The sequence below is a fragment of the Mustela putorius genome, unplaced genomic scaffold, assembly GCF_011764305.1.
Source record: "Mustela putorius furo isolate JIRA1106 unplaced genomic scaffold, ASM1176430v1.1 tig00000145_pilon_pilon_pilon, whole genome shotgun sequence".
NCBI classification, from domain to species: Eukaryota; Metazoa; Chordata; class Mammalia; order Carnivora; family Mustelidae; genus Mustela; species Mustela putorius.
In genome coordinates this window covers 489,052-610,947 of record NW_025421294.1, presented here as the reverse complement: position 1 = coordinate 610,947, position 121,896 = coordinate 489,052, and the positions used below count along the sequence as shown (strand labels likewise).

Sequence of the window (121,896 nt, the reverse complement as noted above, 5' to 3'; positions counted from 1 at the left end):
ATTTAAATGTGTTAATCTAAAAATTAAGATCACAATGAGATACCACTTCAGACCCATTAGCATGGCGGTTACGCGAAAAATGGAAAATTTCACGTCTTGAAGAGGATGTAGAGAAATTGGAACCATTGTGCATTGCTGGTGGGAATGTAAAATGATACAGCTACCAGGGAAAACAGCCCGGTGGTTCCTCAAAAAGTTGCACATAGAGTTACCACATGACCCAGCGATTCCACTTTTAGGTATATACTCCAAAGAACTAAAAATAGGGACTCAAACAGATCTTTCTCCACTACTATTCCCGACAGCCTTGTTCACAATAGCCAAAAGGTAGAAGCAATATGACTGACTGTTCATGATAGAACAGGTGAATGGATAAATGGAAATGTGCTCTATGCATTCCATGGAATATTATGCAGGCTTAAAAAGGAAAGCAATTTTGACATCGAGTAAACTAAGCCAGACACAAAGGAGAACTATTATATAATTCCACTTAGATTATTTACAAGGAAAGAACTCCCGTTTCATCCTTTATTTTCTTTTTATATTCATGAAAAAACACAAGATTTTAAAACAAAATATGGATCTCAGCATTAACAGCTGAGCAGATGAAGGAATATAGAGTAGCCACATTCATAGGGCCAGAAAGGAAAATACAGGTTACCAGGGGATGGGGGAGGGAGAGCAAGGAGTAGTAGGTCCAGAGTTTCTGTTTGGGACAATGCAACAGCTCTGGAAATGGAGAGTGGTGACAGTTATATGACATTATAAATGTATCTAAGGCCACTGCAGGGCACACATTTAAAATGGTTTAAATGGTCATGTTTATGTTATGTATATTTTATCACAATAAAAAAGAATATATTATAAAACCTGTGAATATACTAATTACATTGTAATATATAATTATTACATTAGATACATTAATTACATTAATTATGGTGTTGTAAAAACATACCACCATCTGCCACTACCTCCCTAAGAAGAGGGGTTACATAGCCCAGGGGCAGGGTTGTCTTGAATAGCCTTCCTCCACAGGAATGGGAGGAGATGGGAGCTGCTACTGCGTTTCCAAGTCTCCTCAGTAGCTCTTCCACAACACAGGGAGGTGGGGGAAGGAGTTTCTGCATTCACCAGCTGCCCCACTCAGCTCCTCCTTATGGAGCAGGGGTCTGGGGTGGGGAAACCGGCACCCCAGCCTGGCCCCTCATCCAGAGGTCTGCACAGAGCTAAGGACATGGGACTTGCCATTTGGCTTTCAACCTCACTGAGCTGATCTCCCACCACACTGGAGCTGGGTAGATGGGATGGGTGCAGCCATGTCTTTTACTCTCCCTATTGAGTTTCCTTAGGTGTGGTTGAATAAATAATACTTAAATTATTGTAAGCCCTTTCTGGCCCCTCTCCGGAGATTTTTGTATGATTGTCTCTGCTACTTTTAATAGTTTAATAGATGTCTCTCTGGGGTTGAGGTTTCAGTGAGATCCTCACAGGACCATTCTGGAAGCTCCTCCTTCTCTGTAGAGTTTAACCTTCATGGAAAGATGTATATTTCTGAACAGCATCATTTTGTGTAGGTCCCTTTGCAGGATCTTTCTTGTCACCTCATGTATCGATCTCATACCCTTCTTATAGTATCCCAAGAAGAAGCAGAGATAGCAGTCACATCCAATCTCTGGTTGGCCTAAAAACTTGGAGAGGATGTGGTGGTGGGCAAGCCCTTTGCTCAGGGAGTTAACAGTCCAAATAAGGCAAATGATTTGATTAGATAAACCTGAGATCAAAAGTGAAGCGTCGCCTCTGGAAGGTAAGGGGATTAGCATCCTGGAGGCCTGCAGAGCTTTCAGAAAGAAGTAAGATGAGCCCTTTGAGATCCACAAAATCATCTGTGTCTCCATAGGGGCTTAGAGTGACTTCTGAGGGGATTAGACCCTTTCGGTGGTGCCTACTTCCTAGAGATGCAGCATTATTCTCAATGATGTTTATGAAAAGTCCCCTGACAGGCTGGCATTGTAATGATCTCTTTCTAAGTCTCTGCCTAACCTTGCTTTGATTTTTGCTTTTTCTTCCTTTAAAGACTCTACTATCACTGGGGATTTCATATTCCTTTTATTTTCAGCTGGTTTTTCAGAAGAGGCAGTTGACTCAATGCTCTGGGTCTATAGTCTTGCAAAACCATGGCTGAGGATTTTAAACATTAGCCTGATTTGAGAAGCAAAGCTATTTTCTTCACTCGGCTTGCGACAGGTTGGAGGGGAAGCTGTCCTTCAACAAAGGCGAATGACACAGCTATCATTGCAAGTCCAGAATGATTAATAGATTTTACCTCAGCCATCCCCTCTTCTGACAGAAGTTGGAGAACAGTTTTGTTATTACTACTTTCTGGAAGAAGAAACAAAATTATTTGCCAGTTTGCTTGAAATGATGAATTGCTGAATTTAGAGAAGTATCTTTATAATCCTTTTAGATGTCTCTTAATGCATCTCTTCAGTTTCCTTCCAAAGATCAGTTGTTTATTAAGATGTACCCAGTTTGCAATTCCTATTGCAAACATCGGTTTAAAATGATTCTTCAGGTGGGATGCCAGAAACTTTAATGACCCCCTTCGCAATGCTTCTCTGTATTCTCAGGCTTGTCCTTCCAAGCTCCCTCCTGTCCCCCCTTCTCTACCCAAGGGCATTCTGAATAACAAAGATTTCTGGCTGGACAATGTTTGGGTCAAGTTCAGAGAGTGTTCTTGTGTTTCTTTCATCATCTAATGAGGATGGGGGGCAGGGTGTGCTGTGGTCAGGAGAAGCACGTCATAGGGAGGAAGGGCAAACTGAGATCTTTGGATTCAAAGACTGGGGCTCCTTCACTTTCTCTTACATAAAAATTGTATTCATCCCACACTTCCTACTGCAAATCACTCTGGTACGACGTGACAATGTGGCAGATACACAAGGACTTTTCCCACATCGCACTACAAACGCAGCCCCCCTCTCTGGGGAGCCTAAGAGAAACTTTTGGGCTTCCACTTCCCTTCCATTTGTTTGAAGGATCAAGAGAACACAGTTCCATTTTCAACAAAAATTAAAAAGGAAAATCATGAAAAGAACCAGCCTCCTCTTTTTTTTTTCTCTCTTAATATATTGTTGCATCCAGGGAAGAGGAAGCAGTGAGCACCACTGATACTGGGTCCCCTGGGACCCTATAAGGGTCACTCCCCAGCTCTCAAATGAACGTGTCTTCCTCCACTTGCACAGCAAGTTTGTAATGGGCTTGGAAGTTACTTTTGGCTCAGCTCTGCTGTGCAAAACTATGAAATGCCGCAGCATTTCATGATTCAGGCTGTGTTCACACCTGGGTTTTCACAAGGAAGACAGTTTTCAGTTTGAAGGCTTTGTGGAGATTTGAAAAAACCATTAGCCATGCTCCTGCCAACCTCCATAGTCCTTGCTAGGAACTGTGCATTCCTTAAGGATAGGAACCAATTCCTTCCACATGTTTTTATGTTTTACTTTTTCTTCAGGTGTTGACTGTGGTGCTGTGGGCCAATTCAGTTGGGGACTTAAAATATGACAACATCTCATTTGTCCTGCATTGTTGCTGAAGACTATGTGCGCTGGATAAAAATTTCCTGATGACGGTACTCTTGCCCTTTGAAGAGCTTCAAAGGAAAATGTTATTTGGAGGGCATCTAGTTAATAAACAGGCAAGTTCATTGTTATTAACATGCCTTATTTTACTGGCTGCATCAGAGATGTCCTCAGGGCCTACAGAGACCAAAAGGACTTTTTGCAGCCTCACTTACCGTCTTGGAGTTCTAGCGTCTTTCCTTAGTTCTCGGATTTCTGACCGTGTGCTCATTTGTCCTCACTTCCACCATTCCTTCCCAGGCTCTGCGTCTGAAAAGCTTCACTGATTTCTTTGGTCCTGACTATTTATTTCATCAGAACTGTAACCCAGAGCAAACCCCAAGAAACCAGATGGGCTTAATTCTACCTACATTACTTGGTAAGTATGCTGTCCTGCCAACTGAGTGAAGAGAATGGGTTTTAGGATAGCTCTGAGACTCTGATTCATCCTTTCTATCATTATGTGAGGAGATGGACTTTGTAGTAAGTGGCATTTTATTTTGTATTTAGAAAAATATACATTTTTGTTATTATGACAATTAGTCTTCAATAGAACAAATCAATTCGACCCCCAAAAGAGCTTTTGAACCATTCACTTATAACTCTTCCTTGCTACCTCCTTAATCAAGGCCGATGTTACCTCTCACAGGCTATTAAAACTGCTTCTTAGTCGTCTCCCAACATCATCCTGGCTTCCTTCTAATCTGTCCTCCACACTACAGCCAGAATGAGCTTTAGAACATGTGAATCTCATCATTTCAGCCCCCTTGCTCAGTGCCTTTGCATGCCAGCCTCTCCTTACATCACTCTCTTGTTCCTGCTGTGTGCAACCACAGTGTCTTCTCTCCTTGGCCATGTTCCCTATACCATTGCCCTTTGCACATGCTGTCTGCTCTGTCTGGAATGCCCTTCCCCTGGCTTTCCCCATGGATGGCTCCTTATATTCTTTTTATTTTTTTTTCAAATATTTTATTTATTTGACAGAGAGACAGAGATCACAAGTAGGCAGAGAGGCAGGCAGAGAGAGAGGGAGAAGTAGGCTCCCCGCTGAGCAGAGAGCCCCATGTGGGACTTGATCCCAGGACCCTGAGATCATGACCTGAGCCAAAGGCAGGGGCTTAACCCACTGAGCCACCCAGGCACCCCAGCCTCCTTATATTCTAAAGTTCCCAAATTAAATGTCACTTTTTCAGACCACTCTAATTAAAGTAGGTATTCACTATTATTTAGGGTAGATGGACATAAGCAAATGAACAGAAGAATGAAAATCTGCATCACATGTTAACATTCACCAGGTAGCATGCACTATGGAGGAGACATTAAAAAACCAGACAGACAATGACATTGCTAGTTGAATTCAACCCTTATCAACAACCACCCCAGTGCTAAAATAAACAACCCCCCCCCACCACATATGAATGAAGTAGCCACAGTGATAGATATGGAGGCTACACATGCACCTAACAACATAAAGTACATTTACCAAGTCTGATCTAACCCTTATCACTACTGAATATCCAACATGCCAGCCACAAAAACTGATGCTGATCTTCCAATATGGCACCATTGTTCAGGAAGATCAATTAATCAATTAGTGAGACATTAACTGTATTGAGGCCTTTCCATCTTGAAGAGTCAGTGTTTTTTTTCATCATAGGAACAGACCCATACTTCCAAAGGTAGAGACAGGAATCTGCCCCCCACCACCACCCCGGTCAATACTGATAGTAACACACTATTAGATTTCTCATTCCTGTAACTCTGGGTTCTGCAGGGTTAGAAATTCTCATCCTCAAAAAGGAATACCCTTTCACCTGTGGATTTAGCAAGGGTACCTTTGCATTAGAAGCTACAGCTGCCGTCTAGGCATTTTTTGTTCCTTGTTTCCGGGGACCAGCAAACAAGGAATGGAGTCACCATTCTGGCAGAGGTAATCAACCCAATCATCAGGAGGGAGAAGGCTGTGATTACAAAATGCGTCATGGAGGAATACATATGGAACCCAGGTCACCCAATTGGGTTTCTTTTGGTACTTCCTTTCCTACTTGTGACTACAAATGAACAAGAACAGCAACCTCATTCTGAAAAGGCCGTATGTCTTCATCCAATTGGACTGCTATAACACAATATCACAGACTAGGTAGTTTAAGCAATAAACACTTATTTCTCAGAGTTCTGGAGGTTGGGAATTGTAAGATCAAAGTGTTGACAGGTTCTGTATCTGGTTAAGGATCAGCTTTGTGGTTTGTCTTCATGCCATGTCTTCAAGTGGTAGAGAAAGAGAGAACTCTTGGTTTCCTCCTCTTCTTGTAAGGGCACTAATCCCATCAGGAGCAGCTTCCAAGTTTATGACTTCTTCTAAATCTAATGATTTCCCAAAGGCTTACCTCCAAATACCATCATACCAGCGATCAGGGCTTCAACATATAAATTGGGGGTGGGAGGACACAAACTTGTAATCTATAGCAACTTGGTGGTCAAGGCTCAGACCCCTTGGGAATGAGACTCTGGGTCACACTAATTAAAAAGCCACTGAAACTAGTGGAGGTGGTATCTGATGGTGACAATGATCCAGACAGGTAATGGAGGAAGAAGGAGTATCAGCTGTGTCTCCTAGACTAATGACAACAGTGAGGGCTAAAGTTTATCCTACTCATCTTCCTCTTCTAAGTTTTCCTTCAGAAAGAGAGGCCCACTCGTATCCCTGAGGAGATATTCCATGAATGCACATGGATGAGTGTACTGGAGTAATGCCAGGGGTAGACTGTAGTAGACACAGGGATGGGGCAAGCAGTGTGTCTCCAAGGAAGGGCTTGTATGGAGCTGTCAGTCAGTAGATAGCCTCTAGCCACTGGCTCCTTCAGGGTCTGTCCCTGCTACAGAGTCACACTGTCTGAGGCTGTGCCCTTTCCAGGGTAGCCCATACCTCATAACTGAGCAAGAAGGCTGTGCAAAGCCCTGAGCATCTCTACCCAACATGGCACAACTCTGATGGCCAATCATGGCTGTGAGCCATCTGCTCTGTTGAGTGAGCCTTTGTCAGGCCTGTATCACAGCTCGTCCTCTCTCTTTACTCAGCCTTCTCTCCTCCCCTTTGTTTTCACCAGGGCTAATCCCTGGTAAACATCTTGCACCCAGATTTGTCTCATCATCTACTTCCAAAGAAACCAACCCGGTACATGCTTTGGAGGCAATTTGTTTGAAGCAACTTATTTCACTCTGCTGAACCTCCATTTCTTCATCAGTAAAATGGAAATAACAACATTTGTCTCTTAGGGTTGTGTGAGGTTTGAATAAAATCAAGTGTGTGATCACCTGGCACCATGCATGGCATAGAACAGTGTATGATGTTTAAAAGTGAAGCACTCTCAGAATTGGGGACTTTCCTTGCCAACACAGCTTTGTGGGCTGAGAAGAAGAGCTGAGTGTTCTGTCTTCTGGCCACTTTGCTGGAGACAGTTAATGGTGAATTCTTACACAGCATGCACCATGAGCCAGGCACTTTTCAGGTGTCTTGCACAATTGACTCAGTTAACCTACAAACAACTTGGTGAGTAAGGTTCCTAATCCCATTTTACAGGTGAAGAAACAGGCACAGAGAGGTTCACAAACTGGTCAAAGATTGCAAGTAGGAGAGCTGGACTTTGGACCCAGGAAGCTGACACCAGAATTGGTGCTCATGTCCAGTATGGTACATGGCCTCTTGGTTCAACTTTATCCTACAAAGAACTTAACACAGAGGAAGGCCATCTTGTTGCTCACTTCCTACTTCCTCATAACACCCTTCCAGAACTAGTTTTTCTGAATGGGAAAGAAAAAGAGGATGAAGAAGGTGTCATCCCTCCTGCGGATTATCTGAGGCTCATGAATCCTTTCTGAAGCCTTGAGACAGGGAGACTCCAAAATCTGTATATCCCTGGGGTTGAAGCTCCAAAAGGAACCACCCTGGCAAAAGGGATAAGGGCAGGAGTGAGACACTGATAATCGTAGCTTCCTTGCAAAATTTCAGGTATGTGCAAATAATTGACTCAGCCTTTTCAACATGTCTTTATTTGCTTAAATTAACAAAATATAGGTTACATGCTATTTTCAGGTAAACTGCTTTTTCACTGAAGCAGAAAGCGATATTCACAACTTGGGGTACTACATACTTGGAATTTTAGTATTTAAATAGCAAGCCAGAGTTCTGTACAAAATCAACATTTGGTGTAATGTTGTCCAAATATGTGAAGGATTTTTAAATGTTAGCTCTGTTACATTTTGTTCTAGCAAAGCAAAGATCAAGATTCAAAATGCAATGTTAATATTTTATTAAATGCCTTTCGGGCTTAATAAATACAGTATGCACATTGGACTTTCTCACGCAGCTACTCATATACAAATATTCCAGTTCCCCTTGTGGGGTTATGAATGATCAGCCTCAGTCTAATGGCCAATGGGGAGTCAAAAATTTTTTTTTTAAAGAAAGAATGGAAGGAATTAGAAGGCAAAAACAGGGAGGTAATCATAGGCCTGAAGAAAAAGGATAAAAGAAAAATACGCCACTTGGCTAGTCAGTTGGCTGTTTCAGAGTGACAGCGGTCAAAATCCTGGAGAGTGTTCGGTAGTGACCTATTTTCAGAGTGTCACAAGAAGGTGAATGTTATGCTGCTCTAGCCCTTAGAGAGCTGATAGCCTTGGATGGTTTTACCCTGAATTCTCTCGGGGTGATCCCCATGTGCTGTCCTTCAGGTTTGCATTATTATTCATTAGCCCAGTAGGCAAGGTTGGCCAACCCTTCCCTTCGCTCTGCACTTGTGCATGGGTGTTCATAGAATTCAGCACCCCAACTGGGATACTTTTGAGAGCTGAGGTGATGCTCTTAGTAATTATCCTGGGGCAGAGTTATAAACCAGGGTCGGTCCAGGCAAATCAGGATTTTGGCCACTCAATATTATACAAAACCAAGATTTAGCCTTAATTCTTACAAAGTCAGTGTATATTTACCATCGGGCTAGATCTAATTAAGTCTCTCATACCCAGAGTCAAGAACTAAAAACAGGCTTTATAATATACTTCCTCACACTTTTTAAATTACTTTTCTTAGACATCTTTTTTCTCCCTCAAAATGAAATTTTACTTGGAAGGCTAACATGAGAAACAGATGAAATGTGAGCCACTTTGAGTGCAATGGGTATGGGCGCTGAGAGTTTCTCCTTCTCCCCTAGCAGCTTTGGAGGGGCCTAAGAGAGACCTCTGGCTCCTCGATCCACAGTTTGGAAACCACCATTCTAGACCATACTCTCTCCATCTCAACATAAACTTGATCCTCGAACATTCTCACATGATTCATTTGGTTGGAGAAGACTAGAGTTTGGTAATCTAGATTTCCTGGTTCTGGCAAGGCATACCCAGAGCACCATGGAAGTCTGTCTTCAATTACTATAGGCTACTGAGAGAATGAACTTGTGACAGGACCCTGAGAGTTGGAGGCCTCACAGATGTTGCCAGCCTCCTGCATGATTTTACCAGAGGCACTAATGAGCTATATTAATAATGAACAGAAGGCAAGCCATGCCTCTGAGGACTTGGTACATTTTCCCGGCACAGAATTAGGTTTGTACCCACAGAAACCCACACTATTCCCTTCAGCATCCCTTTGTGGGAGCCTGATCTCAGGAGATGAGTGGGTAGGAAACCCAAACAGCTTTGGCACTTTGCGGTGGTGGTGAGGTTGAAAAGAAAGAGTTTTAGGCAAGGGGGCAAGGGAAATGTGTCAGGGATTGACAAAGCGCTCAGTGAGGGCAGGGGTGGGGGGTGGGGATGATTAGAAGTGGATGAGGCTCAGGGGGAACCTTGGCCAAGAGAAAAAGCTGGCATCCAGCCATCAGAGATGGGCCGGGTCTTCTCAAGGAATGTACTGGAACTTTAGGAGGAGAGAAAGCAACACAAGAAACAGTACCTAGCTCTATCAGTAAGAGTTGAAACTACTAACCAAGAGGCAGTTTTTACTTAGACACAGTACCAGAGGGTTACTGCTTATGGTCAGTCTGCGATGTCCCTTGACCCCTGCTTTACTTGGCAGCCGTGCCTAAGGAAAGCCTACAGCTGGGTTCGACCCACCCAGGACAGTCATCGCCACCTACTAGAATCATGATTCAAGCATCTAGGGAGAGATACCGAGTCACTGTAGGCTGGCTATGTATTTTTAAACATATTAGGTGACCATAAACATCACAGGCATCATCTTCTAATAAAAAGAGTGTGTGTTTCTACAGAGTGTGTATGTGTGTGTGTGTGTGCGCGCGCACGTGCACGTACGCGCATGCACACATACGTGTGTCTGTGTCCTTGTGAGGCTCTTCCAGATCAGGTAAGAAGCCCTAAGCTAGCAGTATGATTTCAAGGTCTCCTGCTCTGTATTTTAATGAGTCTGAAGCCAGAAATACATATTTATGGAGTCCAAAGGAGGGGTCTTGGGAACCACCCTATTAGCCCAGTCAGTCTTTCTCCATCTTCCTGCACAGAAGAATCATTTGGGGAAGACTTTTAGAAAAGACCATAGCTGGGGATCCAGTCTAGGCCAAACTAAATCAGAATCTCAGAGGTTGAGGCCTCAGCATTGATATATATATTTGAAGTTCCCCTAGATGATTCTAACGTGCTGGCAGCATTGAGAACACAATCCAGCATCTCCCTTAGCAGTAATGAGCTGATGGCTATTCTGACAGTCTAAATAAGCAGCAGTTAGATGGCCAGGCTTCCTCCCCACACCCCTAGTTCAGTGCTGAGGAGAAATCCACTGCTCCTAAGGCGACAACTTCTGCAGTTACTTTATGGGGCCTAGGGCCTCAGAGCAAGATCTCCAGGAGGGAGCTCTACTCAGGACACAAGAGGTTAGCCTGCAGGTGCTGACCACTTTGGGGGCCCCTGAAAATATGCTCCAAATGCCACATCTAATGAGCTGATGCCAAATGAGGCAGACCCAGGCAGGAATCTAAGTACTGCTGGTTTTCCATTAGCTAAAGTTTGTATTTTCTTGAACTTTCTCTCTTATATCTGCACCAATTACTTGAGAATATCCTCTTCAATACCTCACTCTCCTTGTCGTCTCTGGTATGTTGGCTTATTTAATAAAGGTGATTTTCATATATACAACTACTAACATTTTTATCTATCTAGAAAAAGATTATTACTTCCACACATTCAACTAAATCATCATTAATAAGGTAACATATCAAGCACCATATTTTTGCAACTAAAAGGAAATTTACCATGTATTGCATATTAGTCAAAGGAAAAGAGAATTTCTGAAAAGCACCTCAGCATCAGCTTGCAATTAGGTATCTAGAATATGGACAGTCTATTATAGAGGAGTTGTATAAAATAGCACTGAAGAGGACCCTGCATGGCTGTTAGAAACCAAGGGCCCAGGGAAAGACCTGAGAAGCATTTACATGACTGAGGATAAACCCCCAGTCATGTAGTCTTGAGCCATTTGTAAAGATTTGCACCATTCGCTGGTCTCCAGCAAATGACAGCTCATGCAGAAAGTTATATTTGAGCTGCCTAGTTCTCATTTTCCAAATGCAATTTTAAAACTGTCCACTTAGATACCTAAAAGCACTGCTTGTTTTTCCATTTTCCTCTCCAGTAATTCTTTTAAACTCTCATCTCGGTGTTTGAAGTACAAGTAATCAGAAAAGGAGGGCCCCCGCCGGGCACTCTGCAGAGCCCTGAGGCGGAGACACTCTTCTCTCCCAGCCAATTCTCTCTCCTGGCTGCCCTCTGCCCCGAGGCTGTCCTTGCTCCTCTCCTGGTGCTCTCCTTTTGGCTTGTCCTCCTCAGCCTCGGCCTCCTCCTCTTCCTCCTCCTCCTCGCAGGTGTCCTTGAGTGCCCTGGGAGCCTGCTCGGGCTGCACGGGTAGATTGTGGGGAGTGCAGGGCTGCCTGCTCTGGGGGGCCAGACCTGGGCTGTTTCCTCCCACCTCACAGCTGGTGTCCTCCTCCTCTTCCTCATGGCAGGAGCTGCCCCGGGCGCTCTCCCCATCTGACTGGAACACTGGCCCCTTCAGCCCACGCTTCTGGGAAAGGTCAAAGGGCTCCTCCTGCTCCAGACTCCTGAGTACTCCTGCCGTCTGGGCCAGGGCAATTCTCCCCCTTCCAAAACCTGTAATAAAAAGTAATATTCAGGCCCCAGGAAAAGCTGTGAAAATAGGTCATTGGATGGTACCCAGGGCCATTTAGTATAGTTTGATTTTACATTTTAAAAACAAATTCCCAGGGGCGCCTGGGAGGCTCTGTCGGTTAAGCATCCCATTCTTGATTTCAGCTCAGGTCATGAGTTCAAGCCGCACACTGGGCTCCATACTGGGTGTGGAGCCTACTTAAAAAAATTAAACTAGATTAAAATAAAATAAAAATAAATAAAAGTAAATTCCCAGTAAGACTGTGGACAGATGGGCCTTGTTACAGATGTAGTTTACATCAGTATAACTCCTTTAAGGTAAATTGGGCGACACGTGCCAAAAGCTTAAAATAAGCATAGCTTGACTTAGCAATTATACCATTGAGGACTGAAACTATGAAAATAGTCAGACAGGTGCACAAAATGCATAAGGATGTTCATCACCACATTTGCTGGAAGGATTTATGTCAAAATCTCAAACATTAGGTGATTCTGACATATTTTTCTTTTCACTTCTAATACATTTCTCATTATTTTCCATGAGCATATATTTTGCCATGAGAAAAAGATAAAATTGTAAGAAAGATATTATCATCTTGAAAAATATATATATACCATTTGGGGCCAAGGAGGCCACTCCATAACCAGGCCCCTGAGCAGAAATAGGATAGAGAGGGCACAGAGAGATCCAAAGCCCCTGTGTCCAACCACGAGTATCCCTGCTGTTGGGCACAGCCCTGTGAAAGGCTCTCACTCTGAGTTTCATTTTGAGGGCCCTGCAGGGAGGGATTTTTCAGGAGCCAACAAACACATGGTAAGGCTCCGCCTGGTTTGATCTTGAAGGTCTCTGCTCCTGATAAGCCAGCAGCCAGGCCCTGAGGAGGAGGTGGGGACAATCAGGCGTCCAGGGTGGGGGCACAGAAAGGAGACAGAAGTCCAACTCAGCCTGCCTTATGATATTGTCAGGCAATGGAGATGTCTATAGCTTTGATCATATAAGGGGCACAGGGAGGATCTTTTTAATCTGACTCATGATTTTTGAGCCATTTCAAACACTAGAGTGAAAAAGTGCTAACACCTTTTGTAGATGAAAACATTAAAATTGTTGAAAGTCTGTTAACTTTCAAAGCATCTCTCTGATATATAGTGATGCTCTTTATTTTTCCAAAAGAATGACAGAGTCGTTAGGTGCCTTTTAGGATTTAAGACCCCAATTGGGGTAAGATACAGTGACCAGGTTAGGCTCTCAAATGGAGGACTGTCTCCTGATTGCTTTCTGTCCCCAGCCCCAGTGATTGAACAAACTTCACCTTCTGGAAAAATCCAGGCCTATGTTGGAAATTGGCTCAGACAGCTAGAGATGCAAAGAATAATTCAGGAGAAAACCAGTTTGGAGAAAGAAAACGGCTTTTGTTTTTTAACCAGAATTTTTTCAGGGTTTTTTGCATAAACTCTAGCCTTTGTTTTGCGATGGCCACAGCTCCCTGTCAGCCAGGAGCAGTGTGAGCTCAGTGGGTGCCATGAAAACCAGAAAAACTATAATCGTTCTGTTTCATGCTGTGGGTATATATGAATATCATATTTATGAATACGTGTGCCTATTTGACCACCTCTGAGAAGGGGAAGGAGAAACAGCTAACATGAATGGATCACCCCACGTGTTCACCTAGTGTAGGGAGCACCGGCTTCATTCAGAAATTTGGCAGTTGGAATCCCAGTTCTGCCTTCAGACTTTGGTGTTGGACATCGAACGCTTTATAGTGCCTCTTGGTCTTGGTCTCTTCATATAAAACGGGACTAACACAGGCTAGTCTGTGAAATTGTGGGCACAAACAGTCTGTGCTGTCATCACAGCTGTATCAGAAAACAGCAGGTCATAGGATTTCATAGGTTACATCACTGTGTGTCTGCTCTCCCGTACATGGACCTTCCAGGGAGCAAAGATGGTCTCACTTCCCCAGTCTCTTCATCAGCACGTAGTGTGCTGTTTGGAATAGAAGTGCATTTCTTGCCTGTCTGTTGAAGGACCTGTTGATTAAGGAACTAGAGAGCAACCTGCTGAATTTAGCAGATCGGGAACATAGACTCTTCAAGGCTAAAGGCCTGGGAGTGAGAAAATGAAAGAGGTAAGACTGTTTTATCAGTTCAGTGAGGCCTCAGTGTGGGAGGCGGTGGTGCTTGCTCTGCATATGGGCCAGTTAGCCCCACCAAGCAGGAAAACTGTCCCTGGGTGCCTCTGGTTGTGAACGCAGGAGACCTAGCCTGCTACACACACATTTCTGCCAACGAGGAGCTTACAGACCTGTTTCTTAGAAAGGAAAGAAAAATCACATGTTCTTTAACTGCAGAGTGATGAAAAGGACCCACTAAAGGCTTTAGGGTTGTAAAGGTCTGTGTTCAAATGTTGACTCTGCCCCTTTTGAGTTGAGCAGCTTTGCGAAAATCATGAAGCCTCCCAACTGTAAAATGGGGGTAATAGAAGTTCCTCTCACCCTGAGTTGTTGAAAGATTGAAGGAGCCAAGACACCTGATGTGGTGTCAAGAGCCAAAACTAATAACAGTACTGACTGGCATCATTCTGATATTCCAATCTCTCCTCTATAATTCACTTCTACATATTACCTTCAGATAGTGGCACTGTATTTGTTATAGTCATATTGTAAGCCTCTTCCTTCTCTGCTGTGTCTTGAAAATTATGATCCCTTTTCAACAATAGGAATAGCCCCCCAAAATAAAGCCCCCCTAAAACCAAATTCAGCTCCCTTTTGTTATCCAATGGTCTCAGCAGCCTTGGGTGCTTCCTGGAGGAGAGATTACCTTGAGAATGGAGGCCCCGCTCCATGACCCCATGCTTGACTTTCATGTGGCGTGTCAGGTTCCCCTTTAGGGTGAATTTGCTCGGACAGTAAAGACACTTGAAGGGTTTGCTGTCGGAATGCAGGTGCATGTGACCCATGAGGTTGTGCATCCGGTTGAATTCCTTTCCACACAGCTGTCAGAAACAATGATGAGGGGAAGACAGGTCAGTTGTGGCAGTGGACCCTGCCAGATAATCCCATACCCGGGCCTGAGTAAGGATGAACGTGCTTTGACTTTGTGGGGGATCCTGGCATTTGAAGTGACCTCCAAGTGAAAGGTCCCCAGTGACATCAGGGAGGGCGTGGATGGTGCCTAGGCTCAGAGGGGAAGCCGGTAGGGACGGACTCCTGAGATTGTGTCCCTATTACATTAAACATAAGGCAAAACTCGCAAACCTATTATAGCTTCATTTTGATGTAAGCTGTAGAAAAGTAGAAGGCCTGATCTGAAAAGCAAATCTCCAAGTATGCTTCACTTTAAGAGTAAGTATATGATTGCTTGTTTAATGCTTATGGAGCATTATAGCATGGAAGATACTGTCCCAAGTCCACTGTAGAGTATCACATCTAATTCCCACATCAGTCCCCTGAGTTGGGTACTGTTATCACTCCCATTTTGCAGACAGACAAACTGAGGGATGAAGGCACTTTGGCCAAGGCACACAGCTAATGGGTGCTGGAGCTGGGGACATGAACTAAGGCCACTAGCCACCAGAGGCCATATGGTCAAACACCACACCGTCCTGTGTCCCCTCAACATAACTTTTTTGTTAGACTGTATCGTGCAATGTCTTTCTAATTTTTTAATTGGCTTCTTGTGGGGACGGGTGTCAAAATTAGAAGAAACAAATAGAGACCTAAAGGAAGGAATGCGTCTTGTCTGTGCGGAGAGATTTGAAATACTGAAAATATTATCTCAGCTATACAAAAAGTAAATGTGTTTTATTTGTTCCTTTCTTTTTGTCCTTTTGTCATTTCTTTTTCCAGCAAAGTGCAGATATGTGTTGGGTTAGAACGGTGGTTCTCCAACTTCTTTTGTAAGAAGGGTTTGGAGAATCCGGCCCTTCCTTGGCTGTGCTGAGAAAAAGAGAAAGAAGGTTTTCTGTCTGTGCTAAGGCCAGAGTTAAGGGAGCAATGTTTCCCTTCCCTCTCCAACCTCGGAGGCCCATGTTGTGAGGGCACTGAGATGAGGGGAGAGATGGCTTGGAGAGAGGTCTTGGGGTACAGTGTCCCCTGAGCTGACCCCAGTTTTCCTTTCTCATGGAGAGATATTTTCAGGGACAGTGTTGTGGATTCTGAATGGCCTAGGAAGTAAGAGTTAAGCTGGCCCTGCAAAATGGGTAGACCTAACAGTGACCTTGGGAGGCCAACCGAAAAGAATGCTGGGTGGTAAGAGACAGCCAGCTGGGATGACAACTCTGTCGCAGACAATCCTCGCATAGATAATAACTAATTGGTTCTGTATTTGTAAATGATTCATATTTGGGGGTTTTAAGTACTTTTTTCCCTTTTAACATCCTTACTGGCAAGAATGAATTTGACATACTGGTGTCCCACGCTCGGTATTCAGTGCATCTGCACACCACATTCATGGGGAAAAGGTGACCCAAGAGGGAAACAGCTGGGAGTGTTGGTCTCATTTTAATGTCCCGGGGAGAAGCCCTACATGTGGGATGGACACTTGCTTTCTTTTATTCTTAGTAGAGACGATCTGGTAAGATGAATCAATCTGTGACTCAGCTTGGCACGTGTGTGGAAGTTCTGGTACAGTACTGTTTATTAGCTTAGCTTAGTTTATCTAGTTCTCCCTCCTGGCTAGGGAGGAAAGCAAGCTTTAAGTCTAGAGATTCTGTATTAGGAATTTCCACTCATGAATCTTTTTAGAAAAAAGTTTATCTCCTTTGGTTTGTGGGATGGTTCCTGATTATTTGGGGTGAGGTTGCAGCAAAAGATCTGAAAACAGCACAAGCCCTGGGTGGTTAAGCATAAGACACATAGGAGGAAATGAGCAGGAGGCTGCAAGATTAGACTACTCTACTAGTCCAAGCTTGAATGGGTCTCATGCTAGTTTAATCCAGACAAAATTGAAGAGATGGGTGCCTTCTGGACTTGGCTCCTATAAAGGGGAGATTCTGCCTTTAGTTACTATCTCTAGTTGCTAAGGTATTAGAAGCTGGACTTGTCTGAAAGGGTTTTTATAAAGGAGATGGAATTTTAGCCTAACCTTGAGGAATGTATAGGGTGCTGTTTGTTTTTGTGTTCATACAGAATAAAATCTCTTCATTATTTTCAGGGACTTTATTCAGCCTTAAACTACAGGCAACACAGTGATCACCGTTGTGATAATGACCAACTATTTGTTGTTGCCACAGCTACTGTGACTTGAAGGTCAGAGGAATAATGCAGTTCATCTACTCTGAGGTCCCACTTCCCTTCCCATTCCCCAACCCAACCCACTCCCACCCCAACACACAGAGGTATGCACACACCAGAATGGCTACTGATAAGTAATTTCCACATTCTTTCTTAGCTTTAAACAAGCCATGTTTTATGATCCTTTAACATAGCACAATGTGTTTCTACCATAATGCTTTTCTGACTCAATTCATTCACTCCTAAACATCGTGGGACATTTTTAGTGGTACAACAGTATATCAGGACATTAAAGTGATATTGTCCCCTGAACTCAAAGCATATGGTTTTGGGGAAGATCCACAGTGGGGGATGGGATGACTGGTCAGCTTTATTATCTGAGAGTGACTGGTAGAGGAGACTTATTTCTGTGCTGTTGGTAAAGTTAACCATTTACATACAGAGTTACCCTTCATGGTTTATGGTAGTCTTTCAGGCCCACCAATGGAAAGCTTTTGCAGGGTTGAAGGAGGGTGTCTCAACTCATAAAGATGTCTGGGACACTAAAGGAGCTCTAGGCTATTTTCTGAAATGCAAGGGGTACCTTCCTTTTCTTTGTGGTCAGCCTCAGGATCAAGCACAGAGTTATCCACACAATAACACTTAATAAATACCTAAGTATTTAGTTGCAGGAAGAAGCAAACAAGTCAGGAAAGTATCACTACCCCATGCAAAAATTCCAAAAAGCAGCCATCACCAAATCTCTTCCTTTCTCCCACTAAAATGCGTATAAGCCCTATACACACTAGTTCACAAACCAGAATCCCTAGTGGGAGAAGGATAGATAGGGATGAGTACTCAGGACCTGAGATACTAGACACTATTCACACCTCTGTGGTAGAAACCCTTAGCTTCTTCCTTTCAACTTCTGACCCTTCCACAAAACCCTTTGGTCCTTGTCCAGAATATCTGGCCTCTTTTTCTTTCTCAGAAGACCATCCTCACATGACAATAGATGATTGTAGAAGGTACTTTATGTCTGTGAAATTCAGAGTCCCCTTATTCCCTGTTAGTGAAAAGAGGCCAGAGAAAATGAACTGGGTGAATTGAAGATGGCACCCTTGGGTGGGGTTTGAGATGTGAGCTCCAAGAAGAGTCATTACAGTAGAGAAGGGGAAGTAGACGGGAAGAAAGAAGAAGAGTCGGGGAGGATCACCAAAATGCTAGTTTCTTCTCCTGGGAAATGCAGTCAGTCTATGTCTAGGCCCCTTATAATCATGAGATATGTGGCTAAGAGCTTACCCACGTCAAGACTTGCTGAATCATCTCCTGCCAAGGTCTGTGGGGGATTAAATTAGGGCGGCTGTCAGGAAGCTCCTGGAATGGTGAAGTCTCAGATTTCATGGTGCAGGTGGTCATTTCAATGGGTCTGTCCCTCCTGAACCCTCAGTTGCTCTAATGAAGGGTATTCATGTGCCTCTGATCTCAAATCTCAGCTTTTTCATCAAAGACCCACTTTTATGCTTACTTTTTAAATGGAGGGGGACCTCAACATTTAATAGAAAATTGGAACAAATGTTTTGAACTGTCCTTTAAAAGTGGGTTGCATGAATCATTAGGTTCGGAAATAGCAGAGCAGAGAGGTGATAGTGAGACCACAGAAGGAGAGAGAACTTGCTCCATTTTCTCTTCTGTAAAATGTCAATGACCATAATGGTTTCTTATGAAGATTGTTGTAAGGATCAAATGAGATAATTCATGTAAAGGGCTTGCTAAACAGTAAATATTAGCATCATTAACATGTACATAGTAGCCTCTCACATTCTGGAAATCGAGAGATCTTTAGAGAGAAGAGTGTTTTTTGTTGGTTGTTTTTTTTTTTTTTAAGATTTTACTTATTTGACAGACAGAGATTACAAGTGGGCAGAGAGGCAGGCAGAGAGAGGAGGAAGCAGGCTCCCCACTGAGCAGAGAGCCTGATGTGGGGCTCGATCCCAGGACCCTGGGATCATGACCTGAGCGGAAGGCGGAGGCTTTAGCCACCCAGGTGCCCCAAGAAGAGTGTTTTTTAAACTAATTATTTGGAGGAAATATTAACAGGAGGATGAAGTAAGGAGTCCTTTGAGTAAATAGTCGCCAGGTCACTTGAGGCATACAGAAATGGAAGGAGCTATGTCTGACACTGCACTGAGAAATGTGGTTGGAAAGAGAAGATTCATCCTGAATTGCAGCCTTTGGGAGAGCCCTTTCTGTGGCTCCCCAATCCTCAGCCCTTTTAATAACTGGCTGATGCCCAGCTCACTTATTCAGATTTTGGCCTCCTCATACCCCTTCCCTCCCTGTCCAGGGCCTGGAGGCACCTCAGGCCACTTCCCGTGAGCTGCAGTGACAATGTAGACAGCCAGCGACACCAAGAAGCCGGCTGCGTGCAGAGACGAGGTGATGGCAGCAGGCTGCCCTGGGCCAGAGGCCCACAGAGCCAAGAAGAGGCACACCACTTCGTGCCAACCAGCTACTCTGAGCCTGAGGACTGAGATGCACCAGGAAGCCTGTGTTTTCCTATTCTAAGAGAAAAGGTCAAAGAGCCGAAGCCTGCAGCCGAGGAGAATGGCCTCTGCTCAGCTGCCCTTCCCTTACATTCTTCTCTCTCTCTCTCTCTTTTAATAAGAAGGGTGTTCCTTTCCTCAAAGGGAGAGAGAGGGAGGGAGGGAGAGAGAGACTGTAAACTGTCCAAAAGGACCGTGAGAAAACAGGAAGCTTTGAAAAGTACAAGAGAAAGCAAGATGAAATCTATTTGCAGGCGGGCCCCTGGGGACATGTGAGGCATTGTGAAGCAGGCAGTTCATACAGCTATATCCTTCCTTCTGCTGAGGAGGGCTGTGCTGCCAAAAGGCTGCTATCTGGTCACTGCCTTAACCCTCTCCATGCCAGTCTGAGAGCCCTGACCCAAAGTTCTGGGCCCCTAAATGCCCCCCACTGGTTTGTCCCCCACAGGGCCTCCAAGAGCTGGAACGGGAAGCAGAGCCATGGTGGCAAAGGCAGTGGGGACCCTTTCCAAGGAGACCTCCTCCTCTTCTATCAACTCTGCCCTCCACCTTCAGGCCTCTGCCTCAGATGAGGCTGCAGATGACCTGGTGACTCATAACTTAGGCAGCTCCCGGCTTCACCCATCTCAGAGGAGAATTTGTCCCGGAAACTCTGGATGGCTGCTTTTCCTGGACAGGTTTCCCAAAGACGGCAGCTGGTTCTTTGCTATTATGGAGTGTGGCTGCTACAAGGATAGCATCCCGATCAACCCCTGCGTGCTTACGCAGAATCTGGGAAGCATATTTGTGAAACATGGCTCAAGTCTACAGGCGCAGGTCTTTGGAACTACTCCAGCTGGCTCCAAGAAGCAGGGAGTCCAAAAGTGAAGCCAATAGCAAAAGAGCCCAGAAGGGCAGTAATTTTTTTTTTTTTAAGGAAAAAAAAAAAGAAATATAGAATGGAAAATCTTTCCTCTCCTCTGATTTTCCATCCCATTGTTAATGCTTAATCCCACAGTGAGCGAATGTTTCGCTTGCTGTGGACAGCTGTGTCCACTGAGCATGGGGCCAGAGAGAGCCAGGCCAGGTTACAACAGGGGCTGGACTTCTAGGTTAGCCAGGATTTTTAGTGGTGAGAAACCCAAGAGAGTAGAATCTGTTACTTAAACAATCTCCCCTTTTTACAAGGTTTTGGGTCAAAGAGACAAAGCTAATTCTTGGAGCATGAGTGGAGCAAGGTCTGCCTCTTTTTCCAGCCATGCCAATCATGAAAAGGGACTATCTCCTCCTTGTTACCCATGAGAAACGTTGGGTTTCGTTTTCTGGGTCTCTTCTCCAACATCACTATGCAGTCAGCCAGCCACCCATCTCTGACTGGCTGTGAATTTTGTAGTGATGAGCACATGGCCCTCCAGCACGTGGCAGACACCATCTTGAGATGACCCAGTCCTCCAGTGGGATCTGGAGCTAGTTTACAAACACACAGAGCCCTGTCACATACTCTAGAAACTCAGACATGTGCTGAAATTCCTTTGAAATGAAGAAAGGTGATGACACAAAGAGGATACCAACCAGGGGAGCACTTGGCAGGAACATGGGACAGGGAGATGGGGAAAGGGAGATGCTTCTGACACTTTCCTGGAGGTAGAAGGCTCTTCAGTGAGGTGACTGACACCTGTTCTTGTTTCAGAGATGTCTAAGAATGGAGAAGAGCCAACTGATTGACAAAATACCCTTCAACAACAACTTATTTTTTCTACAGATAGATACACTCTCCTAGGCAGCCTCCTGACCCATAGTTTGGTCTCCTGGGAAAACCAGGATGGTTTCTGCAGATGACTCATCTCATTCCCACAACAGGCCCATCTGCCACTGAAGAATATAAACTGTACATCATCTCAGAGCTGGTATTTCATCCTGCAGGACTCTTTTGTGGAAGCTGGTGGTATAAGTATGCATCCAGAGCCTAATGCACGCTCAAGGAGAGGTCACACTGAGTTTCTAAACCATGGAGTGGAACTTCAGGTGCCTGTTGAGCCCTGTATGGTGCACCATCACTGGGGTGGATGGAGGATGAGGGGAGGCATAAAGCATTGAGCAGGACTAGCTCACTGATCATTGGGCCCAGTTTGCACTACCATGTGCAATCTTCTGTACACTGGTACCAGAGAGAACCTTCTAAACCCTCAGATACCACCTGGTTCAAGAAATCCTCCAGGCCCCTCTGAGGCCCTTGAGGTAGGCACACAGAACTGCCTCTGCATCCGCAGGTCAAACCCAGCCTGTAAGCCCTTTTCCTGTTGCTGCTGTGCTCCCTGACATATCCCTGGTCTCAGAGAGATTTTTCCACCTGGTTTAACCACTACTGCTGGACCTGAATTGATGAGGTAGAAGTGGGAGTTGGTTGGACTAAACACGTATGGAAGGGACAGCAAGCATGACTCCCTTCATGTTTTAACAAGGTACATGTTTGGCCACCGGTTGATAAGATAGAAAACCCAGTTCGTGCTTAAAACCCAAGAGTAAACTCAGTGTAACGCATGCGGAGTGACCGACAGCCTGTTTGCACCCCCACTGTAGGAGACAGCAAACCCCTAGCAGGCAGGAACAGCTCCGTTAAAAGCAAGGGCTCAAGTGGGAAGTGGGAGGGAAATCAAGGTATCTAATGAGAGCGCAAAGAGGTGGGTGGAATCCCCAGGCTCATGCTGTCAGGGCTGGCTCCATGGACATGTGACCAATGCAGTCACACAGGCCCCAACTCAGAAGAGTCCTGAGTTTACCACCTTGAAATTCTTCATAATGTTTGAACAAGGGCCCTCACATTTTCATTTTGCCCCAGGCACTATGAATTATGTAGCCCCGTCTGCAGGCAGCTTCCTCCCCCTTGAGCTCAGATCACTCAAGATGGACATAAATTGACTTTCAAACCACTGGGAACTTGAAGGAAAAGAGGGGAAACACAAGTGGGTGGCAGGAAAGGGCTGGAGGGAGAAACCTCCCTCCCCCACCTCCAGAGAATGCTCATACAGGTCTAGGGAAGCTCTGGTTCCTGACCCCTCTCACCCTGTCCAGGAGCGGCCAACACAGGAAAGCCGTTTGCTTCGCAGGGGGTTCCTTCAAGGGGGGGGGGCAGGGGACATGCTACAGAGGGATTAAAGCAGGAACAGCCCTTTGGATGGATGGAGCATATCATGGGGACCCCATCAGACATACAGTGACTAAGAAGAAAAACTTCATTTCAAACAGAGAGGCTCCAACTGAAGTTGTGATTCCCCTTTCCTTCCCCCTCCGCTCTCTCTTCACCATGGGGATGACACGTGTCTGTACATTCCTTGAATTAAACTACCCAATCCTCAGCAAAATTCCTTCTCACTCTGGAGGTGGAGAAGGGGAAGAGTGAGGGGATGGGAAGAGTGGGGAAGAGTCTGGAAAACCCAAGCATTTCTAAGTAATACCAGTCATTGTCTTGAGTTTTACAAATCTCCAGCTCCCATGTGATAAAATAAAAATCCAACAAGTTAACGTGATACAGACATTTTAATGAAGGTGCTCAGTCCTTGCCCTCCATGGTCTTAGGAACAAATGGGAAACACTTTAGATGACTACTCTCACCTTGACCCAAACAAGTATTTCTAAGGTCATCAGAGGGGCTAACCTCAGAATCTCATTCATCTTGCCTGGGAGACCTGCCCTCAAATTACACGGCTCAGTCCAAGTGACAGGAGGGCAAGAGAGGAGCTATGAGAAGGGAGGGGCAGTGCTAGAAGCCTCTCTGACTCCTTTCTCTATTCTACTCATTGGCTTGTAAGAAGAGGACTATACCCAACTGTTCCTTTCTGGAATGGGAACTCTCTGCATCACCTTCGCCCTCTAACAACCTCATTCCCCAAATGGGCCTTCCGTCCTCAGATCTCCCTTACTAGCTCCCTCCTCCCCCTGCACAGTCTGATTCCACAGTGAGACAAACAGGGCAGGCTTCTCAGGGACCAGCTAAGGCCTGGTGTGAGCATAGGTGGTGCAAGGAGGAGCAGAGCAGCAGATGGGCCTGGGGCTGGCCACAGACCTACTCTGAGCCTGGGTGACCCCACTGATGAAGCAAGTAGAACGTTTCCCAGAGATTCTCCCCCCAAGGCATTAGCATAACCTTCTGAGTCCTCCCCCTCCCGTATCCCTCCTGGGGCCCACTGCCCACCTTGCATTTGAAAGGCTTTACATCAGAGTGGACGATCATGTGTGCCTTGAGGGTCTGTTTCTGCACAAAACTCTTGTAGCAGAGGTGACACTGGTAGGCGCGAATGTTGGTGTGGATCAGCACGTGTCTCTTCATGTTGGCCAACAGAGTGAACTCCCGCCCGCAAATTCCGCATTTGTGCTCCTTCACGCCCTGGAGGGAAGCAAGATTCCAAACATGCTGTGGTTAGCAGGTAACTCGCTTTCTTTCGTCACAATCTTTGCCTTCATTTTTCTCTTTGCCACACAAGTCCATGAAAAGCTTGGTGACAGATGCAGAGTCCCAAATGGTGTGGCATTAGCCTTGTGAATTGCTGTTTTCTTGAAAAGTGTTGCTTACGTACTCTTTTTTTGTTTTCTGAAAACCAGGAACTAAGCCAGAACTTTAGAGGAAAAGAAAGCTACAACTCTTGTTCCTGCTGGGACAGGGGTTAATTCTACAGTAACAGTTCTGGGCATTCATAGGATTTTGGTAAGAGCACTATGGAATGATATGTGAAATGAGTCTATAATCCATCTTTCCTGATAATGGAAAAATAAAATCTCCTCAAGTGATAACGTCATTTCTCATATGAAAACCGTTTCCTTGCCTTCTCATTAATGGACTTGAAAACCCCAGAAGAACAATTCATATGCACACTTGAATAAATTACAATTGGATAATCACCTCTTGAAATAGTCTCCTGGGCTCCTACAGGTCATAGTGACCTCTACGTGATTTGGCTATGGAGCCTCAGCTCAGCTAGCTTCTGTCCTATAGAGAAATTTAGCAGAGGACAGCTTTCTGAATTAGAAAACAGGACAGAAGGAGACTTTCTACTTTCCTTGCTGTTTATGGAGAAGTGTTTGAATACTTAAGCATCAATGCCCTCAGTTGAAAGCACTCCCAGGGACTCATAGCTTATATTATCTATTCCTGACTCACAGTGCTTTCCTGATAAGACATTTGCAAGCCATCTTAACACAAAAGGAAAACTTAGAGAATGATGGCGTTAAAACCAAGGTTGTTACAGGATTATAACAAGTTATTTAGCTAATAACTGTACCTTATAAAACACATATTATCTGGTAACCTTAGTGACCTGGGGAGAGAGGATTTCCAAGTTTAGCTCTGAGGCTCTTTGCCTATATGTCCATTTCTTTAATGTGGGCCATGATAAGAAAATAGCCCTCAGTTCTGGTGAGCCCATGGCATGCAATGGTGAGTCCAGGTCTCTGCCCAGTCATGTATTGGCTGTGTAACTTCAGACAAGTTTCGTGGCCTTTCCTGGTGATGGCTTTCCCTCATCTCAAGATGTGGTGGTGGGTCATGAGAATCAGGGACTCTTACCAGCTGGAATACTCTTGAGTCTAGATGAGTAGGTGATGAGTAGGTGAGTATGAATCTATGGTAAGGAAGAGACCTAAATTTTAATGGCCTCCTAAGAAGATGAATTTTAACAATGTGTTGCATATTCAAGCCATGAGTTTAAAATCTTAAAATTAATAAAAATTATGTTCTTGATGGGTTTTAAACATTTCTTCAGCATCTTTCTTCTCAAGATTCTATTATCCTGCAACCAAGGAGAAGAATCTACTTATCACTGGTTTTGGAATTCTCTAAAGAGAATTCAGTGTCCCAAGTAAAATTCACAGGTAGGCTGGCCTACAACTCCAGTGAATGGAAGGCTGGACACAACTTGGGGAACAAAGGAAGTGACTGTGTCACTAAGAGGATCAGTGATAGCACAGGAAGAGAGCCTGTGGGAGTTGTCAGAAGTGAGGGAGGGAAATGAGGAGAAGGGGGACACTTGACAGAGCGTTCAAGAGCTGGACTCCCGGATTCTGGGTGACTGTTCCATGCTTCAGTGCCTTCATCTGCAAGTCTGGAGCAAAGATACCCACAGGTAGGGGTGCCTGGGTGGCTCAGTGGGTTAAAGCCTCTGCCTTCCCCTCAGGTCATGATCCCAGGGTCCTGGAATCGAGCCCCACATCAGGCTCTCTGCTCAGCAGGGAACCTGCTTCCCCCCACCCTCTGCCTACCTCTCTGCCTACTTGTGATCTCTGTCAAATAAATAAAATAAAATCTTAAAAAAAAAAAAAAAAGATACCCACTGGTAGCTCTTAGAGTTGTTGACCAGGATCAAATGAGAAATAAAGCACCTGTGCCACAGCAAGTGTTCAATAAATACTACCTCTCATTGTTTGCTGACACTGTGGATTAAAATGTGTTTAGCTTCCTAATTCAAATGAGACATTTCAGATACCAGGCTGTTTTGTCCATTTTTACTTCATTTTCTACTATCTTACAGATTTTTTTTGTGTTCCAAAATGCATCTTTGGCTCCTTTTCATATATGTAGGAGCCCCTGAAATCAGCATATGGTCCTCTTTGTGGCTGAATCTCAGCACAGTTTCTTTGTTGATGGCTCCTGCATTAGGCAGGTGCCTCCTGTCCGGAAGGTGCCTTTGATAGGGCAGAAGCTGTTGGTATACTACCCACAAGGCAGCCACCCATTTCACTTCTGCTGCAGAGCCAAAACATGCCCATGTTGTGTCCTAGCCTAGCAAATGAAACTCATTATGGCAGAGTAGAGATACTATCTTGGCTGGGCAAAGTCCTCCACTGACCTTTCTGAATTAAAGAGTGCTTTAGAAACGCTGGCTTACTAGAAGTCTCTTCTGCCAATAAACCACTTGAGGTCAAAAGTGTGAGGGTAGAGGTCAGTGGGGCAAAGTTCCTCTCTGGGAAGCTCGAAGCCAACCCAAGTCAGCTTAGCAGGGTAAGATTTCTGGGATACAACTGGGGCCTGGCCTTAGTTCATCCTGCCTGACTCCAGAGCTCTGCTTGCAGTCTAGGCGGAGCTTAGATCCCTAGGCCTGTATTTCCCCCTTAAAGACCTGAGCCCAGGGACGATGAAACCAAAGCAAACAGAAGGATGCTATCTCATGTCTCCCACAAAAGACACCACAGGGCACTGCAGGCAACCAGCTGGGGACTCTGCTACGGGAAGCACAGGCCTTGCTGGACCCAGAGCCATATGCATATATGAAGCAGTTCTCACAGCGAAGGGAGAAACAACCCAAAATGCAGCCACTGCTCCAGCAGCAAAGGACCAAGAGAAGTATTTAGAAGAAGGCTCTGATGAGTATATCCCAGGCACAGAGCTGGTTTTGGGTAAATAAGCCTAAGAACACACTTGTGCTAGTGCCCTGGATGAGGTTTCCAGACACCTAATTTTAGGGTTTGGAGGAGGCTAAGAAGCAACAGCACAAGGACCTGTTCTTTCCTTCCGCCTTCCTCACCCTCCTTTCCAAACTGGCCACATTATTTATTTCGAGGCCCATCTTAGACTCTAGAAGGCTGGATGGGAAAGGACTTGCTTGCTGGTGTCTCAACCAAGGGGAGGAAAAGGTGAGGACTCAGGGAAGCAGCCCCTTGCCCCTCCAGTACTAAGCGGAGGGCAGCGAGGGGCCCCTGGCCCCCTCCACCCCTCCCCTACCCGGGGCTCTGAGCTGGCTCCCCAAGTGCCCGCCCCCGGGGCCCGCGGAGCCCACAGTACCTTGTGGGTGAGCGAGTGCTGCTTGAGGTGGTGGGGCTGCACGAACTCCATGCCGCACTCGGAGCAGATATAGGGCCGGATGTCCTTGTGCTTCATCATGTGGTTCTGCAGCTGGCTCGGGTACTGGAAGGTCTTGTCACACTCAGAGCAGCTGTACTGGATGGGGCCGCGGTGCGTGGTGAGGTGCCTCTTGAGCTGGGCCAACGTAGGGAAGTCGAGGCCGCACTCGACGCAGATGTTGTCGCGCCCGCTGGCGTGCTTGGCCTCGTGGGCCTTGAGCTCGCTGGGGTAGGCGAAGCCGCGGCCGCACACGCGGCAGTTGTGCGGCTTCACTTCGCTGTGCTGCATCATGTGGCGCTTCAGGTGGCTGGTCTGCGTGAAGGCCTTGTGGCACACCTGGCACTTGTGGGGCCGTGTGCCCTGGTGGGTGAGCATGTGGGTGTGCAGGTGGCTGAGCTGCTTGAAGAGCTTCCCGCAGCGCGTGCACGCGTGCGGCTTGATCCCGCTGTGGCCCAGGATGTGGGTGACCAGGTTGTACTTGGAGGTGTAGGACTTCTCGCAGGTGGGGCACTGCCAGCGCTTCTGCGCCCCGCCCACGTCCACGTAGTAGCTGTCGTCGATGCGCACGTTCACGTCCACTCGCTCCACTTTCTGCTTGGTCTCCTCGCTCTCCGGAGGTTCGGCTTTGCGCGGCAGCAGCGCTTCCGGGGGCTGCTTGGGCAGGAAGGTGTGCCGGCCGAAGGGGAAGGGGGAGGCCGAGGGCATGAAGAAGGGGAACATGAGCCCCGGGGGCACCTTGGGGTAGTAGGGGTAGGGTGTGGGCAGGAACGGGGCAGGGGCCGGCTGGGGCCACACGGCGCTGGGCTTCACGGGCTCCTGCTTGACGGGCTTGCCCCCCAAGTGTTCCAGGGTGCGGTAGAATTGGAAGCCCACGTTGCACAGGTCGATCATTTGCGAGTCATACTTGGGGCGCGGGGGTTGCGGAAAGAGCAGAGGGAGGCTCGGAGGGCCTTGGTTTTTGCTCTCCTCAGAGTGGAGGGAGAGAGGGGCTTCTTCCGCGGGGTGGTTGTACGGCATCTTAGTGGGCATGCTCTTCCGTTTCCGGGACCCTCCTCCTTCAAAGACCCCCGGGAATCCGTCTAGGTGTCCCGGAGGAGGCTCATACCGAAATTGGGAAAAAGGCCCCCGGAGAGCTTCTGGGAAGGGGTGCCTTTGGGGAGCTTTCCCTCGGGAAACCACTGGCTGCAGGCAGTGGGGAAAGGAGGGGGCTCTCTTCACACCCAAACTGAAGTGCACATCCTCATCTTTGATCATCTTCATTTCCTTCTGCATCCTTGGCAATTTTCCTTTAAAGAGAAAGAAACTTACTGTTTAAAAAAAGAGTCCCTTTTTTCCCCTGAAGGGTTCTGGCTATGTATCAGTACTAATTTATGAAGAGTGATGCTTGTTTACTACTGACCCTCACTTATCCTAGGGCTGTTTGAAGTATGATTTTTTTTCCCCCTTACAGACCCATTTCCTGGATAGCCCGGGCCCCCTGGATTGGGACCCTAGAGGTTCAGTCTAAATCCACAGCCACAGAATCCTAGCTGGGGTTTGGCGGGGAGGGTGTGAGAGTACACTGAACTGGGAAGAAACCTGAGAGTTCAACCAGCCATGGTGCCCACTTAAGATGAAGTTACACACACACACACACACACACACAAAATGAGGGTAGCAAGACCCAGACAGATGAAGTGGCATGCTGAAGCCCACAGCTGGTCAGGGCAGGAGTCGGAACTGGGACCCATTCTGATAGCCTGGATGGAACTGTCATCTGTTAGTGGTGACTTATATTTGTCTTTGGGGTTGTTTGTGTTCTGAAGGAACCAATTTCCCCTACCCCTCTCTGTCTTGGGGGTCTTGGCTTCTGGAGGGTGGGGAGTACTCAGGTCCACACAGGTGAAGAGATTTGCCTGCTTAACTGGGCTCTCAGATTTTCTGAGTTACCCACTCCAAGCAAGGTGTGCTGCCGGGGTATATCAAGTGGATGAGGTCAATGGGATCCAGAGAAGCCTATAAGCCCATGTCACAGAGTCCCCTTGGCAACTTTTGCATTTTCATCTTCCACCTGGAGCAACCTCAGGTGCAAATTTCCAAGATTGGGGCATCTCTAAAACTGTGCTTGCCTCTCCTCCTTTCACACAGGTGTCCGGGTAAAGGCTGACTTTCAGTGATTCCTGAGGTGCGTGACATTTCGTTGCTGAGCCGGTTACTGACTGCATCCTGGTGACTGCATCAGGTATGTGGGGGAGAGCCTGTGAGCTGGAGTGTAAACCAAGGACTCTGCTTCCTTTCACGTGTCTCCTTGCCATTTTTCTACACTCCGCATGTGGATAGTGGTAGAAAGAACCAAGTGGTCCTGACTCCACGTTTCCAGGGAGGCCCTTTGTACTGAAGTCCTCTGAGTTTGAATAGAATACCTAGGGCCCTGGCCCTGTGAGAATGGCTACATGCTGAGCAATGTAGGGTGAGGGTCCCAGGGGTGAGGGAACCAACAGCTTCTACTGATTTTCTTCAGTCCTTGATGGACCAAATGTAGATTAACAAGGACCTAGATAGTCCCCAAATTGCACATGTGTCTTCATGGGAGGATTGAAAACTGAAGCACAATTAAAACAAAATGGGTCTTTTTACATTGGATTACCAATTCCATATACAGATGAACCAACTGAGAGAAAAAATAGGTATTTGTATTATATGAATATTTGGGCATTACTTAAAACTGTTACATAAAATCATCAGAAAATGAAAAAATAATGGCATTAATCTTTGCTTTGTATTTATGTGGTGGTTTGTCTTCTTTCCATGGGTTTGGAAGTTAGTAATTAAGAGCAAGAGTTTGCTTATTTAGCACTGACCAGAATTTATTAGCTTTTTGTGTGTGTATTTTCTTGTTAAGCAGGTATTAGATAATGCATGGCTAATGAGGTCTGGTATCTCTATACCAGTGTTATATCTTCTACTAGAAAGCTACTTACATGGAAATGGATGTTACCCCTAATTTTGAAATAGAAGGTGTTTTGGTATATACATATTATTTTTGCCTTTGTTTAGTATCTTTGTTTTTAGTTGTGATATAGTCTACTAATTGAGTCACTTTACTGTATTAGAAGTGACATTTTTAATACAATACTAATTTCAAAAGCATACTTGTTTTCAGTGTTTGCATTTTATCACCATCACCCTAGTAAGGCAAAAAAACATTGTTGAACAGAGATATTGTGTTTTTAAACATCAACAGAGTTGTTGTCCCCAAAGGCAGAGATTTTCTGTATATGCATTTTAGTTTCCTCCCTATTTTAATATGATTACAATTTTCTCCTGTTTCTGACTTGTGTGTATACATAACCTATCCCTAAAACAGTAGTGTGCCTATTCTGGAATAAAATCATTAATTCAGGAGCTTTAAAAAGGCATTGAGATCCATCCACAGGCATTTTCCCAGAACTTTAAAACAGCAGTCCCCTCTGCATAAAGATCTTAAGGGATACTAGCAGTCCCTACAGAGGTCAAAGAGAACTGGATCTGCTTCCTCTCAGCCCTCTTGAGAGAGAAATCAGCCATAGCTGCTGCTAGTTATTAATATCCCTGTCTTCTGGGCACAGGGTGCTAAGGAGAAGCCCTAAGGGGTAAAAAGAAAACCACAAAAAGCAAACTCATTGGGGGTGGGGAATGTTGAAGGGAAGAACAGGGAAAGGATGTTTTCTCCAGGAGGTAATTTATCTTGAAATCAGTTGACTTACAACTCTGGCCTCTACAAAAATATTAACAAACTCCTAGAAATCCTCAGTGTGGACCACCCACAGACTCCCCTCTATTTCTAAAAATAAGTCCACAGGCATCCATGGCAGATAGGGATTCCCATTCAGGTGGCAAGAATGGATTCCCATTCAGGCGGCAAGAGAGATCTGAGTGACACAGTCATCTTGGTCAAAGGCAGACGACTGGGGAACTGCAGGCCCTCCCCTGGCCAGTAACCCATGGCTTCCCCCAGAAAACTGGCCTGTCGTAAGACCATTCCCCATTAGGATGAGCAAGACCATATGTAAAAAAGAAGAACTGAAATTGTAAAATAGCCACCTGTGGAATAGTTTGGAGCTTTGCTTTGGAGGCTGAGGATCTAGATTTGAATTCTTTGTGTTAGCAGCTATGAGGAACTGAGCAAGTTAACTTTGGGGCTTGGTTTCCTTGGGAGTTGGGATATCCCCACTAGGTTGTTGGAAACTTAAAATAGAGCATGTATGTGAAAGTGTGTTAAACACTAGATAGCATGGTACTCTCGAGGGGTAAGAAAGAGTAGACAGGAGGGGACGTTTGCTGTTGTGATCGGTAGACTGATGCTGACTGACAGCATCTCTCTTTTCCATGCTGAAGCTCTTGGTCAGCCTCTGGGTCTCTGCTTTGCAGGTCAGAACATAGACTGGACTCATTAACCCTGAGTTGATCTTGTCACAGCCGTAGATGTGAACCACACTACAACAGGCCAGTGGGTGAGGTCAGGACACGGGTATTCATTCAGTGTGGGGATTAAACTTCTGGTTTGAGACTACTCCCCCATCCCTTCTCTCTGACTGTCTTTCCTATTATGGTGATGGCAACTTACTGTTAAATGATTTGTTCAATAAATACTTATACATGTATACATTGTACATCTCTTAAGAGAAATGAAAGTCTCTTTCATTTGCAGATGTAATCTTGCAGTTTTCTGTAAATTGAACTTTTTTTCAAAATAAAAAGTGAAATTATGCATTGTACATCTCTTAAGGGATAAAAAAAAAAAAAGAGAGAACAGATGGGTTTGGTGAGTGGGGACCAAAGGGATATGGTGGCTTGTAAGGTCTTCAGCCAATCTGTGGGAAGCTGAAGGATTGCCCCTAGTCTAATATCAGAGGTCACCTTCCCAGAGACAGGAGGATCTGTTTGTCAAACCCCAAGTCTCAGATACTTAGGACAGTGCTGAGCCAACAGTGGCCAACTGACTCTCACAATTCCTGCTAGGAACTGGGTCTGTTTTGTTCACCCGGCAAGTGCCGGACGCCAAGGAAATGCTCAAGAAATTGCTGTGGGTTGAGAGAAGGGAGGAAAGCTCTTGTTTTTAGTCTCCATATGGAACTTTTCAATGTATAATTAATTTTATCTTTATTTAGCCTGCAGATGACTTTTTGAGCCATCCCTAATCAGAGCATGAACACACTCATAAGCTCTCAGATAATTATTGTGGGAGGAACTTGAAATATACATCTTGTGTGTGCTATTTCTTACCCTCCTCAGTTTCCAAGGGCTGCCTTCCCTGACCTGATCCTCAAATCAGGGTAAGCCCTACATCCTGGCTATTTCCAGGATGCAAAGTATATGGAAGCTAATGCTGGGGAGCCATCCTCAAAGTGCTTTATAAGGGTCTGCAACCCAGTTGGAAAACAGATGCCCAAAAAGGCCAACAGGCAAGAGTGACTAGAAAGACAGACCTTTGGGGGTGCCTGGGTGGCTCAGTCAGTTATGCATCTGCCTCTTAATCTCAGCTCAGGCCTTGATCTCAGGGGTGTGAGTCAAGCCCTGTAAGGAGCCTACTTTAAAAAGGTTGGGGGAGGCGTGGATCAAGAATGTGAAACCTAGACCAAGACTAAGTAGTCACCCTGTGCTCTTCCATCTAAAGAAGATATTTGGAAGGGTAGTAGCAGTCCACATTTTGTGCTGTGAAGTGAGTGTGGAGGTTTAGAATAATCACAAATTTTCATTGCTACTGTCCGAGAATGTCTCTGACTTTCTTCCTTGTATACTCAAATCACCAAGGCAAATGGACTATAAATCAGGAAGCGAATAATTTCAGGAGGAAAATACTGGGTTGATCTGTGTTAGAAGAATCTGGGACTTAAGATGTCTTTGTTCATGGGTATTATCCACAAGAGTTAGGGATGAGGAAATGGGGAATGAAAAGATTTTAAAAACAAAAATAAAATCTCCTTCTGAACCATAAGGACCAATTAGAAACGCAAGGCCTACGATGAAACCACATTTAGTTTGGGAAAAAAAAAATTCTTCTAATAATGCCCTTTAATCAGGAATTCACCTACTGCACTAAAATATAAATATTCCCCAGATAAAATTACTGGTATTTTGTGGTTCTCACTCGAATCTAAGGTCATTCCAGTAAATGGTATCAGAAGAGTCATGGTGAGTCAGCATGTCAGAGGCAGATCTGCTTACCTTAACTCCATAACACTGATTTTTGTTCATCTTGAAATTTATGGAAAAATATTCTCTCACATTCTTTACTCCTTGGAGCTTTCCACATTTCATTGGAAAATGTTACATCTTGCTTTTGGAGGCACTGGCTTCCTTTTTGATTTGAGAGAGTGGCACTTTCTTATGTGGTCTACTTGGAGCGCTGCTCTCAACAAAGATGGATGCAGGGAGGAGGTGGGCATTGAGGAGACATTTAAGATAAAGCACCAGTGCTAAGAGAAGCAAAGGGTAGGGTGTTGAGGGGGAAGGAATCAGGAAGGCAGGATGAGAGATATATGGATTCTGTTCATGCAAGAAAGTTTTGTAACATTCCTCCAAAGTGAGATGTTATTGGATCACCTGGTTCTTTGTGATTTTGATAACAAAAGAACTTCGAACCTTAGAATTAAACATTGTAATGATGGAACACTATTGTCTTAAGATATATGTAGTTGTATTGCTGAGTTCTTCATCTGTGTATATTTGGCAAATAAGAATTCAGTCTTGTATTCCTGTAATTGGCAGGAATAGAAGGGTCTCTATGCAGCTGGCAAATAAGGCAATATGTTCCAAAGAAAGGAATTGTCTGCCTTGTCATACCCTGGATTAGTGGTATACCTAAAAAGAGGTAACCAGCTACCTCTGCTAACTACCTGCTAGCAAGATCCCAGGTAGGGTCCTTCTGGATGGCCTTGTGGCCCTTATTTAATTTATAAACCCAAATTTATAAACCCAAAATTAATTTATAAACCCAATTAATAAATTAATTAAACCCAATTAATAAAACCTAATTAACTTATAAACCCAAAAGGAGGTAACCAGCTACCTACTTGCTAGCTACCTGCTAGCAAGATCCCAGGTAGGGCCCTTTTGGATGGCCTTGTGCCCCTTATTTAATTTATAAACCCAAATTCCTCCCATTTTGTTGTAAAGTAATCTGTCAGCCTACAGCCTGGTGGTCAGAAGATATTAATTGGTCATGAGACCTATTTACATGTAAAACAGTTAATTGAACTCACATAATTTATTTTCTTAGGTTTCTAGAAATCACCAGGACATTACATGGTTAAAGTCGTTTAGTTTTTCATTGTTTAGATTGTCCATGCTGAGTATGCATATATACCATATATATTGACATGTACACCAAAAAGGTCTTATTAAAACAGTGACAAATTTAGCTATTAACGTGCATAAATTAAGTAGATGTGGAAAAAAATAAATAAAGAGATGTGGGTCTCATTTAGGAAAGTGCTAATGCCTAGGTCAAGTTTCTGGAAAGCAGGAGTGAATATAACGACTTGGGCCCTGGAACAGCTGCTAGGGTGTTGGGGTTATCTCTGCCCTCGTGACCCATTTAAAGGAAGGAAATGAATTGGAGATGTGACTTAGCAGTTTTCTTTCCCAACCCTCAGAGCTAACATATTTCTTGTGGATGGAGCTGTAACTGGAATGTTAAAATTTTTTCCTCCTTTCTTTTGGGGGAATTATCCTTAGAATATATGTCAACGTTTTTTTGTTTGTTTTTTGGTTTTATGTTTGTAGATGAAGTACATTTGATACAGCCCCTTCTAGCTAAGCAAATATAAACATGCATATTATAAAGCTTAGTTTTGTCTATCTCTGGGAATGACAACATATTGTTAGGTAGGCCTTAGAATAGGTAGCTAATGCCAGAAAATATGACCCTCTGGCAAGCAAGGGTGGTAAGAATTAACCCATAATAAATGAGGCTAGCCATCTGTGGAAGGAACCTATCTTAACAGCATAACTCAAGGCTGTATTTTTGGGAGAGGGGTGTGAAGAACTGTTTTGTATCTTAATTCTGGTGGTGGTTACACAACTCTATTTGTCAGAGCTCCTAGAACTCAAATGAATTTTACAGTATGTAAATTAAAAGTAAGTTTAAAAATATAAAAGAAACATACCCCAAAATGCTACTCTGCACATTAGTATAAAAAAAGTAACGGAGGATATTTGGAAAATACTAGTCAGGGCTAGCAGACTTCACCCTCTAATCAAGTCTTATCTTTGGAATGTATCCAATAATATGCATATGATTTATGAAGAGGGGAACTCAGTTACAAGTATTTGGTGATCTTAAATATTGATCTTTCCAAAGAGGAGACTTTGAATGTGGCAGATATATCAGCTTGTTTGTTTGTTTGTTTTGTTCTGTATGTTTTCTGAACATACCAAAATGTATATGTTATGGAGGCAGGCATGGTGCTTTAAATTACACTTCAAGGTCTAATTTTTGGCCCCAATTGCATATTCAGTAAATAATTACTTCTCCAACATTTTTGAAATGTTTGTCTACCATCAGTGGACAGGATCATTCTGGTCATTAGGGAAGATATTTCTCCCCCTTGTAAATCAATAGATTGGTATTGACATGCAGGTCCAAAGATAACTCTTGTGAATGAATCATTTCCTCTAAGAGTGATTAATGGAGTGATTTTATGAAATGGAACACATGAATGTCCAAACCCACAGACCCAATCCTGAGTCATGGCAGCCCCATCAGATGCTGCTATCCCATAAAGTCTACCTGAGCAGTCATCTGCCATCTGTCTTTTATACCTTACACTGGATATGAGCCAGACTGTCCCAAGATTGTACAGGACAGGAGGCAGAGAGAACCTCACCTACTGGAGGCTTTATGGAGATGGACAGGTGAAACTCTCCTTTCTATCAAAGCTGGAAGAAAATGCATCACTTCTCTGACGTTTATCACATTTGTCTGTCTAACTCATTGAATACTAGTTCCTGTGTTGCTAGTCACCTTCCCTGTGGGTAGGTATCTTATATTTCTAACAATCTAGTTAGAAAGTCAGAAACTTGCCTGGTGTGTTAACTGTTGTTGGGATCCAGTAAATGTGTAGAAATTGATTTAATAAGTCCCACGTTTTAGCTTGTTCTTGTTCCCTGGTCCCTATTCTTACCTGAAAGAAAGAATAACTGGTTGACCTGCCCTGTCCCAGTTCATCCTAGGCCAACTTCACATCAATACACTGCCAAGAACAACTCTGGTGAGGAAGGTGGTTTAGCTAAGGTATAGCAATGGCTAGGGTTTTGCTTTTCAGAAAGCATGGCCCTCTTTGCTTGCTGTGGGTACAGGATCCTTAGCCAGCGTAGGCCGTATTCCTTTGACCCAAAAGGTGGAATTCCAGTCCTGTTATACTGAAATAATTTGAGTGAATGTGGGAAGGCTCTGGAAACGCCCAGTGATCAAATGCCACCGAGCCTCTAAGGGAATGTGTCACCCTAGAGCAGAACATGCCCACGTTCTAGCAAACAATATCCCAACAAGGCAGGCCACCACAATTTCTCTCAGTCACTCCATAATTGTGAGTTCCCCCATGATCTGCTGGGCAAATGTCCATTAGTTTTGTGGAAATGCCCACCCTAATGGATCTTCAGTCTAACACTCTCCCCGCTGCACTATCTCGGCTGCCTGCCCACCCTAATGGGCAAAAGGATCTGTGACCTCACCCTTTCTTTTTATTTTTATGTAGAGAAAAATTCCTGCTCTATTTCTATCTTCTGACACATGATCACTTTTTATCCTGGATACCAGTTTTCACCTCATACTTTTTAGTTTAAGGTCTTCTGTTTCCTGTTGATTTTTCTACTGATTCTGCTCACTAAAAGCATTCTTGGAAAATACATAAATGTATTTATTTCCTCATGTACTTGTACCCCCAGCCTGTCTCTGGAAGGAAATACAAGAATCTAGTAAGACTGGTTGCCTCTGAGGAGGTAGACTATATGGCTAGTGGAGGAAGGCTTGGGAGTCCAGCACTCAAGTTACCCATTCAGGATGGACTGTTGCCGTCATAGTCTATAGACATGGAAAAGTGCCCTGTGGGTGTCGAGTTCTCTGGGTGGAAAGGAAACTTTTAATTGTGTACCCTTTCAACTTATACTTTAGCAAACTGTGACTGACTTAGCTGCTCAAATACTTGCACTAAAAAAGAAAAATTCACATTGGCTTTCAAACAGCAAACATTTGAGTGGTTAAGAACTCTCTGGAAGCATTTCTTTGGACTTCTCAAGTTTTCTGCCCAAGGTCTTTTGATGCCCTTGGCAAAGTTAATCCTAGTTTAGACTTTGGGCTTGCAGCTTTGGGACCCAGGGAAGTTAAGTGTAAGCAACCGCAAAGAGTCAGACATGGAGAAACCTCCCCAAAGGCATTCACTCGGGAAATTTCTTCAAGTGCTTTTGCTGTGCCTGCACTGTGTGGGAGCCAGAGGATAATGTCTAATTTGCCAAAAGCTAACTTCAAGGAATTCATGGTCTGGGAGAAGAAACTGACAAACAGATGTGGAGAAAAAAATTCTAGGAGCTACAGTAGAGAATTCTTGAACTGGCAGGTTGATTTGCTGGATATGAGGGAACGAGAAGCAGAATGGCATTTCTTTGACATAAAATAATTTCTTTCAAGATATTCCTTTATTTTTTTATCATTAAAACTTCCATTAGAATAACAAAAAAACAGATGGAAGAGTATCTGTGAATGTGAGAGAAATGAAATTGCCCTTTCCCCCAACTAGTGCTCTAGTCTCCACTAACAACAGAGGAAGACTTTGGTGACTTGAAAATTGGGCTGACCTTTGATGAACTTCATTAAGAAAACCGGGAGTATATAAGACAAAAATACATTCAACCTTGGAAGTTCAGATTAAATGAGTTTGATATGAAGATTCACAGTAATTACAGAATCACACAAGGCAAATATGACTAATCCAGTTTCTTCAAGCTACCCATCCCTGAGTTTATCCTGGCTCCTTCCCCAGTGCTGAGAAGGAACTTTGGGATGCTAAGGATGAGACCCTTGGATTATCAGGTCCTCTTCCAGGGCACTAAGGTAATTAGGGTGCTTAAAATCTTCTTCCAGGGCAAAAGTCCAAGCCTATTTATGACACTGTACAATCATAAAATGGCAAAGCGCAAGCCTGCTCCAGCCCTCAGACAGAATTAGTCCCTCCTTCCTCTCAGCTCCCACAGTCGGTGCCCACACCCGTCACGCTGATTCCTCCCTGAGCACTGCAACAACCTGCTTGCCCACATCACTGGGATCCCCTTGAGGGCTGGACTGATGCCTAAACTTCTCTGAGTCTTCACGGCCTTGTAAAATGACTGGTACTTACCAACAGTTTTAAGTGAGACATTTTCAAATTGCAGTAACTTTCTCGTCATAAAATAATCTTACTCTGTTCATTAGCACTAACTAGTAGATAAAACTACAAAAAAAGTCTGTGGAGTTCTTTCCTTGTGCTCTTTTCTTTCTACTTCCCATCTAACAAATAGACAATGCTTTTCTGTTGTTGTTTAGGATTAGTCATCAAAAGGAACATAATTGGGGCGCCTGGGTGGCTCAGTGGGTTAAGCCGCTGCCTTCGGCTCAGGTCATGATCTCAGGGTCTTGGGATCGAGTCCCGAATCTGGCTCTCTGCTCAGCGGGGAGCCTGCTTCCCTCTCTCTCTCCCTGCCTGCCTCTCCATCTACTTGTGATTTCTCTCTGTTGAATAAATAAATAAAATCTTTAAAAAAAAAAAAAAAGGAACATAATTTATTTTCAGATGTGGTTCATCTTGCTAATTAAGTGTTGTGCTTAGAGAATTGCCCTGAAAAGCAATGCTCACATTCCCAAGAAGGAGCACATTCATATCGGAATCCATAACTTCGAATCTAACTGGTCTCTTTTCCATACCTCAAGTGCTTATGACATTAAAATGTGATAATACTCCAAGATTCATAATCACCTCCACGTGTCTCATTCTAGCATTCTTCTTTGACAGTTTCTCCCTTTAATATGTTCTCTCCCATAAATCCCCAATACTAACTTTATGTAAAAGATAAGGAAGAAAAGGAAGGAGGGAGGGCACCAAGAAGTCAGCTTGCCAACACCTTTCACATTGGCCATGCATTGTTGGGTGGTTGCTAGAAAATCTTGTTCACTGTTTCTTAGAAATGGCTGTTAGCCTCTCTCTTTGTTTCCATTCCCAGAGCAAGGACTGTAGTCTGGTTGCCCACTTCACTCCTAGGTTTCCTTCAACAGTTTCCATCCACTCTTCCAGACCATTTTTCTCCTTTTTTAAAGATTTTTTTTTAAAGATTTCTTGAATACCAGAGTCAAATTAATCTCCTAAAAATTTGGCCCTTTTTCTTTTTTTTTAAACTCTTAAATACAATTTGTATTTTTTTTTTTATTATGCTAGTCACCATACAGTACATCCTTAGTTTCTGATGCAGTGTCCCATGATTCATTGTTTGCGTATAACACCCAGTGCTCCATGCAGTACGTGCCCCCCTTAATACCCATCACTGGGCCAACCCATCCTCTATCCCCTTCCTCTCTAAGACCCTCAGTTTGTTTTCTGGAGTCTGTAATCTCTCATGGTTCATCTCCCGGTCTGACTTCCTTCCCTTCGTTTTTCCTTTCCTTCTCCTAATGTCCTCCATGCTGCCGGATACCCAACTTTGGCATCAACATGGACGGGACTGGACGAGATGATGCTGAGTGAAATAAGTCAAGCAGAGAAAGTCAGTTATCATATGGTTTCACTTACTTGTGGAACATAAGGAATAGCTTGAGGACATCAGGAAAACTCATCTCTTTTTCTAAGACAGCTCTCTGTTAAGGAACCAACAACAATAGTGTATAGATATTGCTATACATAGTTTGTAGAGCTTGCTAATTGCTGCTCCTATATCCATTCCTCCTTCTACCTTTAGGATTTGAACCTAGATTTTGCTTGTGGTGACTATGTGCCCAGCCGAAGTGCTAGCCTTTTCAGCATCCCTTGAGGTAGGGGTTGTCTGGTGCCACAGTTCTGGCCAATGAGATGTAAGCAGCGGGGGGCTAGGGATTTCTGAGAAAGCTCTTGCATTCCTAACACAGAAACCACCTGCTTTATCTTTTCCTTTTTTAATTCTTTCTTTCTGGAATGTGGATATGAGGTTGGAAGTGCAGCAGTCATATCACAACCATGAAACAAAGTTAATGACAACGTATAGTAGAGGGGAAGAGAGCAGTTGCCAGTATGAAACTTCAGTGATCCTCTTGGTGCTGGTCTTCTGGTTTTTTGGCAAAACAAATCCTTTACTTCATTAGGAAAATGTATGCAGTGTTCTGTGTCTACAACTAAACAAAATCCCTACCTGTTACACAGGGCAATGTAAACTTTACTCCCTGACATTCAAAGCAAATGTGAACTCCTCTCCCTGACTTTCAGGTCCTTTAAAACAGATCCAACTGATTTCTTCTTCTCACGAAAACCCTCTCAGCACCAAGGAGCAAACTGATTTCTATCTCCCGGCTTTTGTTTAGACTGGTCAGCCTCCCAGGAATATTCTTTCCATTGATCAATCCCATAGTTCCAGGCTTCCTCCCAGAAACTTTTCCACCCTAACCCTTATGCCCAGTTTTCTTTTCCTCCTTTCTTTCTCTTTCTTTCTTTTTTTTTTTTTTAAGTTTTTAAAATTAATTTGAGAGAGAGTGCCTGTGAGTGGAGGGGTGTGGGGCAAGGGGAGGAGAGAGAGAATCTCAGGCAGACTCCAGTGAGCGTGGAACCCACTCAGACTCTATCTCAGGACCCTGAGATCATAACCTGAGCCAAAAACAAGAATCATATGCTTAACCCTCTGAGCCACCCAGGTGGCCCTTCCTTCTTTCAAATCTTATTGTATCACCCCACTGAACCCTGGGTTAAATACAGTGTTTGTTTGGGATTTTGGGGGGGTGTTTTGTTTTTTGTTTTTTGTTTGTTTGTTTGTTTCTTTTTTTTCTTTACTTCACTCTGGTTCCTTCACACATAGGTTTTGTTTTCCCATAAGCTCCTTTCAGCCTGAGATTCATACCCGTCTGTCTCCCATTGTGCCTTGCATGGTACTAATTGCCATGAAGTTACTTGGTAGAGAACTGTTGCCTGGTTAAGATTCTTACTATGCACTGCTATAGCTGCTTTTTGAAATACATTTGTTTGTGGCTTTATGAGGACATGTGAATTTAGGTTGTATTTCCATCTAGGAAGAGATACCTGCATTCCCATGTTTACAGCAGCATTATTCACAATAGCCAAGAGGTGGAAACAACCCAAATGTCTGTCAATGGATGAATAAATCAAGAAAAGTATATGTACTGGAATAGTATTCAGCCTTAAAAAGGAAGGAATCCTGGCATTTGTGACAGTATGAATGGAGCTGGAGGGCATTCTACTAAGTGAAATAAACTAGACAGAGAAAGATAAATATTGCATGGCATCCCTTATATGTGGAATCTAAAAAAAAAAGTCGAATCCCCTAGAAACAGAATGTTGAGAAGTAGGTGCCAGAGGCATGGGTGTGGGGGAAATGGAGGCTGGTAAAAGGGTATATAATTTCAGTTATATGATGAAAAATCTGAGGATCAAATGTAAAACATGGTGACTCTAGTTGATAACACCATACTATATACTTGAAATTTGTTAAAAGGGTAGAACTTAAAAGTCCTCTCCCCTCCAACAAAAACATGGTAAATATGTGGGGTGATGCATGTGTTACTTAACTAGTTGGAGGGGATCCTTTCACAATGTATAGGCGTATCGAGTCATCACGTTGTTTAAAGATCTTACAATTTTATTTGCCAGTTATACCTCAGAAAAGCTGGGGGAAAAATGAGGAATTCTCTTCAAAGATACGTCCTCCAAATACCTTAAAACATCAGCGGAAGTGTGTCTTATTGAATAGCAATCTCTAGTCAAGAAATTGCAATGACTTTTTTATTTCATATATTAATCTTTTTAAAAAAATTTAATTAGCGAAACAAAAATGATGGGGAACATGAAATAATCATCTCTTTTGGGAAAGACCTTGGAGAAAATGCCCACAGGACCCATTTATAAGTGTCTGTGAGTTGCTTTGGGGCACTCTGAGGAGTCTCAGTGTTGCTTGGTAGAAACTCCACCAGGCAGTCTTGATAGAAAAGGACAGAGTCCAAGCTTATGAGCAGTGATGCCCAGGCTTGCAGGACTCAAAGGATACCTTGGGGACCTCAGGGGCTCAGGAGTTATTGCCAGGTTACCTCCACAAATTGACCTCTGATGTATATGTTGCCCACCTCAGGCAAGGCAACATGGGGGTGAGGAGAGAAGGGATTCTCCTGCAAAGAAGTATATGACACAGTGCCTTTCCTCCAGGAGCTTGCCACCTAGCTGAGGAAACGAGCTGGAGATTGTAGGATCACAGACTGTCTGAGTTGGGGGGTACCTAAAAGGTCTAAAATGTCAGCCACATTATAAGTCTCTTAACCGTTCATAAAGGTGTTTAGACAGAGCTGATACTGTCTAGCTTAGTAGTGAACTGAATGAGATAATATATCTTGTAGAGTGCCAGCACATAGTAAATGTCATTCAGTCTGTTTTTAATATTATCATTATTACAAGTCAGCAAATTATGTTCGGTAAGGATGCTGGTGATAAGATACCACCCAATTAATAGTGGGTGAAAGGGAAAGAGGGAGGGGGCATGCTGGCATACGGAGGAGAAGGCACACCCTGTGGGGCTGCTTCTGGTTACAGTGATTGATCTGGGCTGTCCAGTGAGGGTCTCGCATGGTGCATCAGTCTATGGAAACTTGCCTCAGGAGATACAGGGACACTAACTGTCACTTCCTGAACAAGAAGTAGGCGTCTAACCACAACCCTGTCACTACCCCGAGAGCTAACAGAGCTTACCACAAGCAAAGCAGCAGAGTAGGACCCCACAGGGATGATGCCCTGACCATTTTAAAGTTGCATCATCTCCCATCCTCCAACTCTTGCACGGTGCCATGCTTTATTTTCCTAGTGGCAGTCAGAAGAAGTCTTTGCCATTCATTTATTTGTTCTCTGTCTTACTCCACTAGACCATAGGCTCCGTGAGACCAGGTCTTTGCCTGTTCTATTCACAGTTGTACCCACCGAGAAGAGTACCCTGCACATAGTTGGTTAGTACATGGGAATCACTTGAGAACTTTTAAATGCACAGAACCCACCCACCCCCATGCCTGAACACAATGTCATGCCTAGACCCCTCTCCAGATCTAACTTATATCAGGATCTGGGGGTGGGAACCAGGCATTAGTCTATTTTAAGAGCTTTATAGGGGATTCTCACAGCTATCCAAGATTAAGAACTACTGCAGGGAGGCATGCCATAAAGCTGTGTTATCTATCAATGTCAGAAACTCTATGATAAGGGAAAGGTGATGGGGCCTAGGGTGGCAGAAGAAGGATTCTGATGGAAGAAGCTCTGTGACATGCAGTCATCCTTCCCTATCTTCCACACAATCAGGCTACTAGGGGTGGGATACAGGGGTGATGAGATTCTTCTCTGTGACAAGGCTGAATTGATGAGGCACAGCTCAGGCAATAGCCATTGTGGGGTCCAAGTAATCCACAAAGGGAAGCATCCTGGGCGGGTCATGCTGTACCTGGTGCTCGTGGGTTACCACCCATGGATCATTTGAGGGCATGTGAGTCTCAAACTAGAGAACATTCCCCACCTTTTTTCTCCTCCCAAGCCCCAACCTACCCCAACCTGCTTAGCCACCTGCTGGGAAGCTGGGCTGCAGATCTGGTCCCTCATAGGGATGGCTCGTCTTGGCTCTTCTAACCTGCAAAACTTGACAATGCGGAAGAGAGTACAAGAAGGTTTTCTCCCTGCATGACTGATACTTGTGAAAGGTTGAGCTGTGGGATTTTTTCTTTCTCACTTCTCTCTTGGAAATCACCTCCATATGCTCATTGGACTGTAGGATAAGACTTCTTCTTTACATTGAGAAAGCATTTCCCATTATATTTAGGAAGCAAAGTGAGTTGCTGTTTTTTCAGCTTCCTTAGTGGCTTTTAATGCCATTTGTCAAGCTTGATTGTCTTTGATAAAAGAAAATCTTTTCATTTTCAGTGAGTGACTAAAGGCAAGGTCTTCCCTGTACATTGGTTGATTATTCACATCTTTTAGAATATCTTGCTCGTGTTTGTAGAAAGAAATAGCTGATACTACTGACATTAAATTCCATCAAAAGGCCTCATCCAGGTCCCCCCTCCCCCATATAGGATATGCAGACTATCGGAAAATATTCAATGACACTAATCCAAATGTCTATATTAAGTGTGAAGGAAAGGTAGAGTGTGCATTTAATATCCCAGAAGCTGAGCTATTGGCACTGAAATGGCTGCTTTTAAGAAAGCTACTGCGGCAAGAAGAGGTGACTATTTTAGGTGCTGTTGATATATGCAGTGGGCCTAGGGGCTTTGCAACTGAAGTTGAACAAACAGGTTTTTGTCCCTGGGTCAGGATGCTTTACTCAAGGGACTTTGCTAACAATCAGTGGTATTATTAGTAAAATAGTAACTATCATTAACCAAGGACTCAGCACATGCAAGGCTTTGACATGGATTATCTCATTCAATCACTATTATTACTATCCCTATTTTATAGAAGAGGAATTTAAGGCACAATAAGTGTAAATTATTTGTTAAGGTCACATAGCCTGAAAGTAGCAGCTCTTAGCCAGGAATTGATAAACTTTTACTTCGAGGGTCAAAGAGCAAATAATCTTGGCTTTGTGAAGCCTACAGTCTCTGTTGCAACTATTCAGCCCTGTCCTTGTAATGAAAGCAGCCATCATAGCCACATCAACAAACGGGAGTGGGGCCAGTGTTCCAATAAGACTTTGTATACAAAAACAGGTGATGGGCTAAACTTGGCCTGGGGGCTGCAGTTTGCCAACTCCTACTCTTAACCATGACATTGAGCTCTCTCTTGAGGGCTGTTGCTGAACTCTTGTTCTAACAACCCTCTTTCAAGATCCTTTACATTTACATATGCGCTATTGCAAACGCTAATCAAGCCAACTTATACAATGGCCTACTGGGCAAATAATTGAGCTTTTTGATGAACCATAATCCTCAATGCCAGAAGCAGTGAAAGTGTTAAGATAGGGGAGGACTTTTAGCTGAGCAGGGTTATAAACCACACGTGGACTCTTCAGAGGAAAGCCCCCAAGTGCATCTTAGCTCTCAGGAGACTGGAAGCTGGCACAGTAGAGGAGACGTTAGGTTCTTGTGGCACCCACTCTCTGCCAGGCACAGTGCAGGGGCTCTTCATGCTCTGCCTTTCCTGAGAGGGTCTTTATATATTACTCCTTCCATGCAAGTTTCAAGGTGGCCCTCAAAACCACACAGCCCCAACAAGACAGAAGACTGAAGGAGATGGAGCATTATGTAACTTCATCCTCACATCAATCCTGCCAGACCATTATTCTGTTCCAGAGATGAGAACTAGAAGCGCAGAGGGAAGCCACTTGCCTGAGGCCAAAGAGCAAATAACTGGCTGAGTTGGCATTTCCTCCTAGATGTGCCCCCTCTCTTTGCCTGTACACCCGCTGGCCACGCTGCTCATTTATAGCAGACCACATACCTCACCTTGCTTCAGAACTCAATCACACACTCACATAAGTTTGGAAAGTCAGTTATATTTGGTATTCTATTTACTTCTAGTCTGTAGAAGAGGAAGAGGAAACCTCGGCGTGCCCTACCTGCTTCACATACTTGTTGCCATAAGCCAATAAGGTCGAGCATCTAAAGGATACTTGCAAAGGGCGGAACGCTCGTTGGATGTGCAGCAGTGGCATCTGTCAGGGACCTGGTCATAGCCATGGTGAGGCCGGTCCCTTCACCTCCTCACCACATTGCTGGCCACTGAAAGTATTCCCCTGCACCCAGGGGACCCTGGCCACGGAATCATTCAGATTGCTCAAGTCTGGGAAGGAATTAGCCCCTAAAAAAATCCCCTGAAATCAACCCAAAGCTCAGGAACTAGGAAAAGGTTACAGAAGTAGTCATCCAGTTTCTGGTCACATAAGTGATTTTTTGGAGCACACATGACACATGAGTGTCATTGCTGTCCCTCCTCACCCTGCATTCACCCTACTTCTACTCCTTTATTTTCGCAATGACTTTTTTCTCCTCAGGATGAGGGTAAATCCAACCATATCTTCCAGACTGATCCCCTGCCCAGTTGTTTCAAGAACATGGTAGGGAAGGATTGTACCAGCTTCATTCAAAGCCTGAAGCTCCAGCTCACAGGGAAGAGGGCTTTCATGTGCCTTATAACTGTAACCTTTTAAAGCCCTTGGTAAAAAAAAAACAAAAAACAAAAACAAAAACAAAAAAACAAAAAACAAAAAACAAAACCAGACCAACCTAGAAAAGTTTGAATAGTTTAATTATATAAGGAAAAAAAAATCCAGTATGTCAAAAATCACATAAAATTGGCGCACCTGGATGACTCAGGTCATGATCCTAGAATCCTGGGATCAAGCCCTGCATCAGGCTCCCTGCTCAGCGGGGAGCCTGCTTCTCCCTCTCCCCACCCTACCACCCGTACTCTCTCTCAAATAAATAAAATCTTATTTAAAAAATTAAAAATGCAATAGCAGACTGGAAAAATAATTGCAGCATATGACAGAGAAACAGTATCATTTGATATCTAAGAGCCTCCACAGATCAGTCAGAAATATGACTACTTAAAGTAGAAAATTGGGCAAAAGCCATCAAAAGGGAATGCACATGAACAGTTCAAAAGACAGATCTAAAAAAAAAATTTTTTTTTGGCTACTTTCAAGTAAAACTAGACCTCCAATTCTCATGGAATTGCCAGTAATGGAATTGTTTTGACAAAACATACAGGATCATATCTGCCATTCATAAGTTGTGTGTATGTGTGCACAGGTGTGTAATCTCTGTGTAAGCCACACCTGCCTGAGGCAGTTGAGATGACAGAATAGAGAATAGTACCAGAGACAAGGATTGGACTGAGTTTCAGATTTAAAATTTATGAAAACACCATATATAAATACAACTAAGATTTCAAGACTGAGAATTTGGACAAAGGGAGAAAGAAAAAGGTGTATATTTAGGGAGGAAGATGGAAGCAGCCTCACAACTCCTGTTTTGCAACGATATCTGGAATGAAGTGTACAAGGCCCTAGTCTCATCTAAGGCTGCAGTCACACAGGAAGAAAATCCATTCATTAAACTGAGTCATCCTAATGTAAATGGCATTTCATGAGGAGTGACAACAACCAAAGTATGAAGGACATTTTCCAAATCACTGTAAAATTGTGAAGAAATAGCTGAATCTAAACTGAGCAAGAACTGTGCAACAAATTGATGAGGTGGTGAAGAAAAAGCCAGTTAAGATACTGACAGGCTTACTCTGAGAGTCTGAATGCTACAAGACTGAATCTGGAAGATTCTGGCTAAAGACTATTTCCTTGGAAGGGTTAGCCAAAGAAAGAATCCTTTGATGGGCTTTGCCATAGGTTGTTGTCTGGTTTTTTGGAGCTTTCTGACTTTGAGTGGTTAGGAGTAACTTTGGTTTTAGTTAATCAGTCTGTCTCTGTCTCTCTCCCCTTCTCCCTCACTCTCCATTACCAGCAACAGGCAGGCTGATTCTGTTAGATTATTAACCTTCTCTGGCTTTCTAATGAAAAGGGTACATTTGATAGATAGCATCATTTAATGGAGTATTTGGGAAATAATTCCTTCAAGTTTTCATCTCCATTCATGCTGATTGAAGAAATGCAAGAAATGCTGGAGCTAACTTAACATGGAACTCTTTGGCTGAGTGAATATGTAGTGAGTAAATAACAAAACAACTTTCTGCTTACCATCTGGTAAGAGATAACTCATGTGAATTCCATTTAATAACACAATAGGAGTAAATTCGATCTAGAGTTTAGGGAATTGCCTATAATTTCTGAAACCTTTGTTTTGTTTTGTTTTTTTTAGAATAAAAGACTATTTTGTAGGGATCGATGGAAAATTCAGTGTGACTGGAGACTGCCTCTGCCTGAGAACTTTTTTTTTCTTTTTCTTTTTCTTTTTTTTAAGAGAGGGAGGGGGAGAGAGAATATCTGAAGCTAGGGTCTATGCCCAGCACAGAGCCTGACAGGGGTGGTCCATGTCACTACCCTGAGATCATGATGAGCTAAAATCAAGAGCCAGATGCTCAAACAACTGAGCCACCCAGGTACCCCTCTGCCTGGGGGCTTTTGAGGGAGAATCAAGCAAGCCACCTTCAGGAGTGTTAGTTGGTAGGTCCTATTCTAAAGAAGAAGTATAGGAAATTTTTTATTTCCTACATCTCTCTCTTTTTTTTTTTAAGATTTTATTTATTTGACAGAGAGAGATCACAAGTGGGCAGAGAGGCAGAGAGAGAGAGAGAGAGAGAGAGAGAGAGGAAGCAGGCTCCCTGCAGAGCAGAGAGTCCGATGTGGGACTCGATCCCAGTACCCTGAGATCATGACCCGAGTCAAAGGCAGAGGCTCAACCCACTGAGCCACCCAGGTGCCCCGGTAGGTCCTATTCTAGAAGAAATGAGCCCTGGGCCAATTCACATCTTGTGAACTTCATGAGAAGAAAGAATATATGGGATATTCACATATGTGGACAGTCTCAGTCTGACAGGTGAGTCAGCTCTCTGGGTGCTGTCTCACTTGCGGGCAAATGACAGGCATAATTTAAGGCCCACAGAACATTGTTGATAGCAGAAGAATAAGAAGAAAGTCATGGGAGCAGTTGAGTTAAGCTCACTATTGACCAAGATGAATTAAGAGACAAAATGTGTTAACACCACAATTAGATGAAGGTGAGTAACTCTACACGATATATTTTTAATGATCTTTATATAATATGAATTCATTACCATCATAAAATTTAATACTGACATGCTTAAAGAAGAACAGGAAACTGTTACTATTTTGATTTGTTTCTTGAAAGTCTTTTATATGAATGAATGTTTTCTTTTCCAACACTATTTACTGTACATCTCTATGCAGTATACAAATAACACTGCAGTAGATAACTTTATACATAAATCTTGTTTGACTACCATTTCCTTAGATTAGCGTCTCTAGAAATAGAATTACCGAGTCAAAGGATATGAATTTTCAGGCTTCAGTACATATTGCTAAATTGATTTCCAGAAAGTTCACTTAAATTTATACAAAAACTACTCATTTCCTTCAAAGCATCTTTTCACCTGCTGTAGATCCTTTCATTTTCTACCTGAAATTAAATAAAATGCTAAACTTGACCCAACATTTTTATAATAGAAATGAAAAATAATTCCAGGTTTATTGAGAGAATTATTTTGTGATATTGTGGTAACTTATACCAAGATGGTTCTCAAGTTGCAAAAAAACAAAAACAACAAACAAAAACAACCTTTCATACCCGTTATTACATTTAGTTCCCACAAAAACCCCATGAGATGAAGAGAATTCATCTATGTAGAATGTTTCAATCATGGGAGAAGATTTCAGGCATCATCTTGTTCAGATTATATTAATGTTTCCATGTGATAGAGGCAAAGGGAGAATATGAGTCTTAAAGTTCTAGAGCCCAAGTGTCTATAATCTCAGTTCATATATGACTTCCTACTGGATGACCTTGACTCTCTACTGGCTCCTGTAAGCCTTTGTCATTCCCAACTTCCTCCCTTCCTGTACTTTTTTGTCAATCTGTTGGGAAGTATACCACTCAGTCTCTCCCTGTATTAGGGATTTGGGAGTAACCGGAAATCTAGACTCAGACTCCTAAGCAGAGAGAGAGAGCAATCTGGAAATGAGCATTTATCTGTGATGTGTATGATGACTTAAAAAAGAAGCGTATGGATGAAAATGAGCCAGTGGAGTTGAGGTAGTCAGGTCTGAACTTGGAGTAAACTTGATGAACCAAATTGGTCAAGGGAAGCTTCATAAAAACAAGTCTAGGGCTCCAGGCTTGACATATTTCACCACCAGATTGTTCTGACCGTGAGGACTGCAGAATGCCAGAGTGTGCTTACCCAGGGGGAATCAGGTCCATGAATAAGTCCTACCTGCTCATGTGACTTAGGCAGCAGTGAATTCTGTCAACAGATAGGACAAAGCTTCAGTGAAAACTGTCAAGTCTTCTTTTACCCCAAAGACTTGGATACTCTTTGCAGATTATCATCTGGTTAATGCACTACAGGACTGTAATAAATTGCTTAGAAGTTAAAACACCATTCTGCTGATGTTTGGCTCTCCAGCAGTCTACCATGGCCTCTGGTCAACAGTTGCCTTATTTTATTTAGAAACATCTCAGTAGTATTTCCATTTTGGGGGGTGTGAAATTTTAATTCAAAGAAACCATTTCTTAAAATGCTTGACATTTAAGAAAATCTGGCACAGTACTGCTCCACTGAAGCCAAGTATCCCATGTGTGGAGAGTAGCATGGCTGAGCATCTTACGGGTGCCAAATTTTCCTTAAAATTAACATTTGTGCCATATGTTGGTACCCTAAACTCAATACTCCTTTGGCTGATGAAAATGCAAAAGGAAAACATTCTCAGACTGAGTCCTGTTCTCTTCCTTTGTATATCATTTTATGTAGACATTAGCAGTGATATTCCTTTGGGCGTGAAAATGAGCACCTGCTCTGTGGTTCTTGATGAGAGGTCAAGCACCCAAAGGCTTGGAGGCAGGAAGATCCAAGCTTAGCAGTCAAGGGTGCCTGAAGGCAGCATATCTGCAAGGTAGTCCTATGTTCTCAGTTTATTATTCAGCTCCTCACACTGTCTTGGGCAAGAACTTGGAAGTAGACTCTAGCTTCCTCATCTCCCATCACGATGTTCAAGAGGGCTGAGTGGACAGGAGGTAGCCAGAAATCTTGGGTGTAATTTAGAGAGAGTGTTACACCAGAACTTTACAAAATGCCCAGGCATTTTTGTAACAAGTGACCCATACTCATACATCCCCCTTTGTGGGTCTTAGGTGTTATGTCTTCTGGCCTCTGAGGCTCCATGTCCTCTGAGTTCCTTCCTCTGCTCCTACCTATCCCTGTCACATGCAGCCTCCATGAAGCCAGGAAGAGGTGATAGTCTTTATGCCCATGGGCCAAGCATCTGTACCATTCCGGGTTTGCAATGTCCTTTGTCTATATGATTTATCACTATGCTCCCTGAGCCCCTATGTGGCTGAGGCAGAGTCTGGAGCTCTCCTTGACACAGAAGACACAGGCTTTGCTTATCAATGTTGATCCTAAATCTGTACCAAAGTGTAGGATGAACCGGTGAAGTCTTGTTACCACCAAAAATATCAGAGATTTAAACTACGATGAGGATTCGGGGCCCTTAAACATATGGCTTTATTCCATTGCAGTATTAAATAAGAATCATGTATTCTCGGTGCTTAGGTAAGCTTTTGCATCTGTACTATGAGGCATACACAGTATTTAAGGGGAATGTTTGAAAATCTTACCTCAAGTAGGACCTCAGAAAGTCTGGAAATTTTTAGGAAAAGAAAAAGTACACTATAAAAGTAGAGAGTATAGTACAATGAATCCCATGTGAATCTCACACCAAATTTCAGTTACAACAAATCTTATTTCATCTAAACCCCACCTTCTCCCCTGCCTCCTAATTAAGATGATTTTGAAGTAGATCCATGACAACATATTATTTCCTCTATAAATATATTTTAGGAGGTGTCTCTTAAACATAAGGATTTTTTCTTAAAATACAGCCACAGTGCTATATATAATATCTAAAACATCATAAGTTTCCTTAATCATTAAATATCCAGTTAGTATTCATATTTCCTAAGAAAATCCAACTTTTTTTGCCTTAGAATGAAAACTATTATTGGAGTTTTGTCTGCTTACTATTGAACTAGCTCATTTCCCACCTTCAGCTATCATAGAAGAATTTAGAAGTTTGGAAGGAAAGATTTCTGTGGGAAATGAGAATAAGAATAAAGAGGAGGAAAAACTATTTGGACTTCCTTCACAGGGAGTCAGTGATTGTTAAGACCAGAAAGGCTGATACATACTATCCAGTCCCACTGTGGTTCCTTTCTGTACACTGAGGCATGGAAAAGAAAACCAGCTTACTTGAATTCATATAGTTAGTTAATTGCAAATTATTTGATTTTGAAATTGAAGAAGCTCTACTTAAAATATTACTTGCCTTTAAAAAAAAGATTTTATTTATTTATATGACACACACACATGCACACACACATACACAACACCCAAGTAGGGAGAGAGGCAAGCAGACGGCAGAGGGAGAGTCAGGCTCCTCGCTGAGCAAGGAGCCCATCGTGGGGCTCGATCCCAGGACCCTGGGATTCTGACCAGAGCTGAAGGCAGACGCTTAACCGACTGAGCCACCCAGGTTCCCCTACTTGCCTTTTTAAATTACTGTAGAAGGACTTATATTTTCAGTGTTTTGTATGTGGTTTTAAGATCTGTGTGGCCTCTTCGGTGGTTTAGAGCTATGTGGTCCAGTTCAGTACTCACCAGCCATGTGTGATGTGGCTTTTGAGCACATGAAATATGGCTAATACAAATATAGACATGCTATATGTGTAGAAGCACACTGGATTTTAAAAATTTAGTTAAAAAAAAAAAAAGTACCTCACTAGTGATTATTCTGTTGGTTACCTGTCTCAGTATTTTTTTTTTTTTTAATTTACTGGGTTAAATAAAATAGGTTATTCAAATTAATTTCATCTGGGTTTTTTCTCTTTAAATATAGCTACTCATAAATACAAGATCACATTTGGGGCTTGTATCATATTATGTTTCTTTTGGACAATGCTGGCTTAGAGACCTTGTTGTTGGTGCAGGACTATATTAATTCATTATACAAGCAGGCCAGGACAGGGCTAGGGACAATCATCTGTCTCATCCTCTCTTTCTGGTAAGCCTAGACACTAAATCATCCTACGGTAAACACTTTTTAAAAAAATATTTAAAGAAAAATAGATTTTCCAGCTTGCCTTAGGGCTTGGTCTAATATAAGTAGGTGACTTCTACAAATAGGAGAGTCTTACCCCCACTGGTACAGGTATTTGAAACAAAGAACTGGGAACATGCCTCTTGGCCCAACCAAACCCTGGTCTACTTTCTAAATAGCTCTCGGATCTTGATCTTTCTTCTCATCAGGACCTCCCAGCTCTCTCCCAGGTCCACAGGAGCACCAAGCACCGACTCACCTGAGCTGCTGCATTTGTCTCGTACTTGGCCTTCCGCATCACTCTCACTGCACTCAGCAAGCACGTAGCACCATCATTCCCCTACTTGAAGGCTTCCAGCTATTTCCCATTGATTTCAGGCTGAGGATCAAAATCTGAACATGGCCCACAAGCCCAACAGTCTGACCCTGTCCATTTCTCCAGCTTCATTTTGCTCACGTTCCCCAAGCTCTCTGCATTTTACTCACTTTGACCTTCTCTCAGTTCCTCATCCATACTGTGCTCCCCCTCCCTCCAGAACCACTGTGCATTCCATTCCCATGGCCTGGGACACTCTTCCCCTCCCTCTGCCATCTTTGTCTGGTTGGCACGTGTCTATTCAGATCCCAGTAAAGCGTTCTTTCTTTAGCGCTTCCTGACCAGGGCAGATAAACCTTTTTTTTTTTTTTTTTAAGATGTTATTTATTCCTTTGACAGAGAGAGACAGCGGGAGAAGGAACACAAGCAGGGGGAGTGTGAGAGGGAGAAGCAGGTTGCCTGTGGAGCAGGCAGCCCAATGCAGGGCTTGATCAGAGGACCCCAGGATCATGTTCTGAGCGGAAGGCAGATGCCTAATAACTGAGCCACCCAGATGACCCCAGATAAACTAATTTTGACACCTAGTGTACATTAGAGTGGTCATTTTACATTTACGTGTGTGTGATTATTCACTTAACATCTGACCCTCTTTGTAAACTGTTTGCTCTGTAAGGGCAGTCACCCCGTTCACATTTACTGCTATATCCCAACACAATGCTTATAGCACATAAATAGGCCCTCAATTAACGTGAAGGAAAAAAAAACAAAAGGCAAGGGGGTTGAACCAAGAATCCTGCCTCTTCTTCGTTTACTGGAAGGGAAGAAGGCACACCATCCATAACCATTCCTTCCCAGCTCACTGACATAGTCCTGGACAGACCTCCTGAGTGCCCAAGTATATGGATTACCAAATACTGTGGGTTCTGTTTTCAATGTCCATGCAGATTCCAGCCGTTTCTCACCACCTGGACTGCCCCTACCATGGCCCTTGCCAAACAGCCTTCTTCCAGGAACTTTGGCTTAAATAGAATTTAAAGATTTAAAAATAAATCTTGGTTAAGATTTATTTATTTATTTTTAGAGAGAAAGGGCAGGGGAAGGGGCAGAAAGAGAGAGAAATCCCAGGGACCTGGGATTGAGTCCCACATCCAGCTCCCTGCTCAGCAGGGAATCTGCTTCTCTCCTTCCCCTCAGCCTCTCCCCCTTGCTACTGCTCTCCCTCTCTCTCTCAAATAAGTAAATAAAATCTTAAAAAAATAAAGAAAGAAAGAGGAAGAGGAGGGATGGGGATAAGGGAGAAGAGGACCTTGAAACAAACGGTCTCTGGGAACAAAGAGAAGCCAGCACAGGCAAGGCAGCAAGTTACAAATATGGCTTTTAAAAAAGCACATGGGGAGAACTGAAAACTAATTTATTAAGTCAGTTGCTAAAGAATAACATTTGTATGGATTATATTTCCTTATCCATTAAAAAAAAGCGAAGTGCCTTGTCTGAAGCACAGCTAGCGAGAGTCTTAGCAATTATTTAACCTTGCTGGTTTCTGAGCCATAAAACATGAACTCAAGTGCTGCTCAGCCTAACAGCATATGCAGTTTGCAGAACTCTTTGAAGACTGAAGTTGAAGTATTCCGTATTATTAAATAAAATGCCTATTTGGGAAGGGAACTCTCTATTAGCGTTGTGTGTGCCTAAACGAGTAGTCAACACCTGGTAGAGTTGGAAGTCAAAAGTTTTTTGACATAAGGGACCCTGGCACTGGTCACTTAAAATAGAAAATAAAAGAACAAAGAAGCAAGCCCAGGCGGTGACAAATGGCAGGCAGCAGTAAGGCATTGGCTTGGTTCAGAGAGAGATTCCTGAGCTAAAGAAGGCCTCATTTACTGGAATGGAAAAATATAGGGCCAGGAAATTGCTCAGAGGTCTTCTGTCTCTTCCTGTGCACCTGGAGACACACCGTGCTACTGTTTTGGATCCGAATCTCAGTTTTGGAAATAGCCTGAGTTGTGTCCTTGGAAAATGAGAGGGTTGTGTGGTGTATTTGTATGTGATGAAGGAGGGGGAGGAGCAGAGGATGTTGGGAGGAGACATTTAGATGCTCTCTGGAACCAGACTTTTTCCTTGGGCCTCACAGACAGTTACCAGAACGATGCTGGGAAAGTGGGCAGATGATCCTGCCTGAGGGAACCTCCAAGATTCCTGAACCAGCTCCCAAGGTAGGGCCAAGTCAGCCTGCTGACAACAAAGGCCCCTGCTGCACGTTCTCACTAGCTGGCTGATTTCAAGGCTGCCTATTTCTCAGCATGGGTGGGTTCTTGGTTTTTCATTCAGCAAACATGCATCAACCAATTCCAGCAGACAGTTTTAGGCACTGGGGGTATTTCAGGAAACAAAAGACGAACATCTCTGTGCTTATGGAGCTTGTGTTCTAGTGGATGGAAATGGACACTGAATAAAATCTGTAAGTTGTGTTAAAAGGTATGGAGAATTTCAAAGCAGGAAAAGAGAGTGAACGGGGAGTAGGAGGGCTGGGGGGTTAGGATAGCCTCAGTGAAAAGGTGGTACCGCACAAAAACTCGAAGGAAGCAAAAGAGAGATCCATGTAGATATCTGGGGAAGAGCTCTCCAGGCAGAAAGAGAAGCAAGTGCGAGGTCCGGAGGTGGGAGACTGCTTTCTGTGTGTGGGAAACAGCCAGACGCCAGGGGGCTTGGAGTAGAGTAAGCAATGGAGGGTGTGGTAGGGTATGTGGGGAGGGGGATAACTGCCTCATGGATAACCTTGGAAACCCCTGGCTTTTGCTCTTCTTCTTCTTTTTAAAAATTCATTTATTTATTTGAAAGAGAGAGAACCCAGAGGGGAGGGAGAAGGAGAAGCAGATTTTCCACTGAGCAGGGAGCCCGATATGGGACTCAATCTCAGGACTCTGGGATCCTGACCTGAACTGAAGGCAGACACTTAACCGACTGAGCTACCCAGGCAACCCCCTCCACTTCCTCTTTGTTTTCACCTTTATCCTCTCCTGGTTTTGGGGGGTACTCTAGTTGCCAAGGGAAACCCCGCATATCCTCAACCTAAGAGTAATCCTTATCCCTATGGGGGGGGCATTTTCAGGTGATAGGCATATTGTTATTTGTGGATAGGGAAGGCTTGAGGTCAGATTCCTAGGGAGTGGTGAAAGTCAAGAATAAGTATTTTTCTGGCATATCAATTTTATGCAGTGGTGAGTGATTTAAAACATTTTACATGCAGACAAATGTGGGTATGTTAGGGAGCAGAATGCAAACATACACGCACATACCCAGGACTGGTTAAAATCTGAAACTGCACCTGTGGCACACCACTTAGGATTTCTTTTCCCTTCCATTAGGGGTACTTAGATTAGAAAATTCTGAGAAGAACTAACATAGCCTTTCTGCTGGGCTCCAGGGAGTTGAAATATTGGGAATGATTTTCTAAGGGCTGGTAGAATTAGTCTTATTATTTTGTTTCTTTGAATAAGATTTTTTTTTTCTAGAGATTATCTTGAAAATAATAGAGGGAATCTGGGACATCCTTTCCCTTGGACCTTGAACATCCACCAGGCCAACAGCCTTACCAGACTAAGGGCACAGTGACCGTTTTCTCATATACAGCAAATAAAAGCAATAAGCAAGGAAAGCTGTTGTACTTGAAACTCTGATTAAAAACAAAAATCTGGCATGTGTTCAGAGATGAAACTTCTATTACATAATGATTTCATGCCAAGCGTGTTAAAGACTTTACAGAGAGTAGAAATTGGTACAATAAAGGAAATAAATGTGCTGAGTCACATTAACTTTGACTCTAACCTATTCATACCCAGGTGCCTGTGCACACCTCCTTCTTAAGCCCCAAGGACACTTTATTTGAAGAGAAGATATGATGCCACGTATGTGACAATGTGCTCACAGAACGTACCTGCCATAGGAGAGTAGAGAGCCCAGGAGACCAAGTCACAAGACCTGGCTTGGAGTTCCAACTCCACTACCCACTCACTCTCGTAAGCATCCATTTTCTCAGCTATAATAACACGTTATCCACCAAATGTTTCTAGCTTTCCTTCTGCACATATAGTTGGATTGCATTCCTCTGTTCCCTTTATAGGTAGGCATGGCCTTGAGACTTGCTTTCGCCAATAAAATGTGAGCATATGTGACATGTGTCATTTCCTTGTGGAATCTTTGCAAAGTAGTTCATGGTTTTGCATAATCTTCTATCCCCCTGCCATAGCAACCTGAAATATTTCCAATAATAGCTATTCTGTTAGCCTTAAGCCTAAAGTTAAGATGACCTGGAATGAAGCTACAGTTGGAGCCATGTAGCGGAAGCAAGATAAAAATCTTTCTTTTTCTTCTTTCCTTTTTCCTTCTTTCTTTCTTTCTTTCTTTCTTTTTTTATAGCCATGGAAATTTGAAAGTTGTTTGTCTTTAAAGTCTAAGTGAGTATACCCTGACTAATATACTCCTTCGTGGATCTGGAAAAAGATTCGAACGTGATACATGATAGGTAGTATGCTTGGCACAGAGCTGGTGCTAAGTAAACTCTAGTTCTTTCCGCCTTCACCACATTTCTCTGCTTTGTGATCCTTCTCAGCCCTTCCTTATCAGTCCTGAGCTATGCTACTCTGTAGAGTGATTTTCCATTAAGAAAGAACGAAAATGAACTTAAGACTAAACCATTCCCTAAAGTGAGAGAGACCAAGTGGATTAGAGTGGGGAATTCCCAGCATGGGAAGAGAACCTCCTGTCTGAAATGTATAAAGGAGAAGGGAGCTAAGGGTCTTACCAAAGAAATCAGCCAGAAAGTAGAAGCTGTGAACTCTGGAAATATCCAACCACAGATATGCTCTGCCCCTGCAGCACTGTGCTGTGATTCTGGAGCCAGAATCAGGGCACACACGTGTCCTGGGATTCCAGTTCTGACTCCCCTTTACCAGGTTATCTGTTCCGGAGTGAGGTAGAGTCCTTGAGCTACATGGTACCAGCTTTCTGGGCATGTCAGCGAGAATGATGAAACTGGTCAGACCTCAAGCTTTAGCGTTTTCCTCATTGGCCTCTTAAGGGGCCTCTCCCTCCCTGTAACCCATCCAGACTGTAGCTTCATGGGTCTGAGAAGGCAAGCCAGCCAGGACCACTGCTGCTGGCTGGGCCAAAGCCAGATCACTTTGAGTTAATCACGTCACAATGCGTTCATTGAGGCCATCGACCTAATACCTTTTTAGGGTGTTTAAATCCACTGGAAAAGAAAAAAGGTTTCTACCTAAAATTACTCTAGAAAACCATGTCCTTGACCTTTACTAAAATGGTAAATAGTAACTGATCAAGTTAGAAGGCATTTATAAGGGCTGTGTGCCTCCAAATAGTTGAAAGTAAGGGAATGAGAGAGGATTGGAATATAGATGAGACAGAGCTATAAAAGGCGTCCAGAAATTAGAATTAGAGTCAAGCTGGACAACTATCTTTCAGAGCCTCCAGTGGGAGAAGAGAGATGCAGAAAATAGGACAGGTGACAAAGGAAAACAAAGATTTGTATTAAGCATCTATGGAGGGACAGGTACTGAGCTGGGTATGGAGGGACAGTGGCAAGAAGACAGCCAAAGCCCTGACCTTCTCAAAGGGCATAGACATTATTGCTATTTTGGGTGGGTTCATTGCTGAACTTTACCATCCCGGCCCATCCCAAACACGAGAGGCCATGGGTGGTCCCTACTAGTTCTGATAACCAAAAGGTGTCCTATCTCCTTTCAAATGTCCCAATGGGGGGACTGGACTGCCTCCAGCTGAGAACTCCTGAACTTGAGTAATGGTTGTTGCTCCAGGGGACAGAACCAAGCACTCAAAGATGCATAAGGGATCCCAGTGAGGGTAGGAATGAGAGAGAAGTCCACCCTGAGACCCCCTTCTTCTCCCTGAGATGGCACTTGCTGTCTACATATTTCCCCAAGGAAGACAAAGGATGGTAGGTGAAAGGGAAACTGACTTAGCGAGCACCCAATGTGGCCAGGTAAAGGACTATGAATGTTCGAGTGTGTTATGTCACAGAGAGGCCAAGTGATATGGGACAAGCAGCATACACTTGGAAGTCAGGAAGTCCAGGGCTTGGATTCTAGGTCTTCCACTTAACTGTCTGTGACAAGGTACTTAATCGTTGAGTCCCAGTTTTCCTCAGTGGGAAAATGGCAATTAAAAAAAATATATATAACCCACCTCACAGGGCTATTAAGAGATTTCATAAAATAAGAAATACAAACCACTTGACATAGAAAAAGGCATTCAATAATTAGTAACTACCCTTTACCAGTATTTGGGCTTCTTAACAACACTGGTAAGAAGATATTCTCATCATTGTAAAGAGGAAGGAAGAAAACACAAGACAAGATAAGGGCTGGGAGCTAGAAAAATAATAAGACAAATAAGTAATTCTCAGTTCAAGTTCCTTGGTTTTTACTCTAGGCTCCTTCATCTGGACCCTCTGAGAGAGAATCCCAGCAGTTACTTTGGCCTAAAAATGGACCACCTGGAGCCCAGTCTATTGGCGATTGGCCAGACCCCTGGGATGGGGGAAGGGAACATTCTGGGTCAAACACGAGGGATGGGGACAAACTAGAGATTGCTGAAGTGTGCAGCCTGCTGCTGGGAGGTCCTGGAGCCACACCTTATTGAGGTGGCTGAAGAGTCCTGTGGGTTATGAAGGAGGTGCGCTGGAGGCCTGCGGCCGGGTAACATAGGTTTTCATACTTCAAACAGATGATACTTGGAAGACTGGATTTGTTCTGTGTGGTCCCAGTGAGCAGAAACAGGGCCAGTGGATGGAGGTGACAGGGAAGTCTTCATCTCCATTTCATAGAGCCGTTAGTTTACTGGCAACTTCTGAAAGACTCCAGCTGGCTCTCATTCACCTTAGTGTCCACAGCACCAGCGCAGATCCTCACCCACATGGGACTACCATGGAACGGTAACTGCTAGGATTATTGTTATTATTATTATTATTATTATTATCTCTTATTATTGGCTGGTCTTAAAAAAAAAAAAGGCAGCCAATTTTGAAAAGCTGGTAGTCTCTTCATTGGCCCATCTGCCTGAGACTTATGGTAAAAAGCACTATGGCGGGGATGGTGGATCAGTCAGTTAAGTTAAGTGTCCAACTCTTGATTTCAGCTCAGGACATGATTTCAGGGTTGTGAAATTGAGCCCACACTGTGGGCTCCGCACTGGGCTTACTGGGATTACTAGCTAAGATTCTCTCTCTTCCTCTGCCCCTCCCCACCCCCTCTAAAAAAAGAAAAGGAAAAAGAGAGAGAGAGAGAAAGCTATGTCAGCCAGCACTGAAACTCAGAGCAGCCCATCTTTTAAAGTCTAGCAACAGGTGTTTTACCTCTACCTTCGGTCAACACTTCCCTTTGCCAACACCAAAACAAAAACAAAAACCCTCTTTCTGTTAGGCTCCAAGATTATTTATGTAAAGAAGCATAGCTGTCCATGGGACAATCTGGAAGTGAAATTTTAAGCTAGATAAACACTGAGCCTGCTATGAAAGTTCATTCTAACTTCCTTTGACCCTCTTGTAACTGTGGTCCTCAGCATTTTGGTTTGTGGTAAGAAGGCATTGCTTCTCTCCTATCTAGAAGGTCTACTAGTCTTGTTTCCTCTTACAGTCTTTCAAGAGGAATATAGCCTGCACTTGGGTTCCAAGGTTGGCTCTTTCTGCCCAATCCCTTCCACACATGTCTTGGGGCATCTAAATTCGAGAGACTTGTGAAGTCTGAGGAACCAGGCTGACTGGCTGGAGCTCCCTGAAGCAAAAATCCCTCAATAGGTCATCTGCGCAAAAGCCGCTGTCCTGGGATGAAGGAAATGTAGATGAGGAATCACATATCTAGAATTGCCCTCTCTTCCAGTTTCACATTTTCAGTTACTCATTGTTCATTCCAAAAATGTCTAAGTCCCAACTATGTGTCAAAAACAGTGGCAAGTGGTGCCTAACACAACCATAATATTTGCTGAGTGTTTGCTGTGTGTCAAGAATGCATGAAAGACGTCACATGCGTTAGCTCATGTGACTCTCCCAGCATGGTGTGAGGCAGGTACTGTTCTTTTCTCCATTTTACCAATGAGGAAACTAGGACACAAACAGGTTAAGCAAATTGCCCAAGGTCACACAGATAGAAAGGAAAGGAACCAGGACTTTTTTTTTTTTAATATTATTTATTTATTTGTCAGAGAGAGAATGTGAGCGAGCACAAGCAGGGGTAGTGGCAGGCAGAGGAAGAAGCAGGCTCCCCACAGAGCAGGGAGCCCAATGCGGGACTCGATCCCAGGACCCTGGGATCATGACCTGAGCTGAAGGCAACTGCTTAACCGACTGAACCACCAGGCGTCCCAGGGTTTGATTTTGTTTTATTTTTAAGACAGCTGTTAGATGAAGAACTTAAACAGTAATGACACATACTTCCAAACACTTTCTAGACTTATTTCAAATACACGAATTGGTTCTAGGTAGTAGTTTAAGAATGGAAAACTCATTGCCACCAGAGACCTAAATTATTCCAAGTACCTCCTGCATTTTATTAGCGAATCCCGGTTTTGGTCTCCTGCAGTGATTCCGAGGCATCTCAGCATGAGGATTCTCATTGCAAATCATAAAAATAAACTCATTTTCCAAATCCCTAATAAGTTAGGGAAAAAATGAAATAACCCAAAGCTCTTTGAGTTCAGTAACCTCTTCAAATTAATTTATATTTTATTAATTATCCTAATATAATTAGATTGGAAAAGCAGAGTTATATACACACTCACAACATTGTTTAGTCTGCATGCAAATATTAAGCCTTGACATCTAATACAGATTCCTTGCCTCCTTCAGTCCCCAGACACCCTGGAGAGCCACAGAGCTGTAGCACTCCAGCCAGGTGTTCCTCTTCCCTGAGCCTCAGTTTTCCCATCTCTAAGTGGGAATAATAAGAGCATTCCCAGAGGATCTGAGAGAACTAATGTGAGGCCAGTAGGAATTTGGAGGGCTCTTGTTCTGGAAGAGACCAAAATGCTTAAAAACAGTCCCTAACCAATATGGTTCTGATGTTGTTAAGCAGAACAGATGCACATGAGCTGGGCAACCCCCTTAAGTAAATTATGCCTTCTGGAGCCTAGTTCTAGAATGTGACATGGTAATGTATGAGGCAGGGAGTGTACACAAAAGGGGTTCACGATCACCTTATAAACAGGAGACCTTTAGTTCACTTGAAAGCTATCAGTTTGTTGTGAGGTTCTGGCCACTATCTGTGGCTGAGACAAAGTTACAGGGACCCCACGTTGTCTGGGTTTAGATACCGCCCTTGCTGTGCGGCACTGAGACTGAAGTTGGGGACCATGAGCCTCTGTACATCACGGTGATGGAAGACGTTTGGTTTGATTTGCTTGGAAGCCGCAACTCACATTTACTGAATGGCTACCATGGCAAGGAGGTTATGTGATGGCCCTGATATTAATATTTGATGATCTTCTGGTCCAAGTGTAATTAAGGCACTTTTATCATGCATATGGAAACTTGCTCTCTAACTTATGAGGCTCGACCTCGCAGCCTGATGTCAGTCTCTTTGCAGCTTGCCTTTATCACATGGATATAATCGACTCCAGGGATGTAACCTTAGACGTTTCCCTCAGTGATACTGGCTTGGGGGCAGCAGAAATGGCTCCAGTATCTCCATTTGGGTTCTTGGATTTAAAAAAAACAAGCCATTCCATCACCCCTGGACTCCCAGCTCATGACATTAGTGAGTACATGCAGCTTGATTACCTTCCCTCCACTGCCAGGAAAGTGGGTCCCATGAGCAGGGGAATTCAGATTAATAATTAGAAGGGCTAATATTTATTGAATATTACCATTAGGCAGGCACTGTACTAAGCAATTACATGAATTATCACTCTTACTCTCCACAGTAAATCTTAAGAGGGGGGAGCTGTTTTGTATCTGCCATACAGATGAAGAAATTGGAACTATCCATGTGTTTATTACCACACTGCTGGCAAGCAAGAGGGCTGGGACTTGATTTCAAGCAGTCGCCCTCCAACATGAGTTGTGAGCATTCCTCTGTATTGACTTGTCACTTCTTCCCCACGTATGTGCTTGCTGGGATGCCTTGTCACCCTGGTTAATAACCATATTTTCCATGTTGCCAAGACTTTGGGGACCTGATACACTGAGACACACCTGAGCAAGAAAGAACAAAGCCTTGGGTCGTGGCTTTCTGTGTGATAGTCCGTGACATGCTGGCAGCGGGAAGACAGTGGGAATGTAGACAGATGTGAGATGATCATCCTTAAAGAAATTCTCCAAGTACAGAACTTGAAAAGTCAGAAGCATCCTCAGAGAGCAGCTGGTCCAATCCCTTCATCTTACAGATAAGGAACTAGAGGCTCAGACAGTTGCCTACAGTCACGGAGCTGGTGTGGGACTCACAGCTCCCCCCTCTCTCTCCCTCTTCCTCTCTCTTCTCATTTGTTTTGATTGATTACAAAAGGATATTCAGTGAAAATGTTTCCTTTACACTCCTTCCCCCACCCCAGCCATCACACTCGCCTGCCCAAAGGCAAATTCTTTTTTAAAAATTATAATTAATTAATTAGTTAACTGATTTATTTAAGGTTAATTAAGATATACTGTATCATTAGTTTCAGCGGTAAAGGTCAGTGATTCATCAGTTGCCTTTAACACCTAGTGCTCATTACTTCAAGTGCCCTCCTTCATGCCCATCCCCAGTTACCCCATTCTTCTACCCTGCCCCCCTCCCCTCCAGCAACCCTCAGTCTCTTTCCTAGAGTTCAGAGCCTCTCCCTCTCTGTTTTCCTCTTATTTTATTTTTCCTTCCCTTCCCCTATATTCATCTGTTTTGTTCCCAAGGGCAAATTGTATTAGCAGGAGGATTGTATCTTTTTAGAGATATTCTCTGCATACCAAAAATATACTTTTGTTTTTTTTTTTACATAAAAGTGGTAGCATTATGTACACTGGCAGGTGTACAGGTTAGAGGTTGCTCCATTATTACAATGTATAGAACTTCCTCACATTTTCTTTCGCAAATTTGACAGTTTTATTGAGGTATAATTTACATAATATAAAATGCATACATTTCTAAGTGTCAGTGTGATGAGTTTCAGAAAATTTATATAGTTGTACAATCATTACCAAACCCCACTTTTGGAATAATTTCATTACTTCCAGAAAGTTCCATGATGTTCATTTGCAGTCACTTCCAGCTTCCACTTCTAGCCCCTGTCAGCCACTCAGCTACTTTCTCCTCTTTCTAGATTTTTGGGTTTTTCAAAATTTCAAATAAATGAAATCATTCAATGTTTGTTCTACATCTGGCTCCTTAAATTCTATTGCGTCTGGTTTCTTTTCCTTAGCAAGCAGTTTTTGACATTCACCACGTCATTGCACAAAGCAGTAGTCCCTTTTCATGGCTGGGAGGTACCCCACTACATCTACCACCTTTTGTTTCTCTACTCACCAACTGATTGACCTTTGAATTGTTTCCAGTTTGGGTCAAATGAATAAGGATGCTGTGAACATTTGTGTGTGAGTCTTTTATATGGACATGTGATTTCTTTATTAGTGGGTAGTTGCCCAGAAGTAGAATTGCTGGGTTGCATGGTAAGTATAGATTTAACTATTTGAGAAACTGCCAAACTGTTTCCCCAACTAGCAGTACCCTGTCACATTCCCACCTGTCTTAACCCACAGTGGATAAGAGTCTACTTTCTGCACATCCTCAAGAACATTTGGTATTTTTAGTCTTTTTGGTTTGAGACATTTTACTGGATATGTAATTATAGCTCATTATGGTTCTAATTTGCATTTTCTTTATTGCTATTACATATCTTTTCATGTGTTTATTTGCTCTTTATATATCTTCTGGGGTTAAGTATCTATTCAAAATATTCACCCAGCTTTTAATTGGGTTGTTTGTCCTATTCTTGAGTTGTTAAGTGTTCTTTATATATTCTGGAAACAAGGGCTTTATCAGCTCTATTTTCTTCTCACTTGTTTTATTTTTCTAATGGTGTCTTTTTTAAAAAAAATAGCAAAAGTTTTTGATTTTGACAAAGTCCAATTTATCAATTTTTTCATGTATTGTTTGTGCATTTTATGTCATAACTAAGAAATCACTGACTAAAAATGGTTACAAAGATTTTCTCCTACATTTCCTTTAAAAATTTTTTATAATCTTAACTCTTACATTTAAGTCTATGATCTACTCTTAGTTAATGTATGTGTATGGTTTGAAGTAAGAGCCTAAAGTCAGGCTTTCTTTTGCATATAGATATGCAGTTTTTCCAGTGCCATTTGTTTCAAAGATTGTCTTTCCTTCATTGCATTACCTTTACACCTTTGTCACAGTTGAGTGTATACCTAGAATCCATTCCTGGACTTTATTCTATTCATTCTTTTTTAGGGCCGCATAATACTCCATTCTAGAGCCATACTGGACTTAATTTAATCAGTCCCTTATTAATGCACAGTTATGCTTCTTAAACTCCTTTCTCCCTATTTCAAATAATGCTGTGGCAAATATGTTGCATTGTAGGAATGTCTTTTTGCATCTTATATGTATATTGTAGAGTTAATTCCAAGAGAAGTCAGTTTTACATTTTGATAGACATTACCAAATTGCTCCCTACAGTAAGTTTTGCTAGCTCACTATTGCATCAGATGCATGACAATACTCTCCAAATCCCCAGAAACAAATATGCTGATAAATGTTTCATCTTTTGTTTCATCAAGCAGGTAAAAAATAGTATCTCCTAGTTTTAATTTATATATTCTTATTAGGAAGTAGGATAAGTATCTTTCGTAAATTTTAGAGCCAACTATATTTCATTTTCTGTGAAATGTAGTTCATGTCATTTGCCCCTTTCTTGTGATATTAAGTTCCTTGTGATACACATTGTAAGTTTCCCCCAGTTTTGTGTTTGTCTTTCGATCTTATTAACTGAGTTTTAGCCCTATAGAAGCCCTTTATTTTAAGTGATAAAATGTATAATAAATGTTAAAGCTTCTTGGTAAAACCAGATATTCCCTACTCTGAGATTCAAAAAATGAATCTCTCATTTTTTCTTATTTTTAATGTTCCAATTTTTGATTCAGCATTCCCCTCTGATAACATAATGCTGTTTTTGTCATATACTAAATTTCCATATGCATTCGGGCATACTGATCTGCCATCTATTCATGTGTTAATAAGCATACTCAGTCCTCTATTCTCTGACTACTTCTGTCCTGTGTTCCTTGTATCTTCAAAATGACAATTAGTGAATGAAAACTTAAGAATTGTTTGTATTAACACTTGGTCCTTTCTCAACTTCTCTCCTGCTGTTACTAGCTAACAAAATTCAAACTCTTTCTAATACTCCTATTAGGAAAATATAATTGGGATAGTAAGTCTGTTTGGAAGTCTAGGGGATTAATAATGAGATAACTACATTTTTGAGTCAAATAAATAAATTGGTACTAATCTATGGTTTCCTTCTAGAACAATGATTTGGGATAGGCTATGTGTCTCTCTGTGTGTATGTTTATACACATGTGTGTAATCCTCTGTGCCATAAGCAGAAGAAGTAGCACTTTGTTAAGTAAACCAAACCCCCCATCTCCCCACCCCAAAATCCATAGTGGTCGAGAAAACAAGTCTGTCACTTTATGTTCTAATCATTCTGCAATGGGATGTGCTCATGGTTCAAGGTCCTTCCCAGCTTCATGGATTAATATGTAATGCCAAAATTCCTCCCCTAGAAGGATCAGAAGGAACACAAAGGAGCCAATGTAAGCCATTGTAAAGAGTGGGGGGTCTGCGCCCTTAGAGGTTGTAAAGACGCACTAGATAGGATTTCCTTCTTCAAAATGACACAGTACTAGGCTATACCATGTCCCCAAACTGGGCTTTCCACTCCTCTCCAGCATGGCTACTCAAACCTGGGGCCTGGGCTATAGTCAGGAGATAAGAACTCTCCCCCCTGGGGACCTAGACAGAGCCAGAGATGGGTCATTGTGCTGAGTTTGGACTGGGTGGCAGGAACACTGCGGACGAAGTCGGAGGAAACACTGACTTGCTTACTGCATTACTAGATGTCTCCTGAGCGTCAGAAAAGATGGTGCTCCAAATAGTCCCTCCTTACCCACCTCTCTGAAAAAAACCCGGTAGAAGGAGAGATTCTGCACATACCTAGGAGTAACTGTGTGGAACTTTTTGAATGTTGCTCACCCTAAAAGTTCAAGGTCTAGTATTTCAGGAAGCCCGTCTTGATAGATTAAGTATTGTTCTCATTAACACCTTAAAATTGTTCTCATTAGCACCTGGATATATATATTTAGTATATCATATGTATTTCTATATTTTTATTATATGTATATATTTAGTAAAAAAAAAATATATATATATACACACACACATATATGATAATGCTGGAAGATCTCTTTCTTTCTTTCTTGACTGAAAAAATCCTCCAGTGGAGGGGGCATTTACTGGGGGTGGGAGGATCCACTGTGCTGTGGGGAAGAAAGCTGCCTGAACTAGAAAAACAGCCAGAAACAAAGTGCTGGTGTACTGCGGTGGGTGTTCCATAAAACAGAGCTGAAAACGTGAAGTTCTCCGTCTCCCTGCACTTCCTGTGGAAGAAGGCCAGAGGGCCTTGATTAAGGGGGAGAAGCCACCATCTCCATCCAGGCAGAGGCCTGGACGAAGCAAACCAGAGGCTATTCCGGTCCTCTCCCTCACTCTCTTCCGGCCCTGCTTCCTTTCCCCACCCCTCCAACAATACCCCCTCTTGATTTCTGTTCCAAGACAGAACGGTGAGTCCCCATGAAAAGGAAACTTGAAGGATTCTTTCCATGAAGTTTTCTAACTGGGCAGAGTGAGGTGTGTGTGTTGGCATCTGCTCCTTGGCAGGGATGCTGGAGACCCCAGAGGCCCCCATCCTTTTCCCTGAGGCAGACTCAAGGCAGGTAGCAGGGTTTCTTGTCCCCATTCTCCAGCAGTCAATGGAAGAAGCTGGTAGAACACCTCTTCTTCCTGGAAGCACTCTGAGCTTACTCTCTCTGGTATGGTTTCTTTAAAAAAAATTTTTTTCAAGCTGCTGAAAAGCTGCCTTTCTTTGGGGGCTGATGTCACCCCAACTACTCCTCATGGGACTTCCTTATCCTGAGCTAGTAGCTTATGGAATAGGCAGACCGTTGGCCCCCTTCCCAGCTTCATTAGATTTGGGGAAGGCCTAGAAATCTGTGCCAGGTGATTCTGATGTTTGGTGCTCAGAACCCACTTGAAAAACAATACCCCAGACCTATCTCTTTGAGATTATCAGGGTCCCTTGATGTGGAGCTGACCTGCTTGGTGTGACCATAAAAATCATGCCTAATGTAGCCGAGAGTTGCATAGACTCAAGACTTGTCCAATAACCACTGTAATCACTCTCCAGGAAGGAGTTCTGTTGTCTCAATAAAGTCAAGGTTAACAAATGGCTTTTGTAACTCTTTTGAACAGGGACCTACATTCTGAAATCACTCCATATACAATAGGCCAAACCCCTAATGTAGTGCTGCTCAAACTTGAATGTGTATCTTAATCCCATGGAGGTCATGTTAAGATACTGATTCAGATTCAAGAGGTCTGGGATGGAGCTGGGGGTTGTGCTTTAACAGACTCCCAGGCGATGCCATGCTATTGATGAGGAGCATGACCTTCAGGGAAACTTAATTTTTTAAAAATATTATTAGCTGCAGATAACTTTTTCTCCTTGATGAGAAACTCGACACAAGCAATGTCAATTTAGTGACCTTGAGTAAATCACTTACTTTCTCTAATTTATCTGTTAAACAAGGTGGTTGTCTTTCCTCATTTCTGAATTGAGAGCAACAAAGCACTAACTTCTTAGAATGGGAAGGTGAGGTGAAATGATGTATATACAGTTCTTAGCAGGCTCCAAACTTGGAAATGACTCCTCTCTAAATGTTGCCGTTGGTGGTAGGGGGTGACGGTGGTGCTCATTCTGCCATTTTAACCTGTGGCCATCATAGAATGAGGTCTAAGTGAGGCCGTAACATTACAGAAAAATAGCATGGGTCAAAATTGCCTTTGTGTGCTCTGGTCCTTGGCTTTATCAGTGTGAACAGAAAGAGATTTTTCAGTTTCTACTGCAAATGACAGAAACCTTAGACCCCATGAGCCCCTTGTTGTTGTTATACTTATATTTACACTTTAAATTGGCCAAAAAAGTACAGATCTGTCTCTATCCTGTGTTGGTCCATTTGATCATCTCTACTGCCTGCTTATATAAAGGAAAGGGTATTGTGCACCCCAAGGAGATCACATTTCCCTCCCTGAATTCACCCCTTCATGTTTGTGTAAACTCAGCCCGAGTGACATCCCTTTACTTGAATTTACAACCCTGCCTATAAAAAAAACAGAGAGCCCTGAGCACTTCCTACAAGGCTAATTCTGGCCCCCAGCTCTTCCAGCCAAGGAAAAACAAACCATCTCTCTCTCTCTTTCTTTCTCCAAAAACAATTTGCTAACCCATCATCTGCCCAGAAAACAAATGGAAAATAAAATGCGACCGACAGTCTTCTTTGTGGATCTGAGAAATGTTGATCTCCCACGAGCGAGTAGGTGGGGTCCTTGCTGAGATGACACCTTAATACACATAAGTATAGCAGCGCCACATACATAATGGTGGAACAAGCCATAATTGCAGTCAGTTGAGGCCGGGAAGAAATATGTCAGGCTGGCAGTTTGCCATCGCCTAGACCCTAAAAAAGTTTGGTGAACTTTTTTTACTTACTAGCTACTGCATTTGGCTTTATGTAAACATAGCATATTTCACTCTATAGCCCATTTAAGTATTAAGTTATCTATTCAACAAATATTTATTGTGCAGCTGTTAGATGCCGTGTGTTTTTCTAGGCCCTGAGCACATCGCAGTGAACAGGTGAGGTCCCTATACTCATGATGTCTATTTTCTGGTGAACTCCTATCTTACACGTATCTCCTGATGAAGACATGTTCTTATTCCTTTATCTGAATGTCTTTGTTTTTCCCCCAAAGTATTTGTTATTTGAATGGTCAAAAGTGAGCAGCCATTATTAGGCTAGCTGCTTCTAAGAGTGCTGTTGTGTCTCTCCTGTCTCTCTGTTCCTATCAGATGGAGACCTGCATCCCTTGCTACTCCACTTAATTAGGTATAAACTTAGAAAAAAATTGAGTGATGTAGGTAGAAACAAAATCAAGAAAATCAGAACAATTTCTTCTTTAAGTTGCAGGTTTTCCTTATAATTAAAGCAGATTTAACATGGCTTGCGTGTGCTGGTTTTTCAAACACCAGTATCATTCTTTTGCCTTTCCATGTCACCACTAACTTAGGGACGAGGATCTGATGTCTGAAATAAGCTCGGCAAGCACACACTTTCAAAACGCAAAAACAAATCAAAAAGTCTATGAGATTGAAACTAAGAATAATTTTTAAAACTTGAATAGAAAAATTTAGTGTCTGTTTTTCTTGACTAAATATACAATGCATGTTCACTGTAAGAGGAAAATATTATAGAAATGCATAAATCAAAAAATGCTATGCATGCAATATTATAGTATTTATACACCTAAGCAATTGCTCTCTTTGTGATTTATATATGGTTATAGAACTCTGATTAGTCTCAACAGATTGTTTGGCTAGCATATTTCTTACTTTATAAGACTAACAGCTTCTAGAATTACAATTGATCAATTGAAAACTAATTTCTGGAAAAAATATGTGATGCCAAATAGGAATCCCACTTAAAAGGAATTCCACTTAAAAGATACATTTTTATTTAATGTCAGTGCAATCCTGAAGAAAACAGAACAAGACACTTACCATTTGTTTAGAAAATCATAGGATGTCGGTATCATATCTCACAGATCACCCACTGCAGTGGTCAGGGAAGAAGAGTGTAAACAAGCACCCCGGTAAATTCTGATGCACACTGAACCCACACAGACCACCCTGAGAATCACTGATTTTGTTTGATTCCATCATTTTGGAGACAAGAAAACTGAGGTCCAAGCAAGTAAAGAAACCTTCCAGGTCCCACATACAGGGAATGGTGGAGGTCAGACGAGAACAGAACCCAAGTGCTGTGACTCCTAGTTTGCTCCTTGTTCCATTACACTGAAGTCACATTTGAAGGTACCTTTTGCGCAGTATGTAGAACACCCCAACCTCAGGTGGCTCTCCAAAGATTAAGTTGTTCAAACAAGTCTTTACTGTATCAGAAATCCAACAAAAGAATCTTAAAGTTTCGCGTTATAAGTGACAGATTTCTGGTCGTTGCTGTGGTTGTACGTTTTCTTTGGGAAAGTAGAGAGGGAGGTTTAACCAAGACCTAAGCTCAAGTATCTTTATTACTTGGCAAATTAATCAGCATGTATGTATTAAAGTTTAAAGTGAGAGAAAAACAGCAGTTGGATGAACCACACCCCCCACCCACCTCCAGCCACCGACGCACACTAGGGTGATAATGGTGTTCTTATTATCCACGTGAAGTTAAGTAGCTCTTTACGAAAATGTTTAGGGAGAGAGATCACCAAGGGTGCCGCCCTCAGTAGGGAGACAACATGTCATTTCAAGTCCTTTCTCTGTGGCTGAGTCATGGTACTGCCACGATGGTCTCCAAAAAAACGTGTCTCCAGCCCTCCATGGCCAGGGAAAAGGTCACCAACCACACAGAGATCAACGGTTTAGGGAAGTAGGTGAAAAGGAGAATGGAACATCTACAGTATAATTGCAGTCTCTTCTAACACTCATCTAAGCTGAAAACTTTTATTCCAGGGCAACCTTTCCCCTGCATCAAGCTCTGCTGAACAAAGCCGGCATTTTAATGGGGTTAAATCTGGTGTTTCTGCCATGAGCGGAAATGAACATCAAAACATTCAGCTCTGTCTTCCTTTATCTTACAAGAATTTGGGGTTCAAAATACCTTCACTAAATGTGGGCCCAACTCTAAAGCTGCGAAGAGGAATTTTGTTCTGATAGATCCTTGTCACAGTATTGACCAAAGATAATGACGACAGATTATGGAAGAAGTGTTCTATTCACCACATCTTCAAAAATACAGTACCCTTAAGTAATATATGAAAATTTAAAAAATTACAGGTGGTATTGATTGACCCGCTACTTGCCCGCTCCTTGCCATGCGTTGTCCATAATTGCCACGGTTGATTGCATTACATACATAATCTTATTTAATCCTCACAAGTCTATTACATGGATGCAAGTTTATACTTAAGGAAACTGAGGCTTAGGGGGGTGAACAACCTGTCCTAAGTCCGGTCCATAGTCAGCAAGTGACAAAGCTGGAATTCAAACCCAAATTTGTAGGACAACAAAGTCCGTGCTTTTGAGGCTCTAATTTGATTCACATTGCAGCACGAAAACCTACAGGACACATCCTAACATAATTTAACACTTATTTGACAAATTTGTAATTAGATGCACAGTTTTGACCCAAATAAATTAACAAAATCTTCTTTGCATCAAATTCTGAATCATTCTGAGCAGGAGTTCCCCTGATGATATCACAAAAGAGCCTCCGATGACCCCAAAGAAGAATCACACAGTGGAAGTTTCCATAAGCACCAACTCCCTGGAGTTGAGTGGAGACAGATTGGTAGCAACTAGACTAAATGGCTTTTCTCTTTATGTAGATGAAATTTTCCCCCAACATCAAACTAATATTCTCATTGCACTGGATTAACAACTTAAATGGAAATAATCCATATTTTTTCTTCTAAAGAAGAGAACATATCCCGAGCTCCTTAACCTCAGGCCACAGTGAAGATGCATGCTAGAAGTGTGGCTGTTTTCTGCGCCTTTGGCATCATACCCACATTTTACCTTGCTTGTCTTCAGACAGGGTGACCCTGCCGTCATTTTTTGTCATACTGTATTGCATCTGATGCTTTTATTCAATAACCAAACTGCAGAACATTCTATGTCGTTCTAATTAAGCACAAAATTAAGTATGTTATCAAGAAAAAATGAAACCGAAAGAAGCGAGTCGAGATCACAACACAGAGTCTTCTCCTGGGGTCACAGTTGCTGACAAAAGGTGCAAAATGCCCAAGTCGGTATGTCCTGGCTAGCCTTTGACCCCAAAGATCTATGAAATGGGGTGGCTGGAAGCCCCTTTCAAGTGTTATTAGAATAATTTTGCATCCCGAAGCAGGCAAACGCTAATCAAGCTTGTCTTACATTGCTCATTTTACAGTGCTCATAAGGAAAGCCTCTTGAAAAAAGGAGAAGAAAAAAGAAATCTCACTAATGGAACAAAACGTCCATTACAGCTTGGTGGCAGCACATTTTCTGAGTCTCATTAAGATGATGGCTCAGTTCTGAGTAAAGATTAATTACTGGGCTGTGGTTCATGTGCAGTCTGGCCAAATTAATCTGTAAATGAGAGACTGGTTGTTTTTAGTGTACTCTTCACTTTCTAGGTTCTTTCCCTAAGTTTTATAGAAATGAATATTCCAAAAACTGCATGATCTTTGTCTTTCATCCACTCAACACCTCTCTGAATTAAATGGCTAATATTAGTAATTATACAAAGTCTTTCCGAGTGACCTTGCTGGCCTATTTTTGACAGTGTGCTCTTGACTCCCTCATGGCTTGCCATGATGAGTTCTTGGTAACATTATCCTTTCTGACAAGTTTAAGTGAAGCAAGTTAGACTTTTCAAAACTAGCTGTCTGCATAAGCTTGACCAGTTTGCTCTGTTCTATCTGGTGCTTGGAAAACCAGGAGCTGGGTGAGTATTTTTCGATTGCGTCTGTAGCTTAGTTTTTTGCTCCTCCTGTCAGAAAAGATCAATCTTAATCCTATTCTAGCCACATGTTGTTTTCCAAAACTAAAGCTATATGCCCCCCAAATCTTTGCCTTCTTTCCTGTGGCAGGTGACATCTTCCATTGACAGGGGTAATACATTTACGCTCAGTCCACATGTGGGAACTGAACACATAAGCATGCGGTACAATTCAAAGTGACATTCGTTTCTTTTTCCTCCAGCCTCAGTGATGCAGAATAACAGTTATAACTTAACATTCTTTTGGGGGGAAGAGTGTTCTCGAATGGAAAGAAAAGAACAAGAGAAGGCCACCCTCAATCCAGACAACAAGTAACAAAAGCCCTAGCGCAAACCACAGCTTAGCAGACCCCCTCAAAAGTTTCCCAGGACATAGCACTGAGGAACACTGAACCCTCCAGTAAGACACATCACACACTCCAGTGGCTCCAAGCTAGCCCAGCCACGCTATCTGTACCCAAAATCAGGTCTAAAACACTGTCCTCCTTAGCCCCAGTGCAATTTTATTTCCAGTTCTGCCGGCCTCAGCTCTGCAAAGCATCAGTATCCTCTTAAAAAAAAAAAAAAGTATAAGCTTAAATTCTGGGCCATCCATCAGTCATACCTTTTGATTAAGGATTATACCCAGCAAGGCATTTTCTGTTGGAGGTGCCCACAGCAGTATCCATCCCAAGGACATTGAAATGGAAGTAGAAATGATTGCATGGGTAACTTACCAGCTCCTGAGTCTGAATGGCTGCAGCAGCCCCCGTGCTTTACCTGATCCCTTGCTCTCTCTGTCTCTCTCCCTCTCTCTCTCCCTCTTTCTCTTGTGTACAGATTGCAGGGAACTTAAAGAACTCGCAGGGACAATGTTTCAAATGACTTAAGAAAGAGAACAGGAACAATACTTCGTTCTCTTTTTCTCAGATGAGTACCTTCGGGAAGAAGGAAGGAAGGGAGGGGAGAGGGAGGAAGTCAACAACCCTTTGCTTTCCTGAAAAAAAATAAGGAAACAGAAGATAGACATCTCATTTTCTCTTAAACAAAATGTTGGAAGGGGCAAAAAAAAAAAAAAAAAAATCTTTGAAAAAAAGGAATTCCTCAAATATACCCCCCCCCACCTCACCCCGCCCCCTCAACCCCGAGAGGTTTAAAGAGATGAAAAGCCTTACTGGCCTGTCCTGTCCAAACAAATGGTGTTCCAGAAAGGCAGGCTCTCCTGAGCTTGTAGCCTCTGCTATCTGGTTTGCAGAACTGACACAGCCAAAAGGGAACAAATCATTTCACGTTGCCTCTGAGCAAAGGCACTGTTGGTCGGTTGTGTTACCCGAGGCGAATCTGCAGCCGGTGAGGCTGGGCAGGGTGCTGGTCAGTCAGGACATCTGGCTCTTCTTGGGCTCTTTAAAACACCACATTGCTACCATTTTGTAGCCCAACTGCAGATCCTTAGACATCTTCCAGGAACAGAGCAGATTCATGTACTAGTTCCTGAGAGCTCTCTGCAGCCAACACCAAGGCAAGCTTCCATGTTTGTTGATATGTTCAAAAAGAAAACAAAACAAAACCAAAAAGCCACCCACCCATACTGCCACTGGACATAGTTAGCTCATGTTGGACTTTGTCACCTCTGGAAAAACTGAAAGGCAATTTCTCATTTGTTTTCAAAACACAGTGAAGCAGCCTAGGTCTTGGATAAGCCGGCCAGTTGTTGAAAAGGGAAGGGGAGGCTGACTAGAAGGAGTGAGGACATGGAGGGAATATCCTTTAACAAGCGAGAGGTGCGTGGTAGTTCAGTGGGTTGGCGTGAGCTCCGGTTAGAGGAGGGGCGCTCTGATTGTGTTGTGTACCTTGTACCTTTCATTCATCTGGTTAAGACCATTTTCACCGCAAACGGGAACCGGCAGTTATGTGGACCTTCGTGGCAGCAGAAGAAAAACCAGCTTCAAAGAACTTCCTCATTTCACTCAGTTGTGGAAAAAATAGGGTGGAGAGTCACACCTGATCACAAGGACCAATTAAGGTGAATTCAGGGAAAGGGGGATTCTGATTCAGTGTCTCCGACTTTTATTGGGTTCAGTGGTGAATAGGGTTACTCTTTTACAGTTTTCTTCCCCCATTAATTTATCTGTGTATCTATCCATCCATCCTTCCATCTATCTGCATATGTGTGTTACTCAGTAGGTTTATTCGAACCAGAACAGTCTTCTTTTTTGTATTGCCCATGGCACCCCTCCTGGCACAACACAGGGATTTCTGGCCTGGGTCCCCCAGCCCCATCCGCACAGGAGAAAACTCATACCCAGAGAAGAGTCTGTCCCACTTGCCCGAGGTCACGCACATCAGGGGCAAAACCCAAAACGCTCCTCTGTCTCCTGAGTCAGCTCCAGGGCCCTGGGCCCCCTGCTGGCCTTCCTCTGCACCCTGCCTTTGCAGAAAGGGGAAAGAAAATCACAGAGAGAGTCTGACTGAGAAGGCAGAAGAGGAGCGTGAGAGCATGGAGCGGAGAAGGGATAGGTGCGAGGATTTTTTACAGGACTGGCAGCCTTGGGGGCAGACGCTGGAGCGCTTGTGAGCGTCAGGAAGCCCCGTGCTGGGATGTGCACGGAAGTAGGTGGGGGTGAGGTGAGGGTGAGTGGGGAGAAGTAGGCAGAGGCTGGGCTGGGTTTCTGTGGCATCGCTCAGCAGAGGCAGTGAGGGCACTTGGAGGAACAAGGAAGCTCAGGCTGCAGAGCCCTGGCGGGAGTGAAGATGTGTCTGATCACCTGAAGAGCCAGGGACAGCAACAGGCCCCTTTTCCTTATTGTTCTTCCTCCTGTGGTCTCAGGCAAGGCCAGGGCTGAGCCCCAGGAGCCCAGTCAGAGGCCAGAGGATTTCCCTTTCAAGTCTGCAGAATGTGGGAACTGTCACGTTGAGGCCTGTTGTTTTCTGCAGGCCAGCTGACCCGCCCAGAGACAGGCTGGCCTGGCCGGGGCCATGTGCCATCCCAGCCGCGTGGCCTTGCTGTAACGGAGCGGTGTCCGGTCCAGACCCGCCACATCACCTCTGGAAAACCTGGAAGGCCGTGTCTTGTGTTTTCAAAATGTCTGAATATGCCTGCCGCAGTTTCCGAAAAAGAATTCTCAGTCTTGCCCGTGCCAAGCCCATCCACGCACAGGCCTCGTTGTAACCCAGCCTGGGAGGCTCACAGGAAAGGCTTCTCCCTCCTTCCCTGCCCTGCCAGGCACATCAAGAGTCCTCCTGTGGTACTTGGAACATCTCCCACCATGTGTCTAGAAGCTGAAACTCCCGACTCTCCCCCATATCAGGTCTCACAGGAGAAATTTCTAACCAGGCAGCTCAAGCTGGTGAAGCTTCCTGCCCCGCTGTCTCACAGCCTCTTCGGGTTTTGACTGAAAGTGAAGGGAATGGATGCGCGAACCCCAGACAACTGAGGGAACACATGTGTAGAAATGGAATATGGCTCGGCCACACACCTCTCAGGTAAGCCCCACATGGCACTGGTTACTGTGGAGATTGTTTGAGTAGAAAGAGGACTGCAAGACCCTGTGACGGGATCAGAGGACAAGAAGAAAAACCAAGATGTAAAATTCAGTGAGGCCAAGGCAGTGACCCAGGACTCAGAACCAGCACAACAGAAACACGAGCTCTACGCAAAATGGCTTCACAATTGGCAAGCATCCTCTTTCCTACGTCTCCAAGCTTCTGGTTATCCGGAACTCTGAGGCTATCTATTGACCCCAGGACTAACTTGACCCCAATCATGGAAGGTGAGGAAATGAAGGGTGGACTGAAATATAGCATATGGTCAGAACAGTGCACAAAAAATAAGTACATGTTACTAAACTTTCACAGAATGAACATATCTGAGTAACAGAAATGGAAGGAAATCTCCCCCCCCCCCCACCCCTGCCCTTTGGTGTTCCAGCCACTACCTTCCTTCAGGGATCACATGGTCCTGACATCTCATGCTGGTATAGATGGGAATTACCTGGTTTTGAATTTGCATAACAGATGATATCAGATTGTAGTTCTGTTTTGGGTTCCCCTCCCCCAATATTTGTGACTTTCACCCCTATTTTAGAGTGCAGGTGTGGCTCATTCGTTCATATTTTTAGAGAGTATTTTATTTTGTGACAGTACCGCAGTTAATACATCCACTCTACTGCAGATGGACATTGGGTTGTTTCTAGTTTGGTACCATTACAAGTGGGCTGCCAGGAATTCCTGTCCTTGCCAGGTGTCTTTTAAAATGTCCGATACATGAATCACCTCCCTCTAGGACAATTGTCCATACGCGATTCACATCGTTTTTGCTTGATTTTGTTTTGTTTTCTTTTGTTGTTTGTTTGGTTTTGGTTTTTGGCATTTGCTCCCTCTCACATGAGATGCATGGCATAGTTTTTTTATGGGTTTTTTTTTTTTTTTTTTGGTTTTTGTTTTTAAATTCAAATGGATTCAGTTTAAGGAGTGATGCCCTTGGAGATAACTGGCAGAGTTCCTGAGCAGCTCTGGAAGGGCTTGTGGAGCTGGAGCTCTGACTTCCTCCTGCAGCCTGGAGATGCTGCTCTGAGTCAGGCTCCATTGACTCACCCTCTCCCTTCCACATTCCCCATCTCGGCTTTTTACGGACATGCTAAGTTTCATCATATCAGTGCATAGAAGAGAGGGCTTAGTCCTGGGCCTGAAACTGCCTTCACGCTTCCTTTTATCTTTGATTCATTCTCTTCATCTTGCCAAGCCCCAACATCCTCCAAATCTCAAGTCTCAAAACATGAGACCATTCATTCCTTTCGTTCATTTTAGTTTTTTTTTCTGCATATAAAAATGATACGAAGGATTTATTTAAACAAGTTATTGACGTTAAAGTCTTTTTTATGCTTCTAGTTTCTTCATTTGACAAAGCGGAGATAATAACACAATACCTAGTTTTCATATTATTAGGAGCAAAGAAGAGGAATAGTTAATATCTTTCACATACTCACCAAGCACCAGGCCCCGTTCTAATAAACACACTACATGCCATAACGCAGCTATCACATTGCCCTATGAAGTAGGTGCCCTTACTGTCTTTTCCCTTGTCTTTTTTGATAGATGAGGAAACAGGCATGGAGAAGTTCTCCCCCAACATCACATGATGAGTAAGATTTCAAACCCAGGGAATTCAGACCTTGAACCCCAATTCTAACTTGCCCTGCCCTCTAACCAAACACTTCTTATCACATCGTGAATGGCCCTTCAGACTGGAGAGTAACATGCTTTATGACATAAAAGGTAAAAATGCATGGCACAGAGGCTCTTTATGCAATCATTTGGTGAGTGTGTCTTATAGACCAGAAAACCCTGTGCTAGATGTGGTTCATGTGCTTCTGGATTTCACAGCCTGGCAGAGGAGAGACCCAGAAAAAAACTGAACAGGTTGTACCTGAATGTGTAAATAATTACAGTTGTGGTCAGTCCTCTGAAGAAGAAGTAGAGGAGTTAAGAGAGCTTGAAGTCTGGTACTAAATCTGGACAAATGGTCAGGGAAGGTCCTCATAAGAAAATGACATGTAGGGGTGCCTGGGTGGCTCAGTGGGTTAAGCCTCTGTTTTTGGCTCAGGTCATGATCCCAGGGTCCTGGGATCGAGCCCCACATCAGGCTCTCTGCTCAGCAGGGAGTCTGCTTCCCCCTCTCTTTCTGCTTGCCTTCGCCTACTTGTGGTATCTGTAATATAAATAAAATCTTAAAAAGAAAAGAAAAGAAAATGACATGTAAACTGAGACCTGAAGATTGAGCAGGTGTGTGCCAGACAGAGATGGGGCGGCAGCTTACACAGGGGGCAGCCCGATAGATCTGAGTTTGGATTTGGGACCTGATGCTAAGATGGATGAGAAATCATTGGCGATTTTACAGAGAGGAATGACATCATCAGACTTGTGTTTCAGAAAGCCTATTGTGGTCCCTGTGCAAGGGATGGATTTTAGAAGGGCAAGAGTGGGAGAAAATGATCAGTTGTGAAGTCTCGTCTAAATGTGACCGTGCCATCAAGAGCCTATCCAGAGATGTCGTTGGGCTTGGCAGTGCCCGGAGAGGTCATGGGATGATAAGATGTGAGAGCTATGCTGATATATTGTATGACAAGAGGATGTTGGAAAATGAATATTGACAGTACCTGGCACACAGACAGCTGACTTATGAAAGATTCATACTCCTGAATGGCAACACATTCTACCATGTCCCCACCCTTATCCTCAATTTCTGGGAACCTCCAAAGCTGAGTACCTACCTGCCTTGCTCCAGCCCAGCCTCCTGGTCTGCTTGTCTTGCTGTCACTGGCCTAAGAGGAATCCCCATGCCTCAATTTCTTAACATTCACCCAAAAAAGGTCCTTCTCCTCTAGCATATACCCAGTGCTGTCACTGAAAACTTGTGGCTTCAGACGGGGCCCAGAGGGAATGAGTTTGAGGGATGGAGTAGAAGAACTCAGTGTCCGAACTGCTAGGGTTGGGGAAAATGTGTTCTAGGTATTCCATGTTAGAATCCGGGCTGACATTTTCTAAGGAAGTCTGTTATAGGTGACAGATTGGTAGCATTAGGATTTATTTCCAGCGTATAATGGGTCTTATGGTCTGGCCTGTGGACTAAACACCAAGGAACATGTGCTGTCTATGGGAAAGTGCATTCTGAGCTCCAGAAGTCTGATGCAAGCAAATGGGCATTGTTAATTTAAGGAATGGCAGTAGTTGTGTTAAAAGAAACTGTGGGTTCATTATTTTGCTAGAGATAGGCATGCCTTCTCCTCCAGTATTCATTTCCACAATTCCGTAAAGCTCATCCTTTCAGCTTTCCTCCAGAGGGAACACAGAGGCCTTTTTCTCCACATACAGGTTCTCTCCAGGCATCCTAAAATTGTACGTGGCTGTGGCACTCAAGGGACAAGAAATAGCTCTCTTTATATTTATAAATTGAGTTAAATATGATAAAGCTGGCTTAACAATTCTATATCAATTTTCATGGCTCTCAGGCCCTTCTTTAGGTTGTAACTTCCACAGTCCTAGGAAAAGCACTGAAACTTGATATATGTTGGCTGATTCATGGTCCCCTCAGTGGTGGCTGATTGTGCTTGGGGCTCTAGGTCCTCAGGACCAAATTCTGTGCAGGAACAGCAACCAAATACTCCAAGACCGTATTGACTAATGCCCAGATCTCTGGTTACCCTTGTCATCTCTACAGCCCTACATTACCCTTGTCATCTCTACAGCCCTGCATAGGTAAGATCCAAGGGTTGCTGCTATTCTATGAAAACCTACACCCTGACTCATTTCCTGATCTTCTGGGACCCAGCTCATACTGGTGGTCAGGCTTTTCTCTCCCTCAATGCCATTGCCATACTTTTCAGCCTCCTTGGACCTAGACCAGTGATAAACCCAAATATTAAATGAACCACAGATCAGTGCCTCCTGCATAATACAAGAGGGTGTGGTAAGGAGCATGGCAAATTGAAGGGTCCATGTCCCATCTAAAGTGTTTTGTGACCATGTGAGAACATAGGCCTAATGGGACTGGATCATCTTATTTTAAAAAATAAAAAAATCTAAATTTTGATGTGGAATCTCTTAGTTTTAAGATTTTAGAACTGAAAACATTGTTTTTAAAAGATAGTAAGGGATTATTAATTTGAGGGGGTGATAATGTAATGGTGGTTTTGTTTTTAAAGTTTATAGGGAAGTATTAGCAGATGAAACTGCTGATTTGTTTTAAGATTCTACAAAAAAAATTTTTATATGAGAAAGGAACCTAAATTTGATGGTCTTTTTTTTTTTTTTTAAGATTTTATTTATTTATTTGACAGAGAGAGGTTACAAGTAGGCAGAGAGGCAGGCAGAGAGAGAGAGAGAGGAGGAAGCAGGCTCCCTGCTGAGCAGAGAGCCCGATGCAGGACTCGATCCCAGGACCCTGAGATCATGACCTGAGCTGAAGGCAGTGGCTTAACCCACTGAGCCACCCAGGCGCCCCTTGATGGTCTTAAAATACGTCTATGATATGCCTCTTTTTAAGAGAAGATGGAGCCCAATTTTCCACCCTTGGAGATCTAATCACTTGGACTTAGTGATTTGTTTCTAAAAACAGAATAAGGCAGATGTACTGGGGAAGGACTTAGAAGACCCATCATAAAAGGCATTAAGGTTTCCTCTCCATTCACTCTCTTAGAGTGCTCTCTCTGGGAAAAGCAGTCTAGCTGCTGTGTTGTAAGGACACTTAAGTAACCTGTGAAAAGGGGCACACAAAGAGAAACTGAGGCCTCCTCTAACAACCCCGTGCATGCCCCATTCTGACAGTGACTCATCCAGCCCAGTCAAGCCTTCTGATGTCCCATTCTGATGGCAGACTCGTGAGAGCTCCTGAGCCAAATCACCTGGCTAAGTTCTTCCTGATGCCCAGCCCATAGAATCTGTGAAATAATTAATATTTGTGCTTTTGAAGCCACTAGGTTTGGGGGAAATTTGTTACACCCTGAAAGGTAATAAATACATTAACACCGGAAAGGCCATTAGTTTACTTTTGGCCTTAAATTTTCAAACCCCAAATCCCAGGTGGGAATATTTGCTGATGGCAATCACGAAACTCAACAAGGCTATTAGCTGCCACATCCATGTCCACCCCATCACCAAACAAAGGGGGTTGGCTTTAAAGTATTCATACTTTTCTGCATTCTGCCTGGAATACTGGAGAGTGACCCCTGAGGTGGATATAACGGACTGTAAGTGTTCAGCTGGCTATCTGTACCATTGATTTGTTTCTTTATTTCTCTCCTACATTTGTCAGTGAGCGGAGATGATGCTGTCTGGGGAAAATCTTTTTTTAGGTGTGTTTCTTATTTTTTAAAATAGATTTCAAATTGCCAGGAGTTGGAAGATCAGCAGCTAATTTGTTAGGTAATGGCAAAATTTGCGCTTAAGGCTCTGAGTGTTTGATGAATATCAGTTAAGGCTTTGAAAGCTAGATATGGAAAATATTTTATTGGGGGGGAATATTTTATTAAAAAAAAAAAAAGAATTAACAGAACCAGTTTACCAAAACCAGAATCTCATTAGAGACGAGTACAAACAACAGATTATAAATTTGGGGGGAACCCAAACTTTCTGAGTTCTTTGTTGTATCTCTAGCGTCTAGAAGTTACCTGGAACATAGAAATCGCTCCATATACATTTGTTGAATGAATGAATGAGATCAAAGAGAAAGGCTCCATTGAAGGGGCCATTAGGCATTCTCCTCCACCCTTCCTTCCCCCATCCCCTCTCAAATGTCATCATCCCCAACACAGGAGGAAGCTAAGATTTCTTGAGAAAATCTTAGGTCCAGGAGCATTTCTGTGGCTCAGTTGGTTAAGTGTCTGCCTGAGGCTCAGGTTATGATCCCAGGGTGCTAGGATTGAGTTCTGCATCAGGATCTCTGCTCAGCAGGGAATCTGCTTCTTCCTCACCTTCTACTCCTCCCTACCCTGCCCCCCAACACTTAGTGCCTTTGTTCTCTCTTGGTCTCTCTCTTAAATAAGTAAAATCTTCTTAAAAAATGTAGTATTTATAAATAAATAAATAAGGTAAATAAATAAATAAATGCAAGGACCAGGAAGAACCCCTTTGGGATTAGATATGAGGAGATCTGGTTCCCCATCCTTCCACTTACTGGCCACAAGGCCTGGCAGTAGGCTTCACTGCTCTTCTTTGGTTCTGATTTCTTCACTCATTCTCTTTTTTAAAGATTTTATTTATTTCAAAGAGAGTACACAAGCGAGGGGAGGGAGAGGGAGAGAGAATTTCTCAAGCTACATCGACCTGGTGCTGAGCCTACTGAGTGAGAAGCCCGACACAGGCTCTGTAACAGGACCCAAAATCCTGACCCAAGTGGAAACCAAGAGTCCAATGCTCAACCAACTGAGCCACCCAGGAGCCCTGGTCCTGATTTGTTCTTCTGCAAAATGAGATAGAAGCTTCCAGGCTTAATTCCAGAAGTGTCATGAGTTTTTCCAGGCTTCCCCTTCTTTTAACACTCACCCCAAAGGAGGCAAGTCACCACTTGTGAGGCGCTTTGAAGCTGACAAACCAGAGGCCTCAGAGTGATGTGAGCAGAGGTGCACAGCTAGCAGATGACTTGATACGACTGACATTCAAAGCAGCTGTCAGTTAATAGAAGGCAGCCTGCACAAAGGAGCCAGCCAAAAATAATGAGGGAGGTGAAAAGAAAAGGAAAGAGAAGAGAAGAGAGGAGAGAATGAACATGCAAGGCAAGGCTTGGGGTCACTTGTGTTTCCTCTGGTCTCACCTCCTCCCTGTCCTCCTCCACCCAGTCCTCAAACAACCCCCTTCTGCCTCCTCCAAAAGAAAAGTTAAAAGCTTTCTTTTGGAAAAGGGTAGTTTGCTTAGACTGCTGCTGTTTACCTTTGGTAGGACAGCCATTGGTGGTGAGTTCAAACACAGGAAAATGCCTCTGCTCACAGGAAGGGCTGCAGACAGGCCTGGAAGACTTGCTGCGATGCTGGGAGTTTGCACCTTTTCCATCGGTGTGCAGCCGTGGGACCCGACACTGGGCACTTACCTCCACATCAGGCAACCAAACTGTACCGATTGCTTGGACTGCTCTACTCCTCCCTTCCCTGAGGAATATTGATCCTAAAGCATAAAGATGGTGAGGGAATCATGGGTGGGTGGAGAAGGAAGGGGGAACAAAAAGAGGAAAAGAGGTTATATCACAAATAAGCTATAACCTCATTTCTAGTCTAGCGTGGAAAATATAATTACAAGCAACAAACTTTGGGTTTACATTTGGGAGTTTTATGTATTTGTTTTCAGTCATTAAAATCATCCTCCATGAACTAAAGACACCACATCTGCCAAAAAGAGTTAAGAACCCTTCCCTGGAAAACTGATCTGTCTACAGCTACCTCTAGAACTCTGTGATGTATTCATGAAAGGGAAGGGAAAGAATGATCTGCCTTCTTATTTTTTAAAACACTTGTTCATGAGACCTACCCACCCTGAGAAGGGTTAGATTACAGTGTGAGGGAAGAAAATCACACCAAGGAAACAAATGCAGGCAAATAATCAAAATCTTCTGGGACTTCCCCATGTCCCCCAAATTTCTTTCCTCTAATTCTACTTCAGAAATTCCCCTGGCTCCACGAAGCACTAGACTTTCTGGTCAGGCCATTCGCAAGCTTACCATGAGGATCTCACTTCTCTCTTTCCCTGATTTTAGAATTATTTGTGTCAAAATCTCTCTGCCTTCAATGAGCCTGTATCATCCTATTTCCCAGGGGAGACTTGCCCAACCAAAAGGGAAATAAAGAGCTGTTAATATCCTCTCCAGCCGGCCACCTCTGTTTTATCTGACACTCCTTGTCAGTGAACTCCTGGCATAACTGTTCTGCTACGTAGTGAAAAGCAGCAATGTTTCCAGTGTAAAATTTTCCCAGTACTCCAAGCTCACTAAACTTTGGTTGCCATATTTTACTTGATGCGGAATGAGTTTGTAGAAGTCCTTTGGTCTTTTTTCTTCAAGTTTTTCTCATCAAATTTTATTTTTAGCAGTTTGACACTCATGCCTATGCTTGTATGTGTGTTTAAATCTATTTTGTGTGGGTTTTCTCTCCTTTCCAAATCTGTAAATTTAAATATTTCTCCTAATTGTGATGTTTTTCATTTATTCTTTTTTCAAATAGTCTTTGCTGCCCCCTCTTTTCTCCTTCAGTGACTCCAATTGCACATATATTAGACCTTTTGATATTGTCCACAGGTCTCTGGGGATTTGCTCTTTTTTTTTTTTTAACCTCTCTTCTCTCTGTTCTTTGCTTCTACCATTGTTTGAACTATTTTAAAGTACACTGATTTTTGTTCTGTTCTATTTTACTGTTAAGCCCAACCAGTAGATTCTTTTTGATGTTGTAATTTTCAGTTCTAGAATTTTCATTTGGTTCTTTTTTTCAAAAATATCACTTTTTAGACTTTCTTCCTGATCTATTACTATGCTTATATGTGAAAAAGCTATATGAAGAATGGTGGGATAGTTTTCTTAGTCCTATTTTATAACCCAGGAACATAGAAGTTAAACATATATCAAGATTGGAGAGGCAGCCATAAATAGAGCCAAGGTATATAATATATAGTATATAAAATGGTGGAGGAAGATGGATAAAAGAACAATGGAAATTGAGAAGTGTGGGAATGAGGTAGAGTTTATAGTTCCAAGCAGGATGTCTGGGGAAGGCCTCAGTGAGAAGGTGAGAACAGAGAAAACATCTGAAAGAGGCAAGGGAAGGGGTAGAGGCTTTTATTCAGTGGGAAGAGCAAGTGTTCTTAGTAGGATATATTATGTATGTATGTTATATATGATCCCTGGATCTTCCATTATGTTTTTACAAGTTTGTGGGCCATCAGTTTGTCATACTAACATCCAAAGGCTAGAAGTAGTCATGACTTAAAAATGTCTTATGATCTATTTTTTATCATACCAGATAAGGTTCTTTGAAAGGATGGATTTGATGAGTGCTCAATAACAATATTGGTTCTGTTAGATAAATTACATTCTTGGCATATGCAAAGTACTTTCTAGGGACTAACAAATTGATAAACATAAAGTAGAAATAAAGGACTATGAAAAATTTCCTTTCCTCTGATGACTAAATTCTAACATCTAGTCCCAGTAACTGATGACTGGGAAATTTGGACCAAGCCTCCACTAAAAAAAACCTAAAGAATTTTGAGATGAAATATGAAAAACATCTTAAAGGCCTCAAAATGTCAATAAGGTAGTGAGGAGTTTAAAAGCCAAAATCCAGAAGAGGAGAACTCATGGAATAGGACTGATTTTCAAATCTTTGATTTTGCCTTCTGGGCTTTTGCCAATCCTAAAGAACTAGCTGTAAAACTGAACTGTACTTCTGATAAATTCCTGGTGTGGGGGATAATAGGAAAGACCTGCAATCCACCAGAGGTGGGGATTCTAGTCAATCACCTTCTCTTTAAACTGAGATCCCAAAGAGTTGCAGCTTCCGGTAAGGTGAATCATGAATAAACCAATCCCTGCACACAGTTTCATTCTCCCTTTCTGTCAGGTGGATGGTCCAGGGAACCTTGAACATTGAACTTGGTTTGAGCTGGAGCTAGACTGATAGCACCCCAGGTGTCTGGCAAAGACAAATGAAAATCCTTTTTGAAGATGTTATCATGCTAAGTCTCAGATTATTCTTGCAGATAATTTTTAAAATACAGGGCCCAGCACACTTTCAAAAATCATGTCATTATGGGGAAATAAAACACAATGAGCAGGAAACAGAAGAAACGACAACTCAAATAGGCCCATAAGCATTGGCAATAATGTCTGTTGGAATTATTAACCATAAAATATAAAACAACCTTCCTTTGTTTAAAGAAGAGAGAGCTAAAGTCTTGTTGGAAGACCCCATGTTTGAAGAAGAGGGAGAGTGAAAAGTACTATCTTAAGATATAATAGCTGAGAATATTTAGAGCTAATGAAAGACATCTTTCCATAGATTCAAGAAGTCTAAAAGAGTCTGCCCAGTATATTAATGCAGCATTCCCATGCACATTATAGTAAAACCATAGGAAGCCAAAAAAACCCCTGAACTCTCTATATACTATACATTTAAAGCGGCCATAGGGGAAAGGATATATTGTCTTCAAAGACAAAGTTAAATTGACAGCTGACTTCTAAGATCAATAATGGACGTTGGAAGACAGTAAAATGATATTGTCAACATGCTGAAAGAAAATAAGTGTCTACTTAGAATTCTGTTCCCAGTAAATGTATATGTGTGTGTATGTGTGTGTATATGTATGTATGTATATGTATATGTATGTATATGTATCTATGTATATGTATATCTTCATTCAAAGATGAATGAAGACTTATTTCAAATGAGAGAGTTTGGGAAATTCTAAAAGATGTATTTCAGGATAAAGTAAAATGATCCAGATGGCAAGTCTGAGATGCAAGAAAAAAACATCAACAACAACAACAATAGAAGTGTCTTGTGGAATTTAAAAATTAGATAAAATTTAAAACACTGTCAATATTAGCAAAGTTTGGATGTGGGTTTAAGTGTTCTTATGTTTCCAAATTGTATAAGCCAATAATAAAGATCAGTGTTAATATTAGATTTGAGTAAGTTTAACAATGCAAGGTTAAAGATATAATAAATGGCAAAAAAAAAATAAAGTTTTTAAACTAACCTCTGAAAGAAGAAATAATTAATGTAAATCTTCCAAAATGGTAAAGGGGAAAAAAACAGTAATAAACAATCTTAAAGATTGTCCATCCAAAAGTAGTCAGAAAACAAAAGAAGAAGAATTATTGAAGAGGTAGGATATGTTGAAATTGTGAAATTAAAATGCTAATATGTCAGTAATTACATCAAATGAAATGGACCAAGGTTACTGTTTCTTGACAAATACACATGGGAGGACTGTGAGGAATGGGAGAGTGCACTGGGCTCAGGGTAGAAGGCCTGAATTCAGGTGCTAGTTTAGTCATCAGCTAATTATAGAATTCTGAGCAATTCTCTGGATTGAGTCCCCTCAGGAAGTGAGAATATTAGTTTGGATAAAGAATGAGCTTCATTCAGTTCTTATAGACATAGACACTGCTCTCAGGACCTCTTTTCTTAGGTCCCAGGTCTTAAGACAGCCTCTTTTTGCTAAGGGCTTGTCACTTTCCTGGAAGGAAGCGACGCCCTCTGCTGAGATAAAATTGAATTCTCTTAAGCCTCTGTCAGCTACTGGGCAAGATATTTGAGGTGGCATATGGGTGGGAATGGCATATGTTTGGGGTAGAGAGGTCTTAGTTAAAGGTGAAATGAGTGCCCCTTTAAATGACTGTTCACTCCCTTGCCAAAATCTACAATGATCATTTACTTGAGTGAGCAAATGAAAAATGCAACTCACGGGTCTCTAAAGGAGAGGGGGCTGAACTTCAAAGCTATTCATATTTATCCTTACCATAAGAAATATAGATTTATCAACACTTAATAAATCTAATGACACATGCCCTCCCTTAGTCCATATGCAAGATGGTTACAGTTCAACAGGGCTGGAGTTACCCTGAGAGAAAGCTGGGAATTCCATTCAGTGAAGTGGGTGACTCTTCCAACATCATTCCTTCATTGGCTTGCAGTGTAATGCAACCTAATGTAGCCTGTATGTTGCCAGCTAATAATCTGGACATTTGGCTTAAGAGGATTCCTGCCAAAAAGAATTACAAGTTGAGTAAAATATTAATAGTGTGAACTGAAGCAAAGAACAAGAAAACAGCACAGCTGAAATTTTTCCTATTCAACCATATTACAAAGTTAAAATAATGATAATGTAATCAGATCTTCAAAGAAGCCTGATAGAAATACTAAACACTATCAAGAAAGCTTTTGGAAATACAGATTTATACCCTATGTCATTAGTGAAAATCTCAAGTAATAGCAACTGACATCAGCTCATGGTAGAATGGACCATCATAATTAGCAGAAAACCTTGAAGTATGTTTTACTCCATTTTTTCCATCTTTTAAAAATTTCTTTTGTATATGTTTTATAATGAATGAATATTTCTTGTGTGTGTAATTAGTAAACAAATAATTAGACAAACAGACATTTAGAGTTGTATGTTCAAATAGTGGGGCAGGAGTGGAGGGAGAGGAGACAGGAGGGGGGATTATATAGACAAAGGAATGGAGGCCTCAGGCCTAGATAAAAACCAGACCCCTGGGATTGATCCTTTTTTTATGAATCAATATTTATTTTATATGATACATGAATTTAAATATATGTGTATTAAATTAACAAATAGAAATAGGCTTTTTAAATTAACATACAATGTATTATTTGTCCCAGGGGTACAGGTCTGTGAATCGTCAGGCTTACACACTTCACAGCACTCACCATAGCACATACCATCCCCAATGTCCATCACCCAGCCACCCTATCCCTACCCACCCCCCAGCAACCCTCAGTTTGTTTCCTCAGACTAAGAGTCTCTTATGATTTGTCTCCCTCCCTGGTCCCATCTTGTTTCATTTTTTCCTCTCTAACCCCCACAACTCCCTGCCCTGACTCTCAAATTCCTCATATCAGAGAGATCACATGATAATTGTCTTCCCCTGACTGACTTATTTCACTTAGCGTAATACCCTCTAGTTCCATCCACGTCATTGCAAATAGCAAGATTTCAGGGGATTTTTTGATGGCTGCACAGTATTCCATTGTATACATATACCACATCTTCTTTATCCATTCATCTGTTGATGGACAACTTGGCTCTTTCCATTGTTTAGCTATTGTGGACATTGCTGCTATTAACATTGGGGTGTGTGTGCCCCTTCGGATCACTACATTTGTATCTTTAGGGTAAATACCCAGTAGTGTGATTGCTGGGTCATAGGGTAGCTCCATTTTCAACTTTTTGAGGAACCTTCATGCTGTTTTCCAGAGTGGCTGTACCCTGGGATTGATCTTAAGAGAGACATGAATCCTTGGGCTCTCTGGGAGCTGAGTGGCCTTGGGTTCCTGGACTACAAGGGCTGAGCCCTGTGGTGTGGTAGCTCTGAAGGCAGACGGAGGCTCCAGTTCCAGTCTGGAGATCTCTTAGGTGGGACATTTGTAGCCATCGCTGGGATTTCAGCCCCAGCACCCAGGTTGGAGTTATTGTCCCAGCACCCTGTCTCACTCAGAGAACCTGGTCCACCATGATACACACAGTTCATTTGGTCCCCATTTCCAAAGGACCTCTGACAAGACCTAGTTTCCACAGGCCCCACAACTCCAACTTTCCAAACATTTGCTGTTTCTGATTTTAAGAAGAGATTTTTTTTCCCTCTGGTTTCTGAATAGGTATGATTTTCTGGTTTATGATAAGAAATATGTATATTTGGTTTTACATTGTTTCTGACACAATTTCTAAAACCCTTGGAATTTCCTCTGTGATGAGAGGTGAAAAGGTGTCCTTTGTTGATGAGGTGACTTTGGGACAGTACCTGAGGATGGGAGCTGGTCGCCAAAGGAGCTAACCATATGATCAGAGCCTTAGAACTTTCAGTCCCACTCCTACCCCCAGAAAGGAGAGAGGGGCTGGAGGCTGAATCAGTAGCCAAAGAACAATGATTTAATCAACCATGCATCTGGAATAAAGCCTCCATGAAAACCCAGAAGACTTGCAGGTTGGTGAACTCGAGATACAGGGAGAAGGATGCACCCGGAGAGGGCATGGTAGCCCTGCCCTCTTTCTCCACAACTTACCCCGCGCTGCTTTTCCATCTGGCTGTTCCTGAGTTGTATCCTTTGATCTCAACTGGTAATCTAGTGAGTACACTAGTTTCCTGAGTTCTGTGAACTACTCTAAGAAATTAACAAAACCTGAGGTGGTGGGAGTCGCGGGAATGTCTGATCTATAGTAGCTTGGTCAGAAGTATAGGGGACAAGGTGGATTTACTTGCGACTGGTGTCTGAAATGGAACGGGATTGGGGGAGGGGCGGTCTTGTGGGACTCAGTCCTTACCCTGTGGAAACTGATGTTATCTATTTTCAGGTAAATTGTGTCAGAGCTGAGTTGAACTATAGGGCACCCAGCTAGCTGTTGTCCCAAGAGTTGCTTGGTGGTGTATGGATACACCCCCCAATACACACACACACACACACACACACACACATTGGAACTGGGTCTGAAACTCTTCAGTATGATATCTATTTTTTAATGTTTTATATTCCATTTGTCTCACCATTTCTCTGTGTTTGTATTAGAGTAGAGAAAGACTCTTGTGATTACTTTACTGTCTCATCTCACAATCTTTGGACATTCATTTGAAAGATGGGCCAGCTGAAGCCCAGACAGGTTAGAAGAACTTTGCAGATCCCAGAGCAAGGTATTATGAAAGCCAAGTGCCTTGGTTAGCAGTCCTCTCTCCACTGCACCACGTTGAGCTATGGGATTTTATTTGCTTTGTCTTTTTATGTAAAATGATTGATTAGGCTTCAGTAGCCTGGGGATAGAAACATAACAACATCTCATTTGTATTTAGGACTAAAGCAGCTCAGTTGGGAGTGTGGAACGTGTAGTGGCCCTGTGCCCTCTCCCTGAATTGTCCAAGAACTTCGGGGGTTATTTGGTCCGCAAGAGCCATTTCTGCAGTTGTGGTGCTGGTTCTTCTATCTCTCCAGATTACTTCAGGCTGTTCAGTATCCAATTATGTCACCAGTGAGTGACTCAGCATGGACTTTGTGACCCAGTTCTGGCCAGTTAATCCTGAGAGCAAGGGGAGAGGTGGGAGAGGAGAGACTTCTGGGAAAGAATTTTCACTCTTAATAAGAAAAATAGGTCAGGAATCCTCCTCTTTGTTTCTTCCGGACATTGAAAATGTGACTTTCAGGACTTCTACCTATATATATATAGAGAGAGAGAGAACTTGAGCTGAGCCAGATGAGAGTAGAATGGAGATATGAGAAGGAATGAATCCTGATGATGTCAATAACCATCATTAAAAACCTAGCATTTCTCTGCCTCTTTGTTGTCTCTACAAGATAATACATTTCTTTATTATTTATTTCACTTTAAGCTGAGGTTTCTGTTTCCTGAACACTGAAGCATTCCAACTGATAAAACCTGTTTTCTAAATGGCTCCAGCAGTGAGAATGGGGTCATCTAGAGTAGCGTTGTCCAATAAAAATACAATGTAAGCCACAAATGTGGGCTACATATGCCATTTAACAATTTTTAGTTGCTACATTAAAATGAAATTAATTTTAATAATGTATTTTTAACCTACTTTATGCAAGGTATTATCATTTTGACATGTAGGTAACATAAAAATTAAGATATTTTATAATATCTCAACACAAAATATAACACAAAACTGTAAGAAAAATTTTTTAAATTGGACTTCCTCAAAATTAAAACTTTACGTTCTCTGGAAAATATCATTAAGAAAATGAAAAGACAAGTCACTGTCTGGGAGAAAGTTTTCATGATACATATATTTGATGAAGGACCAGAATATATAAAAAAAAAACTCCTACAACTCAATAAGAAGACAAGTAATCAATTAAAAGTAGGCAGATAAGAACAGTCACTTCAGAAAAAAAGACTTATGAATGACGAAGAAGCACTAGAGAAGAGTCTCCTCATCACTGATCATCAGAAAAAGCAAATTAAAATCACAATGAGATATAACTACAAAGCCTTTAGAATGGCTAAAGGGAAGAAGACTGAAGATACTATGTATTGGTAAGATTATGAGGCAACCAAACTTCTGACCCATTGTTGGTGAGCACATTTTATTATATGGAAATTGTATCCCAGTGAAGCTTTTAAAAAAGAGGTAAGCCAATGATGTTTCAGAGTAATGGCAAATGATTTAAAGCAAAAGAAGAAGAAAAAAATTTCAAAGGAGTGGTTACTGCTAATATTTCAAAAGGCACTATCTAAACCTTCGCTGTATTTATTTATTCATTTAATCTTGGAAAAGAGCCTATGAGGTAGGTAATTATACGCATAATTATATGTCCATTTTCAAGATGAGCAAACTGAAGCTTGCAGAGAGTTAGTAGTCAGTGCAGGGCTAATGGCAGTATCTAAACTCTTAAGCATTTAGTAAAAGTAACTAAAATTAAAACGAGATGAAAGGTGATAAAAGACGACGGCAAAGCTGAGGTTTGAGGAGTGGCAGCAGTGGCTTCCAAGTATGGGCGACAATTCTGGTTTGGGCTCTACAGCTGCTGTGTATCCTCTTCACATATTTTCACTTACAAAAGGGAATAAAATATCTCCTAAAAGATTTATGGTCAAGACCAAATAAATTAACATATGTAAAGTACCTGGCACACAGCATACACGAAGATATATTCATTTTTTTCCTTCTTCCTAATGGAAAGCAATGTATTTCATATTCTGATAGAAAGTTAACCCCCAGGTTATATTACAGTCTTGAGTCCAGAACAAACTTGAGATTCCCCTTCGGTCTTGATTTTGAGTATTCTATAGATGTCCTCATTTACATTCATACCCCACTCCCAAACAAAACCCCATCTCCATATAAACTGTTCCAAACGTGAGAACTGTAGATTCTGATTAAACCTTGATGTTTGAGAGTAATCAAAACTTGCTCACATCATTTCAGGGTCTAGATACAAATATAGGAAGAATCTGGGTTTGGTTAATCAGAAGACCCGCCCTTTGAGCACAGAGGTGACTAGAAGTTACAAGGAACCAAGTAGAAAGCAGGTTAAGTGGATTCTGCAAAAATTTAAACTGAACCCAGTGCTCTTCCCCTAATGCACTTCTAGTTCTGGTTCTGCCAGGTGCAGCTCTGTAAATCTCTGATTTGCTCTGTCTGTCCCATCCCTCTAGATCTGGCTGTCATGTCCTTTGTATGCCTTGAGATAAGGACAAAGGCCATTTCCCCTCTAAGAGGATCCAGCAATTAGGTGAACATATACGAAGGCAAAAGAAAACCAGCCTTTAGTTCATGTCTCCATTTCTCCAGATTTTAAAAAACAAAATGGGGTGTGGAATTACACCTGATAGCAGGAAACTGCTAAAATGAGTCAGGAGTAGGAAACATTCTGATCCAGCCTCTAAGGGTGTGTGTGTGTGTGACAGAGAGAGAAAGAGACAGAGAGATAGAGTGAGAGAATGAGAAGGCAAAGAGACTGTTACTCAGTAGGTTTATTCGAACCAGAACTATCTTCTACCTTGTATTGCCCATGGCACCCCTCCTGGCACAACACAGGGATTTCTGGCCTGGGTCCCCCAGCCCCATCCGCACAGGAGAAAACTCATACCCAGAGAAGAGTCTGTCCCACTTGCCCGAGGTCACGCACATCAGGGGCAAAACCCAAAACGCTCCTCTGTCTCCTGAGTCAGCTCCAGGGCCCTGGGCCCCCTGCTGGCCTTCCTCTGCACCCTGCCTTTGCAGAAAGGAGAAAGAAAATCACAGAGAGAGTCTGACTGAGAAGGCAGAAGAGGAGCGTGAGAGCATGGAGCGGAGAAGGGATAGGTGCGAGGATTTTTTACAGGACTGGCAGCCTTGGGGGCAGACGCTGGAGCGCTTGTGAGCGTCAGGAAGCCCCGTGCTGGGATGTGCACGGAAGTAGGTGGGGGTGAGGTGAGGGTGAGTGGGGAGAAGTAGGCAGAGGCTGGGCTGGGTTTCTGTGGCATCGCTCAGCAGAGGCAGTGAGGGCACTTGGAGGAACAAGGAGGAACAAGGCTGCAGAGCCCTGGCAGGAGTGAAGATGTGTCTGATCACCTGAAGAGCCAGGGACAGCAACAGGCCCCTTTTCCTTATTGTTCTTCCTCCTGTGGTCTCAGGCAAGGCCAGGGCTGAGCCCCAGGAGCCCAGTCAGAGGCCAGAGGATTTCCCTTTCAAGTCTGCAGAATGTGGGAACTGTCACGTTGAGGCCTGTTGTTTTCTGCAGGCCAGCTGACCCGCCCAGAGACAGGCTGGCCTGGCCGGGGCCATGTGCAATCCCAGCCGCGCGGCCTTGCTGTAACGGAGCGGTGTCCGGTCCAGACCCGCCACATCACCTCTGGAAAACCTGGAAGGCCGTGTCTTGTGTTTTCAAAATGTCTGAATATGCCTGCCGCAGTTTCCGAAAAAGAATTCTCAGTCTTGCCCGTGCCAAGCCCATCCACGCACAGGCCTCGTTGTAACCCAGCCTGGGAGGCTCACAGGAAAGGCTTCTCCCTCCTTCCCTGCCCTGCCAGGCACATCAAGAGTCCTCCTGTGGTACTTGGAACATCTCCCACCATGTGTCTAGAAGCTGAAACTCCCGACTCTCCCCCATATCAGGTCTCACAGGAGAAATTTCTAACCAGGCAGCTCAAGCTGGTGAAGCTTCCTGCCCCGCTGTCTCACAGCCTCTTCGGGTTTTGACTGAAAGTGAAGGGAATGGATGCGCGAACCCCAGACAACTGAGGGAACACATGTGTAGAAATGGAATGCAACCATGCCTCTGAACCAGCAGATTTATTCCAAATTTTATGGGATTCATAGCTTAAATCAGAGCCAGAGGCTTGAAAGCTCTTGTGTTGGTATGAGAAGGAAAAGGGCCCTGGTTTGCTACTGACGGAGTAGAAGCCACAACAGTGGAACTCTGAATGCGCACCCCAGTGTCCTAAACTATGCAAAACAGCCCCCCACCAACCAAGCATCCCTATTCCTATTTCGTGCTTTAGGTCTAATTATCCAAACCAGCAAGGCCGTCATTCAGCCCAGGACTAAAGTTAGACTCCTGTTGTTTTTTGTTTTTTTTTTGTTTCAAAATTGTATTTAAGTGTAACATATGTCCACACAACTGCACACATTACTACAATCAGCTTTATATACACCCAGGTCCTGAGACAGAGCATGATCAACCCCCAGAACCCCTTCATGTCCCCCTAGTCTCTGCCTCCCTACTCAGGTATAACCATGACCCTGACTGATTCTAACTATGACAGTCTGTTTTGCCTATTTCTGAACTTGCTTAAAAAATAGAATTTTATGGTACATACTCTTTTATGTCATTTTTGTTACTCAAACTTAGGTTTGTGAGAACCACCATGTAACATATAGTTGTGAGTTGTTGACTTTTGCACTTGTTCTTGGAATGTCTTCTGTTGTTTAAACATGCAGAATTCATATATTTCTTCTACTGAAGAGGGTATTCGGGTGGTTTGGTTTGTGACCATGTGCATAGCATTGCTGTGAACATTCTAGCACATACCATATCATATTTTATTTTTTTTTAAGATTTCTATATATTTGAGAGAGAGGGAGAGGGAAAGGGTGAGAAGCAGACTCCTCACTGATGTGGAGCCCAATACAGGGCTCAGTCCCAGGAACCCAGGATCATGACCTGAGCTGAACGTGACACCTAACTGACTGAGCCACCCAGGTACCCCGACCATATCATACTTTAAAATTTTGATGCAGGACTGCCCATCGTTGCTATGATCCTTATTACCAGGAAGATGGTTCACTCCTAAGATTCACAACATTTTTTTGAGTTATGCTACCCTACGTTTATTTCATTAGGCACCCACTTCCTCCCAAAATGATATATGGCATAGATGTTTCTTAAATAGAATCAACCTGGTTTAAGGATATGGCAGTGTCATCAGCATGTTCTCACTTCTGTGTGCCCTTAGCAACTTGTCCTGCACAAAATAAATAATTACAACATTTATTCAATTGCAGCAAATTGTTTGGACCAACCTCCGCCATGCACGCCCTCCACAATTTCCATCTCTCTTCATCTTCTCAAAGCAAAATACCATCACTCTCTTAATAGCAGTTGTATTCTTTCTTTTGTTCTGCTGCCCCGGGGGAAAGTTTTTTGGGAAAACACATCCATAATCACACATTTCTAAGCTGGCATCTAAAAGTTTTATCAATTTAAATAAATCAAAAAAAATGGAATCTCTGCCATATTTTAAATTGTGTAATACTTTAAAATTTTTTTTAACTTTGAAACTACAAGGTTAGCTCATACAGTTTATAGAAAATGTCCCCCATGTTCCATGTTTCACAAAGCTGTCCTCTTGAAAATTGATTAGCAAAATGAGACTTACTTTCATTCAGATGTGGCTTTTCATTTTTTTCTTTTTAACATTTCAAATAAGCCTGTTAATACTTATTCCTTGGCAAACATTACATCTAAATTTAAATTCTAAGCTACATGGATGGGTGGATGGACGAATGAATGGACTCTCACTATGACCTATTCCCCTAAGTGAAGCTCTTTGATATTTCCTCCCAGCACTTTCTTTGCTTTGCTTTCATGTGACTCTCAGAAGGGATGCATTTTTGGATTGTTTGTTTGGTGTCCAGAAGTCTTTTACAATCCAGAGTAGTAGTACTCCACAGTAAGATCTAGCACGGGTGAGAGGTCTGTTTTTCTATCTTGTTAAGGTGAGAGCAGGGAAAGGAGATAAGGAAAGCTATGCTCCGAACCATTTGCTGCTCCACACTTTCTTTCTAAAACCATATGGAGGAGAAAGTGGTATTTTAAAGATGTTAGGTCACTTTATTTTCTCATGCTATTAAATAGACCAATCTATGACACTTAGTTTCACATTTATTCAGGCACAAAAGGCCCATGGGAATGCAGAAATTAGACAAAGGATAGGTTTTCCAGTCTATCAAGAAAACGGACTATAAGAGGTTTCCTGCTAGGATCTTTGCTTACCTGGTATTTGGAATGTTTATAATTCTCCCTCTGAATTACTCTACTTTGCTTGTTTATACTGTGTCCAAGTGTTTTCGAGATAGTATTAGAATCAACACTATCATCAGTTCTTAATTATCTAACAGTATTCTGTTCATTACTTGAGGTCAATTTTTAATTTGGGTTGACTTACTCCTGAAATTTAGCACAACAAACATCTTGGCTCATTTGCCCCCCACAGCTCCACTAGTCTTTGAGCTCATGGAATGCAAGCTAATTTAAAAATAAGCAGGGGACTCCAAAGGCAAGATTTTGCTGCCAATTAATAATAATAATAATAATGCATTAAGAACCAACTGGTATTACTCTGACATCTGGTTCCCCCTATTTTCCACAACATCTGCAAACCTGAAAACATCCCCCAAAGCCTCTGGGAGTGACCACTCTGGAAAGATTCAAACCTTGAAGGTTACAGAAGACACAAAACAACCAGTTCTTCCCACAGACAATGGAACATGCCCAGGAGAGCAGAGCAGGACCTCTAAAGTCATAAATGTCCGCCATGGAGAATTAGGTGCAAGAAGTAGAGAGAAGTGATGAAAAATGAGAAGTGGCAAAAAAAAAAAAAAAAAAAAAAAGAGAGAGAGAGAGAGAGAGAAGCCAGAGTGGAGCCTAGACATGAAGATGATTCAGGAAGAAACAGAGCCCCCACCAGAGAGGAGAAGGGACTTACAGAAACCCAAAAGACAACCAAGGAAAAGTAGCTGCAGCCTAAAGAGCAGAGCAGACTTGAAGCCTTCAGCATTGGTTCTTGCTGCCCCAAACACCTCAGTCTTCTGAGGGCCTCTGCACAGTATTCAGTAGAATCCCTGTTGTACTTCCATTTTGGGAGCTTTAAGGTACGAAGACCCAACTCAGGGCCCTAGGGGAAAAAGAAGTTTCTGAAAAAATCCATGTTATCAGAACACAATTTAGAACTGGAAAACCATCAGGAAGTAAGATGGCTTAAGCAATTAGCTCTTCCCTCCTCTTTCTGGATCACAGGATCCCCACAGACCCTGCTTCTCTCTGCATACTGACTGCTTAGCCTTCCCTCAGTGAGCCCTTTCTCTGCTTCATCATAATTACTGCTTCCTCCTAGACTTGCTTATGTATAAGCCATTAGGGAGATTTCAGTTCCAACTTTTATGTCTTTTAGCTTACCAAGGATCAGCCATGTTTGTTCCCATATCAGTTTATACCAGGAGTGCCTTAATTATAATTCTATAATTTAATTAATTCATAGGTAAACTCAATGCATATGAATAGAAAAAAATTAGTGTTTCTACAAAAACTAATTTGAATGCCTTGAAAAGAGTCATAAATTTGAATTTCATATATACAAAAACCTCACAATCAAAATAGGTGTGATAAAGACAGGTCTAAAAGACCAGGGAAAAATTACCTTAAAAAAATCTAGAAGTATTCTGCACTCAGCTTGCTTAAAAATTGTCTTGAAGTTTTGATTCCCTTGTAAGAAATCAAAAGTGGAAGTGGTATAGGGCTCTCTATGAGTGTGATTGATTCCAGAAAGACAATACAGGACTTCAGTGAGCCAGTTACAATCAAATCCAAGGTCTTAGTCTTACATGAAAAGATGGCAAATGAATGTACTCGTGCTTTATATATTAATCTACATATATCTATAAAATTAAAATAAATCTTTAGTGGAATCATTTTTAAAAATTTTTTCCTCAGTTGCTACCCACCATCAGAACAGTCAGATTGAGTAGGAGGATTTCTGCTGCAATTTTCATCAATTCTGGCCCTCACCATTCAGTGACTTGCTTTAGCATGAAGTACCTAATAGGCACTAATGAACCCTTGTTCCTGAACAACCTCAAAGAAGGTAAACAGGCCAAGCAGTAATAGCCTAAATCCTGCCCCCAAATTATCTCTCTGGCCCAATATTCCTCAAGCAGTGAGCCAACTGTAAGCAATAATGAACTCAACCCCATTCCAGGAAATAAAATAATGTGGTATCTTGTTTTAAATTCACTGTTAAAGGATTTGGCATACTTTTAAAAAACATCCCCCCAAAGAACAAGGAACCTGCCCTAAACACTCCACTATCCCTGGAGGTGGGGTGAGCGTGAAAATGGGGTGAGCAATGCAAAATAGAGATCATGCTTTTTTTTTTTTTTTTTTTTAAATCCCACCAGCCAGGGCAGTGGGTAAAAGCACAGCTCGGCAACTACCTAATACTAAATCTGTTAACTCTTTTGTAAAATAGGTTGTCATAAAAACTAAATGAGCTAATGCACAAATGGCAAGATAAGGTTTTCTTTTCCGCTCCTCTCGCTTTTTCTTCTTCTACCCACTCATCCACAATGGATCAGGGGAAGGTGATAAACATAGGAAAAAATGAAACACCACTCCTAATAAGGCCTAGAGTCGTATGCAAAGTGGTTAACAATAAGAAGAATGAGAAGTATTATTATGTATGCTGAATGCTGAAAATTATGAAGGGCCTAAAACCTTAGCATCTTGATATAAGGCCCACAGTAGGAGCACCTTGAAACTCTTCTCCATGCAATCATATATCCATTCAGTGAGTGCCAGGAATTAGTTTGGGCACAACAATGAATAGAATCAAGTTCTCTCATGGAGCTTATGTGGCATTCTAGTTGAAGAAAAATCAGAGATTACTAAGAGATTACCTTTGAAACCAATGCATAATGTCTGTTACAAAGCAAGCACTCAGTAAACACTAGCAATTTAATTATTATCTGCCCACCTAAAAAACCTAATTTAGGATTATTAAAAAGTGCTTCTTGACATCACACTAATTATATGTTTTTCCTGCCCTAAAGATGGACCTACCATCTCACACTAGCTTTCTCATAAACCAACCTCAGAACCACTGTGTCTATCACAGCACAGAACTCCTTACATTTTATTGTCTTTCCCCTCCCCTATTTTCCTACCTCTTTTCAGAGATCACAACTTTTTCCCCAGCTCTTTAGAGGTTAGGCATGGAAGATAGGGAAGTCAGAGCTATAATTTCCTATTTAAAAATGAGCAGTTGGTATTTTGATAATTGCCTAGATTGCTTTGAGTAGTATGAACATTTTACATCTTCCAGTCCATGAGCATGGTATATCTTTACATTTGTTTGTATGATCTTTGGTTGCTTTCATCATTTTCTTATAGTTTTCAGAATATGGGTCTTTTATCTCCTTGGTTCAATTTATTCCTGTGTTTTCTCTTTTTTGGTGACAGTGTAAATGGAATTGTTTTCTTAATTTCCATTCCCTCCAAACCCACTCTGTTGATGGTTTTTATCACCAACAGATGTTGTATTTTGTTAAGTGCTTTTTCTGTATCTATTGATGATCATTTGTTTTTTTATCTTTCCTCTTGTTAATGTATTGTATCACACTGATTGATTTGCAAATATTGAACTACCCCTGCTTCCCTAAAATAAATCCCACTTGACTGTGGTGAATCATTTTTTTTAATGTATTGTTGTATGTAGTTTGCTAATATTTTGTTGAGGATTTCGGCATCTATGTTCATCATGGATATTGGCCTATAGTTTTTTTTTCTTTCTTTCTTTCTTTTTCTTCTTCTTCTTTTTTTTCTTTGTAGTGTCTTTGTCTGGTTTTGCTATCAGGATCATGCTGGCTGCATAGAATGAATTTGAAAGTTTTCCTTGATCTTGAATTTTTTGGAATAGTTTGAGAAAAATAGGTATTAACCCTTCTTTAAATGTTTGGTGGAATTCGTCTATGAAGCCATCCTAGATTTTGTTTGTTGGTAGTTTATTGATTACTGATTCACTTTCATTACTAATCATAAGTCAAGAAATGGAAGCTCAAGTGTCCATCCATAAAGAGTTGATAAAGATGTGAGATACATATATATATATGTATCTCACATCTTATATATATATGATATATATATATATATATATCTAGAAGATATTGTGCAGAGTGAGATAAGTTAGAGAAAGATAAATACCATGTGATTTCACTTATATGTGGATTCTAAGAAACAAAACAAATGAACAAACAAGAAAACCAAGCACTTTTTTTTTTTCTTAAAGTAATCTCTACGCCCATTGTGGGGCTTGAATTCATGACCATGAGATCAAGAGTTGCATGTTCTACTGACTGAGCCAGCCCAGCACCCCAAAAATTACACTCTTGAGTACAGAGAACAAACTGATGGTTGCCAGAGTAGAAGTAGTTGGAGGGATGGGTGAAATTAATGAAGGGGACTGAGAGGTACACACTTCTAGTTATAAATTAAGATGTTTAAATATGAATAATTTATGGCTCCCCTCTCCTCCTATCCTAGAAGTAAAAGCCTCTCTGAAAGGTTGTCCAACTCTGCGCAAACCTGTGAACACAAAGAAGTACTCCGAAGAGCCTGTCCTGGGACAGAGGCACTAATCTGCACATGGCCTACTTTCTACCTAGCAGATTTCCATGGTGTGGTCCTTGGGGGTGCTGCCCAGGCCACTGCCCATGAAACTGGAACCTACCACACTCTGATCCCTCTTACCCACTTACCAGCATGATCGCATCACCTTCAGATGCGTGGTTCCCTTATTTATTAGGTTCTTTATTTTCTCTATCCTCCATGAGAATGCATATTCTTATGAGGGCAAGTGTGTTAGGTTTGTTCATTAAAACAATGCCTGGCACTTGTTAGTCACTCAGTAAGTATTTGTAGAATGAACGAATGAATGAAAACCTCGGAGGAAAAAGCTTTCTTTCAGTCCTAGAAGAGCCTTGGGCCCTTAGGGAGGATTCTGAAATGCAAAACCCAGCAAAACTTGGCCAACTGACTAAGACTGTTTTCTTGTGCAAACTGGAAAGCAAGGGGAGCAGAGGTGGAGTCTCCAGACCTTCTGCCCTGTGAGGAGGTCACGGTACCAAAGCAGGGGAAGGATGGCCCCTTCAGCTTGCTGGATTATTGGCTGTGTTTCCGGGTCGTCTTGTTCCCATTCTTTTGACAGCTCTTTTCCTGGATTTTGTATTGTGAACCTGTTCTTTCAAAATCATGGCTACCGTGAATAAATAAATTGAATAGGGATGAATGCATCTTCCCCCTCAGCCCACCCCTTGCAGCATGAATAGCAGTTAGCTGGGTCTAGTAGACAGGAAACACAAAAATATAATGAAACTGGGATTTGAAAGCGCCACCTTCAACTGCAAGATCTGCTTCTTAAGCAGATGGACAGCAGTGCCCAGACAAGCCCAGCTGTGTGTGCAGGGCTGCATTCGCGGCCATCCATGCACTCAGGACCAGGCAGGGCAGGGATGGAAAGAGAGCAGGCAGCGTGGGGGACATGGGAGGGGAGTGCTGACTCTCTACTTGCCATATACCCCTCCCAGCCTTCGTTAACTGGAAAAGCCTGCATGTTCTGGGCCTTCCGCTCAGGCTAAAGCAATAGCAATGTGATCAAGGTCAGGGGTGGGGGGGGTGGAGGAGAGGACTGTGGGAGCTGAATGTGTGGAGCCCAGAGCAAGGGAAGACAAAGCCGTGGTGGACTGGGGCTGAGCTTGTACTCCCTGCGAGAATGGGGGGTCACCCTGTAGAGCCATCTTTGCTCCAGGACCCAGGGCTTTCAGCTGGGGTGGGAGGTAGGCAGGTAGGAGGGCAGGGCTCTCCCCCTTCCTCAGGCCAGGAGAGACACCACCTGCTTTCTTTTCCTCTTCTCCCAGAGCTGGCCTTGGGGTTCTCCTGGTAGCCCTTCCACATCCTCTGAAGCCTTTTCTGACCACCTAGAATCCTTGGGATCCCCCACCCCTTAATTGCTGCAGCATTTTCAACAGTTTGCACGACTTTTCATCTCAGTAATATGTGTCCCCATTTATACCATAAAACACATAAAGAGCCATATGCTTTTTTTTTTCTCTCAAGCTTTCTTTTTTATAAAGTGCTTCTGTATTTTCTGTCATGTTCAACCAAAAACAGTGACCCTCGCTGGCTACTAAGTGGGTGACTTTAGGAAAATCCTTCTGGACTGGTGTTCTCATGTGCGAAATGAGATTTCTAAGCCCCCCCCCCCCCCCCCCCCCCCAGTTTTTAAACACAGGGACTTTCCAAAGAGAACTAGAGTTGGTTTACTGGATAGAGCTCATCTGGCCACAGTGGTTTTGGGTCTAACTGCATGTTTCTGGAGGTCATGGATGGGTAGCATCTATGAGCAGTCATCAGGAAGAGGAGCCGACAGTGACCCCTGGTTTATTCCCTCGTGGACACTCACTACCTGCTGAGCTCTTCTAGAACCAGGTCCCCAGGTCATAACATGTAACCTCTCTCATACTGGGTGGGTGTAGGAGAAATCCTTCTCCTTAAGTTCACTGAAAAGCAAGAAATTTTTCAGAAAGACTTCTTGCTAGGAAAATATAAAGTACAAAAACACAAGACAATAGACACATCCACACAGAGCCTACATTTGTTGAATAACTTTAACAACAAGTAGATGTTGATTAGCACATTTTAGGTAACCTTGAGTCCCAGGTCATTTTCCTCAGCTGAACCATGAAGGAGAAGGAAGCCCAGTCAAAGATACTCAAACTTTAGGATACCTGGGTGGCTCAGTGGGTTAAGCTTCCAACTCTCGGTTTGGGCTCAAGTCATGGTCTCAGGGTCGTAAGATCGAGCCTCAAGTCAGGCTCCATGCTCAGGGGGAATCTGCTTGAAATGCTCTCTCTCCCTTTCCCTCTGCCTTCCCCCACCATGCATTATGGGCAAGTGTGCACATGTGCGTGTACTCTCTCTCTCCAATAATAAATACATGAATCTTAAAAAAAAAAAAAAAAGATACTCAGACTTCCACTGTGCAGCATATGAGGGTCCTTTCCAGGGTCTGTACAGAGGAAAGGACATGGGCTCAGAGATCATTTACATGGCAATTTGACTTCAGTCTTCCCCTTTAATGGCTGGCTGATCTTGGACAAGCTTGTTCTCTGATTCTCACTGTCAGGTCTGCATAATATTTTCTGTCTTATTGAGTTGAATGAGTATTAAATAAGAAAGTATGTATATGGTTCAGATTATTCATTGTAAGCATGCACTTACCCCGCGGGCTTCATAAACACAGCAGCCATTTATGATTAAGGGATTCTGAGGGACAACAATCTCCAGGAAGGCTGGGGACTAGGGTTTAGAGGCAATGAAGCCAGGAAGGCTTCCCTGATTACACCTCCAAGTTCTCCCAGATCCTCCTGCTTCGGCAGCCAGCAAGACCCCATTGACTATACCACTGTTCCCAGGCCAGAAGGTCCTCATTATGCCTTCTGCCACTGCTGCTTCTGAGAGCAAGACTTCTCAGAAGGCCACCTTCACTGCAGCATTGCACTTGCAAACGGAAGCCCTGCACAACCTGACAGATAGTTCTGTTATCATCTCTAAAAGTCTCACTCTAGCCCCGGCAGAGCCCACCCTCTCTGACCCACTTTCCTCCACCTTGTTTGATTTATTTGACACAGTTATCTGCCTATTTTTTAGGCTAATCCTACCCTTGGGTGAAATTCAGCTTTTCAGTTCTTCAAGAATAGAACAGCATGACCATGGAAGGAAACACCAGCTTTCCCTGCAACCTACCTCACCACTTCACCCCCTCACAGCCCCAAGTTAGTGACTTATCCCTTCCTATCATAAAGCCCGGACTATCTTTATATCTGATCCATCCCAGTGTCTAGTCTGAGTTAAGGTCAGTTACCAGCTGAGCCGCCACTTGGATGTTCTTTGATTCGACATCCAGATGCTTCCAAGGTCTAAACCCGGGGTTCTCAGCCCCTGGGTACACATTAGAATGAAAGGGGAATGGGGTGACTGGTCCTTGGAGAGTCTGATTCATTTGGTCTTGAGTGAGCGCAGCTGTTTGCATTTTTCACAGTTCCCCAGTTTGTTTTATTGGGGGAAGTGCCTTGTAAAATCCCCTCAAAGTTTTACTAACAAAACTGAAAGCTATAATCAAGGGGTAAAGATTGAAAATATTAATTATCAAATAAGGTTGCAAGAGGGAAATATACTCCCAATCTCTAATAACTATTGGCAAATATTGATTTTTGATTTAACAATTTGACCACAGGGGAGACAAATTAGGCTTTTGGGGCTATTTCAGCTTCTGATTTGAAGGTCATGCAAATTCCTCTTAGCTCATCAATAGCTCCTGATACTGAATTTAAACAAAAAGTGGGCTGGAGGAGAGAAAGAGGTCTTTAAGGAATGTGACACATGCCTGGTTGTCAAGTCTCTCTAAGATGAGTGAAGAATGGCACATTCTAAATTCTGTTCATCTCACATGTTTGATTCATTAAATAACATGAGTCATCTGATGACCGAGTGACTGAGGTCAAAATATTGACAACTGTGAGAATGTCAGAGGGTTTATTACTTTTCCCTGATGCCACACATCTCTTTTCAAGTTCCCCATCTAGTCACCATTCTGAGCTGTCAGTTACAGTGATAAGAAAGGAGCAGGAGAGAATTAATATGCCTTCAGCAAAGGAATAGGGAAAATGCTATCAAGTGATGGAACCGTATGGCAGTAACATCACAACATGACTCACATTATGTAGCTGACTCACGAGCTTTGTGAGGGTGTAGTGTGGATAACTATAAGATCACTGACATTCTATTGTTCCCACCATTGTGGAAAAAGCCGGGAAGACTACCCCCAAGCTGCCATTTGGTGTACAATCAGGCGGAAGCACAAGGGCTAAGGAAGGAACGGAAGGAACCCACCAGTGATGGACACTTGTCATTCCTTTTTGGCCAATCATTCTGCATCCCTGTCCTGTGTTTGGGCATCACTCGCCTCCCACTGGAGAACCTAGAAGTGTCAGATGCTCTTTTTGGCTGCTGCCCTTGCAGCTGGGACGCAGACATAGGTTCCTGATGCCAGCTTCATTGATCTGGAGGTAATCTCCAGACAGGATGAGAAGCCCAGTGAGCAGAAGGGGTGCATGATGGTGCTGGGCAGAGATTCAAGCAGATGGGTCCAGCCCCAGCTGCATTGCGGGTGCAGGCCACAGCACGGAGGAGGCCATGGCAGCATGGAGGTGCAGAGCCAAGCCTACACTCTGATGGCCAGCTTGCTGACCTCTCAGGTATTTGATGAGCTACCTAATATCTGCTGAATAAAATTTTTTTCCCTCCTTTAATGACCTTGCACGATTGCAAGAGTCCTAATAGATGCTCTCCCTATGCCTTGACCATCTATAGTCTACTTTCTATTGAAGAGCTAGAATGTTCCTGAGAAAACATCAATTGTGGCATATGATCTCTTAGCTCAGAACCCTCCTGTGGTATCCCTTCTCATTCAGCCTAAAAGTCAAAGATGTCCAATGGGTTAAGAAGTCAGTGGTGGCCTCTCTGACCGTATCGCCATCACCATCCCTCCTTACCCAACCTGTCATGGCCACTCACACATTCCTGCTCCCAGGGCTGTTTACTTGCTGAAATTCTCCCTGGAAAGTTCTTCCCCAGAAACCCACATGATCTACTCCCTCACCTCCCTTTAACCACTGCTGAAATATTCCCTCTTTGGTGAAGGCTTCCCTGACAAAGCTGTTTAAAACTGCATCATTGTCCCCAGGTATTATCATACCCTTCCCTGCCTTAGTTTCCTCCATAGAACATATCCCTGTCTAACATGTTTTATACTTGACTAACTTGTTTATGTCAGTCTCTCAGCCACCACCAACATGTAAGCTCCAAGAGGAGGGATCTTTGTTTTGTTCACTGCTGCCTCTCTATTGCCTGGAATAGTGAGTACCTGGCCAAGGAAAAGTGGCCAAAATGAGAAGGTGAAGCCAAAGACACATGCCTAGTGCTCTGGTTGCCATTGTAGGGCTCTGAGCTGAGAAATGTGCCATGAATGATATCTTGCAAGGGACACTCAATGGCATCATCTGAGGACTCTCTTTATTTTTGCTTTTTAGGGATCAGGCAAAATTTTGAGAGTTGAAGAGGACCAAGAGAAAGCCAGGGACAAGACTTGGTTGTCAGAAATTCTTACATGAAACAATTGTGCGAATTAGTTTGACAAGAGTTGGAACAGTACAGTAGCAGTGACAGCAAAAGTAGCTACCTTCATTGAGTGTTCACCAAATGCTGGGGACCTTCTTAAAAGACTTCACATGGACTATCTCACACTATCCTTGCAAGAGATTTCTGTGTTAGGCACTATTGTTTATCCCATTTTGCAAATAAGAAAATGAGAGCTAAACAATTCACCAAAGGTCCTGTATCTAGTAAGAGTTCATTTAATTATTTGGTTATGTTCTGAGATGAGACAAGAAAAAAAATTATAGAGTGACTTGGCTCTCCTGTATTCCATAAATGGCCCTGCAGAATTGTAGATATCAAATATGATATTGCGGGACATGATCAGGCAGATGGGCTTTGAACATTGGTTCTGCCACTCAATGTCTGCGTGACTTCAGACAAGTTACTATCTCTCTGAGTTGATTCCCTCATTTGTAAAGTGTAAAGTCATATGCTTCTTGCAGAATTATTGAGATTGAATATAATCACACATGCAAACACCTAATATAATGTCTGTCCCAGAGAAGTCACTCAAGAAATGGTACTATAATTGTTGTTGCTCTTGTTGTGGTGGTTATTGTTACTGTTACTGTTAATATTGGAGGAATTCAGAGTCTGGCCTCTTGGCTGTGAGGCTGTGAGGGCCCACATCTGTGCTTTTCACGCATTAGTGGGTAACATTTAGAATCAATTAGACTGCAATTTAAAATGCAAATTTCTGAGTTCCAACCCTCAAAATTCTAATTTAGTATATATGACAGGTCCTAGAAGTCTCACTCTTGGATGGAAAATTGGCTTTCTCTTAACTCCAGAAAGAGAGAGAACCTCTACCCCTCCTTTCTAATGTGCCAGCTGAAGTTGTTATATGACACTGACCTCTCAAGCAGTGTCATCTAATGCTTAAGAGATTGAGTTCTGGGGCACCTGGGTGGCTCAGTCGGTTAAGCACTTGCCTTCAGCTCAGGTCATGATCCCAGGGTCCTGGGATGGAGCCCAGAATCAGGCCCCCTGCTCAGCAAGCAGCCCGCTGCTCTCCCTGCTTATGCTTGTGCTCTTTCTCTCTCTGACAAATTAGTAAATCTTTAAAAAGAGAGAGAGAGAGATTGAGATTCTGGAATCTCACGGCTATGAGAACTTGGGTGAGCCTATATACCTCTGCATGTGTCTTTATGTATAAAAGTGGGATAACTATAATTCTTACTCCATAGATATGAAGCAAGGCTTAACACAAGCATGTAAAATAATGAGAAAGAGCCTGGCACAGATTAAGGTCAGTAAAGGTTAACTATTATTATTTGAATCTACTTCCCATTCTTTGGACTTGGATTGGTAGGAGGATTTAAAAAAAATAAGTGGAGCTTTTTCCAGGCCCAAACCCTACAAACAAGTACCCCTGGCTGGTCTTTACACTGAAGGAGACAACATGCTGTGCTGCAGGAGGTCAGGCCTGCTGAGGACCCCAGACTCACCTCACGGAGCCCTTAACAGGGTTTGATGTATGTGAACGTAGGAAGAGTTTTTCAATAGCTAAACGAAATGTTACAGATCAACATTAACATTAACATAGTGTATAGGGTAGAGGACATGCATCCATCTCCCCAGCCACCGAGGGGCTCCATCAATTCCTGCCTCGAGGCCCTTTCACTTTTCCACACCCTGGGATCCGATCTGCCCCCTTGCCTCAGCTGCTTCCCCTGGCCAAACTTCACATGAGAGTTTACCTGTGCCAAGAGGCCTTCTCTGAGTTCACATTCAAAGGCTGCCCTTCATCCCCCAACACCTCAATGGACACACCGTCACCCTTGCATTTACTCTCCTCAGCCCTTGGTCTACTTCACGGCTCTTATCATAAGACATAGTTACATAACTTATGTCCTGCTTTCCTGTTTCTGGACTGCGCCCCCTCCGCATGCACACAGGGCTCACATCTGGCTTGTTCCCTCCTTTGTCACCAGCATTTGCCTCAGTGCTAGCTCTCAGCACATAGGAGCTCTCAACAAATATTCAATAAACAGCAAGTGAATTTAATATCTTGAATCCAAAGGGGTGTTTGCGCTGGACTCTTCTCTCTGAAACAAAAGGCAAGCGGATGGGTCTGAGTAGTAAAGAAAAAAAGCATTAGAGGGGCGCCTGGGTGGCTCAGTGGGTTAAAGCCTCTGCCTTCGGCTCAGGTCATGATCCCAGGGTCCTGGAATCGAGTCCTGCATCAGGCTCTCTGCTCAGCGGGGAGCCTGCTTCCTCCTCTCTCTCTCTCTGCCTGCCTTTCTGCCTACTTGTGATCTCTGTCTGTCAAATAAATAAATAAAATCTTTAAGAAAAAAAAAAAGAATTAGAGACAACCTCTGTAATTTCCCAGAGTGGGGCTATTAACAAGCTTCATACTAACACTTTTAAGATCATTAAATGATCATTTCACATTAAATGTGAAAAACAGTAGCTACACAGAGACTAGTAAACTATTAAAAATCATTGGAAGGGATTATGAGTAAAATAAAGTTTGGTTACCATTTTTTTCCTGAGAAAAGAGAAAAAACTTTGATGAGGTCTAAAATCTCCTGATCTTTCTGAGAGAAGTCAGATATTTTCTTCTCTTCTTTAACCATTTTTGTCATTTTGATTTTTAAGCTTAAAATATTCCCTCAGCTTCCAGTTGACTGCTCTTTATACCCTAGGTATCCTCATTCCTTCCCCCTACCTGTGTGAATGAGTTTTGGAGTTGGAGGGACTTTACAAATAATCTTGCTCAGTCCTTCCTTTCACTCAAGAGGAAAAAGAAGTCCAGGCCGTACCATGAGAGGGTCTTGGGACCCAGGTCTCCTGACCCCTCCCAGCCAGCCCTCTACTCCTCCACTTTAAATTCAGCTCACTTTGACTCATTCTCTCTGACAATGGGCCTGATCCACTTTTTAGCTCCAGTACGTGGTTCAGGAGGCAGCTAGTCAATATCCTGTCTGCTCTGAAGACAAAAACCACCCCATAGATGTCAGCCAAGACCTTTCTTTTCTGGCAGCACTAAATGAGCCTTCCTTTCTCTAATCAGTGGGCCCAGACAGAGTATTTCCAACTAGGCAGTGACCCATCCCTGAAGAGAGTTTCTTCTCTCCCTTATCTGGGTTTGCTCCATAAGCCTGACAGGCAGTGGGAACGGAAGTGGGGATATGGAATGCCCCACAGTGTGCATCCCAATCCTCAGAAAGCCTGGCTTTTCTCCTCTTGAGACCACCAAGTCCAGAGCATCTTCGGGCCTCTTTTGTTTTATTCCCACTACAGAAGGAGAGAGGGCTCCCCAAATACTGTGGAGAAGAAGACAATAGCTGTAAGTCCTGACAGGTCATGTGAAAGTTGAGGAAAGACTATGTCCCTCCTCACAACCAGGTGGGGGCATTGCTCTGTGGGTGACAGAGCTGAGTTGGTTAGTTCTGCCTCTCCCTCCCCTCCATCCCCCTCTACTGCAGAAAGTGCGATGTGCCAAGAAATCCTTTGCTGTGGTCCTTTTCTCCTTCAAAACTCTGTTCACTCAGCAATAAATCCCACGGGCAGTCCATTTTTTCACATGGTTCCATATATTGTCTGGTCTGGGTTTATTCTTGACTTTTGTGGCTGGTTGGGGATTTGGACCAGGGTGTATCTGGGAGCTGACGTGGGGGGCAAGTAGGATTTTGATGATTTTAAGACAAAGTGACTCACATTCCTCTCAGGCTTTAAAATTGTCTCTGTCTCAGCTTATTTTCTGCTCGCCACTTGACTCCTCCCCTCACCTATACCAGCATTTGGGGTGCTTATTGAGTTTATTGTTACTATGTATGAGTATTTCTTTTTTTTTTCTTTAAAGATTTTATTTATTTATTTGACAGAGATCACAAGTAGACAGAGAGGCAGGCAGAGAGAGAGGAGGAAGCAGGTTCCTTGCTGAGCAGAGAGCCTGATGCAGGGTTCAATCCCAGGACCCTGAGATCATGACCTGAGCCGAAGGCAGAGGCTTAATCCACTGAACTATCCAGGTGTCCGAGTCTTTCTTTTTGTACTATTTTTGTGAGGGGTTATTTAAGATAAAGAGCCCCCTTCCCCTCTAGAACAGTCTATTCCAAAAGTTGTATTCTCTGAACACTGGTTTTCCAGGTGTCTCCAGTGGCACCACCATTGTCACATTCTGTCAGTCTGTGAACAAGAATATCTTCATCTCTTGTCTTTTCCTCACTTAGCCACCCATTTTTATTAAGAGTTTCTCATAAGAACTTCATTTTGATCACTTCCAGCTTTGCTATTACTCATAAGTTTTACAAATTAATGGCATGAATTCTGGTCAAAATGGTGTTGTAAGTTCAAATCTTGAGGCTTCGTTCTTCCGCAGAGACATTGCTGTGATAGAAGATATGAAAAAAAAAAAAAGAAAATTTTAAAAAATGGCCATCTTCAAAACAAGATAAATATCTCTTATGTATTATAATCAGAAGAGAAACAAAAGATGGGAAGTGAGACTATTGGGGACTCACTCATAAGTGAGCAGGGATGGCCAGTAATTCTAGCTCCTATGCGGTTATGGGATCCAAAATACTCCAGAGAAGGTAGGGACAGAAGTGTGGGCTCCTAAAGTTACCCATCTGCAGCCCATTCTAAAATGGGAGTGCTAGGAAGCCTGATTCTGTACCATATCACCCTGACCGCTGACCAGACCAAACATGGACACTTTACTCAAAGGCTCCTATGAGGGGAACTAAAGTGAAAAGTTCAACCAAATGAATAAGAAGTAGCCCTCTAAGTTTCTTATTCCAGTAAAATTAAATTGGTAAATAAGTGCAGAAGTAAACAGTTGTAGGTGGGAACTAAAGGTGAAAGATCCTAAGGTGGAGTAAGGACAAAAATGCTCTGAGGGGCCAAAGTCATGAGGAAGAAGAAACTCTGGGATCACGACCGATAAGCTTAGAGTGGGGGATAAAGATGCCAGTTGACAGCTAAATGAGGAAACCAGACCCATGGAGAGATTTGGGAGCCTATTAAAGCAGTAAAGGAAAGCATAGTTCTAGAGCTCCCACCACTGAGCTCCCTAGGAGTCTCCAGATTCTGAAGGTCTTTCTAATTCCAGCTTCCAGGAGACCCAACTGTGCAGTCATGCCAGCTGGTCTTCCTGGAGGCGTTAGTTTGGCTTCTCCTAGGTGACTGGCCAGCTCGGCCCCAGGCTTGGACCTCTCTTTCCTCGGTTTTATGGATATCTTTATAACTGTCTCCCTTCTGCTGCTCCATTTACTTCAGCTTATTTAAGTGAGATATTCCTTACAACCAAGAGAACCCAACTGAAACATATGTTAAGTCATTTAATCCTCCCAACAAACCTGAGAGGTAGGGATAATATTCCTATTTTATAAAAATGAGGCCTGTAAGACATTAAAAAGCGAGATCACATAACTCCCCCGCTGGTCCTTCCTTCCCCTCTTTGCTCTCTCTCTATTGTTCTATTTCCCAGCCTTCTCCTGCTTGGCTGGCCATACAAACTACATTTCCCAGGCTCCCTTGCGAGTAGGTTTCTGGCTCATAAAGAGGTTCACTGGTAGGAAATGAAAGAACAGGAAAGAAGGGAAGGCCAGGAAATCTCTCCCTCTCTGTGCTTTGGGCCACTTCTATGTCAGTGACTGCATCTCTTTCATGTCCCAGATCCCATGAGAGTACCTTTCTTCCATATTCCCAGCTCCCACTGGGCAGGCCAGTCCTCTCTTTGACCTGCCAGGCCTAAAAGTGAGAGCAGCTTCCTACTTTGGCTAATCTTTGGAAGTCTCCTGTTCAGCTTTTCATCACTTTAATTCCGTTTGTCATTGGTCTGCTGTATCCAGTTTCTTCTATTCTTTTTTTTTTTTTTAAAGATTTCATTCATCCACCTGACAGAGAGAGAGATCACAAGCAGGCAGAGAGGCAGGCAGAGAGAGGAGGAAGCAGGCTCCCCGCCTTATGTGAGAGCCCGATGTGGGGCTCAATCCCAGGACCCTGGGATCATGACACGAGCCGAAGGCAGAGGCTTAACCTACTGAGCCACCCAGGCGCCCCTCCAGTTTCTTCTGTTAACTGGCATGGCCCCATTGTCTTGCCTGTATCCTGACTCACACAGCAGTAAATACGCAGCTGAGATGGGATTCAAAATGCAGTCTGATCCAGCACCCACCCTCTGAAGACCACATTACACTGACAGTTAAAACACAGATTTCTCTGAACGTCAACCACAAACTAAGGGATATTTCCCCAGAGGGAGCTTCCCACTTTGTGTTCTCACTGCTCACTGTCATGAGTTAACTTTACAGGACCACCAACCCAAAGGTCAAAAACAGGCCAGGAGAGCTCATGTCTAAGGCCTTCTGTGACACCACAATGCTCTACCCTGTTCTGACTCTGCTCCCTTAACCCACAGGGCCAGTCTCATCATCCTGGATTTGCTACAAGATGAGGACTTCTCATGGCACTAAACACCTGCCGTTAAGGCAGCTGTAAATCTCACGTTGCTCATTAGGCTTGCCACTGCTTGAAAGCAATCCAGCCTCTGCCTGGTGCTCTTGGTTCTGGCCCCTCCCCTAAGCTTCAATCCTTAGGGACCCTATCTTTTCATGATAATGCATCCTACTTGCGCTCTCCTGTGTTCGTTTGTGTCCCCACACTCCACCCTAGATTCCTGGATTTCTGACCATCTGACCTCCCAGGCTAGGAGATGCCTGCTAAAATAAATCATACATAAATAGTACTCTATTGGTCAGTCATCAAGATTCATGTCTCTCCTGATGAGGTCCTATTATCTATTTATTGTTGCACTGAGGTCTGGCTTACTGTATTGTATTGCATTTAGGGGAACATAGAAATGGGTGAGTATAAGATTTCTCAAAACTAGATGCTCTGCCAGCGAGAGCAAAATGTTTAGATCATCTCCCCTGAAAAATCTAAAAAAAAAAAAAAAAAGGAGTCAAAGAAAGAAGCCTCAACTTTCTGGTCTTTAAATAAACCCATAATTGCATCCCTAATTGTAAATGCCTCCTGCACCTGGTCTCAATCCTTTAAATACTAAGTTTAGTCCATTCATGGGTGAAGGTGGATAATTTCAGCAATTAACAAGTGTATGATGTGAAATAGGCTAAGCTCTTGAGGTTTGTACTACACAATATCCTGTAACTACTGACAAGTGACAGTCTATGTTTTATAGACCACAGTTGAACAATCTGTACAATCATTTGTAAAAATAACCAAGTCCTTTTATAAAAATCAGTGTTATCTTTGGCATCTCCCTCCTCACTCCCTCCAGCCACCACCTCCCACATCCCAGCTGTCTCCTAATTCTGTGAGGGTTTTTGTTTCCCCAGAAAGCTTTAGTGGCTTTTTTGTTCTTCCTTTTCTCTCTCTAAGGAAATCTCACTGTTACCAGAGACTAAAATGAATGGCCATATGTCACAAAGAATGAAGTATCTTTTCCCAATCCCTATCTTTTGAGCTGACCTAGGAGCCTTTCCAGTAAGATAGACGGATGGACTACATGCCCTGAGATGCCTCACCCTACCAGCAAGTAGCTAACCCCTGTTCACCATTCAGATCTCAGCAAAAGAATAACATTGGTGGGGAAACATTCTTCAATCCCCAGCCTAAGTGAGGGTCTTAAGAGTAACTATCTCAGTTTACAAATAGACCTTCATGTATATCATCTGGGTAATAACCGTCTGCTCCAGGAGTCTGCAAGGTCCATGAATATTTATGTCCCAAAATGTATTTCATGAAAGTAATGGGAAGGGGGTCAGGCTATGGCAAATACATTTGGGAAATGCTAGCTTAATCCAAATTAGGCAAACTTCTTTACTCTAGGACTTCTTTAAAACACTGGTATGTGTCATAATCACCAGCATTTTGGAAACCATATTAACCACGAAACCTTTTTTTCAGAACACATGTAAACATTTGGAGGAACCTAGTGTTCAGTGGAATGTAGTTTGAGAAAGGCCAATATAAAATGAATTACAATTTATGCTTTAAAATTACAGTAAAGTGGGAATTGTCACTAGAACATAGATTTTAAATGACCTTGGAAACTGCCATGGAAAACTGACAAAACTTCAGAAAGAAAGTATCACATAGAAAGAGGAAGTTGAGATAATGGTAAGCTTGAGGAAGATACCCCCAAAATATGAGAGGGTATGAGGAAAGTAGTTGGTTTATAAAGTATGCAATGGTGGTATTCCAATTAAAGTGGTATACATGCCAACCCATTAAGTCAAAAGAGAGCTGAGAAGATTATTCTCAGCATATGATGCTGATGACTGAGAACAAGTGTGACACCTGCTGACACCTGAGACTATGGAAAGGAGTTGTGACCTTGGGTTTTCTGGCTGGCTTTTACATATAACAGAACCATATGGTTAGCTTGCTTGTGATAATGTGAAGTTCAAAATTGGTGAATTTCAATTCAAGTCCCACAGGGTTATATTACTCAGAAACACGGCAATATATAAAAGTATACATAATTATACAAAGTCATAGTATTATTTTTTAAATAATATAAACATGAAAATACATAATTTCTTTAGCTTTTGGTAAAATCATTTAAATAATTTTAAATGAAAATATATCAGTACCACTGTGAACTACTTTTGTGTGTGTGAGGTGGAAATACAAATTTCCTGATATTCCAAAAAACTGCCCCAGATTCTTTATGCAAATAGAGGTGTAGACTTCATAAGTGAATGTAAAAACAATTATTCTGGGGCACCTGGGTGGCTCAGTAGTCTAAGCCTCTGCCTTCAGCTCCGGTCATGATCTCAGGTCCAGGGATCAAACCCTGCATCGGGCTCTCTGCTCAGCAGGGAGCCTGCTTCCCCTCTCTCTTTGCCTGCTGCTCCACAGACTTGTGCTGTCTATCTCTCTGTCAAATAAATAAATAAAAGATTTTTTAAAAAAACAATTATTCCAAGTTTTGTGGCCAATCAAGTGACATCTAAGAGGTTTCTATGGCTATATAGGTCATCACTGGGAGTTAATCCATTGAGTAGGGATTTTCTTTTTGAGTCTAACTTCTCAAGGCATGTGATCACATGTGGACAATGGGAGCCCAGAGTGAAAACTTCATTTTGAAAATAACTAACATTTAGTTTTCCAATTCAGCCACTCAACTAAGATGACAGTTTCATGATGAAGACTGAAACCAACATCGAGTGAAATTTGTCTTAGTGGAAAGAAAAAAGAAGTTTGAGAGTCTGAAGGCTTTTAGACATTTGCATTATTGCTGAAAACAAATCCATAATTTAACATAAGATACTTCTGGATGATACATAAACACGGGAATATAGCACAAAGGCAAAAAGAGGAAGAAGAGATTTTTAGAAAATGCTAAACAGTAGGATTTCGCTTTGCTGGGTGGGTCTTTTATATCAACCCTGGAATCTATCTTCTTGGGTCTTAATGAATAGAGGCAGACATAGAACTTGCATAGTTAGGACATAGGGGTCAGTTGTAAAAGGTTTTTTAAGCCTCTGTGTTCCTGACATCATGGCTATTTTACTAAGTTCTAGATTGAAAAATCTGAATGCTGGATGAGAAGTCAGAGGAAGAGTCAGTATGGAACAATATGGCCGCGTCCCTCAAGGAAGGAGGATTAGCTGAATGGGATGATCAGGTGTGAATCCACTCTGCTTCCTCATTCCACAATCCTCTCTCTCCTCCACCTTCCCAGACTAGAAAAGTTCCCTTGCCAGTAACTTTTGGGTCCAGCCACTTCTACTTCACTGACTCACGACCTACCTTCTGTCCTCTCTCACCTCCCCGCAGAGGGACTTTTCACTTCAAACTTCCTCAAGGGGCTTAAAAACTTGAAAGCTCTTTACTTCCCCTCTCAGAGGTGTGTGTGTGTGTGTGTGTGTGTGTGTGTGTGTGTGTGTGTGTAAGGGGTGGTTGTTTTGGCACAGTCTGTGATTTGAGGACTTTGGACTTTAGAAAAATGGTACAGCCTCTCTTTCCTGAGGGGAAGGTAAAGACTGGCAACGCTCCTTCTTAACACCTCACCCCATTGCGTGAAGAATAAGAGCTGCTCTTTGGTCCCCAGTTTCTAACCAGACTTCTCTGGCCACTTAGTGGGGCTTGTGGGAGCATGCAAAACACAACACCTGCCCCATCCTCCTGCTCACACATTTTTGCGTTTGCCTCCTCCATCTTTTGGATCTCTCCAGCTTGCTCCCATATGTGCCTCAGACTGCTGGCTCTTCTGGCTCTATCCTCAGGGTTCCAGCTCTAACACAGTGCCAAAAAGCTCTCTCAAGCCCCAGGAACCACAGCTGCCTTGGGACATTCTAGCTCCTTCTAGTAGAAAGCAAACCAGACACCTTTCAAAATATAGCCCTCAGAACAAGAGGTTATTTATCCTGTGTCTTCAGGGGAAGGAAATCTCTCTCTCTCTCTCTTGGGGGTGACATATACATGAATGATTTTATTTCAAGCCTTATTATCAGTTCCAGAGCATCCTGGATACTTACTGTGATCACAAAACCACTGCTTCTAGCCCACTGCTGGCCATTTTGAGGAAAGTCAGGCTCTCTTTCCTGTTAGAATCAGCCTGCCTTCTCCCTCCAAAGGAAGAAACCAGGACCACAGTGTCTGAACCCAGCCTGGAGCTCTCCCTCCCATTTTCTCTCTGTCTCACTCAAACCAGGAGGCCACCACCAATTGTGGCAAAAATTGCCCACGTTTTTCCAATACTCCTTTCACAGTCATCTTAGGCCTTTGGGTTTGGCATCCCTTCATGAAGCCCACATCACTCTGAGTGGAAAGTCCTTTCAGCTTGGCTGACAGCCATCTTACACACACCGTACACAAGCTGTCATTGAGGATGAAACTGGCATTCCCCCCAGCCCACCTTCTAGACCCGAGATGGGCTCAGCAGCCCCTCTGCCATAAGAGGCCAGGCACAAGACAGGCAGCCTCCGGCTCCCTGTCAGCCCTGGCACATCCGGAATCTCCTCACTGAACTCCGGGGCCTTTGTGTTGTCCCAGGTGAGCAATGGGTTTTGGTCACAGCTCAGAGCAGGGAAGTAATATACCCTAACAACCTATGTTCTGTTTTATTCAAAATGAGTATAGCTTCCTGGATTCCTATGGGAATGTGTATTCTTTAAACCTAGTTTACATTAATGAATAAGGAAAAGAAAAGTTGCTATGATCATTTAGGCCCCAGATGTTAAGATTCACATGCCTGAGAAACAGCAGATTGAAGGCAACTTTCTGACATCTGATTTTTCAAGGACTGTGGGCGCTGTGGAAAGGATGCATGTGCCATTTTCTGTCTGGGTGCTGCCCATCACTGGCCTGGGCCCGGGTCAGTGAGGCTGCATCTCACACGGTTCCAAGCCCTTCTTCAGATCTTCTCCCACTTCCTCCAAAACTTCCAACTCTAAGGCATATTGGGGGTGACTTTGGGAATCAGGTGCAGGCTTCAGGGACATCTGGAGTGGTGGCCGGGCCCGGGTCCTTCTGTTCTGTAGAAGGCCCCAAGCAGAAGCAGCCTTACTTTCCCCACTTGAGTGCCACAATGATGATAATGTGTCTTCCTCCTGCCTGTCCCTGGAGGCCCTACTGTGCACAGAAGAAAGAGGCATAGCAAGTTCATGAGTCCTCCAAAATGAGATTCCTGGAGGTTATCTTACTTTTTCACTTACAGTAATCCTTAAACTATCTTAATAAGTTTTCCAACATTTCAATTCATTTCATTTATCTTCTTAAGATAAGATGGAAAAAAGTTTTAAAATTACCTCCAGGCTTTCTGCCTCAACTAGATAAATGGGAAGGTCTGAGAGAGGTTAATACCTTTACAGCCTAATCTTTCTTTGGTATCCCATCAGGGCAGTCGTGATCTGTTGAATATCAACAGGATGACACCAGGTCTCCTGCAAGGAGTTATCAACTAATTTCAAACTAGAGATAAAAGCCCGTGAAATATGCAAACACTCATTTCTAATTAAATAATTCACTCAACAATTTTTTCCCATTTAGAACAAGTTCTTTCCCATACTCCAAGGAGAGATGGCAAGATGGGTGATGAGTAAGTCTTTAGTGATCAAATTTGGTGATTATCTGCTCATAGATGGTGTGGCAACAATCTGTAGGTTTTTTAAAAGAGGACTTTACTGATTTTTTTTTTTTAATCATGCTTTGGTTTCTGCACCATAGATTCTAGAAATACTTCACAAAGAATTCACTCTAGACCATACCAGAGTATTAGGAGGCTCTCGCTGCTTCCACTCTGGTCCAAGATGTGGGGTCTTCTACAGTTTTTGTGGAGGTCGGAATTTGAGAGACAATGCCCTGAAAGTTTTCATATATGGAACTTCCAACCATATGGAGGAGTTATGGCAAAAGAGATCAGGCTGGGCACCTGGGTAGCTCAGTCAGTCAAGTGTCTGCCTTTGGCTGGGATGCTGATCCTGAGGTCCTTGAATGGAGTCCCACATTGGTGGGGAGTGGCAGAGGCGTGAGTCCCAGTTCAGCAGGGAGTCTGCTTCTCCTTGTGCCCCTCCCCCCTGCTGGTGATCTCTCTCATACTCTCTCGAATGAATAAATACGATCTTTTTTTAAAAAAGAAAAGGAGGTCAAGATGGAAAATGATATTATAAGAAAGGGTTCCATGGAGGAGCCATACCTCTTGATATGGGAGTTCATACTGAGGACAGGAAACATTAAATAAAAAGATGAGACATTTTTCCTCTGGCTTTGGGGGGGTCAAATTTGTACCAGTTCTTAAGAATACAGCCCAAGGGTGAATCTGAAGGAAGAGGGGGTTTGTCCCATAGTGGGAAGGACTGGCTGCCAGTTCCCAAAGGGATGTCCCACCAAAGGGAATGGGGCTCCAACTCATGATGGCCATCTCAGTCAGGGCATCCCACTGACCTGTTGAAAGGACTGGACCTTCTGGGGGCAAACTGACTCCTGGGGCATCTCACTAAGGGGAGGGCCACAACATGCCAATAGCAATCCCTGCTGGGATGTCCCCTGCAAGGGGGTGGCCACAAGGGGTCAGAAAAAGGAGGGGGAGGACTCACCACTCAGATGCCTAGGAACGTGTTTTGCCTGTAGGTCAGGATGGCAACTGGATCCACAGAAACAAAGGAGAAAGGGGAGGGCCCAA

General features: G+C 43.0%; 1 protein-coding gene across 2 annotated transcripts; it reads right to left on the bottom strand.

Moving 5' to 3' along the window:
• Positions 1-7,637: 7,637 nt before the first annotated feature.
• On the bottom strand, positions 7,638-75,467 carry ZNF366 (zinc finger protein 366). Of its 2 annotated transcripts, none has more exons than XM_004764478.3 (5): positions 75,270-75,467; positions 27,287-28,632; positions 23,708-23,899; positions 14,598-14,772; positions 7,638-11,762 (listed from the first exon to the last, which is right to left on the bottom strand). In XM_004764478.3, the coding sequence occupies exons 2-5, from the start codon at positions 28,616-28,618 to the stop codon at positions 11,203-11,205; spliced, it is 2,259 nt and encodes a 752-aa protein (XP_004764535.1). In that variant the 5' UTR covers positions 28,619-28,632; positions 75,270-75,467; the 3' UTR covers positions 7,638-11,202. The 2 variants fall into 2 exon arrangements, with proteins under 2 accessions (XP_004764535.1, XP_012917934.1); XM_013062480.2 differs by lacking the exon at positions 75,270-75,467 and adding an exon at positions 53,601-54,030.
• Positions 75,468-121,896: the final 46,429 nt, after the last annotated feature.

Bases quoted from the DNA above. Each gene is read 5' to 3' on its own strand.
- ZNF366 (XM_004764478.3), bottom strand. From the start codon at position 28,618: ATGCAGAAGGAAATGAAGATGATCAAAGATGAGGATGTGCACTTCAGT. The intron at 23,900-27,286 runs GTACTGTGGGCT...GCTTCCCTCCAG, and splicing joins AGCACTCGCTCACCCACAAG to GGCGTGAAGGAGCACAAATG. The intron at 14,773-23,707 runs GTGGGCAGTGGG...TGTTTCTGACAG, and splicing joins TAAAGCCTTTCAAATGCAAG to CTGTGTGGAAAGGAATTCAA.